Genomic DNA, 144,179 nt, shown 5'->3' on the forward strand with positions numbered 1-144,179 from the left:
CTACCTCGCCAGTAAACGGTAATGGAATTTGCTATTGTTACTCCAGCCATACTGTCGCACTACCTAAGTACCTCGATATCGCAAATATCACGTCACAGACACACAGGAACCAAAATTTTTTATCTACAATCTTCGCAAGTGCTTATGAAACTCTTTAACATCACGTACAAGCCCAGAACAGACGCTAGAAACCCAAGCCAAATTATCAACCGATTTTTGGGAAATGGTGTCACGAACTTAAAGCGGCGAATCAGAATCCGAAATTCAAAATTCACAAAGAGAAGAATGAAGCGTCTATTTAAAAAAAAAAAATAAAGAAAGCTGGGAAAACGCCTACACGGAAGAGAGGTTACTCTAAATCGACTCTTCAGCGTGAAAACATCACCAACACGCGATTCATAAGCATACGTCAACTCATATATACATATATATATATATATATATATATATATATATATATATATATATATATATATATATATATATATATATATATATATATATTTAAGTGTTTAAATTTCAGAAAAATGGCTAGCTAAACACCCGTTAGCAGCCAGCTACTTAAATCACGCGTTATCCACAGCAACTTCGTCGTTACAAGATTATTTATACAAATATTTAAAACATCGACACATAGACATAATTTTTATCATCTTATGGTGACGCTACGTAATTTGTGATTTTGAACTGAATCTGTGATTGATCTATATACGTGGACTTCCTGTATTCAGAGATGAAAAGTAGTGCGATGGATGGCGGATATATATAAACTGTGCGAGTGAAATTTAAGTGCAGATGGATGTGATAAGTGACGCATCGTTGCATTTCAACAACATGGAGATGAAGGACGGAGACACGGGTTCGATCCCCGATACTTGGAACAGATGCCTTGCCACACGAAGACCCAGACGCTTCAGACAAACGTGGACCTCTTCTCCGGGAGTTGAATCCAGAGGACAGCGGGGTCTGAGAAGGGACATTAGGAAGCATTGTGACGGTCAGTTAAGTACAGTGCAGTTTTCTTCTGAAGTGTGGAAATATAAGCGGAAGGACTTATTAAGGTAGGACAAAGTATTCTGTTATTTTCGTTATTGAAGAAGGACTATGGCCAATATTTCCGTGATTCGTGATCTCCATACTCACCTTTTCCTAGAAACTTCGGGACATTGTTTATTTATACGGAACTGTCCGTAAACATTTAGAGCATTTTTTTTGAAGAAGTAAACAAAAAGCCTAATGCCTTGGTTGCATTTCCAAAATTAATTCACTGATAAAGGAACTGTTAATTTCATTCTTGAATAAGTACCATAAAATTTTTGATTATTTTACTAGGGAAATTTGTATACATTGATTTGATCTTCAATCATGCATTTATTTGTAATCGTAATGTGTCAATATTTAGATCCTTGAAGCCGTCATTATAATCATTTATATGCAATCCAATATTTATTTTTATCAAGTATGGATTATTTCTCTTTTAAACATAAATCGCGTTTAAGATGTGTGAATGTAATGTAGTTTCTGTCTTGAGTAAACCATGATTTAGCGTCAAAGTCTAGTTTTTCAAATTTTAACATTTGTATAAGTTGTGTTAGGGAAATATGTGTCAGAACGGTAAACAGGCTTAATACCATTTTATTGTAACTTGTCAATTTTTATTAGACTCATTCTTAAAAGAAACAATCAATATAAAGCTTCCAAAGACGTGCTATGTTGAGTAAGTTTCAGACAAATAAGTGTAAATATTCTTATCCCGTAATATCGTTAGAGTCTCGTAAATAAGGTAAACAACTTAAGATACTCGAGTAAATCCCTTCGGAGGTACCTATCTGAGCAACGAACGCAGATAGGGTCCATAGCTATGGAGAAACGTGTATTCGCAAAATAAGGAATCAGTGAGAAAATCAGCAAGCGTCGACAATATAATTATTTTGATCAATTGGCCAAACTATAATAATGGTAGTACTATATATATATATATTTCTGTGTAGTGTACTTGAATATGAAATATTTGTGTAGTTAGTGTTGTGTAACGATTTTTATTGTGAATTGTATTATTTTCCAACTGATATAGTATGTGTACAAAGCTATGTTTTGTTTATGCAAATCTTTTAATATTGAAAATTCATTAGAGTTCATTAGAAACAGTGCACTAAATTTTCTCAAAAGCATACTATCGCTTCTAAACTATTTCTCCAGTAAGTCTTGCAAGCAACCTAAATCATTAATTCTTTCATTCCGCAATCCGATTCTTAAACTTATTTCCATTTCTTTTATTAATAAAAAGAGGTAGTAACTGTGGGCGAATTACTTAATAGTCGTTTATGTCTAGGGGGAAAACAATAAATCATTTTGCTAATTAATATTCAGTTTAATAGAAATTTTTGTTTGTATAACTACGTCATAGTAATTATAAAGAATCGAATATTGTCAGTTTAGTTGAGTAGAAATAGATTGTTGCTAAATTTTACAGTCAAGATTGAATAATTTGAATATTACGTTGTGCAGTGAAGAATGTGTTAAGAGAAATCATATTAGATATTTGGTCAAAACAGTCAAAAGTCTGATTCATTTTCAGTAAAGTCAATTAATTCATTTTTTGTAAATCCAAATTAACTTTCTTGTTGATTTTTGTAAATATAACCTTCTTTCTCGTTAAACTTATTAAAAGTCTATTTGACGTTAGAACCAAAGCATTTATGTGGTTATTATTTCAAAGATATGCCTATTTCTTTAACTGATATTAGCATACCTAGAAGTTATTTCAAATTACCCTGAACAGAAAAAGTTGAAGCACGGTTACATTGACCATCAGAAATTTTTATCTAAATTAACTCATTTTTTTTAAACTTTAAATTAAACTTTCCTTGTTTGTTGCTTTTTAACTATTTTTGCTATCTCCACACACTTCGGTGACAGAGTGATGTTCATTGTAGCCAACTGAACAAGCCATTAGCGAAAAATCTTTCTTTCAGCTTTGCAGCTTGTGAGATTTTTGCTCCGCATATTTAAATCACTTAACTATTAACTACGCACCTGTTTTCCTAGCGCCTTGGAGACACCGTTATGGGGAAAACAGGATCGATTAGACATTAGGTCATCTTTCGTTATATATATATATATAATCTTTTTTTAAATTCCTAACCATCTTAGCAAAACTGTATCTTTACCTTGGAGAACTGAAGTTCGAGCCCCGTGGAGTCAACTTCAATTCTCCAAACTCTCATTCATTTTTTTTTATTTGTGTAATAGGCAGATGAGTTGTCGCTCATCAATACCATTCACTTTTCAAGTACAAGGTCAGGTATTCATTTCTCTGATGCATATTAGGCTCATCCGTGAGTGCCTTAATTATTCATTCTAGTTCAGATTAAATATGCAAATTAGAGATAAGGAATCGAATTCCGAAAACAATACGTTTCATATTCTTCGTCGCCCAAATACGTAAGATCTGCTTATTCATAATATCACGCAGTAATTCTATTTGGCAGCCCGAGCAGAAATTTTCCTTTAATTATTAGTAATTTTCCATCGTTGCAAAACTTAGCGCCCGAGACAATAGCATTATCATTACCAAACTTGGCTTCCAATACCGGAACCCCCAGTGTTACAAGAAATGGCGCCCGAACAGGGACTCGAATGCGTAGTTAATCTTATTTGAAGGAACCAACATGCGTAGTTAATTTTATTTCAGGACCGAAAAGCGTAGTAAGCTTTAAAAAAAAAGTAGGAAATTTAGTTTGGAGAAGCATACATAGTAAATTTCGAACAGCGAACGAAAACAGTAATCAAGTCTATTACGTAATACTAAAATTAAGAATGGGAAGCGTGATAGGAAATTAGGTAACTTTGTATTCAAAGAACCATTATTTCGAGATTACCCGTAGGGAACGATTAAGCGTTCTACTCCCCCTCGCAACCAATTTTATTTCATTTCAGCACATGCGTAAATAATAATAATAATAATAATAATAATTGTTCTTACCTCATGTTTGTTTATTGGTTTGTTTGATTGGAAGAGAAAGGAGATACACCATTTTGTTTGTTTAAAAAAAAGAGAAGAAAAGAAGGAAAGAAGAAAACAAAAAGGTAATGCACCAGGTAAGCGACTAATATAAGTGAACATGCAAATTCTTGGCATATTGATGCATAAATTTAGCTAAGTTTGTTTCTAGTGAATAACATTAGTATTAATATAATTATATAGTCATATATAGATATGTTTAGAATAGGTTAGATATAATACTTTTATTTACACATGCATTTTATTACTTACATATTATTGTGTTTTAGACATGTTATCTGTTAATTAATACACTATTTGTACACACACATAAATATACATGTGAACAAAAAAAAAAAAAAGAATGAACTAAGTTGTTGTGGAAAACGTGTGGTGATAAAGTAGCTTGGCATGCTACATTGATGAAATAGTAATATTTTTGCGTATTAAGGTGAACTTAGAGTACGAAATTTAGAGTGATTGACAGCATAGGTCAGATAATTAGAATTAATTTTAGACAAATTTTAATAAGAATTATCCTGACAATCCAGTTATTTAAGTCTACTTGCAGATGCCACAGTTGAGGCCATCTACCTTGAGGCAACGACCAAGAAACAGGATGTCTGCAATGGAAGAAGCACAACGTTGTCGCACGTGTGGACGTGACCTATGGGAACAGGATTTGGATCCCACGGATGAGGCTCAAAATTGTCCTGAATGTGGTGACCAGAGGAATACAAGTCCAGTTATGGAAAATGATGTCACTCAAGGAAGTAGAGACAACATTCAACAGCATCACAGGCCGAACAGCACTAATGGCGATTTTCAGGAATCTCTTCTATCAGCGTTACATGACTTCATGAGACAACAAAAAGAAGAAAACAAGAAAAACGAAGAATTTAGAGAAGAACAGAGGAAGAAAAACGAAGAATTTAGAGAAGAACAGAGGAAGAATATAGAAGAACAAAACAAGAAAATCGAAGAATTTAGAGAAGAACAGAGGAAGAATATAGAAGAACAGAGGAAGAATATAGAGGAACAGAACAAGAAAAACGAAGAATTCAGAGAAGAACAAGATAGAAAACTTGACAAGCTCATGGAAAAACAAGACCATTTGGCACAAGATCGAGAAGAACAAGAGAGAAAACTTGACAAGCTCATGGAAAAACAAGACCATTTGGCAGAAGACCTCTCGAGGAAACTACAGGAGCAAGCCAGGAGGCTGAACGAACACGAGAAGTCAAACAAGGAAGCGCTGGAGGACTTCAAGCGCACCATCTCCCAAAGTCTGGAGGAACAGAGAGAGCGGCAGCACAGGCAGTTGCAGGAGACAGAAGAACGTCTCACGGCACAAGCTGGCCAAATGGAAGAGAGGATGGTCAGGCAAATGGAGGAAAGGCAGGAACAGGTCCTAGAAGATATGCAGCGCATGCGGATGGACTTGGAGACGCAGACCCAAGCACAAAGGATAGAGCTGCAGACAAGGATGGAGAATATTGAACATTCCATGACTGTACGACAAGAGGACCTAATAGAGAGCCTCACTAATCAGAGCACCAGGATTGAGGAACTCCGGCAAATCCAAGATGTCGAACGGGAGAAAGCAGGAGCTATTCAGCAGACGGTGGACCAACTGACAGCATCCCTAACGGAGAAGATGTCCGAGTTGGTAGAAAGGAGAGTTGGGGAAGCAGTAAGAAACATACCTCAACCCGCCTTCTCAGAACCCCCTCGAAGGACTCCAACGCCTCCGGTTTCAAATCCAATTTTAGAAGACCTCAGTCAAGGGAATCAGGAGAGTGGAAGATCTGTGGACTCTCACGCTAGCTGCAGAAGTTTTCTTCGAGCTCCTAAAATAGATGAATTGCCATCGTTTGACCCGGATACGGATGTGGGACTGCCATCAACCTTCCTTGAGCGGTTGTTGGATGACTGCAGGCTATACGGAATAGCGCAGGAAGAACTTCTCCACATAATTCCACGTATCCTACGTGGAGCAGCAAAGATGTGGATAGACAATCACATCCAACAGTTCAGAACTTTTGAAGACTTCCGTCGTGCCTTTCTGAGGAATTTCCAAAGCGAAGCCATTATTCAGCGAAAGCTCACTCGCCTCAGAAACACACGCTATAGGGCTGATTCACGTAAGTCCCTGCGTGAATTCTTTTGGGAGCAAGTCAAGGCGTTCCGAGAACTAAGTCCTTCTATGTCGGAAGCAGAAGTTCTCTCAAACGTGAAGAACATGCTACCGTTACGCATCCAAAGGCAGCTCATCGGAGTTCAGCTGGAGGATACGGAGCAACTGTCAATGATCCTCTGGGACAGCGAGGAGCTGGACAGGATAGAGAGTTTCCAGAGAGACCGAAATGCCCAAAGGAATAACAGTGGTACGACAGGCCAACGGAGAGTACAGAATGTGCGTAGGCAGTCAACGGAGGAAACCGTATATAGGGACTCCGGAAATAGGAGACAACGGCACCATCCTTATCGAAGAGAGAACAATCGATTGCGCAACACTCACCAGCCATCACAGCGGACTGATGAAGACGGTTCCGGCAGCGAGAGAAGTACAGGAGCACCGACAAGAGGTCACGCGCAGCGCCGTTTCCGCCGCAATCAAAGAAACAGAGGAGACAGGTCAAGAAATGAAGAGAGACAAGTCCGACAAGTGACCACGCATCGAGGGAACAGCTCGGAGCGAAGAGGTCACACCAGAGGAAACAATCGTGGGTCACGAGAGAGAGTTAGCAGTACACCAGACAGCAGCAATGCTACCCAACCACTGGTCCTGCAGGCAGAGCGGCAGCAGGAAAACTAAAAATTGACTTGCAACGGTCCAGGTTCGAGTCGAGGTTACGTGACAGCTTGCTGGAAAACAGACTAAGATACACAATGGCATGAAAACTAATGGAAGTACAGAAATACAATGATTGTAGGCAAGAAGTAAAGAAAAATTGCGAGAATATACTGCAAGAAAAGTATAAGTCAAGAATAAAGTAGTAGCGCGAAGAAAGAAAACTTAGCAGGAAACTGATGAAAGAAATATAAGAGAATTTTATCTATGGCACAACTCAGTTGAATGTACCTGCATCTCTTATTCAAGCGGCTAACCCTAGAAGATAAATATAAAGAATAAGAAGATGAACTATATGGATGCATAATGCCCAGAAATGAATTTGTTTACCAGCATTTGTTTTAACTTTATTTCAGATATCGGATGTGAGGCAATCAAAATTACAGAGGAAGATTGGAAAAAGATGTTCACCAATGTGCGCAACCTAGCATTGAAACCGGCCCAGGAGAGATATAATTTTTGTTATGCACGAAGAAGTGCCTGTATACGGAGCAATCGGTAGAGATGGATTCCCGATTTGAGCTCTCTGAAGTGGAGTTTGCGTTTAGAGCAGAGACTCAACGCACCCCTTCGCCTTGGTGATGATACCTGCGAAAACGCGCCGAGCCAAAGAATAGTGAGCTACGAGCTGCGAGCAGATGACAATTCCACCAAGATGTTTGCAAGTTCCCACAATTGGATGTTCGCAACATGGAACTTTGCCTCAATAATTTTACTCTCCTTATATTTTAAAGTGATGTTACGGAAGAAGAATCATGGCCGAAGAATAAAAGCAAAAGTGCGAGCAGTGGCTTTGCCCTCGCACATGGAGGAATTGAAGCTCCATGCCACCCTCTGTAACCAATGCTCTCTTTCCCGATGATACAAGACGCTGAGAATTATATAATATTGTTGTTTTGTTGTTTTGTTACCTAGGGCAGCCAGCACTTTGGAAGAAATATAAGAAGTCGTATCCCGCGCAGAGAAAATAAAGAACTCCAAGAGACAATTAAGAATAAGGTCATATTATTTAAAACATGCCTCATAAGCTTGTGTCCAGCAGCTTGAACTGATCACCAACTCAATACCTGAGATTATCTCTCTCAGCATGCACGAAATTTTAACATTAGGGTTCGGATTTTTGGTGAATTTATAAATTGTCTTCTTCAACATAGATTAGGGTTAGGATTTTCATGTATTTGTACTTTTTGTCAGAATTTGAACTTTTATATTTATCAAATGTTACTTCTCCTTAGATGCAGCCGTGCCTCACTCTGTTGCAGCACTTGCTACATCTTGGGAGGGGGGTATTGTGACAATTACGCTCACACACTCAATTAATTGTTCATATATTCAAATTAAAACAGATTTATATGTATATTCAATTTATTTTAAAAAGTCAAGGAAAATTTTATTTTGTTTCATTTAGCAACCAAGCAACCTCTTTCATTTGTCCCAGGTAAAGAAGTTTCTCTGCTTTTCAGAAAGAAAAAAAAACATAAGACGGTAACCGCACTAATAGACCACCCATTTTTCTACCTCGCCAGTAAACGGTAATGGAATTTGCTATTGTTACTCCAGCCATACTGTCGCACTACCTAAGTACCTCGATATCGCAAATATCACGTCACAGACACACAGGAACCAAAATTTTTTATCTACAATCTTCGCAAGTGCTTATGAAACTCTTTAACATCACGTACAAGCCCAGAACAGACGCTAGAAACCCAAGCCAAATTATCAACCGATTTTTGGGAAATGGTGTCACGAACTTAAAGCGGCGAATCAGAATCCGAAATTCAAAATTCACAAAGAGAAGAATGAAGCGTCTATTTAAAAAAAAAAATAAAGAAAGCTGGGAAAACGCCTACACGGAAGAGAGGTTACTCTAAATCGACTCTTCAGCGTGAAAACATCACCAACACGCGATTCATAAGCATACGTCAACTCATATATATATATATATATATATATATATATATATATATATATATATATATATATATATATATATATATATATATATATTTAAGTGTTTAAATTTCAGAAAAATGGCTAGCTAAACACCCGTTAGCAGCCAGCTACTTAAATCACGCGTTATCCACAGCAACTTCGTCGTTACAAGATTATTTATACAAATATTTAAAACATCGACACATAGACATAATTTTTATCATCTTATGGTGACGCTACGTAATTTGTGATTTTGAACTGAATCTGTGATTGATCTATATACGTGGACTTCCTGTATTCAGAGATGAAAAGTAGTGCGATGGATGGCGGATATATATAAACTGTGCGAGTGAAATTTAAGTGCAGATGGATGTGATAAGTGACGCATCGTTGCATTTCAACAACATGGAGATGAAGGACGGAGACACGGGTTCGATCCCCGATACTTGGAACAGATGCCTTGCCACACGAAGACCCAGACGCTTCAGACAAACGTGGACCTCTTCTCCGGGAGTTGAATCCAGAGGACAGCGGGGTCTGAGAAGGGACATTAGGAAGCATTGTGACGGTCAGTTAAGTACAGTGCAGTTTTCTTCTGAAGTGTGGAAATATAAGCGGAAGGACTTATTAAGGTAGGACAAAGTATTCTGTTATTTTCGTTATTGAAGAAGGACTATGGCCAATATTTCCGTGATTCGTGATCTCCATACTCACCTTTTCCTAGAAACTTCGGGACATTGTTTATTCATACGGAACTGTCCGTAAACATTTAGAGCATTTTTTTTGAAGAAGTAAACAAAAAGCCTAATGCCTTGGTTGCATTTCCAAAATTAATTCACTGATATAGGAACTGTTAATTTCATTCTTGAATAAGTACCATAAAATTTTTGATTATTTTACTAGGGAAATTTGTATACATTGATTTGATCTTCAATCATGCATTTATTTGTAATCGTAATGTGTCAATATTTAGATCCTTGAAGCCGTCATTATAATCATTTATATGCAATCCAATATTTATTTTTATCAAGTATGGATTATTTCTCTTTTAAACATAAATCGCGTTTAAGATGTGTGAATGTAATGTAGTTTCTGTCTTGAGTAAACCATGATTTAGCGTCAAAGTCTAGTTTTTCAAATTTTAACATTTGTATAAGTTGTGTTAGGGAAATATGTGTCAGAACGGTAAACAGGCTTAATACCATTTTATTGTAACTTGTCAATTTTTATTAGACTCATTCTTAAAAGAAACAATCAATATAAAGCTTCCAAAGACGTGCTATGTTGAGTAAGTTTCAGACAAATAAGTGTAAATATTCTTATCCCGTAATATCGTTAGAGTCTCGTAAATAAGGTAAACAACTTAAGATACTCGAGTAAATCCCTTCGGAGGTACCTATCTGAGCAACGAACGCAGATAGGGTCCATAGCTATGGAGAAACGTGTATTCGCAAAATAAGGAATCAGTGAGAAAATCAGCAAGCGTCGACAATATAATTATTTTGATCAATTGGCCAAACTATAATAATGGTAGTACTATATATATATATATATTTCTGTGTAGTGTACTTGAATATGAAATATTTGTGTAGTTAGTGTTGTGTAACGATTTTTATTGTGAATTGTATTATTTTCCAACTGATATAGTATGTGTACAAAGCTATGTTTTGTTTATGCAAATCTTTTAATATTGAAAATTCATTAGAGTTCATTAGAAACAGTGCACTAAATTTTCTCAAAAGCATACTATCGCTTCTAAACTATTTCTCCAGTAAGTCTTGCAAGCAACCTAAATCATTAATTCTTTCATTCCGCAATCCGATTCTTAAACTTATTTCCATTTCTTTTATTAATAAAAAGAGGTAGTAACTGTGGGCGAATTACTTAATAGTCGTTTATGTCTAGGGGGAAAACAATAAATCATTTTGCTAATTAATATTCAGTTTAATAGAAATTTTTGTTTGTATAACTACGTCATAGTAATTATAAAGAATCGAATATTGTCAGTTTAGTTGAGTAGAAATAGATTGTTGCTAAATTTTACAGTCAAGATTGAATAATTTGAATATTACGTTGTGCAGTGAAGAATGTGTTAAGAGAAATCATATTAGATATTTGGTCAAAACAGTCAAAAGTCTGATTCATTTTCAGTAAAGTCAATTAATTCATTTTTTGTAAATCCAAATTAACTTTCTTGTTGATTTTTGTAAATATAACCTTCTTTCTCGTTAAACTTATTAAAAGTCTATTTGACGTTAGAACCAAAGCATTTATGTGGTTATTATTTCAAAGATATGCCTATTTCTTTAACTGATATTAGCATACCTAGAAGTTATTTCAAATTACCCTGAACAGAAAAAGTTGAAGCACGGTTACATTGACCATCAGAAATTTTTATCTAAATTAACTCATTTTTTTTTAAACTTTAAATTAAACTTTCCTTGTTTGTTGCTTTTTAACTATTTTTGCTATCTCCACACACTTCGGTGACAGAGTGATGTTCATTGTAGCCAACTGAACAAGCCATTAGCGAAAAATCTTTCTTTCAGCTTTGCAGCTTGTGAGATTTTTGCTCCGCATATTTAAATCACTTAACTATTAACTACGCACCTGTTTTCCTAGCGCCTTGGAGACACCGTTATGGGGAAAACAGGATCGATTAGACATTAGGTCATCTTTCGTTATATATATATATATAATCTTTTTTTAAATTCCTAACCATCTTAGCAAAACTGTATCTTTACCTTGGAGAACTGAAGTTCGAGCCCCGTGGAGTCAACTTCAATTCTCCAAACTCTCATTCATTTTTTTTTATTTGTGTAATAGGCAGATGAGTTGTCGCTCATCAATACCATTCACTTTTCAAGTACAAGGTCAGGTATTCATTTCTCTGATGCATATTAGGCTCATCCGTGAGTGCCTTAATTATTCATTCTAGTTCAAATTAAATATGCAAATTAGAGATAAGGAATCGAATTCCGAAAACAATACGTTTCATATTCTTCGTCGCCCAAATACGTAAGATCTGCTTATTCATAATATCACGCAGTAATTCTATTTGGCAGCCCGAGCAGAAATTTTCCTTTAATTATTAGTAATTTTCCATCGTTGCAAAACTTAGCGCCCGAGACAATAGCATTATCATTACCAAACTTGGCTTCCAATACCGGAACCCCCAGTGTTACAATGGTTTCTTGTGCACTCCAATGTGTAGTTGTCCGAGTGAGTATAAAAATTCAAAATCAGTTAATGAACAGAGTGATTAAGAAGACCGAATGATACATTAAAGATATCACAATTTTTTTTGTCTTTTTCGAGGTATAAGAGTGGCATAACATTATTGAAAACTAATTCTAGAAATCAAATAATTTGTTCTCTTGTATAGAGATTTCTTAAGCATATAGTTTCCTTCTATTACTTTTCTTATTATAGATTTATTGTATTATGCCAACTTTACACAATCTTAATAATAGGCAAATGCTTCTGTAAATAAAATTTTACAGTTTAAAAACTGATCACTTATAAAATGTGTTAGGCATATTTTATGCTTTTTTTTCTTACCGTTACAGTAAGTATTTAGAGGGAAAGGTGGTAATATATAAATAAACGTGGTTGCAAACTGTTCATGATTCTCTCTTGAAGGCAATTTTGAAATCTGGTTCCTGCTCTATTTCGTTCAGTACCATTGTAGTACATAAATCGAAGGGCTTGCAGCAAAAACAGTCCTCGGAACAAGATTTTTTTCAGAAAAATGAATAGAAAGCTGCATGTTTGTGCATGTTTTAGAAGGTATCAGAAACACGTATAAAGAAACAGACTTGCAGTTTCTTATAGTATGTACTAGAGAAAGCTTTCTTTTCATTCTTCAGCGAAATTTTGTGTTTTGACAAGGGTTATTTTCCGAAAAGCTCCTCAATTGATATTAAAAATGGATATTTTTTTTTATTAGATTATAGACAGACTTAATCATTAGGACTATATACTTGCAAGCAGACAAGATTTTATATATATCAGGCACTTTTAGTCCTACACTAACTCAGGCACTAGTAGTCCTACACTGATATAAGTATACATTATTTGAAAGCGTATAAAATGACGAAAAACTTTTAGAGGAAACATTTTTCCGAATTCGATCTTGTAAAGAATCTGTGGCTAAAAAACTGACGTCACGCGCAACCAATACTGAGTAAAAATAAAAAATAACAAGAAAACCATTATATTTAGCTTAAAACAATGTACTAGAACTAAATTGTAGAAGACAATTAGACAAACAAAATAAAAACAAGTTTGGATGCGCTAGCTCCGATGGTTATGAAGATATAGTGAACAATAGAAATGGCTAAAATTTCGGCTTTGTTCCCCTTCCCCTCCCTTCCCGTGAGGTGTTTTTTTTCTAGCATCCGGCATTTTTGTGATTAGTGATGAGTATATATTCAAAAGTATCGAATGCCAAATTGTTACATGATTTGCCCTTAAACTCGAAAAGGAGAGTACTTTTGTCAAGTTGGTGCCTAGACTATTAGTAATTCAAAACCTTTGTTTGAAACCAATGAGCTCATCTTTCGAAACCATATAGTTGCCTCTTGACTTGAATAAGAAGCAGTTGCAGAAAAAATGTCCAGTTTATACTCGATATCTTAAAGAAGTGAAGCCTATATTTTATGTAATAGTGAACTATTAGAACCGGAATAGGGAATAGTACGACATATAAAGAAAACTAGTTAAGAGAGAAACCTCAGAACATGCTTCCCACACAAAGGAAAACATTTAATATAGTCTAACTATAGACTTAAACAGTTAATAGGCATTAACAATAGAAATTATTGTTTTCCTAATTGCGAAAACTTGTCTGCTAGCTATAGCGACGAACAAAAGTGCTTCCAAACCAAAAGTTTTGAGGAAAAAATGGAACAAAGGAAGATAAACAAAGTGCTGAGTGTAAAGAATTACACAATACGGAACTTCACAATAGATTGCTATATTCGATACTTCCTTACCCACTGTTAGGTGTTTCCTTGTCAAAATTGATCAATTTGAATGCGGTTATTAGTAAACTATCCAGTTAATGTTATTGTGTTTTGCGTCCTCCTGCAACACGGAAATTAGAAGAACTGGATTGATTATTAATGTGGCCATCGAACTATGGTCGAGGATTGGTTGAGGTGCAGTTGGAAGGTACAGAAAGAATTATCTGGAACCAGCCCCTCCCTACAATACAGGTCGTTCCCCCACCACATTATCTTGCCTCCAAAACGCTATATTGCGGGATTACGTCACCATTCCGGGTAACAGTGTTTCTCCCAGGCACTTCGGGGAGACATCGCCTTTTCGGAGGTGACGAACCGTCCCCTGGCGGATGTTTGGATCTTTCTTTTGGGCTTAACGTCCCATTTCACCATCAAGGATTATATAAAACATGGAACTACAAAGTAAACTGACACCTGAACCTATGTATCCCTACAAGTAATTGAACCAAAGTCACCATCATGGAATACTAGAATTCTAACGATGTAGCCACTAGAAGTTCTAACAAATTGAGTGTAGGACTTATACTAGCTTTATAGAGGTCCAGAAGCTATTGGTTTGATTTGATTTGATTTTCAGGTTAGGGCCATTTTTCAACAGTAAGGCTATATAAGATGTGAATCTACAGCTTAACGTGAGATCCGAACCACATGAACTCCCGCCAGGAATCGAGCCTGAGTCTACCACGCCAAAGGCGCGTGCGCTAACCGCTTAGTTAAGAGGGAGCTTCAGAAGTCATTGAGAAACAAACTTTTGGATGAAATACAAAAACGAAATATGAGAAAATTCAAAAGTGGAACATATAGAGGTGAACAGTTATTTCTGGGTTGATAAGACTTCGGATTCCTAATATCACGTGGTTAGGCATTTAGAGTGCTTTGTAATAAGGCAAAACGTCTATTATTAATGCATTATGTCAATTTGAACGAGCAATTTAAAATGTCAAAGATCAAACAGTAATGGAAATAGTCTATTATTTAATTTATCCTTCTCTTACTCAAGAATAAAATCAATCAATTTAAGCAATCATTGATAGAGATAGGAAATTTCTAATCATTGGCAATTTGGCTTCCAATACTGAACAATAGTCAGTGAATTTGGACACAAGTTGTCCTGATTCTTAAATGTGCCACACTCTTCTTTTTCCTGTAATAGCGCCAACATATTAATTGAAAAGAATGGTCATTGTGCAATGACAGTATATTAGGACGCCCTTTCAGATGAAAACATGTTTTCCCACCAAGGAAGAGGGTATCACGGGTCTTGAGCCTACTTTAACCTTTTGCTGATTCTATTCTAGATTCCTATAATAGGAATACAGGCCTGGGTTGATAGTTACACTCAATTCTTCCGACAACTGAACGTATGAGAGATGACGTCCCTCGGCCATCACACTATCCGATGGAAGGGAAGGAAGGAAGCGGTCTGGGGCCATTGTGTTGGGTACCATGCCGACATTTGAAGGGTGTGAATGAAGGAAACTCAGAAAAAAACTCACTCAAGATAGCTGGTCTGAAAAAGCTGCTACACTTTTTCGTCCGAATGTCCCCACCGGGAAGGGGAACAGATGTTCTTGGAGCGGAAAAAGGACAATGGCTCCTGTCCAAGAAATGGGTTTTTGATCTCTTGGTTATCCTTGTAGCTTTTAATTATTACGTTAAGTTAATTGATAAACATTAATAGTATGCTTTTTGCACGTTTCCTGTCAGGCAATGGTTTCAAGAACTTTCTCAGAAGTACAAGTTGCAAAACCTGGAACCTTGATCTCAATTTTCTGATGCATGCGAAAACAATTTGCGCACTATTTGTTTTAGGTTAAATCAATCTGTCACATTTCAAGCACAATTCTGTCTAAATGTCTGTGTGCATATATTTTCTAAACTAAATGTTTGACTTCAATAGGAAACACTAGACTAAATTCATATACAGTCATTTAGATTTTAAAACAAATTTTGACTTCTCAAAAGAGTCAGTGTTCACAGTAGAAATTCCATGGAAACAAGTGTCATACTAGCTTAATGTAATGAATTATTTATGGGTCATTATGCTGAAAAAAGAAAAGGAAAAGCCTTCCTGCTGGTCTACCTGTAGTGGTTAGCGTGTGCGCCTTTGATTCACATGGTCCTGGATTCGATTCGCGGTGAGAGTGCACATACACTTTCATTACTTACCCGTTTCCTTTAGTTTAAAGGGCATAATCGCGGAACATTAAACTAGAAACATAATTTTCTTTTACACTGCAAAAAAGAAAAGTTAATTTAGGGATAGATATAGCTGCTATGGTGGCCCACATATGCTATTCAAATACAGTGGTATTGTATTATTATTATTATTATTATTATTATTATTATTACCACTACTACTACTACTACTACTACTACTACTACTACTACTACTACTACTAATAATAATAATAATAATAATAATAATAATAATAATAATAATAATAATAATAATAAAACAGTGAAATCTTCCTTAACGGACACCTCTCAATAACGGACAGATTTTTTTGTCCCACCTTAAATATATGTTCTAAGGAACAAAACTCTCCCATTTTACGGAGCTCCGTCGTGGCTAAGCGGTTAGCATACGCGCCTTTGGCGTGAGAGACCCTGGTTCGATTTCCGGCAGGAGCTCATGTGGTTCGGATTTCACGTTAATCAGTAGGTCCACGTCTCATATAGCCTTGCTGCTGAAAGGGACGCTAAACTAAAATCAACTCAATTTCCCATTTCATGGATGCAGACAGTCCTTCCCCCCCCCAAACGTTTCAATAACCTCTTCATAACGGACAGGAATTATTCTCGGTTCTGCGATATAAATATATATTCTTTTTAAATAACATAATTATTTAATTTTAATAACAATATGTTCAAACTATTTTGTTTATTACAAACTTAATACAACTATTGTTTAAAAAAGTAGTTCACAGGATACTAAGGCAACATGATACGTAATCAAATGCAGTTGAGTTCGTTCCTCTAGTCGCTGCTTTAACTTATATTTTGGAGGAATTGTTATTCTGGCAACACTGTAATTTCTATGAATGGCAACATTGAAAATTCTTCAGGTTCATATTTTCTGTTGTAGAATAACATTCATTATCTATGATTGTAGTAAGTTACATTTCATTATCTCGTTTCACTTATGAAAACCAAGCAAAAGAAAAATGGTAAATTTTGTATTATTTTTAGTAAGTCAAGTTCTTAAAACTGTTATATTTTTGTGATTTTATACATATTTTATCAAATAGACTTACTCAGTGTTTTATTGCGTTTAGTGTTGACAATAAGGAAACAAGGCCTGATAGAATAGTAAATGTTTCATACGGAAAGAAATTACATGTCCTTATTTACACTTTAAACGAATCGGTTTGCTTTTGTTGCTTTGGTCCATCTTCATTCAGTGTCCTTTCATTTCCCTGCACGGTAGTAAGCGTAATTACACACTATAACATTTTATTGAAACCTGGATCCTCTGTAGTAATTCATTTTCACGGACGAGCTCCTCCGTGGCTAAGCGGTTAGCGTACGCGCCTTTGGCGTGAGAGGCCCGGGTTCGATTCCCGGCGGGAGCTCATGTGGTTCGGATTCCACGTTAATCAGCAGGTCCACATCTCATATAGTCTCGCTGCTGAACGGGACGTTAAACTCAAAAACCAATCAAGCAATCATTTTCACGGACGGACGTGCAACATAACCCATAACAGAAAGAAGAAGAAAGCATAATAATAGAAGACAGCAAAGAAACGCTAGGTTGTGTGTCAGTGATCTGTTTTTCCCAAAGAAGAAAGCAAATATTACGCAACAGAAATTATAACACTTTCCGTTTCAGTAAAGGATGAAGGACACAGTATGTCTACCACGAGGTTAAAAGCCTTTTGAGGATCTAACTCAAGCGTTGGATCTTAATTCTACTCCTCAAATTCAGATTTGTATCAGAATAGCTTTTAACAACTAATGGTCTAATTAAAACCAAGACCTAATGTAAGATAATCTGGGCAACAACTTGAACTCATGAATGAAAGTATTAGATATCATATGATAGTCATATCATAAAATAAGTAAACACTCGTATATGCTATTCAAACTCATAGAGAAATTGTGGATTTTAAAAGTCACATTATCCATTCCACAAAAATAAAAATAACAATAATAAATTCAAGTAATAAACTACACTTTTTTTTACATTAGTGGAGTAGTCCAGAAAAAATATCATGGGGGGCTAATATTTGACATGTCGGAGTAAGCACAGACAAACACACACATGCATGCAATATAGGGGAGGCGGGAAAATGGGATCACCCAAGTTTCTCAGAAACTACATGTACAGACTCGTTTATGACTCTTGCTGATTTTTGGACATAATAATATGAAACGTTGTAGCAAATGACGCTTCTTCTGTCAGTCAATAGAGGAAAATTATAAGATAACTTCTTTTCAGCAGTGTGCTACAAGTCGATGTTTTATTGTTAATTAAGTTTGATTTAGTACCCTGACTGCTTTGTATTTTCACTTGTAGTTTTTGATACAGTGTTTCAATTCTATCATTTTTCTCATATCCCACATTTATGAACAAAATATACAGTTTACTGAGAGTCTCTGTTTGGGGTAATGGCAATCAGAATCATCACACCAATAAAATGAATCTTTGCTGTACGTTTTGAAGTGAATGCATTTTAAACAACTTCTGTTTCAATAGACTTAACTTTATCTGATATAATTATTATAGAGATCAATGATAACCCCTAGAGTTAAAGAGAAGCAAACTATCTTTATTCATTATATTATAAATGTGGGAATATTGACGATCCCCATTACTCCAAAGTGCGAGAAAGGGAGATCAATATAGTTATATTTCTTTTGGTGGTAGCTACCTTTTAAAGTCGTGCCAAGCAAAACATTAATGCATCATAAAGTTATCATCGGAACAATTTTATATCAGACATTAATTTGTTCGGCTTCACATGGCTTCAATTTTTTGTTATAGGTATACAGTAATTAATTATGTATTTTCTTTTCAAACCTTTATTATTATTATTTGCTACTTGTTAGCGGTTCTATTATTTTCTCCTTTATCAGTTCATTTTAAAAGTCGATTCATACTTTTTTAAAAGTTTTTCTTTATTTCAAACATTTTAGTGCTTTCCTGAGGCGGTTTTCTTTCTTTTAAGTTTGTTTATTTTTTTTCCATTTTTTTCGTTATCTTAGATGTTCCGTTTTGGTATCTATCTAAACTAAAGGAAGTGTACTAACTTCCTATAAAATGAATCAGCTTAAAAAAACAAATATGAACACTTTTTCTGTCAAATCGGCCTACGTGATACGAAATTATCTAAGCGACCCCAAAGCGAGATCACATCAAGAGAAATTCGACATATAGAGGTAAACTTCAACTCGTAGAGGTTCGCAGATATGAAAGTTCGAGTTAGCAAATTTTTTAAATATGATTATGAAACCCTTAAAATTTCGACTTATCAAGGTTGCAATTTTTAAACATTCGACTTACAGAGGTTATTTTGACACTGAGTGTTATGGAGAGTTGAATCGAATGTGGAAAAAAATTAGAGTTATGAAGAAATTCGAGTTATCGATGTCCAACTATCGATAATTACCACTTATTTGATTGTTTATTACCTGAACTGATGTACTACAATACATTAGTATGTTTATGTACCGGTATGGTATTCAAAACAAAAGACTACGACTGATTCTACAGGACTTTACGTGGCCTAACAAAAAAAAAAAATCTAGTTTCTTTTGACGTTAACTTCAACAATCATTCATAGAAGTATGGTTTAAAAAAAGAAACTCAATTGTGCTAGGGAATTTTAATACTGGTGTCATTCTTTTCCTGTATGCATTTGAAAATGGTTAAAGTGAAAATTTTGTAGTACATATTGTACTGTTCAAATTAACAGGAAAGCCCATGCATTTTTTCCCCTTCCATTACGAAGAATCGTGACTTTCTTAACTGGGAAACCGATGCTTAGTGAACGGGAAAGAAAAGACAGTACCTAGTGTATAGTATGTGCATATACCTCTTTTTTCTCAGCTGTCATCTTTTAACATTAAAAAGCACTCGTCATTTCAGAATAACTCGCGGGGATTTTTGGCTCTGATGAAGAGAGTGAGTGTGCAAAGAGCGAAGAACAAAAAGCCTACATTTTTTTTCTTTTTTTTATTGAATGGGTCTCTTCTTCTTACATTTTGACTGTTTGGATTTTAAAATTAAATTTCTATTTCGAATGACGTACTACGCAAACAACATGACGTAAAGATCTAATTTTTCAACCAATCAACATTAGAGATTTCTTATTTTTTTTACCTTCAACAAAACACAATTGTGTGGAGTTTATTAGCAATAATGAAAGTTTCAGAGGAAATTTAAGCAGAGTAAACATATATACTCATACTGTAAAGCACAGAGCGATAGATATCTAGTGTGTTAGTTAAAAGTTTACCAAACCTAACTGCACAGAGGAAGTTGTTACTCACGAATTGAAAAATTGCTTGGTTATTTGAGCAGGACGATAATTTCCTGTGCGCTTTCTCTGTTATTAATATAGGTAGCTCAAAAAAATTCATTCTCGTATTAATTAATTAGAGAGTGAAATAATAACAGCCGCTAAGTTTCGGTTCGTGTTTGTTTCTGGTGATTGAACTCAAAGTAGAAGATCTCTTCTCGGTGGTGGATCGAAATGAGTTGTACTAAACTGTGTACAGAGTTTGGAATATTCCAAGTGTACAAAGAATTACTAAAAGGTGCTCGTGAGAAGGAGGAGGATGAAGACATAAAGGAATCGTCTTCAGATTCAGAAATCATTCAGAAGGAGCCACTTTATCAGTAAGTAGATATTTATTTATTTATTTATTTATATATCGACACAACAGGCATAACTGCTCATTTACAGTGTCTACATATAATACATAATTTTAAAGTTGATACAATTAAAATTGCTTAATACATAATTACATAATTTAGTACAAAGTCTTGAGTTAAAATAATACAGTTTACTTGATTTTTTAAAAAACAAAATACGGAGTATGTATCCATTGGCAAAAATATTTTCTTACTTTTCAAGTACTGTTTCAACTACAGTGTTTTGTCATTCAGTACATGTAAACTTCTAATGTCGTACCTTTGTATATACTAATATAAGAGTGTTACTAATATGAATACTAATCTTGAAAATAATTAGAAGTAGAGGTAAAGATAAACAAATGGAAATAAGATAATATTGTAAAGTATTTTTGTGATGTATCAGTGTTTGTAGTGATTTCCATAAGTATAGGGTGGACATGATTCAAAGTTAAGAAAACAGAAACGATTTACGTTTTCTTTTTAATTTCGATTTCGATCTAACCTTAAGAGCTATCAGATGTAAATACATCCAATATGGATTCAGAGCTGCCATTAAATATAAACTACAAACATTTTCCTTATATATATCTTGAGTCTATGACTTTTTTAATGGCAAAATACATTAACGAGCAAGTTTTTTTCAAACTAAATTTCAATTAGAAAAGATGTAAATTTTTGAAACAAAAATTTTGTGTAAATCTGTTTGTCTAAAAGTTTATCAAATTTGTAAAAAAAAATTAAACTAATATTTTTCTTCTAAAAAAATTTGAAATAAAAAAGTTGTATAAAATTTTAAACTTTTGTATAAAAACTTCAAACTAAAATTACTTTCAACATTTTGCATTTAAGATTTTTTAAACAAAATTTCTTGACAAATTTTGAAACCAAAAAGTTTCTTTTGCATAAAAATGTTGAAACTAAAATATTTTATGTAACGACAGATACGAAGGAGGACCCAAAAGAAACCGGACTTTCGTTCTAAAAAAAATAATTTATTACATTTTTTACTAAATTCTTTCAGTCTCCTTCAAAGTACTCTCCATTAAATGCGATTCATTTCTCCAGTCTTCTTTCTCACTGTTTGAAGCAACTCTGGAACTCTGGAACTTTTATATCGTCCAATGCGCTCTGTGAAGTTCTTTTTACAGCCTCTACACGATCAAAACATTTTCCTTTTAGATTTTGTTTAATTCTCGGAAAATGTCATCATGTTGGTCAAAAAGTTTGGATCACTTTCAATCTGATTTTTCAAGTCCTGGCTCAAATCCAGACGAATGATTTGATCCTGTGTGAGCAGGCGAGAAACAAACTTAGCGGCAACAACTTCTCATTTGCAAAACCTCACGCTGTCACGAGCTCCAACTCACTCCTGCCTGTTTTGAAATATCATCGATCATGAAACGACGATCCTAGCTGATTTTGGGGCAGATTTGTTCGATGTTTTCGTCGTTTCGAATTGATGAAGAGCGCCCAGAACGAGCATGATCTCCAACACTCATCTCACCACACTTAAAGCGCCCAAACCACTCAAAAAATTGTGCGCGGTTCATAGTATGCTTCTTGAAAGCCTGTTGAAGCATTTCGTTTTTGATTTTCCAAGTAGGAAGCAAACACACTCCTTGTTCCTTTGAATCTGCCATAACGATTTCGCAGGCGGCAAACGAGAATATTTGAGAAAAACAATAATACGATCAAACGTTAACCTCCTACGCAGACGCCGTTTGGCCAACTGATCTGGGAAGTCTCTACTACACCCATCTAGTAGGAGAACTCTCTACTACGCCTAGGAACGGCAACGCTCTTTCAATCCAGTTTCTTTTGGGTCCCCCCTCGTACATTAATGCAGCTGCACCAATAAAAGCTTTGTGGGGATATTAAAGTTGTAATTTATTATATTAATTATAGATAATATTGCTCACAATACGAGAAATTTCTCGTTTTGTCTCGATTCTCGTATTGATCACGAGACGAGAGTCGAGACAAGTAATACGTTTTTAAATTCGAGACGAGATGAAATAAGAAACATTACCATTCGTCTCGTTATGGGGACGAGATTAAAAATTTCAGGAGTCTTGTGTACAACACTACTTCATCCTGTCTTAGATCTCAAAGTTTTTTTTAGTGTTACTTTATCCATAGCACTTAATAGTACAAAAACTAGAAATTGATAAAATGATTTGTACGAACGCAATGAAGAGCATTTATCAACGTTTTAAAGTTAAGGAAGTCATTGCACAATATAGTCCAATAGAATAATATGGTCTAAATGTTGTTATATCATATTCTCATAACCGTTCATCTTGTATTATATCACCTTATTTCTTGTCTCGTAAGCAATACTGATAATCAATTTCTTATGGAATTTCAGATTATTAATATACCAAATTACAATTTCAAATGTCCATGAGCTTCCATCTTTACAGCTGCAGAGATCACAGTGGCAGAGCGCTTATCTCTGGTGCGTGAGGCATCTGGTTCGATCCCTGACTAAGTAAGTTTGTAGTGGACAAAAGCGTGTTGCATGGGTTTTCTCGGGTTCTCCGGTTTCCTCCTACATTGTCATTCCACCAACTTTTCCGTCATCATTCATTTGCTTTAGTCTTCCGTCTCTCTTAGCCGAAAGGGCATAAACGTGGGACGTTAAGATCAAAGATTTCATTTTGTACAGCTGCACTAATCTATTTATCGTTTATTGAAATAAGTATTGTGTATAACGAAAAGTTTGTTTTTTGTTAAATCAAAAGTTCTTCATCCATCTAGCTATATTCATTCTTGCTTCCTTTTAAACATATGCCTAAGTCCCGAAAGACAGTATGAACTTTGTCAATATAACATGATTTTTTTTTAAAGTCTTAAAATCTTTTTAAAATAAAGAGTAACACATTTTTGTAACAAAAGTATACTTACATGTATATGAGAGGGCCACGACGGCTCACTGGCAGAGCACTCACCTTTCGTACAATTGAGACTCATACCATATGAGTTTATTGAGGACCACACCATCCATGTGCGTGTCGGTTGGTTTCTTCTGGGCTTTTCGCGGGCGCGGTGCCTCAGTGGTAGAGCGTTCACCTCCGGTGCTTGAGATCCCTGGTTCGATCCCACCTCGCGCCGTGTAGACTTTGTGGTGAACAAACACCTCTTGCTCGTGGGTTTTCTCGGGGTTCTCCCGTTTCCTCCCACTTTCTTCATTTCGTTCATTTCTCATCATCACCGTGTCCTTTAGCCTAACCGGCATAAACGTGGGACGTAAACATAAAACTGACATCATTTCATTTTCTTCTGGGCTTTTCCGTTCCATCCCACATTCTCGTGTCAGTAATTCTTGTATAATTATCTACTTTCATTAATTATTCATTTCGTTTAACCTACAATACCTAATCGTAGGACAATTAGTTAAAGGTGTGAAGAGCATAGTAATCGATTGTGCAGGGAAATTTCCTTCTCCATACCAATTTCCACTTACTATAAAAGATATGATGCGGTAGAAAAAGGAGAAAAACGGAATTATAAGTGTCAAACTTCAAGAACACATCCTCAAAAGTACATAGAGTTGTGCTATAATTACGGGTAGATTATTAAGTTCATCACAAATATTACATAATCACGTTTCGTTATTCATAATCAAAATCCGAGTCACTATTTCTTAAGCATACTCTTAGGGCATTTCAATTGTAATACCAAATCGCATCAGGTTTCAGTTGAGCTTCAGTTGCGTTCAGCGTCCTTATGCTACACAACAGTGGTTCTCAAAGTGGGGTACGCGGACCCCTGGGAGTCCCTGGGACGTAGCCACGGTGTCCACGTTGCCTAAAAATTGAAATGTGTTATAATAAAATGGAACTCACAAGAATTTTTTTTTCAGTTACTAAAAAGAAAGCAATTAGAAATTATACTTACTTTTGCAAATTTAAATGTTTTCCTACGTTATTAAATTTCTGCCCTTTGAGTATGAAGAGTTGCCTAAAAGAGCATTGCAACATTTGATGCCTTTCCCTATCACTTACTTACGTGAACAGACCTTTTCTGCTCTTTGCAGTATTAAAGCCTGAAAGCGAAATCGTCTTAATGTGGAATCGGGCCTAAGATTAATGGTGACAAATCTTATTCGAGATTTCAGTGCAATTACGGAAAAATAGAAAGAATTTCATTCCTCATATTAGTGATCCCACATTTGAGATCATTGTTTATCAAGTGAATTTCCTTTAAAAAAAAAAAAAAAAACGATTTTCAGTCTTGAATGTTACTGTATTTCCAATTGAAATTTCGTTCACTAGGAAACAATCATGTATCTTTAGAATGAATTACTTATTGCAATATTTTTCTTGATCTTCTTGTCTGTGGTAATTCTATATTAGTATAGTTTTCAATACTACTGAAATTTCAGATAGCACTGCAAGGGGGTCCGCGGATCACTTTCCGAATGAACAGGGGATTCGTGGATCACTTTCCGAATGCACAGGGGGTCCGCCTTATCGGAAAGTTTGAGAACCACTGCTATACAAGGTTATGAAGGATCTGCTATTAATATGAGCACTGAACCTCGAGTGGAATTTGAATCCCATACAGTCGTAAGTATACAGAACATCAAGTAGGTTGAGTTGATTTTGAGTTTAACGTCCCGTTCAGCAGCGAAGCTATATATAAGAGGTGGACCTACTGATTAACGTGGAATCCGAACCACATTAGCTCCCACCGGGAATCGACGGCGGGTCTACCACACCAAAGCCGCGAACGCTAACCGCTTAGCCACGAAGGAACTTAAATCATCATGTAAATATAGGGTATTTCCAACCACAATATCTCGCATCCAAAAAAGGTGACTTACAGGACCGTACCAACGTCCCGTCAATCCAAACTCTTAGGGGGGAAATCCCCGCAAATTCTAAGCTTCGCCCCAAAATATTTTGAAGATTAGGTATAGTGTGTAGATGATGAATATGATATCCCTTAGAACTTTAGATTTACTCCAAAGTAGAGACGACTGAATAAAGCACGGATTTCTGGCTATTCAATGTGCGTCTAAATGTAGTCACGTAATCTTTAAAGCAGCCATATGCAACAGCCCTTATCCACTGAACCCGCCTGACCTCTTATTGGAAAACTATTTTTTACGTAATCTTAAACTGAATAGAAAATCTTTCCTGGATAACTGATGTCCACCTTGGAAAATATCATCCGCGTTGGAACATCCAGTGTACCACGGAACATTGAGACACTAGTTCAGAACATGAAGAATCAAATTCCCCACTAAAATGATAAATAGATTTTTCTGCTTTTCTTTAGTAAATAAATATTTTGGTAACCGTTATAACAGTTTTTGTGTTCCTGTGATGTTAAGTATACGAAGAACGAGTTTCTCAACTAAATATGGCCATTCGATTGTTATGAAAATGTTATATATTATCTTCATACGGTACTCAACGCCAATAACTCTTCTATGATTGGCCAACCCCTTGTTCTAACTTGCATATATCAGCTTTAAAGTGTGTCATATTCAGGGTTGCCACACTCGAGACTCGCGATGATGCCAAACACGGTTCTGAATTATGCTAGATGTATGTAAATTATGCCAGATTTTCAAATTATCTTTCCTAACTAATTTTAAAGACACGCCCCTACTTATCTTCATTATTTTAATGAAGTGTGTTAACTGTATTCATGTACAAATTTAATATGACGCTGTTAGGAATGATGATAAATGGCACGTTATAGGGGAGGATGGTCGAAATTATATTTTATGAATGGATAACATTTTAAGAAATATATATACAACATGCCGCTTCCGATACAGCCCTGAAGCTTTTCTTTTAGTGTATTACTAGTTGTCCCCTAACGCTCAAATCCCTCCCCTCTCAAGTTGTAAATTGAAAAGAACAGAAACATCCCAGATAATCACACATTCAGGTGTCAGTTGGCAGTAATAAAACTATAGGTAAGTAAATATGTTTTGCAGTCACGTTTGCTATTTTTGAACATTTGCGTTTGCTCTGAATTCAACAAAAAATTACAACCGCAGAAATACTGACTGGTTTCATTGCTCCAACCATCGCTTCAACTAAAAAGAATAATTCCCGACGGTCTTTAAACCATCTAAATTTTCGTTCTTTTTCTTTTTAACAAAGGGTAAAATGAAATTATGCTAGATTTGGCCAGGATGCTAAAGTAAAGATGCTAGATGCTAAATGCTTGTGGATTATGCTAGATCTAGCACCAAGATGCTAGATATAGCTTCACTGGTCATATTATATTTTTACGACAGTATATATAAGTCTGCAGCATCAATATATTACGGTGAAAATATGTTACAAGTATGACAGAGCTGACACAAATCAAACATCAAATCCATTTCTTTTTAGATCAAAATACTTATCTTTTGTATTATTTTAAACTGATAGTACATTCTATATTGTTTCAGGGGAAAAAAAAAAAGAAGAATTATGACAGCATACGAGACGCTTTCTTTTCCTTTCTTTGCTAATTGTGTCAGACAAAAGACGAAAGTATTTAGTATTCGCTGCTAAACTAACAGTAAGAATACCGTATTAACCAGTCTGATCAGGAATATTTTACACATAATTTTTTTTTTGTTCATTATCTGTTATCTACAACTATTATTCACAACTGGAGTCTGAATTAAAACTACAGGTTGTAAGGGATGCCTGAAGGTCTTTCAAGACAATTTTCTAATAAGCACACGCGTAGTAACTGCAAGAACAAACTAAAATTAATGGCTGTAATCCATTAGCACTAATGACAAGCACGTACACCTACCTATTTGCATTCCTAATTTACTAATATGTAAATTATCCGCTATATGTGTTAGGATAGTGTACGAATTATTGTATACTGTATACTTATTTCTATGATTATGATTCGAGTTGTAACATATGTGGACTTAAAATTACATGAAGACACAGTAGTTCAGTACTGAAGAGTTCACATATTTTGCAGTTCGAGCTCAGGCTACTGGAGTTATTGAATGAAAATTTATGTGTTTTTTCCTGAGATTTTCCATTTCCTCTCACACCCCAAAATTTGTCATAATCTTTCACTTTTATTAACTATCCATTTTCCTTAGCGTAACCATTGGATGTTAAGTAAAAAGATTTAATTTCACTTCATATGAAGGTTACATATATGAAAAGTTAAGAGAACAGCTTATTAAGTTCACTTAAAAAAAAAAAAAAAAAAAAAAAAAAAAAAAAACTTCCAAATGATGCTATGCGTAGATATTTCTATGGGAAGTCTTACAGAAGCAGTCTATCCCAGCACCCTCTTATCAGCATTATATGACCCCTGGGCAGACAAGTGTGCTGGAGCCTCTCGACTATATTTTACACATAATATAACTAATTATTACATGTAATTCTGCTCGTGGTGACCACGGTCAAGTAGCCATTGGGCTCATGCGTTAAGATCGCTATACCCTGTCGGTCAGTCGATATGTATCTATCAGTTGAAAAGAGTAAGCCAGCGAACAATTGATACTTATCGTAGTAAGAATATATTGCGTTTCCATACTTATCTATCTTGTAAAACTTGTTGTAGAAGAAACTACCAGTAATGTTAAGACCAGTTTTTACTCTAAATCCCCATATAGCATTAAAAGATAGGTAGCATTTTATGTACGACGTGTGTTCACAAAGTATCGAACCTTTGATTAGCAAAAAATGCATTTATTGATTTGGAATTCTGAAACACTAATCCCCTTTAAAGTAGTCTCATTGGTAACGCACACTCTTCTCCCAGCACTCCCACCATTGTTGAAAACACTTCTGGAACGCAGTTTTTGGAAGGTGAGCAACCGTGCCGTCTCATTCCGCATAGTGTCTTCTCTTGACTCAAATTGGGTTCTTTTCAATGACACCTTCACCTTGGCAAATAACCAAAAGTCACACGGAGCCATGTCAGGTGAGTAGGAAGCCTGACGATACACAGGAATGTTGTGTTTGGCGATAAAAATCTGGATCAAATTTCGCGGAAACTCTCCTCATGCCCATACTGAATGTACCAATCCGATTGAATGGTTTTCACTTAGGTATTATCGAACTTTTGGCAAAATTCGATGCAATATCACTGCTCAAGTGTTTTTGTCATTTTACAAAAAACTGAAATCCGACGACCCCTTACTATAAGGCTTCATTCGCTGGCCGACTGCTGCTTTCTGCGCGCGGGAAAAAAATCACAACTACGCATGAGTGTCCCCCCTATCTACACTGAAGAAAATCTCCCGCGCTTCATTAGTTTACGCGGGAAGAATAAGGTACGGTAATTTTTGAACGCACCTCGTATATTGAGAGTCCCAAATATAAATTTCATAATCACCACCATTATTCTTCTATTTAAACCGGAAGTAAGAGATTTCATTAGTTCCGGTTGGTTGGTTTGAAGTTCAGCACCGAGATTACATGAGACGTGGAATCTGAGCCATCGTAAATGTCATAGTTGTGAAGTTTACCATAGTCTTTCAATGTGACACAAACTCACTGGGTTTTCTGGTTAATGTACGTATTTTTAAAGCTTCATTTCTGCAAATGCTAAATGAACGTCATAGTTGTAAGCAAAGAATTTTTTTTTCTAGAAGTTCAAAGAAACCCTCCAAATAAGAATATGAACTGCGATTAAGAGAAATGTGTGAGTAGAGTACTTCCTATAGAATTCAGTTGAAAATATTGCTAAATATTTTTCATTTTTCATCATAAACTACGAAATACATATTAGATGGTAGAATCAAATGATAGTGCAGAAAATGTTATTTTCAACTCTATAAGTACATGAACCAACAAATAAAAGGCCACTTGGAGTAGAGAAGAAAAATATCTAACTTGTCTGATATACCGATTGGTCGATTTTATGAATGAAGAAAAATTTGTCGTCATACACTAATGAGAAACATAATCATTGTCAACAGCAATATCTTTCAAAAACGTTGCATGCTGTTAGTAATAGTGTGGCTGTGGATCAGCTCCTTGAGATCTGGATCCATTATTAAAGGAAGAGAACTGTGAAGATTTTCTAAGTTTTGTGAATGAAGGATAAGACCAGATATACGTTTATACAGAGCATCTCCCGCTGTTCTAAATAGGGTCAGGAACCGGTGACCGGGGTGGCTACTATACTCCTCGGCAGGCCCGCGACCAGCCAGAGAGGTTTGGAGGGCCATGAATATGTTAGGGGGGCAAGCCATTCAAAATTCTCTTAAGATTAGCTAATTGTGTTTTTTGTATTAATGATAGCATTTTGTGTTAAGGTCTGGAGGGGCCACGAAAAGTTTAGGGGGACCAGGCACCCCCTAGTCCCCCTCTGGTTGCGGGCCTGCTCCTCGGGTATAGGCTACTGTTTCTTTAGTTCTGGCTAACGAGATGTACTGTCTGATAATGGACATCGTTGTCTTTCAAACTTAGTTCATCATATCTTTGCTGTAGGCTATATAAGATTGAACGTATCGATCCAAGACATCATATTATGTCTCTGATTTCGTATAGGAACACATAGAGTTTAGTGTGTCCTCTAACGTTATGTTGACTTGTTCCGGAGTCAACAGTCGTGGTACCCAACGGGCATAAATACGGGACATATGGAGGTGATCGTGCATTATTGAAAAAATACTACCATATGAAATTCCCAACACCACTTAGTTTACGTAATGTTATCCTTCGATCCTCACGGACAGTCACAGCAGCAGTATTCATGTTTCTTTCTGTCACAGCAGAGGCCGAAACTAAAGATCCACGTTGCTTAACGCATGAAACTCGTCCTTCTTTGAATTCTTTGAACCACCGAAACACTGTTGATTGAGGTAATGCACTTTCACCGTAAGCTTCTTTGAGCTTTTCGTATGTTTCAGAAGCTATATGGTTCAAGCGAAAACAAAACTTTATTTCTCCATACTATTTTTCTCGTGTAATCTCCATTGTATGCATATACACAGCACATTGTGAGGCGAAATAGAAGCAGTGTCTAAAACACAGCAGATTACTCCCGACCAAGGATGTTATAAAATAGATGATCTACCCATGCGTATCTTCACCCTATGAACTCGATGAAGCCAAAAAAAACAACCGAGCATCGTCTGAGTCGGCACGTCTGATTGGCTACTCTCGTATCCGCCATGATTGTTGGCTCGAAACATTGCGATCTTAGTACGCGGTGTGGCGAAACTTTGACGCATGCCTTCACGATTTTGTTGTATGGGCAGATTCTCTATTTTATAACATCCTTGCTTCCAACTACCGATACGACAATGCTGCCACCTAGTGAGAGTATACATAAAACACAACTGTTTCAACTATCAAACGTGCCGGCATTCGGCAACAAAGGAAACTGCGGTACAATAATCAGTCTCAGTCTTTGCAGATCAGCCCTCGAAAATAATGTTATTCTACAACAGAAAATATGAACCTGAGGAATTTTCAGCGTTGCCATCCATACAAATTACAGTGTTGCCAGAATAACAATTCCCCAAAATCTAAGTTAAGGAAGAGGCTAGAGAACGAACTCAGCTGTATTTGATTACGTGTCATGTTGTTTTGGTATCGTGTGAACTACTTTTTAAATAATAGTTGTACAAAATAGTTTTAACATACAGCTATTAAAATTAAATAATGATGTTATTTAAAAAGTAGTTCACGTTATACAAAAACAACACGACACCTAATCAAAGGATAGGTGCTGATTGCCACGGGTGCTGACTGCCACAGCCAATTATTGGTGCTGACTGCCACGACTGTCGCTGATTGCAAATATGAAGGTGCTGACTGCCACGACGGCGTGCTGACTGCCACGAACCTGAGAGAAACTGTATTTGGAATGAGAGGAATTAATCCCTCATACTAAATTTATGATTATTAATTAATTTAGTAGGGATTAATTTAGTAATCATCACAGCAAATCTATGTGGCATCCTATAGGTTACAAAGTTGCTCACTAAGTGGAACGACATACACTTGGATGTTTATAAAGGGATTGTCTTTTCTGTTATATGTACAATTTGCACATTTCATTGTTTATATTAATTGTTTTATTGTATTATTTAATGGATATGATGGTCTGAAGCCAGCTGACAAGGGAAGTTTGGGAGAAGCACTCGCCTGCAGAGAAATAAGCATGTCATTTGAAGGACCAATTCATGCTGATTACAACAGGTAATAAAACTCCTGTACGTTGAGAACTCTTAGAGATTTTCAGCTTGGAAATTTATATGAGAAAATGAGTGGATGCACGTTTCAATGCGTTAAGTATTCTCACCCATGGCGAAGCCTGATGGTTTGAACTTACTATTGCTTGATCACTGGGGTCCATTCACAGACAAACTGTCCATTACAAGTTGCATGACGGATGGCAAAGACCTAATGGTTGAGAAGATACCAAAGAATTGCACACGATTTGTGCAACCATTTGATGTGTTTTGATTCCGATCAGGCGATTAGGGGAAGCAAAGAGGGGCAGTTGCCCCCCCACTTTTCTGAAATGGCCTATTAATGTATATAGTTTCAACCAGGGAAATTTGTATATTAACATTGATATACAAATATTCAGATCATGTCTTGCCCCCCCCCCACTTTTAACGTCCAATCGCCGCCACTGGCAGGAGGTTTGTACATAGTATGAATCTTCTTCATCTGGACGTTATAATGTACCAACGAAACAATCAAATAAAGTTCGTGTCTATACGAATCACTTCCGATCACCGCGATACATTGGGTTGCTTCAGTTTGCGTTCTGCAAGGCAGGTTACGAACAAATTATAGGCCTATAACTTTTGAATCACTTGTCGAATTTGCTTTTTGCTTTGGTTCTGCGAACTTTTCCCTTGACGGATGCAACACAATTGCACATATAAAATGTTCATGGTGCAAGGGAGTATTTTGCCTGCGTCATTTCTTCATAAAACGGAAGAACAACAGTGATCAATTTTCATCTCTAACCTATGATTATTGTGAACAATGTAATGACTAATTGTATCTAACAAACCCGATAGTTATTGCGAAACACTTTTTTTTCTGTTACTTCCGATAGCTTTCAATTCGTATGTCAATATTCGTTACTAATTATGTTGTGCTTAACACGTATAAATGCGTATATTCTCATTTTCTCATATAAACTTCCAAGTTGAACATCTCGAACCGTTCTCAACCGTACAGGAATTTTATTAGCTTGTTATAATCAGCATGAATTTGGGCTTCAAATGGCATGCTTAGATTCTCTGCAGGCGAGTGCTTTCTCCTGAACTTCCCTTGTGAGGTACAACCAGCAGTGCTTTTCTGATGGAACTTTCAAGAGCTGCTCGAAACAATTTGCACAGCTGTACACAGTTCATGCTGACATGGGGGTTCAAGTGAGAATACATAAATCGTACCAATTTTGTACGGACCGCTCCCTGACAAAACTGAAAGTACACTCATGTCCAAAATTATTGTCGCATATCTATAACTGTCTTCTTGTAAGAATATAATTTGATAATTTTGCAGAGTACTTTTAATACTTATATTATGTGCATAATCAGGAAATTTATATTTGTGATAAATTTCATAGGAAAAGAATTATAAATACGAAAATCATAATGAGTAAAATAAAATGTAACTAAATGGACAAGAAAATTTTATTTTTGTTTTATTGTTCTTATTTACTGCTCTTTTGACATGAAATTTACCACATACTTGTCTTTGCCGATTATACACATACTAACATTATAAGAAATACGGGGCGAATTCGTTATCAAATTATATTACTAGAACAACATATTTATAATCATGTGACAATAATTTTGGACATGAGTGTACATACAGAGACCTGTTTACCTTTGTTAGGTGTTGGTCTGAACAACACGATCCTAAGGATCATCTAGTTTCTTTCATGCTTTCATGTCTAATGTTAAGTCTAGAAACTTTCTCTCAGGCTCGTGGCAGTCAGCACGCCATCGTGGCAGTCAGCACCTTCATATTTGCAATCAGCGACAGTCGTGGCAGTCAGCACCAATAATTGGCTGTGGCAGTCAGCACCCGTGGCAGTCAGCACCCCACCTAATCAAATACAGCTGAGTTCGTTCCCAGTGGCGGATATAGAAGGTAAAAACTGGGGGGAGGCAGCCAGAACCCAGACTATGATAGGTACACTTTCAAATATATATAAATAATAGCTTAAATTATTTTGTCACTGAAAAAACTGGGGGGCCCAAGGCCCCTTGCCCTGGCCTAGGTCCGCCACTGTTCGTTCCTCTAGTCGCTGCCTAAACTTAGATTTTGGGGGAAATGTTATTCTGGAACACTGAAAAATCTTCAGGTTCATATTTTCTGTTCTAGAATAACATTATGTATGATTGTGGTAAGTTGCATTCCATTACCTCTTTTCACTTACGAAAAACAAGCAAAAGGAAAATGGTAAACTTAATTATTTTTAATATGTCAAGCTCTTAACACTCTGAATTCGTCTTGTATATTATTCGTTTCAACTGAAAAGAAAGGAATTCGTTCCTTCTGAGTGGATGCTCAGAAGGAATGAGTTTCTTCCTCTACTGGTAGAACGAAAGCAGGAACTTTGATCATTTTTAAAGGAAATTCTTTTTTCTTTTCAAAAAAAAAATCTTCGTTTTCCTTCCTATCTCTTGCAGTTATACTTTACTCTCAAGTATTAATAAGTACCCTTTATTTTATTTTTCTTATTTCTCACATTTCTGATTTATTTTTTAATTACTACCCTTCTATCTGTCTTGCTTTCGAAAATCCTTGTAGACTTACCCAAGGGTAAAATTACATCAAATCGAGTCATATAAGTCTTTGGTTTTTACCAAGGCTTTATTAGACACCGTACAGTTAAACTTTCATACAACGTGCTTACTGTTATGAGAGCAAGGTCTTTAAAAGCAGGTGAGTGGCCAGAGGTTTTTGAATATCACGCAACGAAATCTTAGTTTTCTTATTTATTTGTTATAACATATGCATTTACTCCTCAGTCTATTCAGGAGTACCACAGCATTGAACAATTTTAACTACTATGATATGAAAGACTTCGTAACACTAAGAATCTTTATATTTCTCTTTGAATGGACCAAGTACAGGGTGACTCGAAATGACATGCCAGTTTTAACGGCTAATAAAACAAAAAGTGTTGCAGATATAAAATGTGTTTATTCAAAATTATTAAAGTGTATTGAAAAAAGTTTGTAATTGTTTTGTTCTGATTTGAAATGAAACACTTGACAATACAATTTGAAGCAGGCCCGTATCCAGGGGGGCTAGGGGGGCTGGGCCCCCTAAATTTTTGCTGGCCCTCTCTAAAATTTTCACGGTAGGTTTGCAAATGAACTATAATATGGTGATGAACTATAATATTGTTGGATCGGCCCCCCCTAACTTCAGCCGCCCCCCCAAATTTTTGGGCTGGCTACCGGCCTGATTTGAAGATTTCTGAAGGCTTCAGTTTGTAAGTGCTTAATATTCTCAGATATACGAATATTTTTAGGTTTGGTACGTTATTTATTTATTTATTTTTTTCAATTCTAAGCAGTTGTTCGGAAATTCTCGATCCATTCCAAGTTGGTCTTACGTAGAACAGCAAACTTTAATCGAGAAGCTCTTTACACAGTAACCCCAGAACTACAGCGTTTGAAAACATTTCGACTGCATATCAGTGGCGGGTTTAGCGGGTAGGCCAGGTAGGCACAAGCCTACCCAAAATTTTTGAAAAATATATAAACGCTAAAAGATACAATAAAAAGTAAATATATTTTCCCTTGTTTATATTAATGGTAGATAATTATTTAAGAAATAACATCAATCGCTACTGTAAAAGTAATTTCCTACTGTCATTAATCAATCGAATATATATATATATATATATATATATATATATATATATATATATATATATATATATATATATATATATATATATATATATATATATATATATATATATATCCATAAAGGAGGGAGCAGACTTGTCCAAAATTAAAATCCTAAAGCCGCCCCTGCTGCATACACGTGATGAGCTCCAGACCAAACCATAATGGCTACTGAAATCAGGAGGAGAGTGGTGAGAGCAAGGGATGATCACTCTTCTCACCCTTCCGCTAACAGCGCTACAGTAGATAAAGAAGCAGGATGTTTTATTACGTATTACTGGCAATAACTGTATTGTCAATTGATGTGACATGTCAACACAAAGAAAACAAAGTAATTCAAATCAGAATAAAGTGATTACAAACTGTTATCAATGCCGTATTATTTTTTCGAATAAATTTGTTCCTATCTGCAATTCTATTTATTGGCCTTTAAAATGTGGTAGCTTTTATTGAGTCACCCTCTATAACATGGCCATAGTTTAGTTGAACAATTGTGTACTAAGTTGTTAAGGACACTATCCTTGCAGAAAATGACTTGAACCTTGGACCTTGAAGGGATAAGAATGGAACGAATTCGTTTCATTTTCGAGAAATGGCAACGACGTGTCCTTTTATCGTACCGGTATGTGGAACAAAGTTGTTTCTAAGGGAATCTTTTCAGACACTTGAAATTTACACACCAAAATAAATAAATATATTATTCGTGTTTAACTAGAAAAATGGAAATTAAACTCAGATTAATTATGACCAGTGGCGTATTTACGATTTTGTTTCGGGGGAGCTTTGCTAACTTTCGGAGGGAGGCTTTGCCTGAAAATGTGAACATTTTGCAAGATATTTCATACACTTTACTATAGTAAGTAAGATTTCGAGGGGGCTTAAGCCCGGAAGCCCCCCCTTAAATACACCACTGATTATGACTTACAGGATTGTTAGAAAACTTAATATCCAATGGCGCTAATTAAAAGTAATGGACATTAACACTTTTCGGACCAACGATGGTCTATGGCAGTCGTGGAGCTAATATGCAGTACGACGAACGACGGGCATAGCTCGCCCTTTGTTTAACATTTATGTTACGAATAAACTACGGTCTATATTTGAAGGATGTCTCCTGTGCACATTTATTGACACACTTTACTCAAATTTGAGCCGGCACCGATACATTCTTTTCTCAGACGGGGCACGGTGGCTCAGTAGTTGAGCACTTACCTCTGGTGCGTGGGGTCCCTGGTTCGATTCCCCTCTAAGGTAAGTTTGTGGTGGACAACATCATGTAAGTGGGTTTTCTCGGGGTACTCCCGTTTCCTCCCACTTTCTCATTCCACCAATTCTTTCATCATCATTCTCTTGCTATAATCATCGTCTCCCTTAGCCTCAAGGGAATAATCGTGGGACGTTACACTGAAAGATTTCATTTCATTTTTTTTCTCACAGGGGAAGCTTACTTGAACATGTGTCTGTTCACGTTCATGCCATTGAGAATGAAATAGAGCAATCAGGTGGTGATCACATTTCGGTATAGATATACCACATTGACTTGACACCTAGTCTTCCGTTCCTAACGCTGCTATCGGCTGAATGAATTCCACTTCCTTTCGCTACAGCTCTGTCATTTAACAACAGCTGAACTCTTATTGGCTCAACGCGTGGGCGTGTCGAGAGTGGGGTTTTAGTTCGCATTTTTGCCACGGCTCAAGACATTTTGGTAGCACTATACTTATCAAGGATTCCGGTTCTGACAATTTTCTAATAAACAGTAAAAGATATAGGGCTTATATTCAATTCTTTAAATATATTTTTCATCAATTATTTCCGTACTTTTTTTCTATCAGTACCTGTACAATAAGTTCTAATACGATGTCATAGCCTATATTTTTCTTCCAAAAAGTAGTTCGATGTAGCGTAGACGCTAAAGCTCTCGTTTTAGAGTGAACAGTCCCGGGTTCGAATCCCCAACCGGCCAGAAATGTATGAAAGCCTGTTCAGGCCAATCGCCCAGAGTAAGGTTTTTCCTAGGGTTTCCTCATTTATACAAGGCAATTGACGGTTGGTGCCTAATATACAGATTTCAGACCGTTTCCCTTCTTCCCCATTTCTTTCTTTCTTCCTTCCCCATTTCCCCGGGTACTGTGATCTCCGAGGGACGTCATCCCTCATACGTAGGGGGCTAAAATGGCCATAGATGCCCAAAGTCCAGCTATAATTTCTTGTCTCTAATTCCTTAGCAAAAAGTGTTAACGAAAACTATTTCCAAACATTTGAACAACCATTGTAAGTATAACAGGTTATTTTTGAAAGAACAAGCTTTGTCCTTTTGAGAAATACCTTGAAACTAAAAGAAAGCTAGTTTCGTTTCTCAGTGTGAAACTACAGAAGACCTTTTCTCATGCCAATTGCATACTCGAACTTGCAGTACTTGTAGTACATCTATTATCAGTATCAGTATCAGTATCTACTAATTACTGATTACATAGAGGAATAAAATCAGAGGTGAAACATATTGTTGCGGTACTGAATTAATATCAGACACATATACTCGTCGATATCTATTTCCGCTTTATCCGTTATGCAATCAGTGTTGTAACCGGAAATAGTAGCTATCGCCACTTTCGATTTGAACAAATAGACAGAAGTCGACGCAAAAAATAAAATAATAATAATAATAATAATAATAATAATAATAATAATAATAATAATAATAATAATAATAATAATAATAATAATAATAATAATAATAATAATAATAATAGATATGCCGTGGCTAAGCAGTTAGCGTACGTGCGTTTGGTGTGGGAGAGGCGGTTTCGATTCCCAGTAGGAGCTCATATGGCTCGGATCCCACGTTAAACTGTAGGTACACGTTAGAGACCAGCATGGACCGAATTTTTCGGCCCGAGCCCAATCCAGGCTGAATGTACCTAGGCCAGAAAGTTTTGGAGATTTTCGGCCCGAGCCCGGTCCTACCCGATAAGTTTTTAAATTTTTTGGCCAAAGCCCGGCCCGGGTTCGATAATTTTTTTAAAAAATTAGCTCGTGCCCCAATCTTTCTCAAAATTTAGTATTAAACTTGACCTAACCCTCAGAAACATTTTCTAAACTCTGGTATCGAGAGTTTAGAAATTTGCCTTGTTTAGAACTTTTTATAGAACTTTGCCTGTCATCAAGAGAACAAAAACTCCATTTCCTGTAACAAAAATCCAACTTAATTGATTTTTAGCATAAAGTGAAGATGGCAATATTGTTTAGCGACAGGCAAAATTTTCCCACCCCTTCTTGTCATATTTTGGGTTCAGTGGAGGTCAAGGTCAGAGCTCAATTTACCGCGCAATGCCTGCAATCCTCTATAGTGAAAGTGGAGCCGCTAAGCAACACAAACTGTAAATAGCTATTGCATTCTTTGTAACATTTTTCACGGGCACACTTCTTCAACGTTTGGCTTTATTCCAATTATCGTTTAACGAAAGTCAATAATTATCAAAGAATTGCAATTAATCGGCCCCAGCCCGGCCCGACCTGAAGAGAAATCAGTGTCGGCCCGCCTAAGCCCGGCTCGGCCCAAAGAAATGACAGAGTCGGTCCGTACAGGTCTCTAGAACACATCTCATATAGCCTCACTGCTGAAAGGGACGCTAGACTGATAATCACATAACATCACATATGTTGAAATAAGAAATGTTATTGAAACCATAAGTGTTAGTAAATTTCAACCATTTCCGGTTTTGTTAGAGTATTGCTGACAGTAATTACATGTTGTCTTGAGACCCTAAATTGATTGCAAAATAAATAAATAAATAAATAAAAAGTAAGAAAAGCTTCTCGCTATCTATGATCGTTTCTGTTCTATAGAGATAAAACTGGAAATGGCTGGTTTCTACTACTTGTGGTTTAAATAAAAGATTAACAGACGAGATGGAACTTATTTTTGAGACGCTGAATAGATTGTGAAAAACCAGTTCTCGACATCTCAAACCGTTTTTGCTCTAATATCTGTCAACAGACGGACGGATGGACGGACATAGCCATAGTTTGGTTTGGAAGTCTAACAACTTAAATGAATTGTTTTCTACGAATTTCTGAAAACATATAAAAAAAATCCTCCCTCTGCCCCTGAAGTCCTTCGGCAGAGAATTAGCAACGTAAGAAATCATGAATATTCTTTAGTGCCTTCCACATATAATTCGGGGCACAATCACGCTTACATTATTTTGTTACGTGTATTCATGATGAGACAAGGAAATGAATGTACGGAATATGCGACAGCAACATCTTGAATAACACAGTTACCGTAATTGGTTCCAAGAAAAGAAAAGTGCGTTGTTCGAGGTCTATTTCGAATTAGGTCATTTATATTTTGAATAACAATTAAGGAGCACTTTCATATTTGCTGAAAAACGGGACATTTAGGCGTTCCGTTTGAGAATCAGAAAAAACAGATAATGGTTTAAAAACAGGTGATGTCCCGGTTAAAACGGGTCATCTGTCCACCTTAGCCTAATACTCGACTTGATTTATACACTATTTCCATCAAGTGCTTTTATTTGCATATTGCTTTTATTTGGTTATTTTTGACAATTTGATTTGTTAAACCCATTGAAAATTTGTAAACGATTGTAGCCCTAATAATGGAAACCACGTTAGAGCAAAATTACGATGTTCAAAACAATATTCTGAAAATTTATTTCTGTAGGTGTGAAACGAGTTTCTGTACAGCAGCGTTTCCCAACCTTTTTCAACTTGCGGCACACTATAGGTGTAACTTGAATTTTCGCGGCACACCCATATATATATATATATATATATATATATATATATATATATATATATATATATATATATATATATATATATATATTATTTGTAAATATAAAATACCGTGGTATTTTTATGTGATTACTGATCTTCTTACAGAGAAGAAAGCTCGATCACTGATTTTTGCCCGTCGTAAATTATTATGCTTATTTTTCATTCTAATTTTAAAATGGAAAACAATTACAATGAAATATAAGACTCGGGTTTTTAAAAATCCACTTTCTCTTTCGAAAACTGTACCTAACCTTTAACTAAAAGGGAAGCTCATTAAATAACGAATAAATAAACAAATCTCCTATACTTTAAAACACAAATGTATGCATATTTGCTTTGTTGAATTTAGTGAATGATATGTTAAAATTTCAAGTTACGAAATAGTCTGCAGCCATAAAGAAGCAATAATGGTTATGATAATAATAAATACGTTTTCCATCATTAAAAATGTAGAGCAAAGTAACACAGTATGAAACTTAAAATTGCAGATTTTTAGTAGAGGTTCATAGTAATGTGAAATGCAAATATACATTTTGCCCTATGTCTTGCAATTTGATTCCTATGGAATTTATAATTTGTTTCGATTTCCTCGCGGCACACCAGCGACCCATTCGCGGCACACCAATGTGCCGCGGCACACCGGTTGGGAAACGCTGCTGTACAGGTTTCCTGCTGCAGATCTACCACCTCTTAACGCAGTGCGGGTTGGACATCAATTACATCTTACAACTGAAACTATTAGTACAGCGTTTCCCAACCGGTGTGCCGTGAATGGGTCGCTGGTGTGCCACGAGGAATCGAAACCAAATTATTAATTTTATAGCAATCAAATTGCAAAACCTAGGGGAAAAAAATTATATTTGTATTTCACATCACTATGAACCTCTACTGTAAATTTACAATTTTAAGTTTCATACCGGGTTACTGTTCTGTACATTTCTAATGTTGAAAAAAGAAATGGTTATCATTGTTAGACCATTATTACTTCTTTATTGTTGCAGACTATTTCGTAACTTCAAAATTTAAAATATCATTCAATCCTTTCGACAAATTACCTACATTTGTGTTTTAAAAGTAAGATAGATTTGTTTGTTTGTTCGTTATTTAGTGATCTTGCTTGTTAGTAAAAGATTGGATACAGTTTTTAAAAAGAAAGTTTATTATTAAAAACCTGAGTCCAACTTTTCATTGCAATTGTTTTCTATTTTTAAATTAGAATGAAAAATAAGCATAATGATTTGCCACGGGGAAAAAATAGTGATAGAGCTTTCTTCTCTGTGAGAAGATCAATAATCACAGAAAAAAATACCATTGTGTTTTATATTTACAAATAATAATATCTATAAGTATGCCGCGAGAATCCAAATAACACCCGCAGTGTGTCGGAAGTTGAAAAAGGTTGGGAAATGCTATATTAGTAGCTTTTTAGCCAAGAAGATAAATACATGTCAATCAAAGCATGCTTTATTCTAGTGGAGGAATTTTTCACTATTTACTATAACATATATGTATGTATAAATAGTAGCGTGATGAAAGGGAAAGAGCACCCTTGGGGTTATATGGTAAGCGTATGCGCCCATGACGAGGTAGACCCAGGTTCGATTTCAGTGGAAATTCAAGTTATTCGGATTCCAAGTTAAGTTGTAGATTCATGTCTCATAATAGCTTCCGTGCTGAAACGAATGCTAAATTTAAATTGAGCCAATCAGCAGAAAAGGGAGGCTACCAGGTTTGAATCGCTCCTGTGCAAGATAGTATAGAAAAACAAATATTTCCCATGTTAGCAGGGCCGGCTCTACCATACGTGCAACACGTTCATTTTCACTAAGCGGTAAGTTTCCAGGGGCGGCAAAATCTGCCATAACTATATTATTTCAAATGAATATTTGTTGTTGGAAACAGACTTCATAATAATGGTAGTTAATCACTAAGCTGACCTTGAATTTGAATACTGCATTCATAAATCATGTTTTGGTCGTATTAGTTTAATTTCACATGGACAGTGCTAAAGCAAATGTTCGAACAAATATCAGCATGAATTGCTTGAATGTTGCCAAATACGAGGAATCAATTCTCGAACAGTAGCAAACACCTGTACCATTTACTTATCACAGTTTTAATATGAAAACTAGTTTTGTCTTTGTCACAAGAAGTTTCTTATCGTTGAAGAAGGAAACAAGTTTCTTTTTTAGTGTTTTAACATATGTAGAATGAAGATCAAAAAATAAAGATAAAAGAGCTAGTTGCACTGGAATTCCAAACTGATATATTGAGACTGAAGCTTGATATTGAATTCTATCAAAAAGATTACTATCTTTTCTCTGCACGTGTGTTTGTTTTATATTTCACTAACAGAATACATTATTATTTAAAGAAAAAAAAACAGACACAACGAGATTGTATTTGTAGTTTTTGGGACTTTCTGGGTGTGAGTGCTCTTTCCCTACCATTCTTTGTTGATAAAATAGCATACTGGAGAACAGAGGAGGAAAAATACCTTGCACGGGGCGACAAATTGCCTAGGGCCGGCCCTGCAAGTTAGGATAACAATATAAACTCTGCACGTGTCTTAAGACGATATGAACTATTGTGCTTGCGTCCCCCTCTTTCAATGAAACGCAATGTAGTTCGTGAACACTGTGTAATGTAAAAAGTTTCATATGTTTGTAAACATTATCATCAATTGTACAGTAGGTGAACATTGACTTTTTGATCATGGTATGTAGCTGAAAACAGGAAGACCATTAAAACATAATTGACCCCAACTAAATATACCGTAATGTTAGCTTTATAGAAATGTGTTTTGGGGTCATGAGCCGAGGAGCGTGAAAACGGTACCCACAGCTCTGGGTGTAACACCAATAGCTTAGTTCTGCAGTATACAACCTTGAAAATCTATCCATGCCAAAGCAAAAATACATTCTTATGCTTCCGATTCTCAGAGCAATTCACACTTTCAGCGGTACTTAGTTTATCAACATTACACTCCAGTAGCTGTAACAGCACGTTTCTCGTTCTTAAAGATACAATAAGCAAATCTACACGTGTAGAGATTTACTTAACAATCTATATGACATGGCAGATAAAAAAAATAAAGAAAAAAAAAACGGATCGCCCACTTTCACTTCACCAAGGCTTTTCGCGGGACAGTACACGAAGCCGAAAAGAAAAGTAATGACGTAATATCATGTCACGCATTGTGAGCAAGTAGTAGATAGTTTTAGATCTAATCGGTATCTACTAACAACACAACGCAGCATTTATGCAGTGTGGTGATTATCGTGAACTGTGAACAAACTTAATGAAAGAGGAGCGGGAATTCTTCTGCAGTTCTTCCCCGGTGGATGACTAACAACGGGTCAGAAGCTAGTGTTTACATTCTCTTGGTATGTGATTACTTTACACTTTATATATAGACAATGTTCTTCAGTGTCGAGTTTCTTTGCATCCTAGTGAATTATGGATATTCTTAGCAAATTGAATTCTACAATTATCGACAAATGAAGTATCCTATTTACTTTTGTAGATGATTGGACAATGGTCTTTTATCATATCATATATTTGAGCATATTTTTGAAAATGAAATGAAATCTTTCAGGTTAACGTCGCAGATTAGGCTAAGGAAGACGATGATTGAGGAAGCGAATGATGATGGAATAATTGGTGGAATGAGAGTGTGGGAGGAAACGGGAGCACCCCGAGAAAATTCACGGACAAATGTTGTCCACCACCAAATTACTTCGCCAGGAATCGAAACTGGGATCTCACGCACCATTGGAAAGCCACTACCTCTCAGCCACTATGGTCCCAAGCATATTGTTGAGCCTGCGAACACGTTAATTGCTGTAAAACCAGTGTGCAAATTAACAAAATTGCACTTCTTCCTTTTTTGTTTTTGAAATATATTCATTAATGCCCTCGACTTGCTTCATTTGTAGCCGTTCTCGCTACAAATGGTGAGCGCGCGCCCATTTGCTGCGTGGTGTTCCTGAATCGAAAATCAGTTGATATTTAAACGCAATACCGTGGTTCTGCTCCTACTTTCAACTGTAGGTTCACGTCTTATGTAGCATTGGTGCTGAGCTCCCTTGTGGCTAAGCGGTTAGCGTACACGCCTTTGTTACGGGAGACCTGGGTTCGATTCTCAGCGGAAGCTCATGTGGTTCGGATTCCACGTTAATCAGTAGGTCCACGTCTCATGTAACCTCGCTGCTGAAAGGGACGCTAAACTAAAATCAACTCAACAAGCATTGGTGCTGAAAAAAGGGACGCTAAACTCTACGTAACGCATTGATTTGCTTCATTTATGCATTTACGCATTTCATTAGGAGAAATTATCATTACGTTATGCTTTTTGCTATAACCAACCACGGAGTGGGGCAATTGTCTCCCCTTGGATTTTTGCAGTATGATAATTTCTTTAAACTGCTGTACTGTTAGAAGTTTGATTTTAAAATCAATATTTGAGTAAATGACTAATTTTTATTCCATATATGATACTAAAAACTGATTACATACATGCACGAACCTAAATTTTAATTTCGAAAGAGATCTAATTCTTCGAAATACATGTTAAAACATATTATAGTAGTACAATCGCACAGAGAGTATATTACAGAGTTTAATATAGTTATATTAGACACTATAGTACGGGTATTTTATTTGATTTTAAGTTTAGTGCCCTTTTCAGCAGCGAAGCTATATGAGACGTGAGCATACAGCTTAACGCGGAATCTGAACCATCTAAGAGTACGGGTATATATACAGTACTTAATGAAGTTATGAAATAAACGTAAATATTGTTGTTTTACTTGAAGAATCAAGGTGTCGCGGCTGAATTTTTATGTTTGTCCAGGGCCCCACCCCTGAGAGCTCACTGGGTCCGGACCCCCCCCAAAAAAACTAACACACCATACACTTGTACACTTTTTTAAATAAAACTCTACTTGTGTAATTGGGAAACGAATGATGTAGCATGAACATTTGATCATACACTTCATCTATACTTTTTCCCTTATATAAAACAACCTACTTCTATTGTTTTTTTCTGTAAATATAGTTGGAAGCAAGGGCGCCTATTAGGGGGGGCAAGATGGGGTGCTCGCCCCCCCTTAAAGGAAATTGTACTTGGTAATAGTGAAAACCCAATAGAAATTTTACATTAGTTACAGCAAAATTTGAAACTATATTTGAAACGTCGCTTATACTTGCCCCCCTTGGAAACCACAACATGGGCGCCCTAGGTTGGAAGTATTTTACAATTAGTTACCATCTTTTCGGGTGCAGAATAATACTTATTCAATACTACAAAAACGTAGTAGTGGTTTTTAGTATTGACCCCCCTCCCCAAAAAGCTTGGACCACTCCTAACAAAAATTTCTGAGTGTGCCTGTGTCGGTGTTTTTGTCTCTCCTTGAAAAATAAGTCCTAAGGGCACCTGCGACTTTTACTTTAACTATGTCAAGCGTGCCACTAAAATAGTGTACTCATCCGTTCAGGATTGTCTAACATTGCTCCGGTTGCCAGTTGAAAGTTATAATAACCAGAAATCTGGTAACGAGTCGTCACGAATAGTTTCGTTGGCTATAACAACATGTGAAGTAAATACGGTACATTCTAAAGATAAAAATATTACGGAACAGATTGCCAGTGTGTACCGAGACAGAGAGAGCCCAATTCCAACCATATAAATACAAAGAAATATTCTATTATTATTATTATTATTATTATTATTATTATTATTATTATTATTATTATTATTATTATTATTATTATTATTATTATTATTATTATTATTATTATTATATTCCATTAGTAGCGTATTTGTTGCAAATAGAAACGTTTTCATCCTCAGACAATCTCTTCAATTAGGTGTCAGAATTACCGTTGTTTCTAATGTTCTGTTACTCCTCCCATTATTACCGTTTATCATATTCAGTAAATTATATCCGTCTTTGTTTTTTTCCCTAAAAATTTCTCTAATCTTTCCCATTAATTTTTCAGTTCAGAAATGCTGTCGGATTAAAGCATGGCATAAATCTGGTCTAAAACTAAACTAGGTAATTACGTATAATGTTCGATCAGAAGTTAATTATTGGAGAATAGAATCTATAGGCCTAGATCTCTGTAAGCCAGGAGCATTATTTCATATTTTGCTTTGGGATGTGTCAAATATAAGTAGAATCTTACGTTTATCATCTATAAACAAGGGTAAGTCATAAGTCTTGCTATATTTCTATTATACAAATAACAGGCGCGTGTGTACGTGTGATCAATCGTAAGTACAGGGAGTCCATAAAGTCCTGCAGCAAAGTAAAACTCTATAACTTGGAAACTACGTAATGTATTAACAAATACTTTTTGGTGTACTTACAGAAAGGTTCGCAGTTTTGTTTCAGCTAGTTAAGGTTCATCGTCAAACCTCCAATAGGGCCGGACCTCCAAATTCTTGCGTACAATCTTGTGTAACGCTGACTTTGGTATTCCCAGTTCCAATGACCTACGTTTAAGCGACTTCATTGGACTCCTGGCTACGCTGTCCTGCAACATGTGAATCACATCGTCACTCGTTCCTGACTTTTCACTGCGTGGTAAATCTGACACGCTTCCCGTTTCTTTGAACTTCTCGTACCACCTCTTGATACTTGTTTCTGCTAAGGGTGTTTTCCCATACATTGTTTGGAACTTTCTCCGCACTGAAACGCAAGATTTTAATTCCGGAAACCAGAAAACACATTGTGCCTTTTCTTTAATAGACGCCATCTTAAGTCACGTGATTACCAGCGTAAACGTCATCGAGCATTGTGGCCAGAACAAAGCTTTAAACTTCCCTTCTTCCAACCCGAAAAATTTATACACTTAAACGTAACGGTTTCCAAGTTATAGAGTTTTACTTTCCTGCAGGTTTTTATGGACTCCCTGTACAAGGTGAAACTGGTCCAAGGTGTAGTGTGGAAAGCGAACTGTTTGAAACAGAGGCCGCCACTCCATGAACTGTTTCTGTATGAGCTCGAACTCGGGCATAACACTGCGGTAGCTACTCAGAACATGCGTCATACGAAAGGAAAAAGTGCAGTAAAACCACAGCACAGCAACTAATTGGTTCCAAACAATTTCGTGCAGGTTGTAAAAATGTCGAAGATCAGGCAAAGTCCGGTCACTACAAAGTAACAGATTCTGCCGTCATAGAACACGCCAATGAAGCAAAATCAATCCATCAGCATACGACTATTTGTAATGTCAAAGCAACTAAACATGTCCTAGCCAAGTGTAGTTATTATTATTATTGTTGTTATTGTTATTATTATTATTATTATTATTATTATTATTATTATTATTATTATTATTATTATTATTATTATTATTATTATTATTATTATTATTATTATTATATTCGATTAGTAGCGTATTTCCTGCAAATGGAAAAGTTTTCATCCTCAGACAATCTCTTCAATCTATATATCTGAGTTCACTTTCAAGAACTCAGGAAAAATTATCAACAGCTGCCGCATTGAGTCACATGAGTTGACCCCAGCTCAGGTCCAAAGTTCTGTACCTACAGCTGCTACAAAATCCGCGTGATATGCGTTTCCTGAAACAGGTTTTCAATGCGACAAAAAGTGAATGTTTGTCCCAAATTCGAATGTGAAAAACAATTGTTGCAGAAGGGTTAGCTTCGAATCGGTCGTCAAACTGGGCCGTTTCAAGCATAAAGTCATACTCTGTGTGTGGTGAAACTACAAGGGGGTAGTTCACTTCGAGTTTTGCTCCTAATGGTCGTACCACCAATGCCAAGCTATGAACCTCGTGGATATATGCGGTTCTATGCCAAAAACATTTACTAGGTGAACAGAAAGTGGACTCTGCTTCAATAAGACAACTCAAAATCACACTCGGCTCAAAAGACACAACAAAAAATTCAGAAGCTTGGTGGCATCGAATATATGCCACACCCTGTATATAATCCTAGCCTTGCTTCTTCAGATTTTCTCTATGGCGTATTCCATGGCGTATTTCCTGTAATCATTATGCTTCACCAACCAGCTGGAGGTGGAAACACCATTGACTAACTGATTTGCCTCTAAGGACAAGACGTGGTATCGACGTGGAGTCGAGAAACTGGCAAAACGGTGGCTGCAGACAGTCTACCCCGAGAGGTTATATTTTGAATGTTACCTTGCTTTCATTTTACTATAATAGATACACGTATGTTTTATATCAGAATATTCAAAAGCTTACGACTCACCCTAATATTAAAATGCTATGCTTATATGATTATGGTTAATTCCTTCTCACAATGAGGACTAGGAAACCACAAGCTATACAAACGTGTTATTTTCGCTGGTCGATTCCAAATTTTGTGTAGATTTGTCAGTTCTGATTCTTTTTTTTAAAAAGTTAAGTTATTTTTCTACTAAACGTTTTAGAAGTCGTTTTGAGCTCATAAGATTAACATTGTCGCTAGGGTTTCTAAGGTTGATATCCTTATCTTAGACAACCAACAGAAGAGCTGTGTATAGTGGGTTGATGGACATTGCAGGCGCTTTGATTTACTCTTAATTGCAAAACCTATTGCACGCTGACAACTTCAAAGGCCTATAGAACTGCCATAAAGCGTACTTTGATAGGGATTTATAAGGAAAACGTTCCATTTCACATCATCTGTCCCAATTGGAAAATTCCATTTCTCCAAGTTTGCCACATTTTTTTTTCTCTAACATCTATTAAAACGCTACTTGTATATGTTTGTCTACAGCAGGGATGACCAATCGTATTTAGGTTCGAGGGCTAGTTTTCATTTCAGAAATCACTGGTAATCTATATAGTTATCTTTTTAATAACTCCCTTTAAGGAACAATGTTGATGATTGATATAGACAGTGTGACACAGACCTCTGCGGACTACCTCTCATGACATGCCATTCGACGGCACTCATCGCTTTGTCCACCCCTAGTGTAGAGCATTTCACTACCTTTATGAGTTCTCCCTCAATATCTCCACCTTGCCGCGGTGGAGGGGCTTGCGTACTCTAATAATCCCAAGAGCTATGCCAAAGATAGCTTCGCTATCAGAGGACTTCCCATGCCGGACAGGTCTTTAGGGATAGGAGTCAGACAAAGAGAGATATTATGGTAGAGGGCAGCAGCTCTACCATTACCACACTGAGGCTGAAGATGATTGACACCGGTAAGGTTCAGATGTGGGCAAAAACAGGCAGGGACAGGATGTCCTCTATGGCTATTTCACTGTGAGGGGAAAGGACCTGGGACACCACCACTTTATTCAGTCCCTAGAAAACAACATGGAAAGATGGAAAATCAGGAAGAGGAAGACCAAGGCTGGAATATGTAGATGCAGTTACGAAGAAGAGGCCTTATCAAAGTATAAAACAGCTCTCCCAAGAGAGAGAAAAGTTTTAAAATTTCCATGTTGCCCACCAACCTATGGTTGAAGTGAACCAGAACAAGATGAGTTCTCCTGTTCTTCAAATGTATCATTTCAAGTGCATTTCCAAGAAATTAGACAAATCGCAGTGAGTTATTATCAAAGTGGACTATATAACTGAAATGAATATTAAATGATAAATAAATCAATCTGTATTTAGTGTTGCTAACGAGACGAGAAGCACATTTCTAGTTTCGAGACGAGACGAGACGAGACGAAAAATTTCTCGAGTGTCGTGGGCAAAAGTAGTTCATTTAAATCTTAGATCTCGAACACTGTTTTAATATCAGTCTACATAATTTATAGCATAAATTTGCAAAGTGATACTGCGAACATAAGGAAGAGAATTTTTATCAAAGTTTAAGGATACGCAAGTCATTACATAATATATTCTAATTATAAATAAAGTTTAAATGCTGTTATTTCACATCCTTCGTGAACCTGTTGGAACGCGGAAACATTCTGATAACTTCTGGACGAAATTAAAAGAATAATCAAAACATATATTTACAGAATGGGATGAGAAAAAGTTATTGACACCCTAGATGAGACATTACAGAATTCACTGAGAATCGAGACGAGACGAGACTTCCGCAAAATTAATAAAACATTTCCTGTCATGTCTTCTAAGCAACAGTATGTCTGCTTTATACTGAAATTGAGAGCCTTTCGAATAGGCAGCATGCACTAGGTTTTGCAATTAAGATTAAAGCAAAGCGCCTGCAATGTTCGGCAATTCGATATACATAGCTTTTCTACTGGTTGCCTAAGATAAGGATATCAACCTTAGACACTCCCTAGCGAAAATCTTAATCTTATGGGCTCAAAACGCCCCCTAAAACGTTGAATAGGAAAATAACGGCACTTTTTTCTTTCTTTCTTTCTTGTTTTGAATCAGAACTGGCAAATCTACTGACGCACGTCGGTAGGCTTTATATTTTAATTAACCATCTAAATATAGATCATTATTAATTTGCTAGCTGACATTTATGCCTCAAGGAGCCTGAGAGTTTATTACCGCAGAAGAAAAACAATATCAAGTTCTATTCTGTACTAAACCGATCAACTCGAGGTTCCTACATTCTACTTTCAAGAGTTGCCTATGCGCCTAGAAGCTGTCTCATCTCCAAAAGGTGTCGGAAAGTGCATCTGTTTATATTTGAAAAGCACTGTCTCATTTATGTCTCATGATGAAAATTTTGCCTCGTCTCGTCTTATGCAAAGCTCTAACCGAAATAGAGAATATTTCGAACAAGACGCATGTACTGTACTTGGCTCTAGCCAAGATGTTCCATAAATAGCCAGGATTGAACATCAACAATGCTGCGAAATTTTAGTCCACAAATTTTTTATACAGTAAGGTTGAAAAAAAAAGTTTTTTTCCAAACAAAAATTCTAATTACGCTGCTGAAAGCGAATTTACATCAAATGCTTGATTTGTGCTTATATCAGTTAATTTTTGGTTACTTGTTGGAGATCAGTGTGTCCCTTTTCAGAACAAAGGTTATGTAAGACTATATCATGAATGTTTTCTGTGCTCTTCCAACGGGAATCGATCCCGAACCCCAATGCACCAAAGGCACGAGTAATATATATTTTAAGTTTACCCAGTGGGGCATTTGCCTTCATGTGTTTTAGTGACTTTTATGCAATACTGTACTTACCCTAACTTAACAGGGAACACGAATGCAGAAGCTTCGATGACAGTTATAATGGGATTCGAACCTGCGAAGGACTGCTCCTATTGATAAGAACTCAAACTCCTGAAATCAATGGGGCAATTACTACTCTACCAGTGGGCACTAGATTAACTGGAACACGTAGTTAGCAGTGCCCATCCTCCAGTTTACCATTTCCACTCCAAATTTTATCCTCCACCAGTTTCCCAATTGTACCATTTTCAACTTAAAACTGTTCCCTCAAATATTCTGGTGGGCACAGTCTGTTCTCTAAAATTCGTCGGCCAGTACTCTTAGTATTAGCAGAGAACTTTTGGTGTTGATCCGGCATTGTGATTCACTTGGGAAATTATTTCTTTTATTAAGTAGCAAAATACAGGCAGGAAAGCAGAAAAGACCTACTGTGTTGCACTTGTATCTTTCAACTGAAAGTTGTCTGATCGGCTATAGTTCACTAATTCTATGACCTATGGAACCCGGAGATTCAATGCTACGTTCAAAAAGATCTCCACTGACTTCTATCTTTAGCCAACTGGATTCAGTTTAAGCTTGGAATTCACATTACTGCGAGATCCGTCTTAATATTGGCCTCAAATCTGCGCCTAGGTCTTCCTGATGGTCGTTTTCCGATTGCACTTGCCTTCGTCTATTTCTAGTGACTTTTATGGATACTCAACGTACTGCAAGGTAACAAAGGACGTGAAAATGAAAACTTCGAGATCAGTTATAATGGTTCGAACCCACGATGATTGCTCCTCCTGATTAAGAAATCAAACTCTCGAGACCAAAGGGCCTATTACTACCAGTAGCCACTAGACCAGCTGGAAGGTCTAGCCAGGGGTACCACTTAATACTTCCACAGCGTTCCTACTTTCTTCCATTCTGGCTATATGACCTGCCCACCTGAACCTCCTAGATTTGATGACCTTTAGAATATTTGGTAAACAGTATAAATTATGTGGTTTCTCGTTATGAAATTTCCACCATTCCGTGTTCCCGTTCCTTTTGTGTCCGAATATTCGTCTCGGGATCTTGTTCTGAAATACTTTTAGTCTGTGTTCTTTTCTCAGAGTAAGTGACCATGGTTCATTAAGTATTACAAACACAAATATAAAGTAAAAACTATATTTGTTGTTTCCTTAATATGAAAGAATGAATTTTACGATTTTTTACAATAAACTTATCATTTTATTATATCACTTTGAGTTTGTTGATATCATTTATTTCTGTTGCATTTATCAGTATTACGTTACTTCCTGTTCCTTTGTAAATTTTTGATCTGTAAAATGAATGCAGTCTTAAAAGTTATTGACAAGCGACAAATCAACAGCGCGTGCTGCTTTTTTTTCTTGTACGGCATATTGGGTCCCGTATTCTGTTAAGAGGGAAGTGGAAGTTTCCCCTCCCCACTTCCATCAGTCAAATCAGAGTCTGTCACTTTTCGTACTGTATATAAAACGTCCATCCGCTGTTAGTAAGCGATTCAGTCAGTTGCTCTGCCGAACGGGAATTGGTTTGGTTATTGTGTGTGCACTGTTGATCGGTACCGTACCAAGTGAAAGACATTTTTTTTTTTAATTTTTTTCTTCGATTTGTGTTCCACTCAAACATCTTTTCAAAGGTAAGGTCTAGTTTGCATTAGCTGTCTTATGATTGTTTTATTAATTTGCGAGTGTTGGTTTACTGAATGTAAACCAGGAAATACGGAAGCTAAAATATTTTCCTTGTGGTAGCCTATAATTTCAAAAGAGAACAGTTATCTCCAAATGACATGAAGGATTAAACGTCTTAATATTGTTTACATTGTACACTTGAGTCTTACGTAGCATGATTATGACAGTGGCGGATCTGGAAGGTAAAAGCTGCGGGGGGAAGGGGCAGCCAGTACCCAGACTATGATAGGTATATATAAACTTTCAAAAGTATATAAATAATAGCTTAAATTATTTTGTCACTGAAAAAGCACGGGGGCCTAGGCACCCCCCGGCCCTGGCCTAGATGATCCGCCACTTCTTTATGCTAAAAGAAACCAAGAAAAATGAATGATGATTGATAATGGAATGAATAGTGAAAGGATAACATATAATAACCATACCATGGAAGGGAATCAAAAATGCAACAAATATGACTTGATAGTACCTTACACCAATCTATCACGCTAATTTTTTCTTTGCACACAAAACTATCTGGGAATTCGTTTAATCAGCAAATTTCATTGAAAATCTTCAGAAACGTTTGGAGAATTGTGTTCCAGGTTGTTTCTAGTGTCGACTTAACTTTTCCCACAAAGTCTAAGAAATAACTTATATCCGAGCATTCGGGTGTAGACTGATTATTGTTTGATAAAAGTACAAGAACGCAGATTAAAATGGAGAACTCGGTAGAAAAATTCACTGTAAAATTTACAACAAACTTACGACGTTTTATTGGCAAATTTTCTGTCAGAATTTCGTTGACAAACTACATCCTAGCCTTAAAACAGAATGTGGTTCATTTTTAAATGAACAACGATTCATTTTTATTCTATTATTTAGTATTACCCATGAGATGAGACGAGATCAATAATACGATTTTATCCTTCTCCTTATAAAAGTTTGCAGAATTCTAGTCTCGTCTCGATTCTGTAAGTGATCGTTCTAGTCTCGTCTCGAAATTTGTCTTGTATAGTTCTGTAAATTTATGTCCAGGTATTTTTCTTTAAAGAAAAAATGAAAGAAAGAAAGAAAGAATTTCACCCAGATGTTATCAGAATCCTGTAGACCTATCACGAGATCATGATAATTCCACGAAGACTGTGATATAATGAAATGTGAACCATATTTGGCTGGTTCCAGTGCATAACCGGCTAAGTCGAGAAAATTAAATTTTACAGGAGAGCAGTTTAAAGGGAAATTTTACAGCAGTTTCCTGACTAATTTTGACATAATCAAATGCTGTAACTTCATCAATTTTATGAATTCGCCTTAGCCGCTTCTACACAATGTAGAACTCACCAAAAGATACTTATACCTGTAAAATCGCAATTTACATAAAAAGTCGACTTAGCCGGTTACTCACTGGAACCAATCATTTATTATCGGAGTATATTGTGCGTATCTTTAAACGTTGATAAATGCTTTTTCATTGTGTTCGCATATAAGAATGATGTAACACTAAAATAGTGTTAGAGACCTAAGATTTGGTTAAATTAGTGTTGCTCAGAGGTGCTTTTTCTCTTGGCTCTCCTTTCTTGAAGCTCCTCTTTACTCAAGTTAGACATTCGATACTTCTAAGAGGTATCTGAACCGTTCTTAAGCAAATTTGAGATGGTGCTTTAAGAGCGCGCTCTGAGTGTCGTAAGGAGTTTGCATATTCCGATTGGACATACCATTGAGGAATAATCACCGAAAAACGGGATGCGCTTAGACTTAACATTAGAAACGCATTTTTTAGCGCGGATTGTCATTGTGAACAATCAGAAATAGAATTTTCAACATCAGAAATAGTGTGATGCTCTTTTCATTTCGTTCTAAGAACATAATTTTGCAAAGCTATTATACTTTTCACTATAAACCACATTCAACTATTTGTATGTCGTGTTCTTTCACGAAAACAATTGAAGCAATGATCAATAAAGATCGATTCTTTCCCTCCAAATTTGCAATTAACACATGCCTAGCTATTATTATTATTGATCATTATTTTCAATACATATCGTTCTTATTTTGTATTAATGCTAATTTAGCTGGATAGTATCTTGACTGAATAGTTATTTAATTTCACCGGAAAATCTTACAGTGTAGCTTGACAGCAAAATTTAGGCGTCCCTTGCTGGCCTAGTAGCTAGTATGTGGCACTTTGATACACGTGGTCCTGGATGCGATTTCCGGTAGGAAAACATTGAAATTTGAACATATTACGGTGACTTGGATTTAACTTTAAACTGTAGATCCACGTCCCATATTGCCTTGGCGTTGAAAGGGGCACTCAACTCAAATCCAACCAAATAAGCATTAACTTTTATCTAAAATGTCAAAAAATTTATTACAAAAGTACAAAAAAAGGACCACAAAAATAAAAGTGTATTTTATTTTATTTACAGATCAGGGGTAAAAGTGTCTCTGAAACAGTAGAGGGACACAAGGCGCCACGCCGTCCCCTGGGCCTAACTTTGCCCATTGTAACTTTTTTTTAGAAAGTGGAAGGTCACCATAGGTATTTTTGGAAGTGGGGGAACGGCAACGTCCCACATTCCCCCTCACTCTTACCCTTGCTACAGATACCGTCCATTCTTCTTCGAAATTATGCATTCTTGTATATGTTTATTCTCATGTTAATCATTCTTCCCTTTTTTTAAAAAAAATCTTGTTTTTGAACAAAAAGATCAAATGCTTATAATTTTTTCCACGTGCTTATCACTGAATATGGTTATAGCGGTTTATTCAACGTCATTTGTTCTGCATTATATCAATAGTGTTCTTGTAAGAGCAAAACTTATCTCTACATACGTCGATAAACAACTTTTTATTTTTCATAAGTTGTCTGATATTAAGAAATATCATTTTTGTGATGGTTTCCATTACATTCCTTCGGAGTTGTAACAGTTTTCAATATATTGACAAGAAAGTAGTGAATCTATCAAAGTATCGTAAAATTAACTTACTAGCTTAAAAGAAACGAAATTTCTACTGTGGCTTTTTCCGGAAATTTTTGTGGAAATTTTAGGCTTTTTTAAAAAAATCAAGTTTAGTGAAAAGATAGTAGTTGTTGTTATCTGGGGTCCGCTTTTTGAATCGTTCGGTCTCCTCCGCCTGTTTCTATCTTGTGTTATATTCGCTGTGATACCGTATTGCACCATATCGTCCTTAACAGAATCTTCTTGCTTCTTTTTTGGCCGGCCTCGGGTTCGTTTCCCACTCATTTCTATAGCATCTACTCGGTGACTTACGCATTTCAAAAGTCTTCTTACATACCCAAAACCATCGCAGTCTACTTCTTTGCACAATTTTTTACTATTGGTCTCATTTTTACTATTCCCCGGATCACTTCGTTCTTAATTTTGTCCTTCCGCGTCACTCCATACATCCACTGCTGCATCTTTACCTTCGCAAAATGCAACTTCTGTTCCTCTCTCTTGTTTGTCGTCCAACATTCCGCTCCGTATAACAAGGCAGGTTTAACTAAAGATATGCCACAGTGCCTTGACACTTAGTCTTACCTTCCAAGCGCTGCTATCGGCTGAAGGAATTCCACTCCCTTTCGCTAAGGCTCTCTCGCTTAGAAACAACTGAACCCTTATTGGCTTAACGCGTGGGTGTGACCTTTAGTTTTTATTTTTGCCACGGCTCAAGACATTTTGGTAGCACTATAGTTTTGTATACTTTACCTACCGTCACACAACACTCTTGGTACTTCTCTCCGTTAAGTCCAACCGCTGCTAATTCTGCTTTATTATTGTAACATGGAGAAACTGTTAATTAGTGCATTCTGGAAAGAATATCCTGGTTAAAAAAATAATCAAGAATCAAAGAAAATCGGTCATTTGATAGAACAGAAAAAAATGCAAATTGTTGTACGTACACTATTTTCAATGAATTGTTTATAAAGCTTCTTTTATTTAGATTAATGTTTAATGACAAATATATTTTACTAAAAAGACTAATAATATTAGCAACGTTTGTTCTAAAGCTATAGTAGATTTCCTTCAACAAAATTACTATTTAAAATTTATGAATAAATTAAAATTTCAATATAACTCTGTATCATACTTATTAAATCTGCTAACATTCTTGGGAGGGAACAATTAATATGCTTTCTACAATTTTCTTATTTCAAATATTTTGACATAATATGACAGTAAATATAAAGGATTTTTGTGAATAATGATGTTAAACAAATGCCACGCCTAAAATAGTCGTTAATAGCTTTAATTCTGTAAACTGACTTCCCTGAACCTCAGGGTAAAATGTTTTCCGAATAAAGAATGAGATATAAGATTTTATATCCACAAAAAGTGTGTTTCTTGGCTTATGAAGCTTTATTCTTGTCTGTCATGTTGCTTTTACGAGGCAACCAGTAAAACACATACGTACATCAAAATGTAGAACTTCTAGGAACTTGGTAGATGGTAAGGCAACCAAAACGACATTTGTTATGTGGTGGTTGCATAACTTACATTTGCTGAAAATAATTGCAATGTCAGTTGGAAAACCAATCAAGGCAGCCAGCCTCGAACTGAACATAGGTACATAGGAATCGCAAGTACTAGATGTTGTACACTCATTTTCTCTAGAGGAAGCGTTTTGAGGATGTTGCATCGATTCAAGCCAATATGATGGCGGTCCTGAACAATATTCCAGTGAACGACTTTCCTAGGGCGTTTGAGAACCCTCTATGAGAGAAGCGAATGTGTGGGTACGTGAAGAGATCTAAAAAGAAAAATAACATAGAAATACGTTTCTCTGGTATTGTTAAGTGTACATTATTTCGAGATAGTCCCGGAACTTATTAAACCTAATGTTTTTATTTAAGAATTTATCGTAGAAAGTTATTATTATTATTATTATTATTATTATTATTATTATTATTATTATTATTATTATTATTATTATTATTATTATTATTATTATTATTATTATTATTATTATTATTATACGTGTTATGTACACGTGGAAACTTTCAACTTGGGTGAGAATCTCTTTTACTTCTGCATTCTTGGTCGATTTCAAACCCAAGAAATAGGCTTAAAACCTTAACTTTCAATTCGGATTACTTTTATCAAAGTTATCGTAAAAGAGATAAATACCTGGACACACAAGTACAGGAATACATGTAGTGGCATAACTGAAGTCTTGGGGGCCCTCCCGCAGACAGCTTGGAGTGGAGCACCTTCTCCATGTCCCACTTCACGATTTGAGGGCCCTCTGATGGCTTGCCTCCCCCCGCAATGCGAGGTTCTCGGGGCCCTTATTTACGCCCCTGAATATATCATATTATGCGGTTAATTGGTATCAAGAAACGTCCGAGCTCCCAAAATTGCATTGTTTGCGATCTACTTACAAAGGGTTTAATATAAATTTGTTTATTACAAAAAAAAAAAAAGAAAAGAAAAGAAAAAAAGAAAAAAAAAGAAAAAAGGATAATAAAGTTTTAAAATGAAGGTATCAAGAAGATATCCCATAGCGAGTCTGATATCGTAGGGTGGGCAGAAATGAATATTGAGAGGGCCAAAACTAAAGCATCAAGAAAGACCACGGAAAAATCGCAAGAAACCCCATGAAAACGATATTGTTCAGCAGAAACTCACATGGCGTGGATCGAATCAGAAACCCCATGCACCAGAGATGAGCACTCTGCCACTGAACCACCATGCTTATTTATGTTGATTTGAATGGTAGAAATACGCTCGGATCAATTTATCCAGTGATAGTAGTGGACCAGTATCCTTTATTAACTCTTATATTAGACTGAGATAGACTGACTTCAGAACATGTATTTTTTTTTTTTTTTTTAATGACGAACCTTGATAATTAACCTTGGATGGCATGAGTTGCATGAATAGATATAGGGATGCATTCGAGTCGAGTCGAGTCGAGATTTAAGCCTGTCTCGACTCGTCTCGAGAAAATGTTGTCTCGACTCGTGTCTCGACTCGAAAATATGTTTCTGTCTCGACTCGTGTCTCGACTCGACAGTCTCTGTCTCGACTCGACTCGAATTCGAGTCGAGACGTCTCGAAATTCGAGTCGAGACAAAATGTACGAGTTAAAATATACGCACACATCAGCCAGACCATCATGACTACCTACCTAATTGTCAGTATGTCGACTTTTGGCATGATAAAAACGGCGACACGTCTTGGCATACACGCAATGATCCTTGATAGGTCGCTGGAGAGAGCTGGCACCACATGTGCTCACTCAGGTTACCTAATTCCCGTAAATTCCGAGAAGGGGGGCGATGTGTTCTGACGTCACGTTCAATCACATCCCACAAGCGACATCACTCAAATGTCCGGCTCCAATTTCAATGAAACTTTTTTTGCTGATAGAAGGCATGTATGTATCATTACTTGTGATGACAAATTTTTGCCATGGTGCATGTTTTCTATTTTTTTTTTAATTAACTTTTAAGAGTTGTGATGTGGTTATTAGAGATTACTACAGAAGTCCCTTACTACCCTTTGTAAACGGAGCGTTAATGAAGAAAAGTGAAGAAAAACCATGTGGATACATATAAGTCCTGGGGGGAAGTCGTTTGGTAGATATGACCTTGATGGCAGCCATCTTGAAATCCACCATTTTGAATTAAGGTCAAGTTTTCCAAATGGGAATAGGGAAATATGATACATAATTTCGGGCTAGAATTTAATTAGAAAAATAATGGTGAGGTTAGTTTTAAGATACACCCATTTGGGGGAAAGTTACAGGCATATTAATTGTTTTTACTTACTGTGTGCGTAAGTCCCTTCTTACTTTCGTCTCAAGACCTGTAAATCGATCGCAACGGCAGAGCCCGGTTTCGCACTAGTGTTTAGAAATCTTTAAACTCACTTGAGGCAATATTTGTGGATTATTGCCTCACACACACACACACACACAGAATCAGAGTCCTCACACACCAAGGGTGAGAGCTGTGCCACTGAGTCACAGCGGCCACGGGGCTAGGTCGAGTCCACTTTACGTTCATAGTTTCTTAGTACATGAATGTTACGATTATGAAATAGATTTTCCTTAATGAGCTGCATAAAAACAAAAGCTTTCGAAATGCATTAAACAATTAGCTCGATTTGAGTGTGAACTTAAATTTATATCAGAGTGTAAATACGGATACGCACCAAAGCTCGAAAACTTAATACACTATTTCTCCTATATAGTCAGCATGTATCAAGCAATCGTTCAGCTTTCATTTGAGAGGATGGAAATCGAAGGCCCCTGAACAACTATGTTACTAATGTGTGGAATGTATTTATCTTACAGTGAACTGCTTTGATGCCAAGTGGACTAACTCCAAAATTGAAATTTTCCAGGAGTGAAAGTTGAAGTTCAATATCTCATCAACAATCCATATTTCTTTTATGTTGGGAACCAAAACCATGACTACTGTATGTAGTTCATTGTTTTATAACTTAGTGTTTACAAAAATCCTTTTAAAAAATACCTATTCATAGAAGTGAATGGTACTTATCTGTACTAGTTCTTGGCATCCAAGCAGTCCATTTATTGTATTACTAACTTAATATACCCATTCTTCGCATGGGGGCTGTATTTGGAAGTCAACACCTGTGGAAGTATCACCATTCATTTCAGTGACCGCGAAAACTATGGATTTGACACTAGTATCAATCAATATGGGCTATTTATACATGTCTCGGTATTCCTCACCCGCTGACACCCGGCCCGCATACAGTAGTAGCTGAATTTGCAAGTCATCGCTGATGGAAGTGTCACCATTGATCTCAGCGACCGTGAAAACTATGGATTTGACACTAATGTCGATCAATTTGGATTACTTTTACTACATGTCTCGCTAAACGCCCCCCTGAGACCCCCTGGTTCCAATTTTGACAAAAACGCTTCGCCTTAGACTGGGACCTGGACCAAGGTATCCGTGACCAAAATTTGGTAACTCTCGGTCAACTTGTCTGGTCCCCAGGTCGGTCCCAGTAAACGTCCCCCCCGAGACCCCCCTGGTTCGAAATTTAAAAAAGAAACGCTTCGTCTTGATCTGGGACCTGGACCAAGGTATCCGTGACCAAAATTTTGTAACTCTCGGTCAACTTGTCTGGTCCCCAGGTCGGTCCCAGTAAACGTCCCCCCCGAGACCCCCCTGGTTCGAAATTTAAAAAAGAAACGCTTCGTCTTGATCTGGGGCCTGGACTAAGGTACCCGTGACCATATTTTGGGAACTCTCGGTCCACTCGTCTGGTTCCCAGGTCGCACACAGACAGACAGACAAACACACAAACAAACTCTTTATTTTATTTATATTAGATAAGATATACTATGTAAAATAGTCTCGTATCATAATATGTGATGTACAACAAATGTTACATTATATATTATCCGTAGCTCGTGATATGCTGCAACATATTAAAGCCTCAGAATAGTTGGGCAAGCGAATAATCGAGAAGTTACGTAACCCTATTGTGTTCATGGGAACGAAAACACAATAATTATAACTATGCTAAATTACTATAGACTACCAACTGCTCATTCAGAGAATTTATGAAGTTCACTTTATCGCAATAGTTTTATACAAACTAGATTTAGACTACGGATAATAGTTTTATACAAACTAGATAATTAATTATTATTATTATTATCATTATATTTGCAGTACAACCAAATACAACGACATTAACTATTAGTTCTAATTAACTAAATTGAGCTGAAAATTAAATCTTGATCTTTAAAGATTAACTATTAATTTTATGCGTTCTGTACCTTTCTGAAGGAATAAAAGCTGGAATTGGTTTCAAGGCTGTTTCTGAGTGAATACTTTCTTCAAAATAATATTAAAAATTATAGAAAGATTTTCGAGACATTCGAGTCGAGTCGAGATTTTTAAGAGCCGTCTCGACTCGACTCGTGTCTCGACTCGAAAATTCGAGTCGAGAAATACGTTTGTCTCGACTCGTCTCGAATTTTACAAAGTGTGTCTCGACTCGAATCTCGACTCGAATTCGAGTCGAGTCGAGTCGAGATTCGAGACATGTCTCGACTCGAGCGCATCCCTAAATAGATATTTAGACCTAAAAATAATAATTTGTTATGGACACAATGTAACTGTAATAGTTAAAAGTTATAGTAATAATAATATTTGCATACAAAGTAAAATTAAGAACATTTTAGTATTAGACCTCGGTTGTAATGAAATTATGAAGTCTTGTTGAATTATAATAATGACCATACTTTAATCGTTTAAATGGTAATAAAAACAGCTCTAAATAGCCAGTAAAAATTTGGCCTTGAATTTTACAAATAGAAGTAATGTCTGAGTTTTTGTTGGACCGTAATTAATCGACTTTAATATAATGTTTTCGTCGACATTGAGGTAGGTGTAATTGTCTCTCAATGTGAAGACCGCGATGCATTCTCAGAATAAGGGTCGCTAAGGGAAGTAAAAAAAAATAATTTGACATGGGTCCTGTCGATAGAAAGCTAACGTTTTGTTTTCATTTACAGTTTATTTATTTATTTTTTATTTATTACCCTCCTTTAGAAGACATAGCAAAAGACGGTCTCATGATGAATGGCACACAAAGAAAGATGTAAATTACATGCTTTCCCATTGGTGGGACTAAAGATTGGCTCCTAACAGAGCTGAGTATGGTTCGAACTTAATTCTACATTAGGCTATGTGTATGCTTTTATTTAGTTTGAAAGGAAACGTGAGAGACCTTCCCTATCAACTCCATCAGTTTCTCTAAAAATAGGTAAAGTTTACCTTATTATTAACGTTTAACGGGAAGAAAACTGTCTAAAGGTGACTCATATACCAATCGGTATATCTTGTTAAGCTAAACAAAATCATGTTATTGGAATAACCTATAGTCGTATCTCAAAATTTGTGAAGCCTCCGTCACCGTTACAGATTCTTACAGCGATCCGTAGATTTCATATAATCAGATAAGCATATTTTAAGATATATATATATATATAAACTCTATGGAATATGAAATCCAAAGGTTTCAACACCACATTCACAAATCGACTTCTGTCAATCACAGTCCTTAGCCAGTTGAATCCAGTTTCTACTTTGTATTCCTATTTCTGCGAGATCCATCTTAATATTGTCCTCCCATCTGCGCCTAGGTCTTCCTAATGGTCGTTTTCCGATTGGATTTCCAGTTAAAACTTTGAAAGTGTTCCTGCTTTCATTCTGGTAACATGACCTGTCTGCCTGAGCCTCCTAAGCTTGATGACCCTAACAACATTTGGTAAATGGTATAATATGTAGCTCCTCATTATTAAATTAACCCACTTTGCATTCCCATTCTTCTTGGGTCCGAATATTCGTCTCACGATTTTGTTCTCAAATACTTTCAGTCAGCATTCTTCCATCAGAGTAAGCGACCATGTTTCGCAATTATGTATATCATAATGGGCATGATTATCGTTTTATATATACTAACTTTCAAATTTCTTGACAGAATTCGCGAAGACAAAATATTTTGAACTGAATAATATCCCGAGTTCCGAGTTCCTTGCTTTCAGTCGTCACTTTATTTCTCCGTGAATATGGTTTGAGCCTGTTACCGTTGATACTAGATATTTGAAAGTATCTACTTCATCGAAAATATTATTTGATATTTTCACACATCCATAATTTTCAGTATTACAATCCCGGCGAACTCTCATGTACATCTGTGAATGAAAATCTTACAATTTCAATTTATGTGAATGAAAATCTTCAGTTCAAGAAAAAATAGTTTTTTGTAAGCCTAAAAATGTATGCTGTACGATAGTCATGTCATCTATTAAGGTAAAACAGAGCCTGAAGCATGCCTTAATCAAACCTTTCATTGTCACTCTAGCACGATAACAGTATGATATGGTGGTTAATGAGATATAACCCAAAGTTATGATCAACTCTTAAGGTATAGTAAATGAGATATAGCCCAAAATTATGATCAACTCTTAAAGTATGGTTAATGAGATATAGCCCAAAATTATGATGAACTCTTAAAGTATGGTTAATGAGATATAGCCCAAAATTATGATGAACTCTTAAAATATGGTTAATGAGATATAGCCCAAAATTATGATGAACTCTTAAAGTATGGTAAATGAGATATAGCCCAAAATTATGATGAACTCTTAAAGTATGGTAAATGAGATATAGCCCAAAATTATGATGAACTCTTAAAGTATGGTTAATGAGATATAGCCCAAAATTATGATGAACTCTTAAAGTATGGTTAATGAGATATAGCCCAAAATTATGATGAACTCTTAAAATATGGTTAATGAGATATAGCCCAAAATTATGATGAACTCTTAAAGTATGGTAAATGAGATATAGCCCAAAATTATGATGAACTCTTAAAGTATGGTAAATGAGATATAGCCCAAAATTATGATGAACTCTTAAAGTATGGTAAATGAGATATAGCCCAAAATTATGATGAACTCTTAAAGTATGGTAAATGAGATATAGCCCAAAATTATGATGAACTCTTAAAGTATGGTAAATGAGATATAGCCCAAAATTATGATGAACTCTTAAAGTATGGTAAATGAGATATAGCCCAAAATTATGATGAACTCTTAAAGTATGGTAAATGAGATATAGCCCAAAATTATGATGAACTCTTAAAGTATGGTAAATGAGATATAGCCCAAAATTATGATCAACTCTTAAAGTATGGTTAATGAGATATAGCCCAAAATTATGATGAACTCTTAAAATATGGTTAATGAGATATAGCCCAAAATTATGATGAACTCTTAAAGTATGGTAAATGAGATATAGCCCAAAATTATGATCAACTCTTAAAGTATGGTTAATGAGATATAGCCCAAAATTATGATGAACTCTTAAAGTATGGTTAATGAGATATAGCCCAAAATTATGATGAACTCTTAAAATATGGTTAATGAGATATAGCCCAAAATTATGATGAACTCTTAAAGTATGGTAAATGAGATATAGCCCAAAATTATGATGAACTCTTAAAATATGGTTAATGAGATATAGCCCAAAATTATGATGAACTCTTAAAGTATGGTAAATGAGATATAGCCCAAAATTATGATGAACTCTTAAAGTATGGTAAATGAGATATAGCCCAAAATTATGATGAACTCTTAAAGTATGGTAAATGAGATATAGCCCAAAATTATGATGAACTCTTAAAATATGGTTAATGAGATATAGCCCAAAATTATGATGAACTCTTAAAGTATGGTAAATGAGATATAGCCCAAAATTATGATGAACTCTTAAAGTATGGTAAATGAGATATAGCCCAAAATTATGATGAACTCTTAAAGTATGGTAAATGAGATATAGCCCAAAATTATGATGAACTCTTAAAATATGGTTAATGAGATATAGCCCAAAATTATGATGAACTCTTAAAGTATGGTAAATGAGATATAGCCCAAAATTATGATGAACTCTTAAAGTATGGTAAATGAGATATAGCCCAAAATTATGATGAACTCTTAAAGTATGGTAAATGAGATATAGCCCAAAATTATGATGAACTCTTAAAGTATGGTAAATGAGATATAGCCCAAAATTATGATGAACTCTTAAAATATGGTTAATGAGATATAGCCCAAAATTATGATGAACTCTTAAAGTATGGTAAATGAGATATAGCCCAAAATTATGATGAACTCTTAAAGTATGGTAAATGAGATATAGCCCAAAATTATGATGAACTCTTAAAGTATGGTAAATGAGATATAGCCCAAAATTATGATGAACTCTTAAAATATGGTTAATGAGATATAGCCCAAAATTATGATGAACTCTTAAAGTATGGTAAATGAGATATAGCCCAAAATTATGATGAACTCTTAAAGTATGGTAAATGAGATATAGCCCAAAATTATGATGAACTCTTAAAGTATGGTAAATGAGATATAGCCCAAAATTATGATGAACTCTTAAAGTATGGTAAATGAGATATAGCCCAAAATTATGATGAACTCTTAAAATATGGTTAATGAGATATAGCCCAAAATTATGATGAACTCTTAAAGTATGGTAAATGAGATATAGCCCAAAATTATGATGAACTCTTAAAGTATGGTAAATGAGATATAGCCCAAAATTATGATGAACTCTTAAAGTATGGTAAATGAGATATAGCCCAAAATTATGATGAACTCTTAAAATATGGTTAATGAGATATAGCCCAAAATTATGATCAACTCTTAAGGTATAGTAAATGAGATATAGCCCAAAATTATGATCAACTCTTAAAGTATGGTTAATGAGATATAGCCCAAAATTATGATGAACTCTTAAAGTATGGTTAATGAGATATAGCCCAAAATTATGATGAACTCTTAAAATATGGTTAATGAGATATAGCCCAAAATTATGATGAACTCTTAAAGTATGGTAAATGAGATATAGCCCAAAATTATGATGAACTCTTAAAGTATGGTAAATGAGATATAGCCCAAAATTATGATGAACTCTTAAAGTATGGTAAATGAGATATAGCCCAAAATTATGATGAACTCTTAAAGTATGGTAAATGAGATATAGCCCAAAATTGTGATGAACTCCTAAAGTATGGTTAATGAGATATAGCCCAAAATTATGATCAACTCTTAAAGTGTGGTTAATGAGATATAGTCCAATATTATGATGAACTCGTAAAGCATGCTTAGTCAGATATAGCCCAAAATTGTGATGAACTCTTAAAGTGTGGTTAATGAGATACAGCCCAAAATTATGATAAACTTTAAATTTTAATTTTTGTTTTAACATGGATATTATTTTTATATTATTTTTTAAAAATGATATTATTTTTAAAATGAAACATATATTAACATGGATAAATCACATCGAGATAAACAAAGTGATGGGAATCAAAATTAGAACAGTTAAAATGTGTACACAAAAGTTGTTTCTCCCAATTTTTTTTTTATGTTCCCAGAACGAAAAATTCTGCTCTGTCTGGTCGTTATAATTCTGTAAGGAGTCTACAACAAATCCTCTAGTTGAAAAAATACGCAAAAGCTCCCATCATTTTGAACAAATCTCCCAAACACGGAAATGGGCAAGTCCCCCTAACTATCATTTTGGACAAATTCCACCAACTATATTTTGGACAAATTCCAGAAAACGGATATCGTCCAGTAACTGGATCGAATAGTAAGCAGGCAGAATATAGCAAAGAAGTATTTACGCAGATGAAACGAGAAATTAAAAGTAGGGAAGAATTATTATTATTATTATTATTATTATTATTATTATTATTATTATTATTATTATTATTATTATTATTATTAATAATAATAATAATAATAATAATAATAATAATAATAAGAAGAAGAAGAAGAAGAAGAAGAAGAAGAAGAAGAAGAAGAGAATTTAAATCATAACTAAGTTAACGGTGAACCTTTTTTGTACCTATAATCTCATGTTTTAGGAACTTGGAATTAGAATAAAAACTTGAAATTCGGTATGCTTGTACGTTTTTCTTAGCGTTACCTGAGTAAATCACTAAAAATAAAAAAATTCCATCGTTAGAATGGTTTTATGAGAAACTGAAAAATCTTCCCCATGTTATTTATATGCGGGACATCTTTTACACCTTTGCGGGACACCAAAATTATTTTGCACTTCCTGTAGGACTACAATGATTTAATTTGACATGATTGTAGCTTTTCGGGACTAACCGACAGGAAACTTGCCAAAAGCGAATATTTTTAATTTTTTACGAGGTCTGAAGGGGCAATGAAGAAATTCCCCATATTATTTAAATGGGTATTTTTTAAGACCTATAATCTCATATTTTAGGTACTTGGTACCAATGACTTAACTAGGGGGGCAAACGGAGCTTGTTCCCCGGGCCCCAGATTGGAAGAGCGCGAAATTGGGCCAATATTTGGGGGAGTGGGTTTGATTTGATTGGTCAGGGGGCGCTACGTGGTACTTGGAATAAAAACTTGAAATTCCGAATGGTTATATGTTTTCATTAGCGTTACCTAAGTAAATCTAAAATATACAACCAGATATGGCGTAAGAGAAAATTAACGCCCTGGCAGTCTCATTTTCTCTAGTTCTTTTTTTTTTTTTTTTTCGAAAGGACTTTTAACACTTAAAACGTCACGTGTACCAGCGATGGTACAGTACATAAAGCTTCTCTATGTCGGGCCACGTGTACCACCCGTGTACACACAGCACCGTGTTCCACCTGTGACATTAATTCAATGAAGTAAAATGCAAATTCTGGAAGAGAAGGCCTCTCGGGGTAATATAGAGCCATGGTCTATGGTTTCTCAGAACAACTGAAAATACAAACATAATTTTCCCTTCTGGCTATAAAAATGTAAAAAAAAAAAAAAAAAAAAAAAGGCCTGACAGTGCGATTCACTAAAAATAGCTCGGCGTTTAAAGTGAAGATGTCCGTACTCATCCGAGTTTTTAATTCTGAGACTCGAACATATGAAGAAATAATATGTTGGTAAAGTAAATTTCGAACTGGATAAAGATTAAATCTATGCGTACACCAGGAATGGCCAAGTTTTTGAAATTCAATTTTGTAGCTGAATAAGTACGTCCTAATTGGATCCCTCTAGTGACGTAGCATGGAAGAATCGCAACAAGGATATTCGGATATTCGACAAGAACACATTTACCTAGGTAATAATTAGCGTGTTGTAGCCAGTGGCGGATCCAGGGGGGCGATCGGGTCCGATCCTCCCAGAAGAGGAAACTTTCTTATTTTTATATATTAATAAAACCCATCCTAGAGTTTGGAGCTCTTAAAAGTAGCTCTAAGTAGCAGTATTACCCCCCTCCCCAGAAGTACGTTCTGGATCCGCCCCTGGTTGTAGCACCCTGACGTTGCATGTGGTCTGGTACTACCATAGATTTCCTCTTCTCATGTATCTTTTATTCAAACAACAAAACCAAAACACGGAAGTATGTATATGACCTTTCATTATTGGATGCTTTTAACGGCATCGACGAATGAACTGTAATAACTGAAGGTCTTGCAACAGTAACTGGTATATGCTACGTGACTGAGAGACGTTATTGTTTTTTGCATATTTTTGTTCGCAGAAGTAAAAGGAAGAAACGGGAACTTTGTTCGGAGAGATCTAATCAATCTTCATTACAATCAGCTTCCATACCTTTAACAGATCTTTATTTATCTGAGTGCAAAATCAAAAGTTTACTGTGTCTGGCGTCTCTGTATATAAAGAATGCGTAGAACTTGATCACCAAACTAAGGGAACAGGACACATTACTGTTAATTCCAAATTATGATGTCCAAGACCATGGTTCTAGTAATGGTGTTTTTATATGAGCGGAAATAGTCGCTTGCGTAGAAAACCTCTGCTTAACCCGAAAACCCCTGCTTAAAATGCATAGTACACACACACTAACATAATAACGTAGCAGTGCATGAATGGTATATTGCTATCTCACTAAATTCTCGTGTTGCAGATTTCCATTATTTTCTTAACTATGCATTTTTGCTAGTAAAGTAGTTCCCGAAAGGTAAGCTGTGATTTTACATTTCGAATGCTAATTGTGACCCTTTGTTTTCAGATGCAATAAAATAACAATATTTCCAGATGCAATAAAACCTCAATATTTCTAAATGCAACAAAATATCAAAATTTCTGGATGCATAAAACATCAATATTTTCAGATGCAATAAAACTTCAATATTTTGAGATGCAATAAAACAGCAATATTTCCAGATTCAGTAAAAATAAATATTTCCAGATGCAATGATATATCAATATTTCCAGATGCAATAATATATAAATATTTCCAGGTGCAATAAAACATCAATATTTCCAGATGCAATAATATATCAATATTTACAGATGCAGTAATATATCAATATTTCCAGACGCAATAAAATATCAATATTTCCAGATACAATAAAACATCAATATTTCCAGATGCAGTAATATATCAATATTTCCAGATGCAATAATATATCAATATTTCCAGATGCAATGATATATCAATATTTGCAGATGCAATATTATATAAATATTTCCAGATGCAACGATATATCAATATTTCCAAATGCAATGATATATCAATATTTCCAGGTACAATAAAACATCAATATTTCCAGATGCAATAATATATCAATATTTACAGATGCAGAAATATATCAATATTTCCAGATGCAATAAAACATCAATATTTCCAAATGCAATAATACGAGGCCAAGTCAAGAAAGACTTGGACTGATTTTTTCCCCGGCAGTTCTGTTAACGCTGGAGCTTCATAGTTTGGCATACAAGTAGGATGGGTCTTGCTGTGCATATATATAAAATGTTGTTAAGGAATCATTGCATGTTTGGTAACCACGACTTTTTATTGCAGGTGATGTTCTGCGCCGCCTCTAGAAGTCGCCTGTAGAAGAAATGGAGTCATTACGAGATGAACAATTTGCAGCTATACGGTTCTGCTATCGCCTGGGGAAAAGTGCAACAGAAACTCTAGGAATGTTGAGAGCAGCCTACAAAGATGACACTCTGCCACGAAGTACCGTGTTCTGGTGGTTCAAAGAGTTTAAAGAGGGCCGAATGACAATCACGAAAGCTGGTGGACCAGGTGTATCAGCGTCAGATGTTACTGAGGTGAACATTAACACGGCAGCAGTCATTGTTAGAGAAGATCGCCGCATCAGTATCGACGATCTGGCAGCCGCACTACGCATATCTCATGGCAGTGCCTTCAAAATTTTGCATGACCACCTCCACATGAGCCGAGTGTGTGCGCGATGGATTCCGCGACTCCTGACACCAGAGCAGAAGGCCGTTCGAGTGGAGACTTGCAGGGAGCTGTTGCAAAGGTTTGATGATGGTGGAGACGCCTACCGCACCGTGCGACTTTTTTCTATTCCCTGCCCTAAAATCCAGACTGCGTGGACGCCGCTTCTCCGATAATTCCGAGGTTCTGAAGGCAACGGAGGCGGTTTTGAAGGACCTCTCAAAGAATGGCCTGCGACACGTGTTTGAGGACTGGAAGACTCGAATGAAAAAGTGCATTCAAATGGGCGGGGACTACTTTGAAAAGGATCATGTGCCTGTTGCTGAGTAATAATAAATTGCCTAGAAAAAAAATCAGTCCATGTCTTTCTTGACTAGCCCTCGTATATAAATATTTTCAGATGCAATCTACATAACGTTTCTTTTAGATTTTTCTGTCTTTTAGACCAGCCGACGATTTAAACTTGTAGAGCAATGTATACGTTTTGAAACTCATTTTCTGCAGTGAAAAAAAAGGTACTTTTATATTATTATTATTATTATTATTATTATTATTATTATTATTATTATTATTATTATTATTATTATTATTATTATAACTTCTCTCTCTTTCTTTTTAGTTAACTACTGTAAAACCACGTTATTTCCATTGTTTCCTCCGGGTTTTGACATTTGTCCAGTATTCCATTATTCATAGTCGATAAGATGTTGCTTCTTCTTCTCTTTAGCTCGTTTTCAGCTTCTGCTTTAGTGTACTTTTCTCTCTCTCTCTCTCTCTCTCTCTCTCTCTCTCTCTCTCTCTCTCTCTCTCTCTCTCTCTCTCTTAAGCGGTCCCCACTCTTGGATATCTTCATAAGTGATTCAAATTTTTCTTTTTTCTACTTGGTGAAACCAGATTTCTTTCGTCGTTTTTGAGAAGATCCGGTTGATCAACCTTGTTGGGCTCATTCGAGGCACGTGTCCATTAAAAAAAAAATCATCCTTTTTCGCATCACATTAGTTATCTATTGCACATGTATGTTGGTACCAAGATTTTGTTTAAAATTTACTTTATTTAGCTTTCACTTTATTATTATTATTATTATTATTATTATTATTATTATTATTATTATTATTATTATTATTATTATTATTATTATGTTTTTGGTGGACATGAAATAATACAAATAAATAATGTTAGTGTGTCACAACCAAGTTGAGTTAAATTCGAGTTTAACGCCCCTTTCAGCAGCGAGGCTATATGAAACGGGACCTACTGATTAACGTGGAATCCGAACCACATGAGCTTCCGCCAGGAATAGAACCCGGGTCTGAATTTCTCAAAATCAACCACCCCCTTTATCTACAGTCTAGAGTTCAAGGTGAACATTTGTAGAAAACTTCTCAGTGTTTTGAGGTCTGGTCTGATGAATAAGTCAGAGAGTGGATAAGGAAGTTTACCTTGTTTCAGATATATTTAGATTATTCACCTTACGTTATGTTTTATTATTGGAAATGTCTAGAAAAACGAACTTTCTAATTCGTGTTTTTTTTTTTCTTTTCCAGGATCGAAATCATGGGTTCGATTCCAACTCTTTCAATAATCTACGGCGAAAAGCATGCTCTTCCAGAGAAGTTTTTACTTCATCGAATTTTTGAAGAAAATGCACGAAATAATAACCTTTCACAGAGAACAGCTTTGGTGTTCCAAGGCTCTCACATAAATTTTGCAGAACTAAACGCAGCGTCTTCTCGCCTTGCAAGAACTTTACTGAAACAAATCCAGAAACAGAATTTAAGTCCAAATCCAGATGGAGACTATCTAATAGCTGTCAGTATGCCTCCGAGCGATAATTTAATTTTGATACTACTGGCGATTCTCAAAATGGGTGCAGCATATGTACCACTGGATGTGTCATTTCCAGAAGAACGAGTGGCTCATATCTTGCAAGATTCAGCTCCAGTTTTCGTTATTACAGGCTCTCAAAGCCAAGAAAATATAACTGGAGTTCAGAACCGTTTAGAGAAAAGGGTTCCTGTTTTCGTTTATGATAATATTATTGAACAATCCTTGAATGCTGAGCCTGATGCGATTCCCGATAGTCAAATGTTACCGTCGAAAGGTGAAAGATTGGCAGTAGTGTTGTACACATCTGGCAGCACTGGAACTCCAAAAGGAGTACGTCTCCCTCATCAAGTGATCATGAATCGTTTACAGTGGCAATGGCGGACATTTCCATATACACATGACGAAATTTGTTGTTTCAAAACAGCGTTAACTTTTGTAGATTCTTTAAGCGAAATCTTCGGCCCTTTGCTTCAGGGACATCCAGTTCTAATTATATCCAAAGAAGTCACTCAAAATCCAGAGATATTTGTAAGAACTCTGGACGATTATGGCGTCACTCGTTTGGTGTTAGTTCCTTCACTTTTGCGGAGTATTTTGTTGTATTTATCACTGTTAGATGCACGCGAACAGAAACTAAACACTTTAAGACTTTGGGTTTGCAGTGGTGAAATTCTGCCAGTTCAATTGTTGAAAGAATTTTTCGAACGTTTCCCAAAGGACCACGCTATTTGTAACTTCTATGGAAGCACAGAAATCATGGGAGATGTTACCTACGAAGTATTTACATGCAAAGAAGATGTGGAAAGAAAAGTAATTGACAATAAAGTTCCTATTGGTAAGTATTTCAGAATATTTAGGATTGTTTCCTGCAAATTAACAGTGTTCTTACTTTAGGCTTACAGTATTCTGAAATGTCAAAATGTGGGCACATTTCTCCCATGTTAACTCGTTATATAAACATTAATTAACTTACTTAGAATTTACTGTTCTACTTACCTGACTCGTTACTTCTGGTAGGTTTTATTATTTCAATTAGAGCACACTTAATCTAAAGGGAGAACAAGAGATTAGTAGACTGGAAAAACCATAAGGATTGAAATGCTATTTTTGAAATTCATTTTCAAACTGGGATAGTACATGAGAACGAGGACTCAGTACAAAACAATTTAAATAAGGCTAGCATTCTGGATTCTTTTGTACCCAATTTCCCGCAGATTATGTATCCCCTTCCGCAACAGGTCGAGTTCTGTAGTTCGCGCAATTTCTTGGCTGAGAGATTTCCAAATCTGCGTAAAGCCACGAAGATTTTTGGCTCTGTGGGGACGTTCAGCATATTTCTGTTTACATAAGGCCCAACAGTTTACATAAGGCTGTCATATAAATCCTCAACATATTCTTTCCATCTTCCTAAGACATCACTTCCCTCGCTGACTACCTTCCCGTTCTGATTTTCTATTGCCATTGTAATACCCTCTTGTATCCTCCGAAGTTCTATAGATTTCGCCATCTTGTACATTTCCCATCTCTTTCTAATTCTTCTATGTTCTCAGAGCTCCTCCGTGGCTAACCGGTTAGCGTATGCGCCTTTGGCGTGGGAGACCCGGGTTCGATTCCCGGCTGGAGCTCATGTGGTTCGGATTCCACGTTAATCAGTAGGTCCACGTCTCATATAGCCTCGTTGCTGAACGGGACGTTAAACTCAAAATCACCTAACCTTTTCTATGTTCTCACAGTTTCTTTTGTAAAACTCTTCCTTTGCTGTGTCTGTTTCCCTTCGCAACTCGTAGTTTAACTTCCTGTACATCTTTCTGCCCTCTTCTGCATCAGCCTGTTTTCAAGTCTTTCTTTTCCTCATTTTATACAATATCTGTTCTGTAACCCATGGTTTCTTAGCCGTTTTGTGTTCGCGGTAACCTACTGCTTCTTCTTCAGCGTGCTATAAGTTTAATATGTTCTTACCGTCCGTTGCTACCTTCGCCTATCTTTTCCTGGTTTGAGTATTTTTCTTCGAATTTCTCAGCCAGCAAGCAATCTATCTTACTTCCTCGTTTCTCAACATTTTAGTATTCAACATCTCGTTGTTCTTAAATGTCTTTTCACCAGTGTACATATCTTTTTGGTTCATATTCATCTGTTGCTAAGTTATGTACGGAGTCCTAATTTAATGTTACATAGAAGAAATATTCAAAGTTTCGTTCTGAAGTGTTAAAATTGTTCTTTTATTGATTTTAATAGGTCGCGCCATTGACAACACTGTAATTTATTTGTTGGACAAGCAGCGACGCCCCGTGCCAGCGGGAGAAATTGGTGAATTGTATGTGGCAGGTCGAAACTTAGCCGCTGGTTATGTTAGAGGACGAAATATAGACAAGTTCCTACCAAACACACTGACGTCAGATGTTGGTAAGCTATACTTCTTTTCACGTTGATATCTGTAAATGTCCCCATGGAATACAGGCTAATGGAGGGCTGATAATAAATGTAGACGAGTGATACAAAAATATTTGGTGAAACGAAGGTAATGAGAGAAAATGGATAATCTCGACACGAGATACTGAGCACTACTAGAGCCTTTCTGTTTCAAGTGTGCCCTCGGAAAATGTGTGAAACATACTTCGGCCCCATCCTACCACCTTCCTTTGCCTTGGAGAAAGAACAGAATGACCTTGGCTGTGTTGCCAATTTGTCATTTAGTCGTTTGATCTTGGCGAGTGAAGATCGTAAGCTATTTAAAATGGCTAACAAAGCAATGTACAGCGTCGCCCGTGAACTAATTCAATGTGGCAGCCCTGTCCGCATCCAACCATTCAAGGATCTCGTCAGAGTAATGTGTCCCTCCTCTTTCGACAGCAGTGTCAGCAGGGGCACACTTGAAATAGAAAGTCTCTAGTTCACTTGGAAAGGGATCGAAGATTTGATCATTTGGGTTAGAAGTGATCACTGTACAGAGGATTGTGAACATGGTTAGCGCATGAGCCTTTGACGCGGAAGACCCAATGGGAGTTTGTGTGGTTCGCGTCCCGGTCCGTCTCTCATATTCTGCAGTCTTGCTGGTGGACGAGATGCTTAATTTAAAATAGACAAACCAATGTCAAATAAATTTACATGTTAATTTTTCATGTAAATTCTTGTAGTTAGCAAGTTTCTTTATTACGGACGTCCTAGAGGGTATGGTGGCGGGAAACAGAGGGAGGGGGCGAAGGAGAATACAATTAATGGATGATATTAAAACAGAAAGATCATACGCGAAGACGAAAAGGTTAGCGGAGGACCGTGGAGCATGGAAGCTTCTCAGCTGCGGCAAGTGACCTGCCAATAAAGGCAGAATACCTATGATGATGATGATTATTACGGAAGAAACTAATTGTCGATGGTAATTATTATTTTTCGACTCCCGAGTTTTTTTGTTTTGTTTTGTTTTTTAATATCACTCTCTAAAAATGATTTGAGTAGCAGACCAAAGGAACCCATGAGAGAAATTAGCTCAATTCTGTATTAAATGGTGTCCAAAGCAACTTTTGAATCCATTTCCAGTATAAAATATGAGGCAAAAGTACGTGGAACGTTTAGAACGACTAGAAAGAATGATGCCATATGTTGACTAGGGGTAATGGAGATAGAACCGCATTTATTACTGTATATTATCACCATGGCGGCCATCTTGTATTCCGCTATCTTGGATTCAGATCTTTTTTTTTTTTTTTTTTTTTTTAAGAAACAGGGCATGCGGCAGTTTTAGAATAGCTTTTCACCACAAACACATACAACCATTTACCTTCACAATATATATTTATTAGTTTACAGTTGTCTTTCAAAACTTAAAACTAACTTTGTTTCATATAATAAGTTATACTGTAAATGTATTCAAAACTTGTTTGGAGCTTAAGGCACTATTTACTATTATACAATTGACCTAATTTTTCTAAACGTCACGTGTTATGATCACAGGTAAAAGTGAGGGAGAACACAGGAGACGCCGTTCCCCTACTTCCAGAAAATATCTACGACGTTCCTCCACTTCCCCTCAAATTACAATGGGTAAAGATAGTCACAGGGGACGGCGTGACGTCATCCGTTACCTATCTTTCCAGATCCACTTTTATCCCTGGTTACAATTATGTTAAAACAACTTAATTGTAACACAGGTCAGTGGTTCCTGCATGACTACCACTTTAGCATGTTATTTTAACACCAAGCGTCGAGCATTGCGAGTAATACAGGCCTAATATTACCAATTCAATACAGAGAACATCTTGCGTAATGTGAAAATAAAACCATGGCAGTGTTACAGAACTAGGTGAAGAAACGCAGAAATAAGAACAACGCCATGGTGATCTTCCTATATATATCGTATGTGATGTTAGTAAACCCTCCATCCAGTATGGTGAATGTGGGTATTGATATTGTAACGGTATTATTCATCAGTAGTCAGCGAAACTTTCATTTGCTAAGAACAATGACCATCGCAAAGACATCGCATCTGCCTCAAAATCCTATGGATCAGATAGATACACCTTTACTCTAGTTTCAAGTGTGCACATTAACTTTCAAGAATATAAATATCTTATGTTGAAAATTTGAATATAGTTTTTTATTTTTTGCTATAAGCAAAGCTAGACGTGGAGTATTTGACATTTATACCAAGTAAATAACAACGTATTTCCTGTAATCTTCCACAAAAATAGTTCTGTGAGCCTTTGAATTGTCAGACTACATTTACATGAATAGAAGTGCTGCCATCTGTTGTTCCTATGTTCGCTATGTTCCTTTTCGTCGCCGAGTATATTTCATTGTTTGTAATTAACTATAATTAATTTATGCCACAATTTATTATCCGTCATAAGAATCATCTTCATTTAATAAGAAAGAAAATGTTTTTGTAATAAATAGTTCTTTGGCAACTGTAAATAAAACAACACCAATGTTGTGTTTCTAAAATGATTCCTCATCATGCCAGACAGTTGATTTAATCACAACCATTTTAATCTTACTACAAAGTACGATAAAGTTAAAGTAACATTAGGCTTGTATCAAAATGTAACACAAATCGAGTAACGCAGAATCATTGTGTTGAATTGACATTTTTTTAGCGTGAATAATCCGAACAAAAGTTATGATTTGTTATTTGACCTTGACCTTTTATTTTTTTTTTCTTTCAGAAGTACCATTGTTGTTTAAAACGGGTGATTTCGCTCGCCTAGTTAAAGACTCACTGATATACGAAGGTAGAACTGATTCCCAAGTTAAAGTGAGAGGCCATCGTGTTGATCTAACTGAAGTGGAGAGAGCTGTTCAAAATGTTCCTGGACTGGAAAAATCAGTCGTACTATGCTACAAACCAGGCGAAATCAACCAGGTAAGAACTAATATACAGGATGAGACCGTAGTTCATGCCTTCGTACTGTACGGTTTTATTTTTATTTAGAGAAAACATGACCACACGTAACAAGTTTATATTTTTTTGCAATCATACTAGCAAGTTGTTTTTTTTTTTTCATTTGAAATAAATATGTCAACTGCAAAAAGAAAATTCACATTTGTTTGACTTTAATAATTTGATCTGTGGATAAGAATACAGAGCTTTTCAAAGATGTATAGATAGCCTTACAGAAAGAAAAAAATACTATATATATTTGATTTGAGAGTGAATAGGGTCTATATAAACTGTAACTGTGCCACTAATTATTATTATTATTATTATTATCTAACCCTCACAATTCGGGAAAACTTGCCTTTCATGAGAGTATATTTCTTAACTCCTAGTTAGGCTTAAGCGTCCTTACAATGACCAAACATAAATACATGGATTACTAATAAGCAGGGTGCGAATTACCGGGGGGGATGAGGGGGATTTTCCCCCTCAATCACATTTTGTTCCCCCCCCCAAAGAAGTCAGCTGAAGTATCCCCACCGGGGATGCTCGCTTTCCCCCTCAAACTATGCTTAGTATAACTCCAAATTTCACTGATTTTTGTTATTTCTTGTAAATTTAATCTTCTAGCTGTATTTCGAAATGATCGATGTAAACTGTTCAGTTTTGGTCATTTCTACTTACTACCACCTAATTACCCACTATTTTCAACGTTGTTTAGTAGAACTATATTATTATGACTACGGTTGTTACTTGCAACTGTACCTTCGTACCCTTCAGTTCGTCATCGTTTGTGAATTTGAATGTACTAATTGCGTATAACAAAGCCATATATAGATTTATAAATGTTCTTAGTGGTTGGCCAAGAAGAAGTAAACAAATAGCTTCTTCTACCATACTTGGCGAAGTTCGGATATGTCATATTCATCCTCTATATTTGTATCGATTATCATCTTATTTTAATTTTTGTTATAACATGTTATTTCATTTTCCAGTGTATTCTTTGTTAGCACAAGGTCTTCATTCCCTAGTAGGTTGTGTGTATGCAACTCAAAAGTTGCATTTAATTTGTGATAATTAGCATAGTAATCACTGCTTGTACAGTTTACGGAAATGAACTTTTGAAACTGTACTCAAAATCTGAGATACAGGTATTCTCTCGTAAGTATATGTTAACGTACACGCTGGGGGATACGCCCCTAGTGAGCAGACATGTTAATGAAGGTGATTTTTAGGTGAATAAGCGAATAATTCAAGATTTGTTTCAGCATTTGTTAATACGACTGGTTCTCCGTGTCCGTGTCTGTATAAGCATTTCAACTGGAGCGGGTTTTTTTAAAGTTAACCCTTCATTTTTCCATCTTTTCGCTGTACAGTTTGCTGTCCACGCAATTAATGTTGTCTGAAAAACTTCAGTGTAATGTTTTACTTTATTTGAATAACGTAGCCCATAGTGAATCAACTCATCTTCAACCTAACAGTAAAGTAATTTTTAAGTGTTGACTTTCTGTGCCCATCACGGAATCGATATTTGGAGAAAAAAAGTCGTGATGAGCACAGCTTTAGCGGGAAGTAGAAGCACAAGCTCGAAATTTGAATTGATATATTTTAAATATTTGGCCTTCGATTTGACCTTGATGTGAGAAATCGGGACCAGCAACAATCCATTTCTTATTTGATAGGCTAATATCTAGATTTTCTTAAAAAAAATAAATAAATAAAAAATAAAAAAATAAAATAATAATAATAATAATAATAATAATAATAATAATAATAATAATAATAATAATAATAATAATAATAATAATAATAATAATAATAATAATAAAATGTCCGGTTTAACTGATAATTTTAGTGTTTTTCACAAGACTGAAGTAGGTTTCTTTTCGCAACCTGTATGTATTAATGCAAAGTGGAAGCTTTCAATATGAGTGGAAAAATTAACATATGCTTGTGATCATGGCTATCGCTCGAGCCGAATTATTAACTAAATAAACCTTAGAGAGCTACGGGGACAAGAGTAAGTACAACATTAAAACACGTTCAGAAAGGTTTAGTGGGATGTGTGTATGTCAGACAATATATATGTGCATAGTTATTGTCGGTAGATTTATTAAATTAATAAATCTCTTATTTATTACAGATATCACACACACACACACACATATATATATATATATATATATATATATATATATATATATATATATATATATATATATATATATATATATATATATATATGGGGGGTAAGGCATTTATTGTCTCATTTTGAAATTTGAACCTTCAGACTATGTCCTTTGGCCTAATTTTATCCCCCCCCCAATATAGATTATCTAATTCGCACACTGCTAATAAGATATTTATTATATGATACTTCCATAATACACATAACAGCTTCCCCGTTACCTATCTTGATCCAACTAAGCCTCCAGATATCTACTTACATATAATAAGAGATTCCACCTGAGACAACTGACAAGACATTCCCATAAATCAATATCCATCATGAAGATTATACAACCTTTCTTAAGACCTTTGTAATGTTGGTTGCAGAATGACACGGGGCACAATGAAAATTCCTCATTAAATGTCAAACCTTTCACACGGGAAGGTCCCACAAGTTGCCGATCAAATCTGATTGACACAAAGCACATCTGTTAGAGCATCATGACAAATGAAAATGAGCAAAATTTAAGGTGCTATGGATCAGAAGGATAGGAGCTACCGGGATTCAAAATTTGAATATCCAAAAAATTATGTCATGGAATTATGAACGTTTAAAGTAAATAACTTGAAAACCGTTAAAGCAATCAAAACTAAAGTTGCACGATATGATGAGAACAAAATGCCCTATCAAAACCCATAAACAGTGTTGCCATAGGTGAAGCAGTGTTGCCAACTGAGCATAAAATATTTTCTTTGAAATAGTATCATATACAACTGTGCACAGATTTAAAATGCACTATTATCACTAAACGTAAGAGTGAAGTGTAGTGGTACAGTGTTGCACACTATTGGAACTACGTGTGCTGAAAATATACAATGTAGAAGTCTGATATGTGGCAACAGATGGTAATAAAGGAATCTGGGTCTCATACTATGAATTTAGTTCAAATGCGTAACACCGATAGTATAACAAAGCAAAATGTCAGCAGTGTCACAAAATATTGATGCATTTGAAAAACGAAATTGAGTGATGCCATTTTCACGTCCTGTGTCAGCTCCGAAGCTATATAGGACGGCACCTATAGTGTAAAGTGGGATCCGAACTACTATGAAAGAGAAAAGATAGCAATGAAATGTAAGGTGAAAAGTAGAACAAAAACATGACCGAGGCGGGATTGGAACCCTCGATCCCTAATATGCCGGTTGTCTAGCCTTCTGCACCACACGGTTATCCGGGCCGACTGAAAATAAAATGAGGTAGTAATAAAATAATTATATTTCCAATGTGAATATGGTAATATTACAGTGTACAAACATAATCATATGGTATGTACTGTAGGAGAGGAAGTAAAAGAATATGTCACTTAACACGAAAGACATAAACCAAGAAAGTACTCTCCCAAATATTGATAAGATAATCTGGAGAACCAGTTTACAGAATTAGAAAACACATATTTCTTTCCTCGTGTATATCATTTTGTTTTCGCGAGTTGTCTGCTTATTCACAGGAGCTACAGAAGTATAATGCAAAACTCTCATTTTTTCTAATGCATTCCTTTACTACCATATGTCGCCACATATCAAACTTCTGCATTGAACATTTTCAGCACACGTAGCTCCAAGAGTATGCAACACTATACCACTACACTTCAGTGTTATGTTTAGTGAAAATAGTGCATTTTAATTTGTGCACAGTTGTATATGTTGCTATTTCAAACAAAATATTGTTATGTTGAGTTCGCAACACTGCTTCACCTATGGCAACACTGTGGTTTTCGATAGGGCATTTTGTTCTCATTATATTGTGCAACTTGTGCTTTGATTGGTTTAACTTTTTTCAAGATATTTACTTTAAACGTGCATAATATCATGATATAATTTTTTGGATATTCAACTTTTGAAGCCCCCTAGCTCCTATCCTTCTGGTCCATAGCACCTTAAATTTTTCTCATATTCATTTCTCATGATACTCTATCAGATGTGCTATGTGTCAAACAGATTTGAGCGACAACTTGTGGGACCTTTCCTTGTCACTTCGTCAAACTAAGTTTAGCGTCTCTTTTCAACGCTGAGGCTGTATGAGATGTGAACCTTCAGTTTAAGATGGAATCCGAAAACCGTAATGTGTTTAAATTTTAAATGCTCTCCCAGCGAATTATCGAACATGGGGTCATATGCACAAAGAAAAGGAAGGATACCATCAAAATGGTGTCAAAAGAGTGTCACGAGAACAGCTTTACATAATATTGTTGAAAGAATGTTTGAAACAAAAGTTTCTTTCTTTTCCTCCTCGTGTTAAATTTAAGACAAAATTTACCAAATATAATTTTTAAAAATTCCACTTTTGACCTGAATGGACCATTTCTGGTATGTTGTGAAATGTTAAATTAAACTAACTAACTAACTCTATGGCCTATGGAATCCGGAGGTTCAATGCCGCGTTCACAAAAGCTCTCCATTGACTTCTGTTCTTACCCAATTGGATCCAGTTTCTACTTTGTATACCTATTTCTGCGAGATCAATCTTAACATTGTCCTCCCATCTGCGCCTAGGTCTTCCTAACGGTCGTTTTCCGGTTGGTCTTCCAGTTAAGATTTTGAAAGCGTTCCTACCTTCTTCCATCCTGGCTACATGACCTGCCCACCTAAGCCTCCTAGATTTGATGACCCTAACAATGTTGGGTAAACCGTATAAATTATGTAGTTCCTCGTTCCGCCATTCCCAATTCCCATTTCTCTTGAGTCCGAATATTCGTCTCACAGGTCAGGATCTTGTTCTCAAATACTTTCAATCTATGTTCTTCCTTCCGAGTAAGCGACCATGTTTCGCAACCATAAAGAACAACAGGCATTATTATGGTTTTATATCTTTTAAGCTTCCAATTCCTCAACAGAATTCGCGACAAGAGATTTTGAACTGAATAATAACACGAATTCCATGATTTTAGTCGACATTTAACTTCTTCGTGAATATGGTTTTCGTCTGTTAACATTCATCCTAGATATTTGAAAGTATCCACTTTATCAAAAGTATTATTCGATATTTTAACGCGTGCATAATTTGCCTTATTACGATCCCGACGCACTTCCATGTATTTAGTTTTCTCTGCATTTACTTCTAAACCCATGTCCTGCAAGCGTTTAATAACACCTCTGCATTTCTTTCTATTGTTCTCCTATCATTCCCTATTAAATTTATATCATCAGCATATGCCATAACCTGGTGAACCCCATTCAACTCTAGGCCCTGGTTGCTATCTTTGATTTTCCTTATAGCGTATTCCAGGACAAAGTTGAATAATAATGGCGACAACGCATCTCCTTGCTTCAGGCGATTTTCGACGTGAAAGCTCGTGGACAAAAATTTTCCTACCCGGACTTTACTTTGGGATTCATTTAAACATATCTTAATTAATCTAATTACCTTTTTCGGTATTCCAAATTCTGTAAGAATGTTGTACAATGTTTCTCTCCTGAGTCGTACGCCTTTCTAAATAAGTTATCTTTTTTATTAGGTAGTACCTCATACATTGAAAAGTAGAAAATTAAAAAAGAAAAACTTGATTAACAAATAGAAAACCGCCTACAGTGAAAATAATTTATCATCTTTTGTTCCGAACTGAAAAATAATTTTTAAAAAAAGATTTTGACTTATTAATATTTAATTATTTAGATATCAAATAACCGTAAGTCGGAAGCCTTCAGATCTACACGTTGTGGGGTGTACTATGTACTAGCAATAACATAGGGTAAGGTCTCCGATATATGGTTGAGCTTCTCCGTGGCTAAGCGGTTAGCGTACACGCCTTTGGCGTGGGAGACCCGGGTTCGTTTCAAGGCGGGAGCTCATGTGGTTCGGATTCCACGTTAATCAGTAGGTCCACGTCTCATATAGCTTCGCTGCTGAAAACGGACGTTAAACTTAAAATCAACTCAACCGACTTATGGTTATTTTCATCTACTTTCTTAGTTTTCAGTTCGGAACAAAGGGTGATGAATTAATTTCTCCGTAACCTTTTATTATTATTATTATTATTATTATTATTATTATTATTATTATTATTATTATTATTATTATTATTATTATTATTATTATTATTATTATTATGCAAAAATCACAGCATGGCTTTTATAAAGGGAAATCAGTTGTAACCAATCTCTGTGAAATAACGGATTGTATCTACTATGCAATGAAAAGTAGATCACAAACTGATGTCATATACATTGACATGAGTAAAGCTTTTGATTCAGTTGACCACAGATTACTATTAAAAAAAACTGTCAAATACAGGTGTAACACCCTTGTACCTAAAATTTTTTGAAAGCTATTTGACTCGTAGAACATACCAAATTAAAACTGGAAATGTCATGTCAGATTCAGCCAGTATTAGTAACGGTGTTCCTCAAGGTTCTCCTTTGGGCCCATTACTTTTCTCTTATGTTATTAATGACTTACCAACAGTCTTAAATCATTCAAATGTTTTACTTTATGCTGATGACATTAAGCTTTTTAGTGTAGTAAATAATATTGAGGAAAACGATAGGCTACAAGATGACTTAAATAGAATCATTATGTGGTGCAAGGATAACGGTATGAGTATCAATTGTCTGAAAACTAAGTGCATGACCTACAGTAACAAATCGCAATACTATGTAAGTCAATACGAAATACAAGGTACTGTAATACAGAAAGTTGACACAATAAAGGATTTAGGTGTAACATTTGACAGTCACTACGCTTTGGTGATCATATACAAAATGTATGTAATGAAGCAAGAAAAATAATCGGTTACCTGTTTAATCAATGGCCTGCTTTCTGTCAATCAAATACATATGTACTCTTACATAAATTACTGGTAAGGTCGAAACTAGAATATGCATCAGTGACTTGGAACAGCCTAACAAAAACTCTCGTAAACAAACTCGAGATGGTGCAAAAGTGTTTTATTAGAATACTTTGTTTTAAATTAGGACTTGACTATTATTCTAGCACGTATGAATATTGGATAACGTATTTTAATTTGGAACGACTGGCTGACAGGAGAAAATTGATTGAATCTGTATTTGTAGAAAAGTTAGTTGACAACCAATATACCTCAGGCTATATTTTTAAAAATGTTGATTTTAAAGTTCCAACATATGGTACAAGGGTAAAAATTTTATTGCAACCGCATAATAGAAAACATATTTTGATCTGTAGGATTTTAGAAAGCTATAATGAATGCATATCTTAAAATATGACTTTATTTTAGAATTTTAACTATAACTTAGTAGTTTTTATTTTTTACTTTTAATTTTTGACACTTCTTTGTTTTAATAATTGGCGTACACTACACTGTCAGTGTTTTTATTATTAATAATTTATGTTATAGATGTAATCATAATTTTATCACTAGTACTATATATTCATTGCTAAAATAATATAAAATAAGACTAAGTGCTGTATTTTTGCTGTATTTTAGCTGTTCTCAGCACGTAAAAATTAAAGTTTATTATTATTATTATTATTATTATTATTATTATTATTATTATTATTATTATTATTATTATTATTATTATTATTATTATTATTATTATTATTAACAATAATAATAGTTTTTAATAATGTTTTGCGTTCAATGACTTTCCGCGTATTGCTAATATGCTTCGATTTGCTTCCGCACACAAACGGAAACAAAAGCATCGTTCCAGACATTGTTTACAGATGGCAGTAGTGTGTAGAGTAGAAATACGAACATGCTGTGCCATCTGTTGTGCTGAAATACAACTCTTTGTGGCTACACGCAATGTAAATGATTTCGTTATAATACAGGGTGGCCCAGAAGTAGTTATACACCCCTCTATTGATCAAGTATAACATTCTAGTTTATGCGTTTATTTGCTTCGGCTCTTCCGAGCTCAAGATGTAAGTAAAAACACATTAAGAACAAATAATAAAGGAACTAAGTCTACCTAATGGATAATAATAAGAAATGATATACAATGCAATGAGCTGATCAGTACGGTACTGTATACCTACTTTTGGGCTACCCTGTATTAACTTACTGGTATTACTACAAAGGTAACCAATAAAATTTTGTCGCTTTTTGACACACCACCTTCGAACATCGATATGTCACCTAAGACGTACATGGAAGATCAAAAATAGTATCCATCAGCATCGACGACCTTCTGCCAACGTTATGGAAGACCATGGATTCCATCGCGGTAGAACTTGGTGGGCCGTGAAAAGAAGAAGGTATTAAGTGTATTTTGCACCTCTACTAGGGATTTAAACTAGCATCCTCTAAGGTGATTGTCCAAGAAATGGAACAGGTGACAATCGGACGGTGCAATGTCCGGGGAGTATGGCGGATTCAATAGAGTTTCCCATCAAGGCGTAGAATTGTATCCTGGGTCATCTTAGCCATGTGGGGCTTAGCGTTGTCCTGTAACAGAAGGACTCCTTTGCGATTCAGAAGTTCTGGCTCCATAGTTTTGAGTTTTTTTTTTTTTTAACACGGCTTAGCTGCTGACAGTACACAACATTGATGCTCTGACCAGCTGGTAGCAGTTCCCGATACATGATGCCGCAAGCAGTCCACCAAACACACAGGAGGTCCAATTGGTACTTCTTCTAGTGTAGTGATGGTTTTGGCGGTTTTGGAACCGGTTCATGGGGTGCTAACCAATGATGACGGCGCCGTGGAGCTTTATACAAGGCCCGTTTCACATCACATATCAACACCCTGTCTAGAAATGGCTTCTTCCTAAGACAAAACAGCAAAGAAAAACAAGTGTCTGCTCGCGTTGCCTTCTGGCCCGGAGTCAAATCATAAGGGACTCATCGACCCAAGTTGATGGAGGTGCTTCCAAATGGTTTCTCCATTCATACTGAATTGCTGTCGCAGTTCCTCACACATCTGGCCACTGTTCGCCTCAAAATTGCTGTCTGAAGATCTTCATTTTGTACATGTGTTTGTCTTGCGGCACGTGGCACGTCTTCGAGTATTTCGTCACCGTCTTTAAACTTGTTAAACCACCGCTGCACTGTTCGCATAGTCATGACAGCATCACCTAAGGCCTGGGATAGCTTCCGCCCCGCTGCAGCGGCGTTTAACCCCAGTTTGAACTCTTACATCCCCTTCACACCCTTATGACGCTCTGTGGAGGTCCCATGTCCACTCTGTCCTTACGCAATTTCACGGTGTAACTGAAGTGCCGCAACCAGGTAGTATGTTCAATATACCCATACCAACAACTGACCTTCACCTTTTCTCCATTCGCATTGAACTCACGGTGTGAAGGCCAATCGAACACAGACTTCCACAAAAAGCGACAGAACTTTCTTGGTTACCTTTATATTATGATACAATGATATTATATCAAAGATTTCTTTTCTTTCCAGACTATTGTAGCTTTTGTGACTTCAAACAAGAATTTAACATCAGAACAAATAACGACTATTTTAAGGCAAAGTCTTCCCCCGTACATGATGCCACAAGTAAGTATGAGCATTAGTTGCTATTTGTCACTAAAAGCTTGAATCTGAGGGGCACATTATTCTTGATTGGAAATTCTGCATTATTTATCATCGAGTGTACAGTGTTTAATAGCGCCGCTTTTCTTTATCCCATTCATTTATATAGGGAATTAATTTTTTTTAATGAGTTGGAATTTCAATGACTCAATTTTACTGATTTTTTTTTCTGTCAAATCTATCAAAGTATTCCTTTGTATAAATTAAATTTATTTATATATACTTTTAATATTTACAAGCCATGATCGGAAAGAAAGTTACAAAATCTGTTATGGCTTATGTATACGACATAGTTGGAAGATTAACACCTAATGATAGAGGGCACTCAACACTAGTTCTCGACCGGCCTTCGATGTAATAATCTTTCTTGTTCAAGCACTTGTCACAACCGTAAATGAGGTTTTCCGTACGGATTATACAGACATCGGTGTCAAGTTCTCGTAGCTAACGTGGAGCAGGTTTTAACATCACCACATGTCAGATAATAGCGTTCTGCTTTACAGCAAGGAAAATCTGAAAGCCACTGTGGGTTAGTCAGGGCTGTAGGGGGGATGTTCTACTCGTTCCCAGCATAAACGCTGAATATACTCAACAATTTGTGTGTGTGTGTGTTGTTGTGTGTGTGTGTGTGTGTGTGTGTGTGTGTGTGTGTGTGTGTGTGTGTGTGGTGGATGGGGTCTCGCATTATCATTCAGAAGAATCACACCACGGCGGAGGAGACCAGAGTGTTTGCGTTTGATGGTATCCCGCAGCTTCAGAAGTGTCTTGCATTACCTTTCAGCATTCACGGTTTCTCTGTGTTCTAAATAATCGATCATTAGCACAGTTGATACGTTCCAGAATACAGTACACAAAACTTCCCTCGACGAAGCAACCACTTTGAATTGCATCTTCCGTGGAGAAGATGTGTGTTCTTATTACACGATACCTACTTCTTTGATGGGGTGAACAGATGCAATATTGTTTCATCACAGTCATTATCTGGTGAAGAAAAATTTTTCCCTCCGCTGCGTAACGCTGCAAGATATTCAGCAGTGTCACTATTTTGGTTGTCTTATGGTTCTCGGATAGTGTTCATGCCACTCATTTTACACGTACTTTTCTATACTTAAGGACAAAACCACAATGTTCTGCACAACACTTATAGTAGTCCCAGTGCAGCTATGTTGAGCGGAATTCTCTTCTTCTGTCACACGAATATACTCATCAACACGAGCACAGTTTACATCAATGGTTGAGGTACTGGGTCTACCGCTGGGTCCGAGGTTTTCATTAACAATACTGATTCATCTTTCTTTGAAGGCACAATACCACTTCACTACATGTTGCCTTGACATTGAGCCCTCCCCATACACCTCCACAATCTACTTAAAAATGTCAGCAGGAGTAGTGTTCTTTAGTCCACAAGAACAGCGCACCAATAATTTCTCTTCTACTCTTGAGCGAATTTTCCAGTCGAGTCACTATTTTAAAAGTTCGCTTCTCAAGTCCGAAGTCCTCAAATTTGCAATTAAACAAGCTTGTTATTAATCTACAAATAAATTTTCGTGTAAATATAATTCTTCGAAAATGTACTGCGGCGTTCTCTCGGCCTTGAAGCAATATGAGTGAGTTTCCCGTGAGAAGCAGAACAAATTCCTATCACCTTCCTCATGCAGGAGCTTAGACGCTCCACTTTATTTCTTTCTCTCTTGCCCTCGTAACAAGGCAGAAGACGGAAGTTTTCAGTGACAGTGAAAGTATGATTCCATTGTTGAAAGAGACGCTAACTCAAATGCAAATGCAACTATTCGAGACTCGACGGCGCTTTCACAACAGCTTTTTGAGAAGACGTACCTCCGAAACTCGTCTCCTGAGCAATATTACAACTAAAGTATGACTCACTATACACAGACCGGTAGCCAGCCCAAAAATGTAGGGGGAGGCGGCTGAAGTTAGGGGGGCCCGATCCACCTTATTATAGTTCATTTGCAAACCTACTGTGAAAATTTTCGGGGGACCAGCAAAAATTTAGGGGGGTCCTGGCCCTCCCAGACCCCCGTGGATATTGGACTGACTATACATGCAAAGCTGCGGAAATATGTGCTCTATCGTTACTCCTTAATCACTGTAATCTCTACATTTCAAATTATACAAATAAAATTATTAATTGGTTGATAGCTTATGCACTTCAGATTTTAACTCTTGACTGTAGCTATAGTTCTTTTAGATTTTACGTGTCTATGAAGTCAAGTTAGTGCCGTGTATCAATTAAAGGTTTAATTACATTATATTATCTTTAACACTTTTAAATATTTCTTACAGGTAAAAGTTGTAGATGCAATACCAGTGCTAGTAAACGGAAAGACTGATCGACAGAAACTACTAAGGATGTATGAGGAAGACATTACAGGTAAACAATTCGGTAAACAATGAAGCAAAAAGAATAATTCCTCTAAGATAATTTTTAACTGAACAAAGATTAATTTAAAATATAAAGCTGAACATCAGTTTAAAATTTTTTTAAATTATTTTCCATACAATAAAAAAAATGTTCGAAATGTCACAACAGAGACGTACATGCTCAACGTGTCTATCAAATGATAATATAAATAATCTATAGAGACATATTCTTTACAGATAATAAAACAAAGAATATTTTCTACAAACTGTTACAATAGAAACATACATATTCGATTTATCTATCAGATTAAAACATAATTAATGTATAGAAACATGTTGTTTTAGTTGTAACAATAAGACAAAAATATTGACTACAAAATATTGCTATAGTGATACACATATTCACTTTCCATACTAATCAGTGACGGCTAATGTTAGTGTTGCATGCAGCGTTGCGCAACGACCAAAGATTCCCCCCCCCCCCCAAAAAAAAATAGCAGTAGTAGTAAAGGAGTGAAGAATTTTACTTTCTATTACTTCTTTATACACCTTAAATAACATTTTTTTTTTTTTTACTTCTATAACTGTAAAATCCATTAACCCGTTTTAAAAAGCAGAAAACAATCCGTCAGAGAATCTCTAATTTATGTTGCGTTGCAGTCAGCATACAACGACCAGATTTCTACAACACGGGCATTGGAGTGAATGCTAAGTCGCTTTTCTCCTATCTCAGGAGTTAAAAACCTGGTCGTTGCAGTGCTCGAGCAACGCGGGACGGTTTTCAGTGAACAAGAAGACATTTCGCGCTAAATAAGACTTCTGAATATTATTGCACTACTAATTAACAATTCACTTTTATGAATTCATAATTATATTTAAATTATGGAATTGTGCTGAAGCAAACCAATATGATAATACATTTTAAAAAAGTGATCGCAGAATGACAAAATATGTAGTAGTGCAGAAAACAAATGAAAGTAAACACCCATTTACAATTTAATTATTAGTTTATATAGATAATGAAGACTTCTTGTACAGTTATTTGTGAACCAAATAATAAGTGAATATATAGTATTATATTTCAAGAATTATTAATATGATTCCTTCATTTCTGAAGACAACGAACTTCGTTGAACAACAACCTGGGTGCTTTCGCTTCTGACAAGAATTGCAAAAATTCTAGTAATCCTAAGAACCTGAGTTGATGTAATGAAAATTCACATTTCTGCTTTTCAAAACATTATCCAAACAGACGTGCACGGGCGTCGTTATCGGGGGGTCGGGGGGACGCGTCCCCCTAAAGATTTTAGTCAAATTTCTTTAAAGAAAGTAAGATAACTTTGTATATTTAACGTTTGTCGAAAAGAGGATTTTGATTTTGATTCATTCGACCCCGACGCCAGTGGTTTATGCTAAAAATTGTAAAGCATTTCCCCATCTGTAGATAGTATTTTAGTATATATGTATATCTTCTATAAAATAAATGTATCATGTACTTTTGATAACTTTCCATATGGAAGCATGATGGCTTACCTTTGGTGCGTGGGATCCCGAGTTCGATGCCTGCCCAAGTAAGTTTGTGTGGACAACATCGTGTCCGTGAGTTTTCTCAGGATACTCCTCTTTCCTGCCACATTCCGATTCCATCAATTATTCTATCATCATTCACTTGCCTACATCATCCGTCTCCCTTAGCGTAACGGGCATAATCGTGTGACGTTGAACTGAAAGATTTAACTTTTCATATGAAACTGTAATGAATTGGCCAAAATGCATTTGGGGCTACTTAGCAATGCCGTTTGTTTTGACGTTCTTTGACTTTTGGCTCCTATTACATACTGAACCCACATTTGGAGGGTTCCAAAGTTTGCTTTCCAGAACATATGACATCGATAAGTATTGTTTAGCCTCATGTGGATGGACTGTAATTTTCTTTTCGCACGCACACACACACACACACACACACACACACACACATATATATATATATATATATATATATATATATATATATATATATATATATATATATATATGTGTGTGTGTGTGTGTGTGTGTGTGTGTGTGTGTCATTCGTGATTTATGTACCTCTGGAGTGTGTTTTGAATCAGGGGTTTTGGTTTTTAGTTATTAGATTTACTTGCGTTGTGTGTGTGTTCTAATTGCGTGTCTTACAAGTTCTGAATGAATTCTACGTCATGAATTCTGTAAATAATTTTAAAAAAGTCATTTTCCCAGCTTTCCGGTGAGGAAAATTTTCCAATTAAGGAACTTGGAAGGCCATTGCCAAACAGACATTGTGCAGAGCATCAAAACAGGCAAAAGTTAATTCAAAAGGGTGTTCAGAAAATATTATATATAATGATTGTGTCCGTGCGAAGTAAAGAATACAATTCCGTATCTATTGTTTGGTGGTGAAGAATTGTGGACAAAATTAGGCATAACAGATTTAAGCCATTTATGCTCAAATATAAAGAACATAAAAATACAATTCTTCGGCTTCGCATTTGAAAAGTGTTTTAAAATTCTCACCTTTTCAAAAAGAAAATATCGTTTTGGACTTGCACAGTTCTTATAGGAAAATCTTGAAGAGCACATAGGAAACGTCAGACAGAACAGATGCGTACTGAATATGATCATTCTGACTCTAACTCCAACCCGGGAGTATTTAGAAGATTAAAAAAATTTAGCTCAGAATTAGACGTTGCTTTCGGAAAACCTTTAGAAAACCTACAGAACTGAAAGGGACATCCAAAACGATCTAAAATGAGTCTCCTACTTGATGGTAATGCTTGAGGTTTGTCAGAAAGAAATACCATACGACTGATTATAGCAGATGAAACAAGTGATCTCAAATATATTTCAAATGTACTTCATATGGATTCCATGTTATTGTTTGTCGGTACGTAGTTCAATGCAGAGATTTCTTTATATATGTATACAGGACCGGATCCGGGATTTTCTGAGGGGGATGCACCAATAACTATCAGTACATTTTACTGAATCAAATTTAATTTTCTTAAAATGCCTTTAGGCGTCTGTGATGTGTATGAGGAACTGACTTAAACTATTGTGTTTAGCAAAACCGCTTTCTTTTAAGCCCGAAACGGAAACATGACATGAAATTTTAGGAAAGTATTGCTATTTCCACTGCCAGTTTCTCACTTTACATAGCGGTACGAGCGGTCCCGGATTCGATTCCCGGTGGGGTCACTCGGTCGAAAAAGTGTAACACGCTTTTTCAGGCCAGCCACCCTGAATGAGGTTTTCCTCATTCACACCAGGCAAATGATGACTTATAGGTCCCAGGCCGCTTCCTTCCCTTTCCCCGGATTGTGTGCTCGCCGAGGGACGTCATCCCTCCAATCGTGACGGGCTAAATTGCCTTAGATGCCGAAAGCCCATCTTAAATCCCTAAATCTAAATCATAAATCCCTAAATCACCTTAGATAGTGTATATTCAGAACGGAGGGGGTGCACGTACTCCGGTGCATCCCTTAATTCCTGCCCTATATGTATATATTAAAATATTTTAAAAGAATTCAATGTTTCAAGAAAGGTTATCAGTATTGGCATTCATCGAAAAAGATCAGATAATGGTAATACTAGACATTAACGAGTTTGTAATAGAAAATTTGCTGCAATCGTAAGGAGGAGAATATATTTTCTATTAACATAAGTAATTGGATGAAATGTTCTAATTTTTAACTTTTTGCCATAATTATATTTATGTTCACATATCACATAGTGCGTGCGTCTAAATTTATGTTGATTAATTAATGAATCCAGTTTCTATCTTCTGTCTCCGATTGTTCGTACTGCAACACCCGAGACCAGCATTCACTGGCCGCCACTGACACTAATACGTATGTATATACTGAACTGAAACATGACTAAAACAAACCAAATCTATACCACGTGTATTTACTCAGAATAGTGGGAATTATCATTACTATTTCAAAAAGTTAAACTTTTTATAATTAATTTACAAACAACGAGCTTCTTCCCCGTCCGATTTATTAATATCTAAAGAGTGAGACGTCGAACTATGGTCGAAGGGGCAAGAGCGCTCACCGGCCATGTATGTTTCAAGGGATCGACATCATTTCCGTGGGTATTTTTAAAGATACTTTTGCTTTGATCTCATTAATTTTCTTCATAACTTTTCATTCCCTTAGTTTATAGGGCATAATCGTAGAACGTTAAAGAACTAGAAACTCCGTTTCTTTTCATTTCGTTTCGAACTGTGATTTATACTATTATCAAACTTACAATATGTGGATAAAATTGCCAGTGTCACATATATGTATGCAAAACCTAAATGAAAATTCAATTTTCTGTTTTACCAGAGTCTAAATTTTACAAAATGGAATACTTCATATTTTTTAAAAAGTAGAAAAAGTGCAAGTGTGTCAGGAGAAAATTCAAATCTTCAGTCTATATTAAACTTTCTTCTACACAAATATTATTCATCGTTGTCCTGATATGTGTAATTCCGTAAGATTGACAGACAGAGGGACGCCCGGCTCATTGAACCACATGAATTGATTTGTGAATATTATATACAGGAAGTATTACGTCTTACGTAGTTAAAGCTGGATCGTAAATGCATACTTAACAATCTAACAGTTACAGTTAATGCGTATCATAAAAATGAAAGCCACTATGTTTGAAAGTTAATAATTCTTGAACCACCCAACTGATCTCGATCAAAATTACAACATAGAGTAGGTTCGGACCTGGGATAGTTTTTGTCATTTCACTTTCATTTACAACGTAGGGAGTTGTATAAATGATCGAAAAAGACCGATATTAGTGTCGAATCAATAGTTTTTGGGGGTCACTGAGATGAACAGTGATACTTCCGATGCCGTTTAAATCCAAATTGAGTCCCGCAACTTGGGGGAAAGACATACATATATATTAACATGATAAAAAATGACCAATGTTAAGGTTGAATCCATGGTTTTCGGGGTAGCTGAAATGAACAGTGACGCTTCCCATGCTGTTTAAATCTAAATTCAGTCCCGCAACTTGAGGGAGGGGGAGAATATATATATATATATATATATATATATAAATGATTGAAAAGACCGATATTAAAAAGCATTTCGGTAATAATGAAAAATGAGGGACCTAACGGAACACATTACTATTTTTTCTTATTTAATCCAGCGAAGCAGATAATTGATGCTAGTACTTTATATATATATATATATATATATATATATATATATATATATATATATATATATATATATATATATATATATATATATATATATAAGTGTGTAGTGTAAATATGGTTTGCTTATTATTTATTTGGGTAACAATAAGTTATAGATGTATCACTCCCATAATACTGACACATTATAGAAGTGTTTTATGTTATTAAACATTTTTTTCTTCTTTCTTTTCTAGGAATTGAAGATTTTCGCAGAATAAGTTTCGATTTTGGAACCATTCCCGAGAAGAAAAAGTCAGCTGCCAAAATCCTATTCCAGACAATAGCCAACGTTCTAGGAAATGGCGTGTCATCCAAACTGTCACTCGAGTCGAACTTCTACGAAATTGGAGGAAATTCTCTCAACTCTGTGTACACGGTCACTAAACTCAGAGACCAGGGATTCGTAATCGGTATGGGCTTTTAGTATTAGACTTTTCATATATCATACACAGATCTTTATCATCTCTCTCTATCTCTCTCTCTCTATCTATCTATCGATATATATATATATATATATATATATATATATATATATATATATATATATATATATATATATATATATATATATATATACAGAAGGGATTTTTTCTGGGGAGATAGCAAATATTTTGTAAGATGGTATTACATGTGAATCTAAATAATTAATACATTGAGAGGTGTGATAAAAAAAAATGATAATTCACATGAACCAAATTGTTGGATTAACACGTGTAAGGTGTTTGAAGTTGTACAAATTCGCATCTTCAACCACTTGCTATCGAATTTACGCTTTCAATTCCTCTTTGTACAAGAACTGTTTATGCTTAAATTGTTGAGATCTTTATGATGATTACATTATTTTTACAAAAAGTCCGTAAGGTAAACTTTGAGTAGAATAAGTGTTATTAAGTTATTTGACCACACCCTTCAATTCTGTAAAAGAGCTCGGAATTTAACGTCCTATTCCAACACCGAGACCATATAATCATTATATGAAAGACAATGTCCTTCCGTTGAAATACGTCATCATCATTCGCTGTGTATTGGGATCACTTTTTGCTATGATAAACAATGGATTCTTATCATCAGTAGCTTTTGAAAATTCCATCCGCAAGAGGAAAAGGAATTGACAAATATAATTGTTAACACCTATTTCTTTCGAACCCTTTGATTTATAGGTAAAGAATTCGATATTGCACGTATATTGGAAGTCTCGGCTCACAAAATACGAATACCTTTCACTTTCATTAATTGTGTACAGAGGACGCTTCATGAATTATATTTACGTATTTGCATATGGAGGACGCAGCGCAGTGAGTTTGTAAACTAACACACGTTATCACACAAAAACTATTTTGTAAATCGCAATGCCTTCTGGAATCATGAAATGTCATCAATGGAGAAGGTTTTCATTAAATCGTTTTATTTATTCCACTCCGAAAAACGGAAAGTAGAATTTTAACTATCTAGCACCATGCCCTACAAAACAAGGAGGTACGATACTGCATTACCATAATTCTCCATTGACTTCTGTCCTTAGACAACTGGATATAGTTTCTACTTTCTATTCTTATTTCTGCGAGATCCATCTTAATATTGTCCTCCCATCTGCACCCAGGTCTTCCCAATTGAAGTTTTCAGATTGCATTTCCAGTTAAAACTTTAAAAGCTTTCCTATTTTCTTCCATTCTGGCTACATGACCTGCCCACCTGAGCCTCCCAGGCTTAGTAACCCTAAGAATGTTTGGTAAACGCAGTGGCGGCGGTTGGACGTTAAAAGTGAGGGGGCAAGACATGATCTGAATATTTGTATATAAATGTTAGTTTTCCTGGTTGTTTCTAACATTTTGTTTGACGAAAGGTTGTATAACTAATAGGATACTATATTTTCAGTTAAAATACCGTATATCGTATATAATAGTTTATTAAGTAAATTGAGAAGAACAACTCAAGTAGATACTAGCCCTTTGTATTCTTAAACAACGAAAGTGTAAGAAGAGATTTGATTCCTTGCTCATGAACATCTTAAAATTCTGTCTGGAAAATTGTGTGATCAGATTATTTAATAAATTTGCAAAATAAATAAATAGAAAGGATAATATTAATCATAGTAATGAATAATGATGCTTGTTTTGCAAAAGTTATATTGAAACTGAGGATTAATGAAAAACTTAATATTTAATTCCACACATGCTATTAAATGTATGTTATTACTCTTAGAAAATGAAAGACAGTAAATACTACAAGCATATGCTACGACATTTAAAGAAATATTTGCTTTTGCAACTTCTTGAAATATGTTCGTTGCCATTAGGTGCAGTTTTCACTTTCTTGGAACACATCAAAACACAACAATATTTAGAATCAATCCACACTTCAGTTATACAAAATAAACTTAAAACTAGAATTATGTTCAATTTACTAAATTTTATTGTATATACACTCGTACATCCTTAAACACAACACTTCACTCGTATATTACACTACAAAACAATGGAAAAGGTAGAAGTTGTTTCTTATCACGCTCTTTTTAATCGATATTCCTTACTTTAGAAAGAAGAAAAGACATTTTAGGAACTGTCAATTTTCGTGCAATTAAAGAATAACTTGTGAAATAGGCCCTACTTTTTTGCATAATGTTCTTTCGATTAGCTTCAAAGCGGCTCACTAACATATCGAGCCCTTGTAAGAAGAAATGAAAGTATGCTGAAATTGTGCTCCAATAGGTTATTTTTTGGGGTTATTTTCTGTGGCGATTAAAACGCAATTACTGTAGCTTTCTTTACTCCACGGGAAGACAACCAATACGTATTCACGCAACAGCAAATATTATATGGCAGCATTTTTTCCTATTAATCAGTAACACATACAAAATCGTTACATTTCCAAATGAAACTATATACATTAATTGGTTACTTCAAAAAAGTGCGGGGGCAACTGCCCCCCTTTGCCCCCCCTAATCGCCGCCCATGGGTAAACGGTATAAATTATGCAGTTCTTCGTTATGAGGTTTCCGTCATTCCCCATTCCCTATGCAGTTCCTCGTTATGAAGTTTTCGTCATTCCCCATTCCCTATGCAGTTTCTCGTTATGAAGTTTCCGTCACTCCCCATTCTCTATGCAGTTCCTCGTTATGAAGTTTCCGTCATTCCCCATTCCCTATGCAGTTCCTCCTTATGAAGTTTCCGTCATTCCCCATTCCCTATGCAGTTCCTCGTTATGAAGTTTCCGTCATTCCCCATTCCCTATGCAGTTCCTCGTTATGAAGTTTCCGTCATTCCCCATTCCCTATGCAGTTCCTCGTTATAAAGTTTCAGTCATTCCCCATTCCCTATGCAGTTCCTCGTTATGAAGTTTCAGTCATTCCCCATTCCCTATGCAGTTCCTCGTTATGAAGTTTCCGTCATTCCCCATTCCCTATGCAGTTTCTCGTTATGAAGATTCCATCATTCCACTTTCCCGTTTCTCTTAGATCCAAATATTCGCCTCAGATTTTATCAAATACTTTGAGTCTGCGTTCTTCCTCAGAAATTGTAAGCTTCATGCAAGATTAGAAAGCACAGGAATCTGAAATGAAGTTGCCTGTCTTTCCACTGTTCGGACCTGTTTGTTACTTGTAAAATACCTGACATTTTAATACATTAACTGTGGATAGGGAATTTCAACCGCAACACACTTAACTATAAACGTGACCATAAGCCTTTGTATTCACAAATGTGGGAATGTATCATCCTTACTTTCAACTTAATCGGATTTTACATAAACTGAATTTAAATTAATATCGCGATTTTGTTGAAATTTCCAACGCATGCAGTTGCCTCTAGAACTAAACAAATTTACAAAAACTACTGTGAATTTAATTAAATTCAAAGCTTACTTGCTTCTAATATACCTTTTTAAGAAAAGAATATATAACAGCATGACTAAATTGAAACGATTCCGGAGCCTAAGTATCTTCTAGCTCTTTCTTAAGAAATGTATTAGTATTAGTTTCCGTTACTTTCTTTCCAATAATTCTAAAACTTTAAAATATTCATGACGAGTGTGACCTATAGAGTCCAACACACTAGTCATGGTACCAATTGAATATGAGGAAACGTGAATTTCGGACAACTGTCTGAATCTTATTAAGAAACAAAAGTTTTTGGGTAATATACGAGTCTGAGAAATCAGAAGTTTACCAACAATTTCTTAGTCTTAGAAAAAAGTGTCAAACAAATATCTCGGATCTGAGGAATCAAAAGTATACGAATAATATCTGAAATTGAGGAAACAAAAGTTTTGAACTAATATCTGAATCTGAGGAAGCAAAAGTTTTCCGAATATTATCAGTAAATAGCAGTGCCACACGTACACCACGTGAAAAAGTTTGGTTCTATCATGTGATGTTTTTTCAATATTGAAACGGAAAGTGACAGTAGATTTCTTCCACTTCCGGTTCCAGTAGAAAGAGATTAGAGTGGAAATAGAATATGCTGTTTGATTGCAGAAAAAATGTTTCTCGCTATCTACTGTCATTTTTATTCTATTAGTGATCAACGTTAAAACCGGAAGTAGTTGATTTCTACTACTTCCGATTTGAACAGCTGCTGAGAGAGAACGGCACCTATCCTTACAACATTAAATCGATTCCTAAAAATCGCTTCTCGCTATCTCTTTATCGTTTTTGCTCTATGTAGCTTAATATTAAAACAGGAAGTTGGAGTATAAATTTTTATCACTTTCGGTTTTAGTAGGAAGTTAAGGATGGCGATGAAACGTATTCTTTGCGCACTTAATTGATTGTAGGAAAACGATTCTTGTTATCTATTACTATTTTTGCTCTGCAGTGATCAACACACCATCAGACCATAGATTTTTTTCAAACAGGTGTAGATGATCTTCATGCCATGCGAGTATCATTTCACAAAACTCAACACGCCCATTGCAATCATCTGGATACAACTTCTGAGGCGTCCATGGTCTATACCAGGGTTGCCAACTTTTCTTAAGAAAAAATCGGGACGAGACAATGGGGACAATACATTATTTTTTCCCACCCACTGCTCATCACTAGGTATAAGCAATATATGCAACATATTCAAACCGAAACAGCTGCAATTTATTTAATATAAACAAAGTTTAGAGAGAAAACTATATAGATTTCTTTTATCACAAATGAGAGCATAACATCATTAAGGAATTACAGACAAAAAGTATTAGTAAAATCAACTCTTATTCTTTCGCTATCATTATACAACAAATGCAAACCCAAACAACTGTAATTTATTTGACATAAACAAAACACAAAATTTGTGAAATTGATTCTATATATAAAACTGTGCGTGTAAAACAATAAATTATTCTTCTGTAAAAATGGCCCAGTAAAATATTAATTAACTTTAATAATCGATAAATCGGGACAAAATGCGTCCCGACCAGTGTCTAGAAGGGATGCGGAACAAATAAGTCAGAAATCGGTACAGTCCCAACAGATTCGAGACGGTTGGCAACCCTGATCTATATTGTAACTCTTTGAAGAGAATTGCACGCACAGAATGTAATGGCACTCTCTCTCTTGTAGCCTTCCTTGCTGATTTTGAAAAAGGGCTTCGCTCGAACATTTCCCTCACTGTGGCCACCTTTTCCTCTGATACTGAAGTGAAGGGCCTGCCTGATTTCTTAATGTCCACGACACTTCAGATAGCCATTAATTTCTGTGGCAATTTTTAATTGTTTTTCTATCCAGAACAGCTTGCCTCCTATGTTGATCCCTCTACTACTGTTCGACCTCAATTACTGATTGCCACATCTCACATCTTTCTGCAATTTTGGCTCTTTTCAATGCTTAATCATCCTGACATCTCTGTGACTTAAAAGGAACAACCAAAGCTTCACAGGATCTGGAACATCATCATCATAGGTATTCTGCCTTTGTTGGGAGGGCACTTGCCGCAGCTGAGAAGCTTGCATGCTCCACGGTCCTCTGCTAACCTTTTCGTCTTCGCGTATGATCTTTCTGTTTTAATAACATCCAATAATTGTAGTCTCTTTCGCCCCCTCCCTCTCTTTCCCGCCACCATACCCTCTAGGACGTCCCTCATGATACAATCTCTTCTTAAACAATGTCCCAACCAGTTTCTCTTCCTCTTCCTAATAATATCTAAAAGTGTTCTTTTCTCACCCACCATTTCTAACATTCTCTCATTCGTTTTCCGCTCGACCCAACTAATTCTTTCCATTCTTCTCCATACCCACATTTCGAAGGCTTCCAGTCAATTTTCGTCACCTTTACGTAATGTCCACGTTTCCGCCCAATACAGTACAACACTCCACACGAAGCATTTTATGAGTCTTTTTCTCAACTCTTTCTTCAAGTTCCCACAAAACAGACTTTTCTTCCTCCTAAAGGCTTCTTTCGCCATTCCTGTCCTTGCTTTTATTTCACGTTCGCACTTCAAGTCATTACTAAGAATACTACCCAGGTATCGAAAACTATTCACTTGTTCTATTTTCTCCCCTCCTACTTTTATATTTGACACAGACCCCTTCGTTCCAAATACCACGGCTTTTGTCTTTCTAACATTTATTTTCATCCCATATTCTTCAAGGCCCGGATCTGGAACAAATAGGGGGAAAATGGCATACTTTGATCTAAAAGACAAAAACTTTCATTGCTATCTACACATGACATCATTAGAAATTCGGAATTCAAAATAGGGAGTTACTTTCCGCCCACCTATAGCTATAAGTCTATGTAATCCTATAATTCCTTTAAGACCTTATATCTTTAATATATATATATATATATATATATATATATATATATATATATATATATATATATATATATATATATATATATATATATATATATATATATATATATATATATATATATGTTTGCTCTTAAGAGCCTGCCTTACTAAAAATGATACAAAATTTACCATTTTTCTTTTGCTTGTTTATTCATCAGTGAAAGGAGATAATGAAATGCAAGTCACCTCAATCATAGATAATGCTATTCTACAACAGAAAATATGAACCTGAGGAATGTTCAGTGTTGCCATCCATAGAAATTACAATGTTGCCAGAAAAACAATTTCCCTAAAATCTAAGTTAAGGCAGCAAGTAGAGGAACAAACTCAACTGCATTTGGTTACATATCATATTGTTTTGGTTTCCTGTGAACTACTTTTTAAATAATAGTTGTCTTTAGTTTGTAATAAACAAAATAGTTTTAACATACAATTACTAAAACTAAATAATAATGTTAATTAAAAAGTAGTTCACAAGAAACCAAAACAACATGATACGTAATCAAATGCAGTTGAGTTCATTCCTCTACTCTTTGTCTTAACTTAGATTTTAGGGAAATTGTTTTTCTGGCAATACTGTAATTTCTATGGATGGCAACACTGAATATTTTTCAGGTTCATATTATTTGTTGTAGAATAGCATTATCTATGATTGTGGTGACTTGCATTTCATTATCTCTTTTCACTGATGAATAATCGAGCAAAAGAAAAATAGTAAATTTCGTATTATTTTTAGTAAGGCAGGCTCTTAAAATGCACAAATCGCTGGGGGGGGGGGGCACGGTAGCTCAGTGGAAGGGCACTTAACTCTGGGCCCTGGTTCGATCCAAGGAAGTTTGTTATGGACAACATCGTGTTCGTGGGTTTTCCTGGGGTACCTTCCATTTCCTTCCACATTCTCATTCCATTTTCATTCAGTTGCTTTTATCATCCGTCTCCCTTAGCCTAACAGGCATAATCGCGGAACACTGAATTGAAAGATTTCATTTTTTTTCTTCTTATTTCAGAAATCGCTGATTTTATCTCATCAAAGACTTTGGGTGAAATTGTGGAGAAGATGGTTCCAGAGGAGGAATGGGAAAAGTCAAAGACATCTACGAAACCAAAAATGGCTACAAAGGAACACTATTCTTCGGAAATGTTAAATGATTCACATAGAGATGACGTCTATAGGTAAATAAAAATTATCCTATTTGTAATACAAAATCATGTCTTTATGTGAGTAATGCTAATTCCTAATAGTACACATTCAAGCTAATAGATGTCGTTATCTGTCTGCCTCATGATACTAGATGTCACTAGCATGCAGACATTTTACAAACTTAAAACTATTGTGACGATTTCATTGCAACATTGAAATGGCATTGTTTCTTATTTTTTTAATAATAAGACAAGGGACATAATCATATTTAGATTTGAGTATAAAATCGTCTTTGTCTATTTTTACAGTAGAATATCCGGTAATATTTTGCAGATGATTTAATTGCAAATTAAACTGTATTATAGTGACTAACATATGTTTCCTGCAGTAGTGAGGCCTTAAGAATGACGCTAATCATACGTCAAAACGAATGTGCATAAGACCCATTATTTTAAATTAGTTTATACTGTTATACTAAGTTTATAGCAGGACTACCGCCGGTAGCCTCGGTTGCCCATAAAATACGCCACTGACTTCTCTCAATTTCAACTAAAAAGTTCGCTTACTACTCACTAAAATAGAGCTTTTCATTAATGATCCTAAAAATCAAGAAATAACTTTGAAACATATCGTGAACAATTTGACCAAGGGTCGTTTCTCAAAATCTCACTTTTTCAGACATAAAGAAAGAAATATAATTCCACAGAGGAGAAACAAGTTAAATATGAAATTATTGATAATATATTCCACATAATTATTATCTGTAATAGGTGACGAGTTATTACATATTCAACTGCTTTCCTGTACACATAATTACTATTTCTTTCTTTATGTCTGAAAAAGTGAGAATTTGAGATACGACACTCCGTCAAATTGTTGACGATACTGACTAAAGATTTTAATTAATGTATAATGGTGATTTAGATCAAAGGTCTACTTCAGACAAGGATTCTAGAGAGACGGCGAAACGAAACCAAACGATGCTTCAATTGTGTGTTTTACTAAAATATTGAAACTAGATTCATATTATAATAATGTCATGTATTTTACTTCCTTTAACACATTTTCCTTCCTTTTATTCCAGAATAATTATCAGCAGTTTTTACGAAAAGGCCGACTTGGAGCAGTGGTTGATGCCACACATTTATAAAAGTGATTATGTAGAACTTCTGGACAAGATTTGGGATCCATTAGTTGAGAAGAATCTTAGGTAAGAAACTTATTATTAACATTACTTATTTATTAATAAATTTAGGGAATCGTTCTTCTTGATACAGTCTATAATTAGTGTTACTCAAGAGAATAAATTTCTCGTCTCCTATCTTAAACGAGACAACAAGTACTTTTTAAAAAAACTTGTACGAGACGAAACGAGAATTGTCTCATTTCCGAGCCTCAAACATTGTTTTAGCGTTACGTGATTTATGGTATGGAAACTATAAATTGATAAAATGATTTTACAAACATAATGAAGAGCATCCGTCAACGTTTAAAGTTACACAATATACTCCAATAATGAATATGGTATAAATGATCTAGTACATCACCCTTTGTGAACCTTTCGTGACGCAGAAGAATTCTGGAAATACTTAAATGAAATTAAGAAAAAATGAAGGCATACATTTTGTACAGAAATTTAGAAAGAAAAAAACAGATTAGAAAAAATCTTTCAAAATCGATATGAGACAAGAGGAAAAAACCGTCTCGTAAAGGAACAATACCGGTACTTATAATTATAAGCTTGAGGAGTGGGTATGGACAGAGCCGGATTTAGGAAGTGTGCAAAGGTGCACGTGCACCCACCCCCCTTCGTTTCAAATATACACTATCTAAAGCGAGAATCAACAGTAAAAATAACAACACTTTCTGAAAATTGCTGCTGTTATGTTTTCGCTTGGGCTTAAAAGAAAGGGAGGTTTTGGAAAATCAATAGTTTGTCAATTTTCTGAGGGTTGAAGGAAAAGGACTCACCGAGAGCAGACATTTAACGTATCCAGGGTAATTTCTCATTCACACTACAGATGCCTAAATGTATTTTAAAAATTCAAATTTAATTCAAATGTACTGGTAGTAATTGGTGCACCCCCTCAGAAAATCCTGGATCTGGCCCTAGATATGAATAACCACCTTTACTCGTGAAGATGTTACTCCATTAAAGAACTCGGTCGATATAAGAGCTCTAGTTATCTATTGCTCAAAGAATTTAAAATTCGCTCTCGTTCAAGCATCATCGTATGGAGTAACGGACGGAAATCAATATAACATTGCATTCTTATAAGACTCAGTAGCGTAATCCTAATAAAGGAATCGCGAGTAAATTCATGCATACGATGCTGTTTAGCAGAAACACACGTGTCTTGGAATCATACAACTAGTAGCGTCATTTCAGTTTGCCAGGATGTCTACCTACACAAGAGTTTCAAGTTTTTTTATTATTATTATATTAATATACAGTTTTTTTTTAAAAAAAAAAGCATGTGTGCCTCAATTTCAAGGGGCAATTGACCCCTTCCTCCTGAAATGACGCTCCTAAATACCACCAAGATTGACCATCAAGAAAGACGTACAAAGAAAGCCGTCACATTTGGTAACAATGGAGCAGAACAATGGCTTGAACCACAATGTACAGAAATAAAATGACTTGATTTTCTTAAGTCGTCAATTGATTGTGTGTTATTTTGACCTGACGAAGACCATTCTACACATGTTCTCTTTCTGCTGTCAGCAAACTAGGGACAAATAGAGTGGTGGTTTCTCGTTGCCTTCCACCCTGCAGTATCCCAGCCTTTAATGTCCCTCTAAATACGCCTGGGACTAATGTTGAGGTTGCCGTACTAATCACTATGATTTCCGCCAACTTGGCTACTGGAAAATTGCTGCCTTCTCCCAGAACACACTTAATCTGGCTACTCCATTTAGACCAATTCGGCAGGGGCAGCCCTTCTGGTAGTGAACTACTACTGATATAGCTCTAAATTTTTTCATTGTAGCACATGCAATCCTTCCAATCCGACACGTAAGTGTCTTCGTAAAGGTGGTGTTTATCGAGGAGGCACTTGCGAGTGATTTAACAATATTTCAATCTAATTTTCACATTTAAATAATTATTGTTTTCCCTTCTGTATTCCTTAAAGAACCTATAAACATCTAAAAGTTTAACATATTTCACTCTTTCTTTTAGTTTCATTGTGAGGAACAACAAAGGTGCAATTGTAGGTGCTGCCTTCAACTTCGATGCACACGATGAGCCAGAAGTTAATATTGAGAGTAAACTCACCATCGTCTTTGAATTCCTAGAAACACTTGAAGGACCACTAAGGTAATTAATAACAGACTTCTCTTACTCTTATTATTAAATACAAAGTTATTCTTACTCCGTTCAGCATAAGAAATAAAATGTAAGGTCTATAGAAATAGAAATTTATAGGTAGATCAAACAAATATATGGTGAAAATCCAACTAGAAAATGGTGTACCATGTGTTCAGCAAAAGAAGAACAAACTTGCACGACGAAGATTGCACCTTTACATTTAAGTACTTGAGCACACAAATTTGCATTCTGTCACGAGATTGAAATGGTATAGTTGCTACTACCGGAAAGTGATATTTGGGAAACATTAACTTGGCTTTAATACCAAGTACATCTATTAATAGAAGACGAAGAAATATATTTAGCCCTATAGTCGATTTTAGTAATCAAAATAGATTAAGTCCATGTCATGATATGCCAGGATTTTATAATAAGAGAGCAGAAGATATGGTCATTGATTTTGTTTTAGAAGTGATAATACAGTGTATGTGGAAATCATTAAATAATTAATCCAATAGATAGTTGTTATCAGTGGCGGTCTATCCCCCCCCCCAAGTTTTTTGCATAACAAAAATGACTTAAGATATTATTTATATATTTTTGAAAGTTTATAGTAAACTCGATATACCTATCATAGTCTTTGTTCTGACTGCCTCCCTTTTTTTTTTTTTACTCGCCTTTGAGTTGCTTATTTAAAAAAAAAAAAAGGCCTGTGACAAACATCTTGGCATTTCATCTAAACGAATAAAATTCAAGCTCTGACGCGACGTTGCCGAGTGCTAAGGGGTGTGGCTATGGCTAAGCAGACGAACTATACCGCGATCAGGTGGCAGAGGATGGATGTGGATGTGTACAAAATAAATGTGGCAATACCGTTGGCCTCTCATTTGCTAGCAGCATTTAAAGGGAACTTGGAGCGCCGCCTTCAAATGCCAAGATGTTTGTCACGCCGTTTAATTACAGTTATTGTTTGGTGTTCGGTCATTATAGCAAGTTAAGTCTAACAATTGACGAATAGTGATTATTTTTCAAACCTATCACATTGAAAAATAGTAAGTTGTTAATATTTTGACAACTGATGATAATAAAACAGCTAATCTGACCACGACTTTTATTTCCATCGACCCTAAAGGACAGTAACTTAATAATGGATAGGTATATTTAGATTGTTTTGTTCTTTTAGAGTTGAACGTCTCTGTTTACATTATACATAGCCCAGCGAATTTTACTTTTGATTAGATAGACGCCTGAACTCCCATAGGAAATCGACCTGTGTCTTTCATACTAAAGACGTAAGAGCTAATCAAAAGATATTTAGAACATAAAGTCTTCTTACTTTCGGCTATGAAATAATATGAAAATAATTGGGAAATAATTTTACTTTGACAGAGACACAAAACTGCCTCCTGGAAAAGGAAACATTCTTCATAGTTTTATGATGGGAACACATTCGGAACTCAACTTTCAAGAGAACATTGACGTCATCAATTTTATGGAAGAACAAGTTTTACAAGTTGCAAAAGATAGAGGTTTCATCGGGGTGTTTACGACCAACACAAGCCCCCTCACACAGGTAATTATCTCAATTATTTTAAGATTTATGTACTGTATATTTATATAGAGAATTTTAAAATTTGAGAAGAATTAAATTTTGCATTTATACTTGTTAGAACTACAGTTAAATTTCTAACGTTGGCGTCACTCAAAATTGTGGAATTTTCACGCTTAAAACCTTAAAACAAAACCTCAATTTTATTGTATTAGAAGAAAATTTGTCATGTGAAAATATATTACACATTATGCTCTTGTTTTGTAATTACCTTCAAAAAACTGTACAAATAATATTCCTAATAATGATCTAAAAATTAATGTAATTTTGTTATTTTTACTAGGTGACATTAGATAACTTCTTTGTATGTGAAACTCTTATAACAGATATACGCATATATATAAATATTATTTTTTTAATATTAGAATAGATGCTGATACTGAGGATGTCAGTTTCCCAAATGAATTGTGCTGGTACATGAAACCAAACTGTACGCAGATCACACATATGATAAAATCATATATATATATATATATATATATATATATATATATATATATATATATATATATATATATATATATATATATATATACATAGGGTGTTTCAAAACAACACAGACAACGTTTGGGAGGTGATTCTTGACACCAAGCTAAGACAAAAAGTATAGATCAACCTGTGTGCAGATATCCGTCACTTCGAAGTTATAAGCTGCCGAAAACATGAAAAAATGAAATTTAAAGGTGCATAGCTGCAAAACTATGGAACCTAACAAGGTTAGGTCAAGACTTTATTTAGGAACTAGTATGTGCCCTATCCAAATATCCATGTTTCAGAATCCTGCATTACTTTCGCAACAATGTTTATAGAGTTAGTTGGTGAATACTTCAAAGTATATGTCCGTAACCAAACTGCTTCTATAAAAATTGTTGCGTGAGTACCTTAGAATTCTGAAACATGTATTTTTGGATAGTGCACATATTAGTTCCTAAGTGAAGTTTTGACCCAACTTTGGTAGATCGCATAGTTCTGACGCTTTAGACCTTTAAATTTATTTTTTTTTCATGTATTCGGGAGCCTATAACTCCGAAAGGAAGAATTTGTGCATCCAGGTTGGTCTATACTTTTCTCTTTATCTTGGTGTCAGGAATCACCTCCCAAACGTTCAAACGTTGTTGGTGTTGTTTTGAAACACCCTATATATATATATATATATGTATGTGTGTGTGTGTGTGTGTGTGTGTCTGTGTGTGTCAGGTGTCTGACTACAACACGTTTACGTTCACGGGGTACGAATCAATCTTCGCTGTGTCAGTCTAGTACACTAGATCTGTTTAGTTGATTTCACAGAGTTCCGTTATTAAAGAATATCATCAAGAATTCGATGAAACTTACTGACACATGCTCTAACCTAGGAACATGCAACCTCCTAGGTAGTCTTTTACTACAACTAGACAACTCCTAATTGTTGATATGACACTTTTCGCCCAAATGCATAATTTCTATTCCTTAAACGCTGAGCATAGATCGTTGCAGGAACTTTCATTATGATTATTATTATTAGTAGTAGTAGTAGTAGTAGTAGTAGTACTTGTTGTTGTTTTGAAATTTTATACTTTAAATTCTTACAACAGCGAGGTTATAAAGGGCGGGATCTCTATTAACGTGGACACTGAACCACGACCGGGGCTCGAAATCAATGCCGTTGGAGAGTGCACATACTATCATACAAGGTCAATCCTCTCGCAAGTACAGGCAATTCTCAACCTCACTATCGCATCTCTAACAAAACTAGATTACATGACCACACTAACGGCCCTGACCTAATAATAGTAGTAGTAGTAGTTGCAATAGTAGTATTAATATTAATAAACTCTCAACCAAACGGCAGGTTTGCGCCGCTTTGTGTCAAACTGGATATAGCACATGCTTCCTATGCTTGTGGTCTCGGTTGTCGTACCGCCAGGTATAAAAACCCCAAGTAGTCTTTTGAGTCCACTTTAAGCCGAATTCCCCCTCATACAGCATAACTACTGAATACAAATATTAAACTCCATTAGTCAATAAAAACCAATTTTCTACATTTTCCTGGATACCGTCTCATACAGCATAGCTGCTAAATGCAAACATTAAACTCCATTAGTCATGTACTTTATTTTTATTTCAGTTTGTTAACTATTATTTCTGGTTGATCATATCAATTTTGCAGGTAAAACAATCTGAGGATTACAAAGTTGATTGTACGATATATTGTAATGCTCAGACCCGCACCTTTCATTGTTGGTAAGTTGTTAACTCAATTGATGTACTGTTTTCCTTTCATCCACAGCAACTAGGAACGGATGTTTACAACTATAATGTTCTTACGGACTACCAAGTAAATCAATACGTGGCAGCAGATGGAAGCAGACCATTTGGAAAAGCCCCAGATTCTCAACGAGCGCTATGTCAGTGGAAAGAAGTGTGATACTGCTCACTGGAAATTTATCAAAACACGTACTGTGTGGAGCTTGCCAAATCTCCACGTTCCTCTGTGACACGCTATAGCTACTTGCGCACCAATAAAATTTATTTATTTATCTTAATACACGAAAACGAAACACGCTGTTTTTCACGATCTAGAGTCCATTTAGACGTAGCTAATAGGTAAACAAATAGTAGGAAAATCTGTATGATTTATCTAGCACTAATTCATCAAATATTATGTGTGTTTGTTGGTATATTGTGTAAAGTATAATCCTTTTGTTTCATATTCATCTTTCCAGAAAGATCCAATTAGAGAGGTGCGTTAGCGTCAAGTATTAGAATAATACAGAGTGGTCAATATTGGTCTTTACCAGAAACTTATGTATGTACATGGAGCACTGACAGAAAATAACAGTACTTTCTCAGTTTGTAAGCGTAATAAAAATCATTGTATTTATCTATTAAGATGAGCTTGCAGCAATTATGTCAAAAGAACGACAGGTACACTGAATTTCCGAGTGGTTACGGATTTCAGACTTAGGCGAAAGGGTATTTACTTTGTAATGAAAGGAATCAATTTCAATAGAAACAAATAATTTATTATAAACAAACCAAAAAATAACTAATATATGTACATATATAATTAACAAATTGAAATGGCTTCTTTATTAAAGTGTTCCCTTGAATCACGGTTTGAATGTCGGAAGCTGACGAAACATTAATATGAAAATTGAACATTTAATAAATAATTTAGTATAAATTTAGAGTTCAATTTCTCAAGTAAATTGTTACGTCTGATTAGGTTATCTACCCAATTATAACCAATATTAACAGTATCAAATATATAAGAGCTCTGATTCATATCCCGATTAAGTGCCCAATACACGCTACAATTTCAAGTCAAATAGACACTAAAAATAAAAGGTTTAGAATTTAAAAAAGCATAAGAGAGTTCACCTGGAAGGTGAAGTGAAAGCACATGCTTTTTAAGAAGGTGCTAACTATTTTCTTGGCTGGTTTTCTGTTTCATATTGCCTGTAATACTATTACATGACAGAAAAGAATGACAATCTGCAGAGTATATTAGCCATTCGAGTAACAAGAGGTTTCCACCAAATCTTTGTCAATCTAATTATAAAAGCGATACACCAACAGAAGTAGTTTTTGTTATATTGGTAGATTTTTTTTGTCATATAGGATCGAAATATTAGCTATACAATTGCAATGCTGACTCTCAAATATCAGAAAGGTTACAAAACGGGAATACAGTTTCGTTTGTTTCGGTTGTAACTTTATAGATTGGCTCAGGAGGTATGCCCAATTTTATGTATTAGCAGGCGGTGTTGGGATTTGTAAATATTTTGCGGTTTGTAGTTCTCCATTAGTCTTACTATTTAAGACTTTGCAACGTTTACATAAAATATATATTCTCACACATGCTATCATGTTATTGCAACAAACATATTTATTATGAAACAAACTTTCAGATCAATTTAGGGTTGTTGAGTTGTGATGTATACCTGTATGTCCTTGTCTTTTTATGTTTTGAAATGTTAAATTGCGTAGCTCACTGGCCGCAAAAGATCGGTTGCTGGGCCGTGAATCGGAAACCTGTGAATTAGCATCGTCAAATTTCTCTTAATTGCTTTTATTATGTCCCATACATAAGCAGACAATTTATTGCTTTCAATAAGATTATTTGAGAGTTTATCCAATCACCATAATGACTTCAGATTTATTTTCTTGAACAATCGTTTGTATTATTACTATATGCTGTAAAAATACACTCTATGTACTAGATCGTATAGAAATGTTATTCAAACTTGCTGTATTTATATATATCTTTATGCACGGGTAGTGTACCATAGTCAGTCTCAGAAAATAAAGTAAATTTAAACATGAAAACTTACGGTGGAAAACTTATATTAAATTTACATTTTTAAAACAACAATTAAACATTGCTGACATAGTTGCTATGTTAGGACTTTATTTATAATATGTTTGAAGCAGATCATACAAGCAAATATGTAGCCTCAATTATTGATGTAATATGCCACAAAATAATGATGCACACTTGTATCTATTTTTATAATGATAATTATTACATCATGTACAACTTTGATTTTATATATATATATATATATATATATATATATATATATATATATATATATATATATATATATATATATATATATATATATATATATTATAAATTGACTGTTCTAACGAAGGGTCAATGTAATAATTATTTTGAAGCTATATACATTATTTTTAAAGCAGTATTAAAAATAGTATCTCTAAATTACATAGATTTTTATGTACAGAAAACATGGCAAATACATCGTAGATTTTTTGTACAAATAACTAAATCTCTGAAAAGCAGAAAGTTCGTAATGTATTTATATGGTTTAGCACAAAATGTAACAGAATTTTGAAAGTATTATACCTAGGTAGTATTATGTATATGTTGTAACTTGATTGTAAATAACATTATATAAGAAGAAATATTTTCATATTTTTCTATTAGTCAGTAAAAGTTCTCTCTGTAGACAAGGTAGAATAAGAAGTGCTACCACTCTTCTTTTTTTCACACTGAATTATTTATAGTACAAATTGTACAATACAATTATAAAGACAAGTTTCCATTATTGTTTTATTATGTCCAGAAATATTATAATACCCTCTCCACTGGTTTAGTGGCTAATGCGTATGACTTTAATGTATGCGGTCCCGGCTTCGACTCCTGGTGAGGGAATATTGAAATTCGAATGCATTATAATGGTTCAGATTCTACTTTAAACTGTAGATTTACGTCTCTCGTGGACACTGAGTCCTCGATTCTTTACTAAGATTACATGCACGGGAAGACATTTTTTCATATAATGACTGTAGTGCATTATTTTGAAAAGTTTGACACACATGTGTTTTAAAACTCTTCCACCTTAAGTTCTTGGTAATAACTCAACAAAACAACTCTATCATACCAAAGTCATTGTCATGTGAAACTCAATACCGCGCTTGTAACTCCTACCAGAAAATAAATATATTTCGAAGAGTGGCTGTGAAACATAATCCCAGTTCTGTATATACTAAGTCCAGATCGCTTCCATCTATGTACTTTCCTAATGCATGTGCCAATGCGAAACAAATATGAAGCTTGCCCATACGTATCATCTACCTGTGCCTAATGATGGGCTCCTGTATTTTGAGCGCTCGTTCGTAGATGTCCATATCCATAGTTAACACTGTTGCGGCAATGTTTCCTTTTGCCGTGCACATTGCACTATACAAAGTGTCCTATTCATGAGCTGAGATCCTGATGAGTGAGGTGGCTGGATCACTCCTAGTAATGAAAACAGAATAATGCATCGATGTGTTCTGCTCCAATACCGAATTTGTGGGAGACCATATGCATAATAGTTGATTTCTTTCTCTCCCTGTCATCATAACTGATTCATCAAAACAAACAGTATCAGTCCTGCAACATTCGCGAAAGCAGAAAGACGTATAATACTATCAAAAGCCATCTATCGATAAGTTCTGTGACATCTTGCAATGCTCCTATTATTTTAGTGTTGAATCTAATTGGATAATTCTCACGCTTTGGCAGGGATTTGAGAACAAACTAGAGTCAAAGTAGGTTGAGAGACATCTGATATCGTCAGCGAATGAGGTAAATGTACATCATCTACTTTGTGTTCATGATTCAAAACTAAAAGTATCTATACAGAGTTCTTTGTCCATTTAGTATGCACTCCTGAAAATCCACATTGTCTATTGTGAAAGAAATGGATTTGATGTACTTAACAAACGCAGGCACACATGAACAACTGATCTCTCATGCCCTGTCCAAAACAGCTGCTGGCAATTCCGTTTTCCAATTTTACCGTTTCACTGCACGTAATTCCAAGGCGCAACTAAAGCACGAACTCAATCAAAGCCTTGCATCTCGAATTTTTATGAATGCTTAAAGACAAGCCAACAGAAAGGAGAATCGGAACAATGGACTCAAAGCCACTGTCTGTTGTACATTGTTACAATATTTGTCTGTCACTTCTTTGGCTCTGAATAATAAACTGATAGACTGCACTAACCTTTTCCTCCAATACCGCACTAAACTTTGTGCTTGCCGTTCCCCCAATAAGCCAATTTACAAAGCTATATAACATCATCGGGAAACTGAAATCATTTTTAAGTTTCCACTTGGTGCTTGCCTTTGTCTCCCGCCAAAGAATGCTTTGCTTTTCATGGATAATGAATGTCTTCCTCATCGTTCTTTCTCCGCAATTCTGAAACAGTTTTCTCCCAACAGAGTTTTGGACATCACTTGTCCATTCTCATTTATTTGAAGCGGTTTTACGAATTCCGTATCGGATGTCTCTGTTGATGATTTCTTTCAATTCTTCTCGAGTAGCTGTATATACTCTTCATTGATCATATACATTACCACTACATTGCCAGCGCTTAACGAACATCTGACCATGTTCACAATGTCCACATCAGGAAAATTTGGTAACATTCATTTTCGAGTTCAGCACTTCATATTAGTAGAAAATGAGTAAAAAAAAATCAAGCTTGCCGCAAAAATGAGCTCTCAAAAAATGTTTACTTAAGAGCAATATTACTAATAATGTGTAGGAATTTAAACGTATTATATATATAATACGTTTAAATTCCTACACATTTTAGTAAACACATATATATAAACACAATGGTCAATAACGAGTATATCGACTGTATTAAGTGAGTCAATGTATTAGTAGAGAGCAGTGGATGATGGTATGTTCATTGTATTGTGTGGCTGCAATAACGCCGAACGTGATGAATGCAATGACCCATTTACTGTCTGGGTTAAAGCTGCCACACCTCAGAATGCAATATCTGCTTTCCAAGCTACTTTCGTATACCCAGTCAATCCTTTAGTACTCACAGAAACAACCTTTGTACCAAGTACCATCTCTTCAGTTTTTCCGACACAACCTCCTACCGGAACTACATTGGACAAATATAACCAGCCATGCAATGAAGATATCAACAATCCTCAGCCAACAGCCAACATTATCTCCATGGTATCCGTGATCCTGTAGGTAATACTTCGTCTAAGTCTTCTTACTCTACATCTTCTACTGACGGCTATTCCGACTCCATAAATTAACAAATCTCTTCCTGGAAGGAATAGACAAGGAAACGTCCAAGCATTGACAGTGTCTAGAAATCTGTTTAACGAATACTTTAACGACACAGGACAACTTTGCAAGCGGTGGACGAAAGAAAGGGCTAATTATAGAAAGAATGGTGAAGGTAAAAGTTTATTTAAAAAAAAAAACATATCATTGCAAAGATAGCTTCTACTATTGTATTACTTGCAAAGGACACTATTACGTCGATGCTCTTAGCACGTTAGCTGCCATATGGGTCCGATCGGACCTACTGGAGTGATCTAAGAAAATATTCTTGTAGGTCCGATCGGACCCACAATTTCTAATTCGTCCAATTGACGTTAGAGTACTTGTATTGTAAAATCCTAACTCTACTGTTAATGAACTGTAGTGTTTCTATTACACACAATATATGAGAAATTTACACTGTACGTTTTGGTCTTTGATATTGATTATTAACGCCGCTAGGGGCGTTAAATACCAAGTAACAAGCATTTGCTGCTTTTGTAGACCCGATCGGATCTATGTGTTGCTTTTTGAATGACATGTTAAAATGTTTAACAATGGATTTATTATTTATTCTAATTTATTTTCACAAGATGTCAGTGTCCCTGTCATTTGCTGAATTTTCAGAAAAGTGCAGATCACTACACTGCTATTACTAATGAGATCGAGTTCTGCGCATATTTCTTCGTTTTCCATTGCATAAAGCAGGGGTGCCCACAAGGGGGGGGCTATGACGCAAACTGCGTCATTGAAATATTGGGGGGGGTTAAAAATCTATATAAATATGTTTGACGGGGGGGGTAAAATTAATCGAAAAGTTTTTTTTTCATGGAAGAATACCTATGGATAGACAATTGCGGGGGGGTGCGTCATGGACATAAGGGGGGGTGGGCACCACTGCATAAAGATACTACTTATTTGCACTAAAAACAAGATGAATATATCCAAACTTCTCACTTCTGCACATGTAGTAATAAACAAATAACTTTCTAACAGAGTTGCCAGTTCAACTGTGATTTATCGCCTTGCCCATAAACAAAATATATACACGTAGGTCGATCGGACCCCCAACTTTTATGCACGCGGATTCAATACCTTGCCTTAGATTATGTTTTAATATTAATATTATGTTTAAAAAATATAAACAAAACAAGAATAATGTAAGTAAGTACGCTTGGCACTCTACCGGTGAACAATAAAATTCACTGTTGGCAGCTAACGTGTTAAAACTATTGATTGGTTGCAATGTGGAGCCTGTAAGATATGGTATCACGAAACTTGTGATGACATATTGCCTCTTACTGGACGCTGCTCTTCTTGTTCCAACTAATTGTACTTGTTCCAGTGTGTCTCTGTTCATTGGTTTCATGATAATATGAATAATGATAATCTGGCGCTATTGTATGCAATACCGCCATTTTACTTTGCGCGATATTTTTGGGTATTACATGTAGTACATATATTTTTTCCAGGTTCTTTGCACTATGTTGTAATCAGTGAACACTAAGCTACTAAACAATGTAATATTATTTTTCTTCGTCAAATATTAAGTGTGAAATAATTGAAAAACTAAGAATGGTGGCGTTATTGTAGCCAGTCACCCTACATCCCGTACGTAACTACACCGAACGTGATATAAATAATTTCAAGTACGAGTGCTATCCATGAGCCATTCGATTATTTTCTTTCGGCAACACAGTGGCCGATCTAGACTGGGACCATGTTTTGAGCGACAAAAATAATTGAGGCGATTATATATATTTTATGAAAGTTTACAGTTTCACTTGCAGTTTTTGTCTTTTTCAATATGTAAAACAATACTTAAGGTCCACAATGTCACCGTCTAACCTAGTCATAATACGTCGTATCTATCGGCAGAGAGTTAAGTTAGAAACTTTTGCAGAACCCATGAAAAATTGTGAACTCACGATATATCTATCATAGTCTGAGTTCTGTCTGCCTTCCCTTACTTTTTATCTTCTAGATCTGCTACTGTGGCAGTTGATACTATTCTATTTCCGTTCAGATTTCCGGAAGCACGAAAACATAGACACTGGGCAAGACTAAAACAAAAGAAAGTTTCGATTTATTGTAACAATTTTATACGCATTGTAAGCTTTTTTTATCATTACACTAATGGGTCCTATAAGATTGTAATGTTATCACATCCTTTATTCTACGTAATTCCTGAACGAAAATGGATTTCTAATGGGATCGCGGTGGCTCAGTGGAAGAGCGTTCCACTCTGATGCATGGGGTCCCTGATTCGATTCCAGTTAGCGCCAAGTGAGCTTTCTGTTGGATAAACATTGTGTGTGTGGGTTCGCCCGTTTCCCCCACTTTATTTATTCCATAATTACATTCATTTCTCATCTTCTCCATCATTTTTAGCCTAGCCGGTATTACCGTGGGGCGTAAAACTCAAAGATTTCATTTCTGAATTATGTTTTTTTTTCTTGCAATAGATACAAGGTAGAGTAATTATCTCAACCATTTGTTAATATTTTCACGAGGAACGTGACTTTAACGGTGGTTATCCATACCCCATTTTTCTAGTTATTGAAACAGGTAGAATGCTAGAAATTACACATGACGCCGTTAGATGGCAGTAAACATCATCCAAGCGGTTGACATCTACCGGACAAAATTGAAACTTTAAGAAATAGAAATACATTTGTTTCGTGTAATCTTCTTTGATGTCTTTTTAGCAAAGTTTATTTTATTTTATTGTTCCATCGTGAAATAAAACCATGAATATAAACAGTGAATATAGCTGGAAATATATTAGAATTTTTAAAATATCACTCGTAAAATGTTTCCTTTACAGAGGCGGATCTAGGCCGGGGACGGGGGAAGGCTAGCCCCCAGTTGTTTGAATGACAAAAATAATTTAAGCTATTACTTATGTATTTTTGAAAGTTTATATTAAACTTATGACATATCTATCAAGTCTGGTTTCTGGTTGATCCCCAGTCTTTACCTTCTAGATCTGCCTGTGTTCCTTTATTTGGGTATTAATAAAAAAGGAGAGAGAGAAAGAGCGCAGCATTTGCCATCTTCGTTTATCTCGACATCTGATCATAGCTCATAAAAATATCGCACAGTCGCGGGGTAACAACGGAATGTCTCAATCTGAACCCTAATTTTTATAAAGGGCGGGCTCTACCACAATGTGCAACACGTGCATTTACACGAAGCGGCAAAATCTGCCATAACCACATTCTTTAAAATAGATATTTCTTGTTGGAAACAGACTTCATGATGATGGTTGTTAAACTTACTAAAGTGACCTTTGAATACTACATTCATTAATCAAGTTTAGGTTATATTACTTTAAGATAACATGGATAGTACTAAAGCAAATGTCAAATAAATCCCAGCATGAATTGCTAGATTGTTGTCAAATACAAAAACTCAATTGTCGAACAATAGTAAACACCTATTTCGTTTAGTTAGCTATCACAATTTTGATGTGAAAACTAGTCTTATCTTTATCACAAACAAGTTCTTTATGATTGAAGGCGGAAAAAGTTTCTTTTTAAATAAATGTAGAAGAAAAATGTAGAAATAAAGATAAAAGAGCTACTACTTACACTGGAATTGCAAACTGATACGTTGAAATTGAAGCTCGATATTGAATCCTATCAAAAGGATTACCATCTTTCCTCTGCAAGTGTGTTTGCTTTATCTTTCACTCACATAATAGATTATTATTTAAAGAAAAACACCGATATGACGAGATTGTATTTGTAGCGTTTAGGCCTTTCTGAGTGCAAGTGCGCTTTCCCTTTCTTCATTGTTCATGATGAGGTAGCATACTTAAAATCGTAGCTTTTAAAATTTGTTCTTTCTGGGGAAAGGAAGGCGGCAAATAATGTCATTACACGGGCCAAATTGCGTAGGGCCAGTCCTGTGTAGTTCTATCATTTTTTCTGCAAATGTAGATGGAAGTATTTCGCAATTGCTTATCGTTCTTCCAAGTTCAGAATAATACCCATTCAATACTGTATATACGTAGTAGCTTGGAGTATTGGACCCTTTCCCCAAAGCCCCGGAGAGAGCTTATGTGGTTCGGATTCCACGTTAATCAGCAGGTCCACGTCTCACATAGCCTCGCTGCTGAACGGGACGTTAAACTCAAAATCGACTCAACCCCTTCCCCAAAGCTTGACAACCCCAACAAGAATTTATGGTTACGCTCCTGAGCTGTAGGCAAACGTCCCGTACAGCCTCGGTGCTGAATAGGGCGCTAAATTCCTATCTCACCAACCTACTATGAGAATATACATTATGTTAGCAATTTCACGTGTTCACCAAGTGAAGAAGTTTGGTTTGTATGGCGTAATAACTTCTCAATTTTTATTGAAACTGGAAGCGGTAATAGATTTGATCGACTTCAGGTTTCAGTAGAGATATTAGAGTAGTAGATATGGAAATGGAACATATTGTTGGGACGCTTAATTGATTATAGAGAACCACATCTCGCTATCTATTACAACTTTATTCTATCTACATCGATCAATGTTAAAAGTGTAAGTGGTTGATTTGTGCCACTTCAGGTTTGAATAAAGAGTTGAGAGAGAAGATGGTGCCTATTCTTTGAATGATAAATCGATTTAAAAAAATTCTTCTCCCTATTTCTTATCGTTTTAGCTCTAAGATGAACAATATTCGGGAGACAGGATGGCTCAGTGGTACAGCGCATACCTCTGGTGTGTGGGGCCTCTGGTTCGATCCCTGGCCACGTACGCTGAGAAAAATCCGTTCTCCGGACAGCGGTATATTGTACAAATATACGGTATCCTCTTGCTTACTATAGAAATCAGTACGGAACATACGTTATCCGTATGCTACATAGGCACTGCCGTTAGATGTTACATCATGCCGTTGCAGGATGTCTGACATCTAATAGTTTTCCGTATATCACATACGTATACTTATGTTACATTCCTCAGGCATATGTTATATACGTCCATTTGTATGTGAGATACTGACCGCTTATATTGTTTCATACGGAAAGTATGTACAGATCGAACACTTATACGGAAAGTATTATAAAACATGCGTTTCCAGTTATACGTCTGCTGTACGTTGTCCAAAAACTACAGGAATTACGCATGTAAGCTATCTTTTTAAGTACGCCACAATTCTACAATTTTTTCTCAGTGTAAGTTTGTGGTATACAACACCTTGTCTGTGTGTTTTCTCCGCGTACTCCCGTTTCCTTCAACATTCTCATTCCAGCATTCTTCCATAATCATTCACTAGGATTAATCATCCGTCTCCCTTAACCTCGAGGGAATGATCGTCGGAAGCTCAACTGAAATAATTCATTTTATCAACAATATTGAAGCCGAAAGTCATAAAGGATTTCTATCACTTCCCGTTTTAGTAGACAGTTAAGGAGGATAGAGATGAAATGTATTCTTGGGAACAGTTAATCGATTGCAAGAAACCGCTCGTCGCTACCTATTACCGTTTTTGTTGTACAGAACTGTATACCTACTTTTGGCCCACTCTGTATAGTGATCAACGTTAAAACCGAAAATGGTTGATTTCTGCTACTTCCTTTTTTATTTATTATACCTCCATCGCCGAACATAATTCCTAACTTTTCACCCTATACAACCTGGTCAAAATTCATGGGCGATTTTTAGTCTCCTGGCTGGACAGACAAAGTAAATATATAAAGAATTTGCGATTGTTAAACCAAATTCTTTAAATAGCTCGCACCCAGAATTTTTTGTTGGGAGGAAGCCAAGCTTTAGGGGAAATGAAAAAATAAAATGAAATCTTTAAGTTTTACGTCCCACGGTTATGCCGGTTAGGCTAAAAGAGACGGTGATGATGAGTAGTGAATGAAATGGTGGAATGAAGAAAGTGGGAGAAAACGGGAGAACCCCGAGAAAACCCACGAGCACGGTGTTTGTCCACCACAAAGTCCACACGGCGCGAGCTGGGATCGAACCAGAACCCCCCAAGCATCGGAGGTGAACGCCCTACCACTGAGCCACCACGCCCCCAAGCTTTAGGGGAGTCCAATAGCACAACCCACTACGTTTTGTAGTATTAAACAGGTGTTATTCCGCACCCGAAAAAAACAATAAGTAATTTTAAAACATTGCCATCCATATTTTCAGAACAAAAAATACAGAACTACTTTGTTTCTACAAGCGAAGGAGCACAAGTGAAATATAAAATCTAATTTTTATACTACATCAATCATTTTCCTGTTAAAAAAGTATGGTTTTATTGAGAAACTGTACAGTTAAAAACAATATTAAATATAGGTTAACGGTATCATTTCTTATACCTCCAACCTATACTTAATATTGTTTCTGACTACAAATGTATGTTGAGTTACGAAGTTTTGGGAGGTTCGGACCCGGTGGACACACCCCGTAGATGCGCCCCTATATCCTTAATAAATTATATTCACAAAAATATATGTAGCAAATAGGGCTAGTGGATATGTTTCAACTAAAACCAGTCATACCAACAATGGACTTGCATCACCTCTGAGCTGAAACGGGTGTATCAAAAACAGCAAATAGAAGATATGATAGAATAAAGACGTTCTAGTTCTTTGTTTGTTTGTTTGTTTGTTTTTCATCTTTCTTTTCATTAAAGGGGCATTCTTAAAATATAATAGTGGCACACAGAGATGGATCTATAGAGCGTCCCACTCTTAGATTGCAGTACAGAGTAAATGGAGCGCGCTGTTGCAACATTTCTTCCGCCGTATGTTTTATTTCGAAGAAAGAACAAGAAAGACAGAAAGAGTGATGAGTCTGTAAATAAATCCTTCTTAAATTCATATATTTTCAACTCTTTTGTCATTCCAATCGTGCAAATTCATTTAGAACGGCGAATTAGAGGGTACGAAATAACAATCTAACAATTGTGTGTTAGAAGTTCTTTTTTTTTTTTTTTTAATGAGGGTTTATAAATCGTTGCAAGAAAATTTTGATGGAAGCAATACGAAATCGAGAGAACATATGAAACGAATAGAAAACATATGATTGAAATAAATGGCAGGCTAAACAGTTCCACACACAAATTTCCTGTACCGATTGTGCGGCAAACTAAGGAATAGCAATGGGTAAGATACTGCTACTGAATTTGGATAAGAGTGAAAACTGGAGTAGGATGATAGTGATAAGTGACGAGAAAATGTGATGTGCGAGAACGCTCATTCGTCTGTGTAAGCAAAATATCCGCTAATCCAATTCGATTTGTCAAACAAGTTACATCATAAAGTATATTGTGAAGGCGGCTTCTCCCCACTTCCGATGTTTTAAGACTGTATCATGAAGGACGTGCTAGAGGGTATGGTGGCAGGAAAAAGAGGGAGGGGACTAAAATAGACTACAATTACTGGACAATATCGAAATAGAAAAATCATACGTGAAGACGAAGAGGTTCACCGAAGACCGTGGATCGTGGAAGCTTCTGAGTAGCAGCAAGTGGCCTGCCAATAAAATATGATGATGATGATGACAAATGCAATGGTAAATAGGAACTGAACCTCCCTAGTTTCTATACTCACTTCTGACACCTCAGACACACAATGCCAGTCTGGAAACAGATGAAGAATGAAAAGAAACCCCATTATGTCCGTTCTAAACAAACGCGCAAGTTGTGACTTTAAATCACGTATAGTGACAGCCAACAAGATACAGATCGTTGGGCGAGGAAACAAAACCAAACAGAATTATAAAACCCTGCTTCCTAAAGAAGCATTGGGGGGGGGGAGAATAAAGAGGCCTTTCATTCTGCTTTGTGAGCTCATAAAGTTATTTGTTATGAACGCTTTTGTCATTTTCATATGTGTATTCAAAGTAAATAAGAGAAGTGGAATTGCAAACGAAACCAATTTTTATTGTGAAAATTGTCAGCATCTGAAACAGCATTAAGCACTACTATAAATGAATCAATTACAAAACTAATAACTTTTTATCACCAGGAATGAGGAGACTTATTATTAATAGATATTGGTCATATTATATATATATATATATATATATATATATATATATATATATATATATATATATATATATATATATATATATATATATGTGTGTGTGTGTGTGTGTGTGTGTGTGTGTGCAACTCAAGGAAAACGAGCGTAGTAAGTAGTGGAACGTAAGATTGAGTGGAGTTGATGCAATGTTTATCGTAGGTGAGGTCCAGGATTCGATTTTGCGAATATGCTTCCGTTAAGCAGTGGATTCGTGCTCGCATAGCATCAACAGTAAACACTCATCGGTATAGCATAATACTTTACATCAGTAACTTTAAAACAAACATTATAAGGAAAATAGCCTAGTATCGGCAAGATTTATCATTACTTTTCTTCTGATCAGATGCGCCCGCTTTAGAAAGTTGATGCTTAACACTAAAAGTCATAAAACCTAAATGAAGAAAGATATTGACCTGCGAATTGTTTTAAAAATAATTTCAATCTTTTCTCAATATTTTTCTTGCTTTGCACCCCCATCTAACCTGAAAAATAAAAAAGTTTCTCACTAGTCAACTTTTTAGATATTGCATTGGAATAGTATATGCACTTTCTCTTACATTTTATTTTTTATTTTAAAATTCAAAAAGTTTTTTTGAATGCAAACTTTTCCAACATTGGCACCATATATTGTATTAATAGCTGTATAAGTTTCATCGTTGTATCTCTTAGAGTTCCGAACTTATGACGTGATATATTTAACGGGCCGTTAGAATTTGCCATTAGCAAGATTTCACTCTTTCAATTTATTTCAATACTTGAAAATTCTTCTTGATGTGAGAAAAACAGATTATTTGATAAAGAATACAATTTTCTGCAATAATTTATTCATACCTAGTAAAAGAAACTATTTCTAAAATTCAGGCTAAGTTTGGCAACAATGGGCATAAGGAAAAGCATTGCCATTTACTCCTGTACTGCAATCTAAGGGTGGGGAAGGTGAAAACTGGAGGGGAGCAGCTATAATCCAGACGTACATAATGAAATTGCTATAAACTTCCAAAAATGTATATAAATAATAGCTTAAATTATTTTTGTCAGTAAAACCTGAGAGGCCTGGGCTAGATCCGCCACTGGTGACAGATATTAAATGTTTGTCGTAGTACATAATCTTGAACGTCCGGTTTGAAGTACTGTACCTCAAATTATAACACCCTAAACACACTCCTCAATTGCGGCAATAAAGGCTGCCTCAAAGATATAACTGATAACTTTAGCAGTGCTTTCTAAACACTAGAACATTACGAAGTATAGTTTTATTTATGTTGTTTCTCTATTTTTATGTTATTTTGAAAATTACATAAAGAAAATGGCGAATTTCTATGTTCTCTCCACTCATTGACTTCACGTTTAAAAATGGGTCTTGGATCGTGTTTATTCGCTTCATTGATTAGAATATATATATTTCTGCATCGAGGTTTGAGATACGCAAACTTTACAACTACTTATAAAGGGAATCGAACTCATGTATCCCGGTAGAAGATAAGAACGCTAATCGCAGTAAAGGAAGGACAAACCGTGCGTAACAAATATTCAATTATAAATCCATTATTTGCATTAGATATGTATGTGTGTTAAAAATAGGCATAATTTCTTATAAACTTTAAAAAAAAAAAAAGTAGGCCTAGAAGAGATTTGGCCAGATTAGGACATCCGCGCATGTTCCATTCCACTGATTTAAGTCCCGCCCTTATTAAATTAAAAAAAAGAAAAAAAAAGAACTTTAAAAGGCTTGCTTGCTGGCTTTACAGGGTCGGAAGTAGGTCACTGTGACGTCATAGATGTTGAAAAAAAGTGCAAGTAATATAAAGTTGTTCCCATTCGGAAGAAATAAAATTAATTTCTTTTTTTAGAAACAAATAATGAACATTACTTTGATTTATTTAATCTACAATGAATAAACATTTAAAATAAAATAAATTTCTGTACATTTATTATGTAAACAAAGAAAACAAGCTAAAGTGAAAGTGTCTAAAAGCCCTGAGAAAATCCTACCTCCAGTTGCGGAAGTAGACTTGTCAAATGCGGCAACACACTGCTGCCATCTGCAGAGAGGTTTTAATAACTCTGCCACCTGTTGCGCATTTCTGTCATCTGCTGGTAATTTCCAGTACTTCAAGCAAATCAATGCTCTTGGCTTAGGCTCTCTTCCATTTCATTATTACAACACGGAGAGAGAAAACCTATTCGTCATGCGATGGTGGAAGCTGTGTGACTTTTATAAAAAGAAAGGCTGCCACTTAATATGCTTATTTTACATATTTTTTCCCATTATTTTCGCAACTGGATGTTTCCATATTTGGAATTAAAAAAAATATATATATATGCTCCAAGTCAATAAATAATTCACAACTTTTCTTTTGAATTATTTAAGTCAAGAGAGAATGTGTGAGTTTAATTTTATCTTTGAATTGAAAGTAAGTTTATATGGCCAAAATTAAACTTGAATTTACAGCCCATGAAGAAGTATGCCCGGCCAGAAAGCTTTCAATTGAATAAACAAACAGAACGAAGAAATCCTTATGCAGTTCCATACTCAATGGGAGGAACTCCACAGAATCAGTAAAAGATCTGGGTTAACTTATGATAGTTGCTTGTCATTTAAAACTCACGTCAGGGGCGGATCCAGGGGGGTTCGGGGCGATTGCCCCCCAGAAGAAGAAATTTTATTGTTTTTTATATATAAATAAAATCCATCCCAGAGTTTGGAGCCCTTAAAAGTAGCATTATGACAACCCACCGCTCCCCCCAAAAGTTGGTCCTGGATCCGCCCCTGACTCACGTAAGAACTATAACTACTGAAGCATACAGAAACTTAGGCTTGGTAGTAAGAATAGGTAAAGGCTTCAATACGCTGCATGTGTTCAAGACGTTGTACACATGTTTCGTGCTGTCGAAATTAGAATATGCCAGCCGAATATGGAACCAGAATCATGTTACCTATACAAAACAGAGAGAGACGATACATACTAAGTTCTTAAGGTACACTCATGTCCAAAATTATTGTCGGATGTCTATAAATATGTTGTAGGAATATAATTTGATAACGAAATCGCCCGGTATTTCTTACAATGTTAGTATGTGTATAATCGGCAAGGACATGTATGTGGAAAATTTCATATCAAAAGAGCAATAAATAAGAACAATAAAACGAAAATAAAACTTCCTTGTCCATTTAGCAGCATTTTGTTTTACTCTTTGTAATTTTCGTATTTATGATTCTTTTCCTAGGAAATTTACCACACATATATATTTCCCAATTATATACATAGTATCAGTATCAAAAGTACCCTGTAAAATCATTATTAAATTATATTCTTACAAGAAGACAGTTATATATATGCGACAATCATTTTGGACATGAGTCTACCTCACTTATAAACAGGTCACTACCCGAAATTTGATTCAGCTTGTGCCATAGTAGCAAATTTTCATTTTGAAGAAACCCTTGAGCAAAGGAGATACATTCTAGATGTATTAATTTTATTCAAAATCATTAACAACGAGATAGACTGTTCGGAACTAACGAATAAGATTAAGCTTCAGTTCCTACCTTAAGAACGATTTTCGCCACATAGCAAACACGGATTTCCTCTTCTGTCAGAAAACTAAAACGAATATATTAATGAAGTTTCCTATGTGGCGAATATATACTTCTTATATTAGGTACAGCAAGGTAAATAAAAACTTAGATACACGTAGTATGTCTGTAAACGATTTGCAAGCTGAACTGTTGAACCACTTTAGAGTATTACACAGAATACTATAATTGGCCCCTAAAGGCCTGTTGTATTCTTAAATAAATAAATAGATAGATAGATAAATATATGGTCAACAAATCAGCCTTCCTCTGGTTCCCTACCAACACAGGTAATAGGGCGAATAATGGGAAACAGTACGCCGTTAAACTCCCAACGTTGGCCCTACGTGCACTTGGCCACTTTGCCGATCATTTGCCAACTAACTTAACATTTATTACCAACATAGTTCCTCCGAAAGAAGTAAAATTGTGTTTTGAGAGTGGGTAAGGTCAAAACTGTTGGCTAGCCAACATATCTCTTAGACTACATTCGATCAATGTATTTTACAATTTTATTTTTGAATTTACTTTATCAATTCCTCCAGCCATGCCAACCTTAGCTTATAAAAGCCTAATAAGTGTATTGCTAGAGCGTACATATATAACCACGGTTAACCGATCTAAAGTAGGGGCTTATTTCGGATATATATATATATATATATATATATATATATATATATATATATATATATATATATATATATATATATATATATATATTTATAAATTGATATTTGATGCAAAATTTGTAAATTTAAACTGAAATAACCTGCACTGAATCTATGTTGATGACTTAGCACCAAAGTAATCTGTCCTATATTTGTTTTCAAATCTCCTTCGTTGGTGAAAGCCCACAGCATTTTTCTTTCTTATATTTCCCGCGTTTATAACCTTACGTAAACCCATAAACTTAACAACATTACATAAAATGGATTTCTTCCTAAGATCTTGAAGAGATTTAACACACTGATATAATCTGAATCAATCAGCGATGATAAATATAAAATTCTTATCAATATTTGTTCCAAAGAATTGCTGCAGTTTGTGTTACTCAATCTATTGTCTATAAAGAAACAATTAATCCACCATTATGTTCGGTGTTATCGGTCAAAGCATTATCAAATTCATGGAAGAGTGATGATGAAACGTAGAATTTAATTGTAATACATATCACAGTTCTAATCAATGGTAGCTTCACTCTTATGAAATATGCAATTTATAGGTCTCTAGGCTGACTGTGCTTGCCTTACTAGTATATAAAAATAATTGGTTGAATGGTTTGCTTTCATGCTTTACATGCGTATGGTCCTAGGTTTGATCCCTGGTAATGGGTTATGCCATTCAATTAGTCATCAGTAATTATTAGTCATCAGTCATTAATTTTTCATCAGTAATTATGTCTCGTCTCGTAAAATTTTGATAATATCTCGTATCATTCTGTAAATGTATATACTTAACTCTTGGAAATAGTGTAAACAATAGGGTTGGTAGATTTAGTAATAGAACCAGTGGCGGTCCGTGACTAAATTCTGGGTGACCCGAGCGGAGTAGTCACTTTCCTGGAGACATCCAAGTATGCAAGGGGAGACTAAAGAGAAAATGGACTGAAAGCGCGCGGCCGTTCCTAGACGTAGTAGAGAGTTCTTCCGCTAGGTACGTCTAGTAGAAACCTTCTCAAATTAGTTGCCCAAGCGGCGTCTGCGTAGGAGGTTGATGTTTGATTGTAGTGTTATTCTTCTCAGCTGTTCTAGTTTTCCGTCTACGAAATTGTTGTGAGACATTTAAAAGTACAAAAACTACGTTAGAAAGTCCGCTTCTTGCTTGCAATGGAAGCTTACCAAATGCTTTAAAAGGCTTTCAAGAAGGGTGCTATGAGCGCACACAAGTGTTCGAGTGGTTTGAGCGGTTTAAACATGATGAGATCAATGTTGAAAATCACGCTCGTTCTAGAAATCAACAAGGATCATTGTTTTAAGATCGACGAAATTTCAGAACAGACAGGAGTGAGTTGGAGCTCGTGCCGGCGGATTTTCAATGAGGATTTGCAAAAGAGACGCGTTGCCACTAAGTTTCTTCCTCGCCTGCTCACACAGGATCTGAGTATTTGGACTCTCACGAGTAGGCTATCGTTCCCTACTCTCCGTATTTGACAGGCCTAGCGCCGTGAGACTTTTTCTATTCCCGAAAATGAAAAATTCTAAAATGGAGGCGTTTTGATGATATGGTTGGTGTAAAAAGAGCTTAGCAGAGAACCTAGACGATATCAAAGTTGAAGAGTTCCAGAGATACTTTAAACAGTGAGAAAGAAGACTGGAGAATTGCGTCGCATCTAATGGAGATTACTTTGAAGGAGAGTGGAAGTATTTTGTTAAAATAACTTAATAAATTAATTTTTTAGAACAACAATCCGGATTTTTTTGGTCCCTCCCCTCCTCGTATATTAAACCTATGGATTGCAGGATACCCAAGAATATTATTGGGTTGGGTTGCACAAAATTAATGTAGGAATTTGGGTGCTTTTACTCAGGGGTAAAAGTGGATCTGAAAAGATATGGGAAAGCATGACGTCACGCCGTCCCCCGTACTTACTTTTATCCATTGTATTTTTGGGGGGAAGTGGAGGGCGCCATGGATATTTCCTGGAAGTGGGGGAACGACGTTCCCTTTTATTCCTTTTATTTTGACACATAGAAGTGGTCACAAAATATGCTGGCTGTATTCTATACCTTGTTAATATCATTCGACAGCATATGTTTAGCACTTTGTAAGTACATACATATAGAACGTGTATCTGTACATTCTGTAGAACGTGTATCTATTTTCATGCCTGAGAGGATGGAAAGGCAGAACACAACCCAGATAGCAGAAACAGCTTGCCACAAGCATGATATAAGCTTGTCGTGACAAGGATATAAGCTTGTCCCAAGCCTGTTACGACAAGTCTGTAAGCGTATATCAAGGCTGATTCAAGTGACGAAGTTGACAGGCGACAAGCATATTGTAGGCTTATACTGTAAGATTGTTTCAAGCTTGTCAGCTCAAGCTTATTGCAAACTTGTTACATAAAGCATGCTACAGGCTTGTTACCTCAAGTTTATTTCAAACTTGGTACGTAATGCTTGCTCCAGGCTTGTTACCTCAAGTCTATTTCAAACTTGGTACATAATGCTTGCTACAGGCTTGTTACCTCAAGTCTATTTCAAACTTGGTACATAATGCTTGCTACAGGCTTGTTACCTCAAGTCTATTTCAAACTTGGTACATAATGCTTGCTACAGGCTTGTTACCTCAAGTTTATTTCAAACTTGGTACATAATGCTTGCTACAGGCTTGTCACCTCAAGCTTATTTCAAGCTGTCCACTTCAAGTTTAGCACATGCTTAATATGTCTCGTTTATTGCAAGCTTCTCAGTAAAGCTTGATACAAATTTATTTCTGCACGTGAGAAAATGATTCATCTGCTTGGCGACATGTATAATGTTTGATGTGAAGGTTAGTATAATGTTCAATGTGTAAGTTACATAAATGATGGTGTGTATTCTTTTGCCATCTGAGGTGTTTAGATATTGCCATCACTTTATTGGCATTATTTTAAATATATATAGGGGAAACCATACCATACTTACTATTAATAGTAAACATAGTAGTAAGCTATGGTTTCTGCAATATTTTTAAAAGAATGCCAATAAAGTGGTGGCAATATCCAAACACCCTCAGATGGCAAAAGAACACACACCATCATTTATGTAACTTACACACTGAACATTATACTAACCTTCACATCAAACATTATACATGACGCCAACCAGATGAATCATTTTCTCACGTGCAGAAACAAATCTGTATCAAGGTTGACACTACTGGGCCTCACATCAAACCTTATACAAAATGAAATCAACCTCATATAGACAATAATCCTGCAAAAATAAACGTAAAGGTGAGGACGAAAGAACTGTTAAACCTACATAAGCAATGTTCTGAAAAAGAATAGTTGTGTTCGGTCAAAATGAAAGCAAAATAATGTATACTTTCACAATCTGTATTATGCTTCTTTCCTTCGTCCATTATGCGTCTTTGCAGAACGAGGTTCAGGTTTATTTCTGTTGAGTAACATTATTGAAATATCACGTTAAAATATAAATCCATGTCTCACACAACATTGGTGTTGAATATATACCCCATACTCCAGTCTATTGAGATTAGTATCTTGTCTCAACATAGAAAGCAACACTTTTCCTGAGTTCCTTGGTGAATATACTATGAGACCTGGCAGATCAGTATCCAATTAGTTTACCATTAACCACAGTTTGATGTTGAAGTTGAGCGTCCCGTTTCAGCACGAAGCTTTATATGAGACACTGACCTGTAGAATCCGAACAGTAATGCGTTCAGTGTTTGTAAGGTCTTCCACTGGGAATCGACCACGACCCTAGGCGCACCAAAGACGTACACCACTAGACAAACGTCAAGGGCTAAGCAAACTTTTAAATTATCAGATTTCAGGAAAGAAAGAAATATAAATTAAATCCTAGAACCACTGCTACACAGGGTGCGAAATACTGAGGATGGCCATTCCCATACTTCAAAATTTTGGAAGAAAATTCATCCTCAATAATTTACTGGAGAGATAAGGTGACATCGACACTGTCAGAAGTATACAAACTATTTACAGTAAATCTGTGCAGTTAGTGGACAACCTAGTGGATAAGCATTATCCCTAACCTTACATATATCAATAATTTTGGATGTTCAATATATGAAATCTTCATTTCAAAACTTTCCAGTGCAATTTTTTTTTTACTTATTTATTTACTCCTATCTCTCCCCGATCATAACTGTTATGATTTCGCATCCTGCTGCTACATAATTGAAATAAATTATCCCTACATTCTACGCAATAACTGATATAAGGTTCCATGAAAACAATCAGCTTGTATTACAATGTTATTTATTGAACTTATTTACATATTTTGTATTATTTCTAACTTATTTCCTTAATTGGGTTCCTCAACTTCAACGGCGTGACCTTCCACTACAGGTTTTGAATTTCTTCGTTCTCTGCAAAATAACGATCATAAATACGTACTGAAAAACATGTAATTGATTGCACAGTTAAAAGAAAACATTCATATTGTTTACCTTATAAATACGCTCTCATTAAAATACATTATTATTCTTTGAAGTAAGTGCCACACAAGGCAACAGAGTCTGGCACTCGTTTCTCAGATCTGGTGATCCATGGCTTGGAAGCACTCCAAATATGATCTCTATAGCATTACGGTAGAATTTTTTATAGTGAATTAATATTCCCTAATCGAGCTCACCTATTCAGATGTTAGATTTGTAGTGTGACACTTCTTATTCAAAGTGTCTTGACTATGTCAAATACAATATAATTCATCTTCCCATACTGAAAATTAATAAAGTAATTTTAAACACTACTATACACAAACATTACCCAAACACTCTTTCGGTTTAGCGACATCCCTTATATTCTACATTTTACGTTTTACAGCCTTATTTGATTAAATTTTGACGATCACTCATAAGAAACACTTGAAAGGAAAGAATCGCGTTTGTTACAATTACAACATACTCTCCCACAGTCTGATATTAAGTCGTCTCGGGATCGCACGAATCTGTCTGGGTCATACAGGGTCAGGGATCTGACTACTTCGGGATCACGAGTCACGAAGTATGTTACTCGTTTCATCACTGGTACCACTGCATGGTATTTATTCACTTTACCTATTTCAATGTTCTAGTGCCAGTAAATTTTCAGTAAAGTTTTTTTTTTTTAATTTCCTAGCTGAAAATGTGCATTGTTCTGTGAGAGCATCAATTGAGATAAATCCAGAAAATGTCATATTGACTCACTCGGTACTGTTGTATAAGCACGGCGTTACGAAAAACAAACGAAGTAATCACTGATATAAGAAATCACTGAGAGATGGAAGAACAAATATTTACTTATTTCTGTAATTTTCTCTCCATGCCTTGTATGAAATGCAATCTGATCTCACGATTCACAGGAAAGATAGGTCATAAGTGTGTGAACCTATATACCTTGTATTCTTCACGGAGCAACATAAATGACAGATGATGACCTACAAGGTGTTATCCTGCGTCACGTACAACAGAACGTATGGGAAAGTGTAGTTCGCAATTCACAGGAAAAGTGTAGAATTTACTAAAGTAGGCACCGTGTACACGGACAACTTCGTACCATTTTGCAACGAGTTTGGAACATACCTTAGAGGTTCAATGAAACATTTCTCTTTAAAAATAAAAAAATAAAAAAGTTACTGGTGACTAATACGTAAAGAGGTGTTGAACAACAATTCACTGGAATTATTTGTGACAGTAAAACAAACGGATTTTAATCCTGAGCCTTACAGCGGAGGAATACATCTTTGCAACGTTTCATTCTTTCAAAACACAAGAATCACTGATAGGAAGACATGCATATTGCCTTCATCATACATATCAAATGAAGAAGGGATGACTCATTACCGTAAATGTAACACTAAGTTTATTTGACCCATATTCATGGAACGTCGTGTTGGAGTCATTAGCGTCGTTTCACAATTCATTATAGAGAAGTAATAAATACTCCTGCGACCTATCGACCTAGTTCTTTATATCCCATCTTTGAAAGCAGAAACATTTCTCAGTGTACATGGCACAAGGCAGGAAAATCACTTCATTTACTTCAATCCAGTCAAATTCTGAATGCATTTTAAGACCTATGTCTCCCTATTTATTTTCCTGTTAATTTGTTGTTGAGTGTTTACGCATACGCATACTTTGGCGTGCTCCATCCTATTGAAATCTTTTTGTCTTTGGGGGAAAAAAAACTACTCTTACTTTTTAAATTTTTTTTTATTACTGCCACTGCCGAATGAAGTCTTTATCTTGTGGATAAAACATTAACCTTTATTTCTTGTTCAATTTTAGTGTTGATTACTTCTTTTTCATACTGAATGAAGTCTTATCTTCCGGGAAACTCGGGAATGTCTTTGTAAGAGAGAAATGTGCATTTACTATTATTTTGTCTTTTAACAAAATTTTCTAACTGCTGAAGTCTTTATCTTCTAGGAAAAAAAAAATCTGTTTCTTGATTAGTTTTAATGTTATTTTACTTCTTTTCTATCTCCTGAATGAAACCGTATCTTCTGAGAAGGAAAAAAAAACTACAATACCATTCTGTATCTTAATTAATTATAGTACTTTATTGCTTGTTTCTATACTTAACGAAATAATCTTATCGTCTGGAAGATACTGCAATTGCATATTTCTCTATTACAATGGCATTGCAGAGTTTTCCAGAATGTAAGATGGTTTCATTTAGTATAGAAAAGAAGTAATTAACTCTAATCAATCAAGAAAGAGGGTGGTATTGTAGTTTTTCTCTCATGAGATGAGTTCGTTCAGTAGATAGAAAAGATGTAAAATAACACTAAAATTAGTCAAGAAAAAAATAGGTTAGTTGCTTTCTGTTTTTCATGCAGCAGGTAGGAAATGTTTTTAGAAGGCAAATATAACAGTAAGTGCCTATCTCTCTATTACTCTGACATCGCAGTTTTCAAAAAATGAAATTTCCTGCAGTATAGAAAACAAGTAATCAACACCAAAATTAATCAAGGAATAAAAGTTATTCTTTAAAAAAAAAAAGATTTCATTCAGCAGATAGGAGTAATCAAAAAATAAAATTAACAGAGGCACTTTCTTCCAGAAGACAAGAAAATAAAAATGTAAACAGTAACGAATCTCGATTTTAGTTAAAATTTCCATCCTCCGAGGAAAGTAAGAGGCAAGTTGCTAAATTATAAGGGATAATAAAATAATAAATACATACAAGGTAAACATTTCATCTCATTTCACTGTGTACTAATACATGAATGCGTAAAAATGAACTCATCTCGCTATATAAAATACAAAGACCTAAGTGATTGAGTGACCGACAGATCTTTGCACAGGCCAAATCGCTTAAGATAGACAAGTTAAATATGGACAGTACATGGGATTTGTTACGTAGGATACCACTAAGGAAGGATTTTTGCAAACTCGAAAGGAAGGGGAGGAAAATAGGTGTGGGACGTATTTTTAAAATATGACCATATCTCCGAATTCCTTAAGGTTACAGACTTGAAATTTGATATTCGGATGTTCCATTTCAAATAATTTGACATATTTAAGCGGTTTTTGATATTTTAGTACAAAGGAAAAAAAGAAAACAAAAGGTGAGAAAGAAAAGAAAAGGAGTGAGGATTACAATTATTATAAGACGTCGAAATCTCTGAATTTATGAAGGTTTGAAACATGAAATTTGGTATTTTCATATTATTTAAAATAAGTAGATAAGAATTTAAGCGCTTTTGAAATATGCCTCGGAGGTAAGAAAGGGGGGTGGAAAGAAAAATGGATGGGGATTATAATTATTATAGTAAAGTATTTAATCCCTTAAGGTGAGAGATTTGAAGTTCAGTATTTCCATTTCTCACTTAAAATACTTTGCCACGTGTTTCGGCCCTTTTTTTCTTTTTTGACATGCTAGTAAAAAGGGAAAGAAACGATGTGGAGAGGAGAAAAAAAAGGTGGGGATTACAATTATTCTAATAAAATGTCGATATCTCTAAATTTTTTAAGATTTGAAATATGGAAGTAACTTCTCATTTAAAATTATTACAAAAGCGTTTTATGATACATATCCTAAAAGGAAGAAAAAGGGAAGGATTACAATTATTATAATAAGATGTTCATATCTTGGGGTCCGGGAAAGTAAGAGGCATTGAAACGGTTGAAATCTCTTTTTCCTCCAAATCCACAGAATTCTATGCATATGATATTGATCTAGTGACCTATAGATGTGAGAAATGTAGTGAATACAAAACGTATATGTAGAGAAAAACGTGTCCATGGACTAAGTTGCAGATCCCAAAGCTTATTTAGTGATGGTAAAAACTTTCCAATCTATCTCGTAATTGTAAGGAAAATAGGTAAAACAATACTTACCTACGCAGTAGTCTAGGCTCCGCCTGCTGCAGCCAAACACCCAATACTTCCTTCACCGTTTCTTCTGTTGCGACGATGTACATCTTACGAACAGCAGCTGAAAAGAAAGATAGAATTTCAAGCAAATACTAGCGATTTTTATTCTTTAAAAAAAAAAAAAAACTGTCATTTGAAATAAATTTCCCTCTTAAATAGCTTTACGGAATTATGGTATGGTTTCTAAACATGGATACCTAGAGCTGAAACTAATTCCTATATTATTTTTCAAGTCACCTAAGCTAGGCCCCTATTTTGTGATTTTTATGTAAGGGTACTATAGAAAGTTATCTTCCACCACACTTTTGGTATATTATGTAATGGAAAAGTTACATTTTTCGATACAAGTGTAACAAGACTTTCTTCCGGTGCCCTTAGTGGTGATATGGTTTTGAGTCAACGTTTAAAGTCACCTTAAATAACACTACCAAAAACATATTAGGTTTTGGCTAACTTCGTTGTCACGAAAAATTGAAAGATGAAGACGACAGAAAGACGAAAGTTTGACTATTCGCCGTCTTGAAAGCCTGCAACTTTTCTCTTTTTATACTGGAATTATGGTAACTTCGAAAGCTATGTTCTTCTAGTGTTTTATCTGCGTTCCAGTGTTAGACAAAGAGCTCTGAAATTTTGCACCTTTAAAATATCGGCAGGGGAGACAGTTTGGCATACTGTGTAATACTACCAGACTAATAGTGTTGCCAACCCAACAAAGTTATATTCGTGTGGTAGACAGTATCAAATTTACAGGTATACACGAAAAGTCTGGTGCAAAATTATACTTCACAGTAGTGATTCCTACACTGTACTTCAATTTAAATTCGTTGACACTATTGACTTTATTTAGCCCTGGAATCATTCCTACCTTGGAATTTTATTTGGTTTTAGATTTTCCGTACACCTTACAAATTCTTTTGAATGCTTTTTCAAGCAAAGATTTGTTTAAATATGTACTTTGCCAGTAAAGCTTTGTTTACAACATAGAGTGTTGGATTAGTTATTGAATTTCCTATACATTCTACACAGATGTTATATTCACCCAGTAAGGGTGAACACATTTACATATTTTACTACTTGACAGTAAAAGAATCCTAAAGTACTCAAAGCATACTTTATTCATGAAGAATTACTTCTGATTGCTTGGGACATACTAATATGAGAACACACGTCCAGTACGAGAGAAGTAAGACTTAATAATTAGCAAACTGGAATTTTGTATGGTTACTAGCATAAATAAATAAATGAAGTTAAATATTTCAGTACAACTTTTCAAATCAACTTACTGTTGATCTTATTGTACATTTGGTTGGACCCAAAGGTGTGCTTTTTTGCTTCATGATCCTTGGTTTCCTGCCAGAGTAGGAGAATTCCATTGCGAGTTTGTCGCACAAAGTTCTTCTTATTGCATTGTGAGCGAAACCTTTTAAAATCCTTACCACCAATTGACAGTAATACTTTTACCTGAAAGAAAGGAAAGTATTTAGATCTAATGCATGCTGAACTCAAAAAGAAAAACAATATATATAAGGGTCCGTATTGTTATGTTTTTCTACCAGTGGAAAGTGGGGGCGCGGTGGCTCAGTGGTAGAGCGTTCACCTCTGGTGCTTGGGGTCCCGGGTTCGATCCCAGCCCCCGCCAAGTGAACTATGTGGTGGACAAACGCCGTGCTCGTGGGCTTTCTCGGGGTTCTCCCGTTTCCTCCCACTTTCTTCATTCCACCACTTCATTCATCTCTCATCATCACCGTCTTCTTTAGCCTAACCGGCATAATCGTGGGACGTAAAACTCAAAGATTTCATTTCATTTCATTTTCTACCAGTGGAAAAAAAACAAAGCATGAATGAAACTAGATTAATTTTTAGATACCGTAATGTGAAGTGTGAAAAAAAAAAAGGCGTGGGGTTCTGAGTTTCACGGAAGGCCGTATCAAATGGGCTACGTGACTAACAAAAACTGTTTGCCTGGGATTTATTTGGTAACTTTCAGCTTTATATCGGAATAGTGGTTATTTAAAAGGACCATTGTCCGTTTGAATTAGAAAAAATACTATATATATATATATATATATATATATATATATATATATATATATATATATATATATATATATATATATATATATATATATATATATATATATGTGTGTGTGTGTGTGTGTGTGTGTGTATATATATATGGAAATTACATACACTTCCAAAAGTAACAAGTAACAGTGGGTTAATCAGTGCTGCCAACAAGCAGTGTCAGAAAATAGCTAAATGACGCACAAATACTAGCTAAAAATGGCTCAACTTACCTTAACTTATAGGTAACAGAATTTAGGAATAAAGAAACTAAATATTTGGTACTTTAAGTCTACTAGTTTACAAAGATGTTCTAATATTATTTATATTTTGATATCCTCAAATCAAACAGTTTCACAATATAATTTTGTTCCTTCATTGACTAGAAGTAATAAAATCTCTTGAATTATTTTCAAATTCTAATGCTGGGTATGGCTTGATAACACTATTGATCTATCACAAAAATATATACATGCACATGCACGCATCTCAACAAGAAAAACTCCACCCAAACTAAAAATACACTAGAAACTAATCAAACAAATTGACTATGGAGAAACCAGATCCAGGAATCCCAATTTACCGTGACGGATAGGTGAGACTGATAAAAGATATCTAATTTACTGTGACAATGTAAGTGCTGTTGTAAACAAAAGAATTAGAAAAATACCAAGATAAACTACTTTTTTTTAGGTTTTTCATATTTTCTAAAAAAAAAAAAATGACTGCAAAAGATTTAATTGCCGCCTAAATGACTATATTAGCAAGTATGAATGGCAAGTTGACCAAAATTATAGTCCATAGCTAATGCACATGATAATGGCTAAATTGGCAAAAATGGAGTTGATGCTAACATTTAGTCAAAAGAGAGATGTTCCAAAAAGACGTAAATTAAAAGATATAACAAAGATTTGAAACCTGCTTCATAACTTGTAGTTTTGATAGGATACTTACATATTTCTTTCCGAAGTTAGGTTCTTCAAGCTTTCTCTCAAATGTTTGAAAATCATTCAACGTTCGCAGAGGCAGAAGGCCAAGAAGTTCGAATTCTTCGTTTATGAACTCTGCTTTCACACTCACACCATTACTTAGAAGTGTGTCGACCTTCATCTCGACGGAAGATACTCTTTCACTAAGGTCAGCTAAAGTAGATTGCATTTGGCCAAATACCATTCTGATATCTGCAATAAATTTTAGGAATATTGTTTTGAAGGTGTTAATATAACTAGAAAATATATTATTTCACAAACCATTGAAACAATTAAATGTACATTCATGTTCAAAATGATTGTCGCATATCTATAACTGTCTTCTTGTGGAAAATTTTATAGGGAAAGAATTATAAGCACGTAAATTAGAATGAGTAAAACAAATGGACAAGAAAGTTTTACTTTCGTTTTATTGTTCTTATTTACTGCTCTTTTGACATGAAATTTGCCACATACATGTCTTTGCCGATTATGCACATACCAACATTATAAGAAATACAGGGCGAATTCGTTATCAAATTTTATTCCTACAACAACATATTTATAGACATGCGACAATAATTTTGGACATGGGTGTACGTTTGTGGTGGACAAACACCGTGTGCGTAGATTTTCTCAGGGTTCTACCGTTCCCCTCCACTTTCTTCAATCCATTATTTAATTCATTCTCATCATCACCGTCTCCTTTAGGCTGCCCCGCATAACCATGGGACAAAACTCAAAGATTTTATTTAAATATGAGTTCGCTGTTCATTTAATCAGAAATCTTGGGGGGAAAAGTGGGGAACAATTAGGAAGACGTGTGTAGAAGACCACTACGTTGCAGAATTATGACCAGGTCATTAGAGTATGACGTCATTCATCAGCACTGCGGAAGGAAAGGGTTGATTGCTCAGAGGTAGAACGTTGCCTTTTGGTGCGACGGATTTTTGGTTCAATCTCCGGCCTTATGAGTTTATGATGGACAATATCATATTCGTGAGAGTTTTCCCGTTCTCATGCCACTAATTCCTTCATAATCATTCACTATCATTAGTCATCCGTGTATCTTAACATTAACCCTAGGAAGACTAAACTATAATTGGTCACGTGAAAGACTAAGGGGGGCCAATTTTGCTCGTGGTTGTAAATTCCAATTTTAACCCTACTAATGTATTTTAAAGTTATTTAATGACTGCTACTAATAAATGTGAGTTGTAAAATTATTTTAAGACTTGTGAAATTTTATTTTAATAGGAAATATTACAAGTCCCAGTACAGACTACTACCGCATTTGGTTAGCAGACATGAAGTAGCTTGAAATACATTAGCTTGTGTAGACAAGTTACTATACTAAACCTGAGAGTATTACGTTTGCTCAATGTATAAAAGTAGATTATGTTAATTTAGTCATCCATTCAAAGAATAGATAAGTTTACATGATCCTTTCAAAGTAGAACTGTACTCCTCTTAACATTTCTAAGTTGCTAAAAAAAATGTACTTAGTCTCCTGCGCTAAAAAAAAAAAAAAAAACTACCACAATAATGTGCTTTCTAATAAAAATAAATTTAAGTTTAGATTACAGAAGAAAATACAAAAAAAATTCAAACGTTGTAAAATTCATTTGTTCGGGCAAAGAGAAAAAGAAAGTGCGGGCAAATTTGACCCACCTTCGTCTTTCTATGGTTAAGGACATAACAGCGGGGTTATGAAGAACGGGACCTACAGCTTAAAGTGAGATCCGAACCACTACTCAGTTTGCACTCGTGAGATATTGTTCTTCATTTGAACTCGAAACCAGAATCCCTTGATAACAAAGGTGATAAATCCACAGACTCATCATCCACGGAGGTCAACTGATAGAAATACGTTGCAGTGATCTTGCATACTTGTGAATATTTTAGGAGCCACTTAAGAATCAAAAGGGAAAGAACTGCAAAATGGAATCACTCTATAGTTATACACATTAAATCAATGGACAATTTTAAAAGACTATATAGTACAGAAGATCTAATTTAGTCAGTCAGAAATATAGGCTTAATTTAATTTGCTAATCAATACAGGAAGTGACTAATAGTTCTGGACCATTCATAATATCTTTCTAAATAAAACTTTTTATTATTATTATTATTAACAACAGTCAAACCTAATGGAAATCTCTGTTTCGTCGATCTACTTTCCAATGTTATAAATGTAGACACTTAGTCAGCTTCTGTGGAAAAGTTTTATTGACCGTCCGCTACTGTGGCAGCGCACTACAGGCAGTTCGGCGGGAACTCCAAACTTGATAAAATAAAATCACAATTAAAGAGACAAGTTAAAAAAGTATTTTTCACGAATCCAACCCCCACTCAACTTGTGGACTATCATGCCTCCGACAAGGAAAATTCAAGCTTAACCAATGCTGAAGGAGTAGACTGCTGAATAATTTATGATGTAATGGCAAATCATTTGCAGAACTAGTTGACCTATGACCTCTAGTTTGAGCGAGTTGCGTTCATTTCTCGAGGTTGCGACCCTGTTCAATCGAATCATCAGCCTCAAATTACCTTTACTCTTAAAAAAAAGGGGGCAACGGTTACTCCACTTTAATCTAAGGTAAACGTATTGAAACAAAAAAAACTGGTGTAAAGCAAACATTCCGGCTTAAGTGAAAAAAAGTTAAAAAAAAATACGGTCTTGGCCAATCCTGAAAAATAGCGTTATTTCTTTATTACATCCGTTCAGATTGCAAATATTTTTCTGAGATTTTAGATCCAGACTTCATTCACCTGGTAGAAAAAAAAAAGTAAACAAAAGCTTTAAAATAATTAAGAGACAGAAGTTACTGTTTTTAGAGGATAAAAAGATAAAAATGTGAGCAACGAAAAACCTACCTCGACTTCTTACCTAACAAACTTCAAACTAATATGCCAACTTATTTTCGCGTAATAATCCATTTTGAATTATTATTAATATCTAATAAGTAATTTTTCGAAATTCATCGTTCTTTTACCGTAAACCCAAAAGTCCATACCCGATCGAACCTTTCCTTGCTCTTATTGTAAAGAGATGAAATGAGTGATATCACTTAATCTAAGATTGATGAAGTATACCTTAGAATAAGTAATTGTTACTAAATAAAGTCGGACATAAGTATTTATATTCTTCAATTTTGCCCCCAACCTGCGAATAAATATGGAAGAACATAAGGAACGAAAGATAAGCATGATGCATTCTAAAATGAGTGAAATGTCCAGGCTTGCTTGCTGCATTTAAATATCATCCGTACCGATTCTTGGGGAAGCCACGTCAGTTAAAATTTTTAGTGTATCGGTGAAAGCTAAAACAAGAAAGCTTAGGCAATGTATTAATTCAAAGCAGTTTTCTCCTCGATTGTAGAGATAAAACGTAATTTTCATTACTTTAGCGGACAGCTCTCCAAATTTAAATCGATTTTGTTGATTTTTTCACTAGATTTGGGGCACTACTTTACAAACACTTCACGAACCACAGCTGAGCGAGCGGAGGGGGTTAGAAGTCCCGTAGGACTCGTTTTCTCCCCTTATCTTTTAAGTTACACACGATTGGCATTGCAGCCATTGTAGACTGTCATTTTCCAAAACTTAACATACAAATACTGTCATTTCGTTCCTTGCTTGTATTCAACCGCCTTCCGCCCTGGCAAATAGCTCCACCATAACATACTTACTTTCCCATGTATACTCATTTGCACATACAATTTATTGAGTTTAAAACACTTACATTATCATTAACTACCTTCATTATTAATATGGGGTTAACTTTAGCAGATGGCTCTACCTAATTAAATAAATTATTTTAATGTGTTTAGACTTCATAAATCGTATCTGTTATATAGAATCCTACGAAATGGAAAATTAAGTATGTTATGGTGGATCTAATTGACAAGGCGGTAGGCAGACGAATACAAGCAAGGAATGAGATGGCAGTAAGTACATATGAAGCTTTGGAAAATGACCGTCTGCAATGGTTGCAATGCCAAATGCGTGTAACTTAAAAAGTAGGGGGAAAAAAAACGAGCCCTGCGAGGCATCTCTTCCCCTTCGTTCGCTCAGCTATGCTACGTAAAGTGTTATGTAACGGCATATTTTTTGAACTGGGGGTGGCAATATTTTGCTTAAATTTTGTACTTTCTTGGTATATATTTTGTATTTTTTTTATGGTTTAGGTAGGTTAAATTAGTTTGGGTTAGTTTAGGTTAGGCTGGGTTAAGATACTTGGGCATTACTCGAGCAGATGGTTCTACCAAATGTTCACACATTGCATTTCCCGGTTCTTTTTTGTAGAATATCCACTAAATGAGAAGCTAGTGCATAAACCACGAACCAACTTGTGCTAAGTGGCCACAAAAAAGCACGAATACCATCTAACCGAGTCAGGGCAGGAGTGTAGCTTGGAGTCCCGAGCGGAGCGAGGGGATGCGTCCGTAGAGAGCAGGCGTGTCAGCGGCGGAGGATATGCACATAAACGAGGAAAGTGGAAAAATACATAAAATATCCGCAATAATTTTTACATGGTGATTTTACCTGAATTCGTACTTTCTTCCTATATTTTCTGTTTTTGATGATTTAGGTTAGGTTTGGTTAGTTATGTTAGTAATTACGGTTACGTAACACCAACTCATTTCTCCTGTAAACACGGTGGTTTTACCTGATTTTGGCCCCCAAGTTCCAAAATTCTCTATATGTAACA

The 144,179-nt window shown here is 35.5% G+C and overlaps 2 protein-coding genes across 3 annotated transcripts in view; one reads left to right on the plus strand and one right to left on the minus strand.

Annotated features, from left to right (window-relative positions):
- The first annotated feature begins 43,550 nt into the window (after window positions 1–43,550).
- e (nonribosomal peptide synthetase ebony) lies at window positions 43,551–112,753 on the plus strand. Of its 2 annotated transcripts, none has more exons than XM_081734849.1 (12): window positions 43,551–43,715; window positions 72,416–73,533; window positions 74,934–75,101; window positions 77,858–78,054; window positions 87,626–87,721; window positions 90,062–90,149; window positions 95,561–95,776; window positions 103,153–103,318; window positions 104,371–104,496; window positions 106,468–106,605; window positions 107,986–108,169; window positions 110,475–112,753. In XM_081734849.1, the coding sequence occupies exons 2-12, from the start codon at window positions 72,426–72,428 to the stop codon at window positions 110,610–110,612; spliced, it is 2,625 nt and encodes an 874-aa protein (XP_081590975.1). In that variant the 5' UTR covers window positions 43,551–43,715; window positions 72,416–72,425; the 3' UTR covers window positions 110,613–112,753. The 2 variants fall into 2 exon arrangements, with proteins under 2 accessions (XP_081590975.1, XP_081590974.1); XM_081734848.1 differs by lacking the exon at window positions 43,551–43,715 and adding an exon at window positions 52,917–53,073.
- Window positions 112,754–132,294: 19,541 nt separating this feature from the next.
- The window catches only part of LOC145667110 (uncharacterized), a 12,869-nt gene continuing 984 nt past the window's right edge, over window positions 132,295–144,179 (minus strand). Inside the window, exons 1-4 of the mRNA XM_081734850.1 lie at window positions 139,452–144,179; window positions 137,717–137,894; window positions 136,398–136,494; window positions 132,295–132,440 (exon numbers count right to left, since the gene is read on the minus strand). The exon at window positions 139,452–144,179 is cut by the window's right edge and continues 984 nt beyond it. Coding sequence (XP_081590976.1) covers window positions 132,377–132,440; window positions 136,398–136,494; window positions 137,717–137,894; window positions 139,452–139,670 — 558 coding nt within the window. The 5' untranslated portion in view covers window positions 139,671–144,179 and the 3' untranslated portion in view covers window positions 132,295–132,376. The remainder of the gene's footprint in view (window positions 132,441–136,397; window positions 136,495–137,716; window positions 137,895–139,451) is intronic.

This window comes from Thermobia domestica, chromosome 12 (assembly GCF_964235325.1).
Source record: "Thermobia domestica chromosome 12, izTheDome1.hap1.1, whole genome shotgun sequence".
Lineage (NCBI taxonomy): Eukaryota > Metazoa > Arthropoda > Insecta > Zygentoma > Lepismatidae > Thermobia > Thermobia domestica.

Bases quoted from the DNA above. Each gene is read 5' to 3' on its own strand.
- e (XM_081734849.1), top strand. From the start codon at position 72,426: ATGGGTTCGATTCCAACTCTTTCAATAATCTACGGCGAAAAGCATGCT. The intron at 73,534-74,933 runs GTAAGTATTTCA...TGATTTTAATAG, and splicing joins TGACAATAAAGTTCCTATTG to GTCGCGCCATTGACAACACT. The intron at 103,319-104,370 runs GTAAATAAAAAT...CTTTTATTCCAG, and splicing joins CATAGAGATGACGTCTATAG to AATAATTATCAGCAGTTTTT.